At 44.5% G+C, this 144179-nt stretch overlaps 2 protein-coding genes and 1 long non-coding RNA gene across 3 annotated transcripts; 2 read left to right on the top strand and 1 right to left on the bottom strand.

Annotated features, from left to right (window-relative positions):
* Positions 1–24260: 24260 nt before the first annotated feature.
* Positions 24261–59416, top strand: LOC120849679 (kunitz-type serine protease inhibitor taicotoxin-like). Its single transcript, XM_040221895.1, has 5 exons — positions 24261–24330; positions 54024–54194; positions 56358–56546; positions 57923–57946; positions 59391–59416. The coding sequence occupies exons 1-5, from the start codon at positions 24261–24263 to the stop codon at positions 59414–59416; spliced, it is 480 nt and encodes a 159-aa protein (XP_040077829.1).
* Positions 59417–69062: 9646 nt separating this feature from the next.
* On the top strand, positions 69063–84277 carry LOC8050847 (carboxypeptidase inhibitor SmCI-like). The gene is made up of 6 exons (XM_029992554.2): positions 69063–69123; positions 74160–74333; positions 77833–78006; positions 79077–79256; positions 82833–83006; positions 84240–84277. Exons 1-6 carry the CDS (start codon positions 69063–69065, stop codon positions 84275–84277), a joined length of 801 nt encoding a protein of 266 aa, XP_029848414.2.
* A 14939-nt stretch (positions 84278–99216) lies between these two features.
* On the bottom strand, positions 99217–100071 carry LOC121834220. The gene is made up of 2 exons (XR_006077128.1): positions 100023–100071; positions 99217–99324 (listed from the first exon to the last, which is right to left on the bottom strand). It is a non-coding gene; the product is annotated as an uncharacterized LOC121834220 (long non-coding RNA).
* Positions 100072–144179: the final 44108 nt, after the last annotated feature.

The raw sequence follows: 144179 nt of genomic DNA, 5'->3' as shown, positions 1-144179 counted from the left end.
TGACTCAAATTGATGTGATTGATCTCGTGAACACCAGCTTTGTCCTTAGGACTAAGTTACAGGGCATGCAAGTACGCCTGGTGGTAAGCAAGCGGCGAAGGAAATATTTTTCACGTATATCGTGTGTTTATTCACCCCCAATGCGCTCGAACGATCATGGCCCCTGCCTGGCTGACATGGTTTTCTGCAATTTATATTGTCCATTGATTGGTGTACCTCTTCTTTATATTTCATACTTTTTTGAAAGCGTGTTGATGTTCATATAACAGCCAGGTGTTTATAGTTATCCCACATTTTCAGACGTCTTGGGAACCATTCAGCAGGGAGCCCATATATGTTAAGTTTCAACACTTTTGTTTTTGATACAACTCATCAGGGCTGAAAGATTGCACATTTGAGCTAAAACAATTTATGATCACCATCCTGTCTAACTTTATAACTAAACATTTAAATCCTCCAACCACATGAATATGTAAGCACAAATTTTATTTCAGAACTGGCTCGTTAAGCGATTAAGCTACCAACAAGTTTTAAAGAAAACTATTTTTCATGTTCCAAAGGACAGTCCCAAGTAGCACAACTCGCTGGTTGGGGAATGGGGCGGTACCGGTCTGCCGGCAAGATCCTACTGGCCCGACGCTGGAAACGCCCCGTGGGGCGACAACGGGCCAGTGAGATTGCCAGTCACTGGCCAGCGACTGGGACTGACTGGGACGCCCGGCACTGGGCGTCCCAGTGAGTTCCCAGGATGCTGCCAGCACAAACCCCCAGCGTAGTACCAGTAATACGGTAAGATACCAGCAAGACCCCAGGCTGGCGGCTTCAAGCCATACAGTTCCCGGTCTTTTTTCCCAGCGAGTTCCCGGGCTGCTGCCAGCACAAATCCCCGGCATAGTACCAGCAGTACCGCAAGATACCAGCAAGACCCCAGGCTAGCGGGCTAAAACCATACAGTTCACGGTCTTGTTTTCCATGCTAACATTTGGTTTTGTGTGCAACTCACACCTGAATAGAAATGATGTAGTTCATAACAAGGGTTATTTTAACACGTAATGTGTGTAAACAATAAAGGAAACATACAAAATTGTTACCGTCATTGTTTATTGTCAGTTGCAGTGAAGCTACAGTCGGCTGGTAATCATGCGCTTGTCGCCAGAGGAGTGCGCTGAATGAAAGAGGCTGCATGTCACGGGCCTAGGAAATTTTCTTCACACTTCTCATGCAGCTTGTGATGCAAGTCGACCATGCACCCGAGAAGGCAAGTCCTTCATTACGGCACCTGTAAAGAGAATCGACACCACAGTAGAATGACAGGGTAAATCAATACCAGCTGGACGTGACAATCCAGAAATTCCAAACTGGGGTGAGGGGCATGAGACAAGCAGCCCATGTAAAAGGAATTTTTTTTGTAGCTAATGCACTAATTGTCTTCATTTTATTTTCAATCTGGAAACTATATCAAAACAAGAATCCCTAAGGGACACACCTGTAACAACACACTGGATGACCAAGGGGGCGAAAATGGTCCAGTTATCTCATAATCAAGGTCAGCTATTTGTATGAAAAAGGCCCACTTCAGAGAAAGGCTTGTGGAAATCATCTATCTTAATTCAAAAGGGCATGTCGAGAGACGGGCGAGCTTGGCAGAGTAGTTGGCATGTTGTTTAACACTGACGTATGTTACGATAGGTGTGCAGTCCCCGATATCCATTCAGCATTTTTAGGTAAACATAGCGATTCACTAGCATTACTGAGACAATGACAAATCATATCCTTGACATATACAGCTCACCGTTGTACACATACTAATGAGATTGGGTAGACACAGGTAAACATGTAATGCATTGCAGAGTATGACACCCCGGTTCCCACATAATGGCAACTTGACGACTAAAAGTCATCTGCAGACTTCATGAAAGAAAAAATAGCGGCTTACACAAAAACTAGTATATATTATCAGCGTCCACCATCAAACTCACATTGAGTGTTTTCCATCGGCATGCCCTAGCCCTTTAAAATGCCCGAAAGCCTCACTTACTTTAAGCATATGACATCCCATGAGATGAAACATTCCCTCGTTATCCTCATTAAGATTTCTACAGGTGCGAACAGTTCAGGAATATCAATTGAAAGATGCCAAATCAGTAGTGAGGTAGCGTACAGTGGCTGGTAGATGCAGGTTAATATGTATGGGACATCTACTTTCTAAGTGATATTGTTTATCTGGTCAATTTTCTTCACATACCCATCACATACTGGGACAAGGTTCTCAATACAGTGGAAAACAGGAAGGAGGAGTGAGTTCCAGATTTAGTTTTGCACGAGTTATGTGGCAACTGATGTCATCCTCTTAGAATTTATTAGAGTGGATCTGGGTGTAATGATGTCTAGCCCGACAATACTGCCAGGAGCACATGTCCCAAAACCTTCAGAAACGGGTAGAGGAAGTTTTAATCATAATTTCCGTATTGCGATGAGAGCTGCTCACACTGAGAATTGATGTGAGCAGTGTCGGCCATCCCTCTGTCTGAAATATCTATGCGTCAGTCACCCCCTATCAGAAAAAGTTTTAGCTGAGCGCTTTTTACGGCCCGCTCAGCTCAGCCACTGTGCGGGAAATTAACCAGGCATGCACGTAACGCTCAGTCGGCAGTGGCCATAGGGGTGCAGGAATTGTCTGCTCCATCGGCATCTGCGCTCCGGTTGGTCGTTGCTGACTGAGCGTTGTGTGCATGCAGGTGCTTTCCTTTTGAGTGGAGCGGGTCTAACAATGCTCAGATAAAACTATCTAATGTCTATGTCACAGCCTCAACAGCCAAACGAGCAGTCTTCTTCCTCGCTTGCACAATAGACCAAAATTGCACTGCATACTGCTTTAGAGGCTTGTTGGCATGTTTCACACTCACTCTCTGCAGACAGCTAGGACTATCGGTAAGTGAGGGAAAAAAAAGTGTGAACACATATCATGCATGCCAAAAGAAAACATCAATGGGACTGCACGAGACTGCATTAAAGTTGCCAATTGGGCGCGTTTTATACTGCACAGCCACTGGCTGAATCACATAAGTGTCACACTTGCCGAGCTTGAAGTACAGTCGTGATCTTTACGAGTGTGAACAAGCGATCGTCGACTGTTCAGTACTGGGAGCATCATGCACCAGCGGACTTGCTCTCCTTTTAAAATGCCTTGCGAACCAAGCATGGTAAGTCATCTGATAAGGAGAGAACGTCACCACGGACAGCACTGAGCAGTTGATAATCACCTGCTTACCTTCATATGGATCAAGTCTCTACTTGGCCAAAGTAGGCAGTATGTGTGCAGCAGAAACGGCTGTACTGAAATCTCAAAAGGATGAAAGATCAGAACAGGCTTGGTGAGGTTTCACGTTGCAAGTATGCCCAAGCAAATTTCACTTTCTAAAACATAAACACGCATTTCAAATTGTCATCCAGGACAAGCTGCTGTTACACAGCTGTATATATAAGGCAGCTTACCATCAACAACCTTCGCAGACTGCCATGGACCTGATCCTCGGCTTGGCTGATGATGCAGGAACGAATTGGCCTAGTCGATGCTAGCTTCCGTTCGGCAAGGGTTGCACTGAGTATAAAGATGAAAAAAGTGTTGTAGATTATGTGAAACAAACAAAAGCAATCCTAGCATCCACAATTCGCTAGAGGCACTGAAAACAAAAATAAGAGGTTGGGTCAATTATTTTAATGCAATATACTTCGGGCACATACCATGACTGCAGGTAAGATATTTGCTGCCTTCAATCTAGATCTGCTTGAAAATTTACAAGCCAAATAACAAATATTTTATAAGCTGAAATATATTTTGCTGGAACTACAAAATCTGAAGACTATCTCTGCAAATATGGTGCTATCTAGTACATCAGAGATGAGTAGAATTGGATTACAGCATCCCCCTTACAAAGATTGAAGCAAAACAAGTATAGAATCTGCCGTGCCACTACAGTAAAACCTTGTTAATTCGGATCTCATGGGACCGGCAAAAATGTCAGAATTAACCGAAAGTAGAAATATCGAAAGGACAAAGAAAGCTGCGCGAAAATGTTGCCCTGTGACACACCTTTATTTTGAGAAAAAGTCTGCTATTACCGCCTGCTTTCTGGACGACACTTGGGCGAAGACGGCAACTTTCCTTAGCGTGGTCGAGTGCTCCACCGCACTCGCACTGTCGGAGCTACGCATCCCGTGCGCTGACAATGTAGCACAGCAAGGCCTCTTCTAGTTTCGAGTGCACCACCTTCCAAGGCCGCTTTCTTTTCGCGTTGAACTTCTCGCTCTCAAAAGTCCGTAGGATATCGGCCAAAATTTGTACGTACGTGGCCAAAGTGCTTCTCCTGACGTCGTAACTTTCCATAAGTTGTCGAAAGACACCGCCCTCCAAGGCCCTCAGTATTTCCTCTTTCGTCGCTAAATTCTTAGCCTAGTACAGCTGCAACGGAAAACGAGTAGCACAACTGACCAGTAATCGGGGCGGCGAAATCGCGACACCCGGCGCCATTTTTCCCGAGCGCCGATAGCGAGAGTGCCAGTCACGTTGCATTTTACAATGCGGGGGTGGCCGACGAAAAATTGAGGGATAGGATAGTTGTTAAAATGGCGGGCTTTAGGATCCCCGCGTTGAGGCATAAAACGTGACTGTCACTCTCGCTATTGGCACGCTCGGGAACAATAGCCCCGCGTGTCGCGATTTTGCCATTCCGGTCGTCGGTCACTTGTGCTACCCTTTTTCCGTTGCAGCAATGCTTCTGCCGCTTCCTTGCCAGGAGAGTAACGCGCTGAAGCACGGCGATCCAGAGCAAAACTGGTGCGAAACACGGAGAACCGAAAAACAATGGGAAAACCGGAAAAATCACGTGCGCACTTCGGATGGATATCGGTTATACCTTTTGGAACAGACGGTAGATAGCGCCACCTGCCGAATTCGTCCGAATTTACGACAGTGCGCCGCGTTCCCTCTGAATTAATGAGCGTTTGCTGCCATTGACTAATACATACGTTTGACGGGACCGAATCGGCAGTTCAAATTATCCAAATTAGCGGGGGTTGAATTAACGAGGTTTTACTGTACAACAGAAACGACTCTACTGTGATCTCGTGGGGATCAGAGTTCGGAACAGGCATGAAGGATTTGGCACGAGAAATATGCCAATGTCGTTATTCATTTTTGCAACATTAAAATGACTCTGAAAGTGCGACCAGCTGCAGGGTGTATTAACGCAAATCTTGCGAGTGCTGAATTGTAGGCACAGTGCCCTGGTTGCGTTCATGTGCGATATACGACCAAACACCATAAAGACCAATACTGCAAACCTCATCGAAAATCAATGGGTGCGGTGGCGAACGGCGTGAGTGGCGCTGTTCACCTCTCTCGCCGTTCATTTGTGTTTGTGTGTTGCCACTTCCAATGGGAAGGCTTCAGCCATTATTGGGAACACTAAATAAACAAATAAAAATGCAAACACAACACACACAGCAATACTGGCAGCAGGTCGAGACACACTTCTGTTGTAAACTCAGTATTCCGCTTACGAATGGGATGCGCAATTTCCCTACAGGATTTCATTCCACGTGAATGGCATCGGAATTGCTAAAGGCCAGTCCATAAACACAGTCTGCGTTAAAAACAATTCTATCAGCAATAAGTTTCTATTATATTGCTCAATATATAAAGAACCTTACCATGAACAGCCTTGGCAGTCTTCCATGAAGCCTGGCCTTCAGCAGAGGAAGCTGTCATTCTGTGTCGTCTCAGGACACTCACATCAGAATGGCGAAAGTGAATGCCAACTTCTACTTGGTAGGACTGCAGTAAGTATAAACATGAAAACACAGATTAGAATATGCGATAAAAAATATCATAGACCAACGTGAAAAAAGTGCACAAAAAGGCAAGGAGAAAAGGACAGGAACACATAGGACGCAGACTGGTGCACACTCACAACTTGATCTATTGAACATAAAAGAAAAAGGATCAGAGAAATCAGAAAGGCTGTGTTTGGAGAATGCGAGCTTCAGAAACCAGGGCGTGAGCAAAAGATGTCAGGTAGACTGTTTTACAGACACTTTGGAAATAACAACAGCCTTTCCATGTAATAAGGTGGTGAGTTCATTGTGATTGAACATCCTGAAAAGTAACAAACAAAAAACAAGGAATAAAAGAGAGGAATACATACACTACATACGAGTGTAGACTCCCAACTCACAAATTGGAGAAGAAAAAAAAATAAAGAATGCGAAAGGAGCTTAAGCAAAAGTTCGAACAGGTCCAAGTGGAATGTGCTAACTCCCACCCATATGCATAAGACTGTAAACACAATTTTCTTGGCGGCTCAGGTAACAGACGGATGTGCGGACACATTGGTCACCCATACTAAGAATAATAAAGGCCTAAAATAATCCCCTTGTATGGTTTTCACAGTATCTGCTAATTATTCACGTTTTCTCTAAAAGCCTCGTCCCACTAGAGCGACAAACACCGATTTTCGTCCGACGACACCACAAAGTTCCATGTCGCCGATGCTGTCCCACTGCAACGGCCAACGCCCGCCACAAATAATAGAGGCGGAGGGCACCGCGCTCTTCCAGACATTCTAGTTTACCAGTGAACAATACGGTGGAGGGAGGCAATCAAACAACCCCCCTTCCCCTTTCCGCCTCCACTCGCCGGCGGGCCGGTCCCCCCTCGCGCCCGCCGCTGCCGCGGTTCCCCCCCCCCCCCCCCCCCGCGCGCCCGCCGCTGCCCAAGCGCTGCCGCGGTTTCCCCCCCCCCCCCCCCCCCCCCCCTCCATCTCCCCAAAAGTTCCGCCGCTACTGATGAACCTCGAGAGAGTATGCAGCCTATTTGTGAGCGAAGAAAAACAGCCTCGCATTACCCCATTCGCGCACAATTAGTAATACTGGTAAAAGCAAGCGATCTCGACAATAACAAGGATTTTGAACGGAGGAAAAAATAATCTAGCCCTAACAGACAAAGAAAGGAACTTACTTTGGAACGACCGTACCATGATCTTGGCTGTTGAGCAGATTTGACGTAGTTCCACGGCTCACAGTCGCTTCCTTCTTGTTTAGACACATTTGAAACTAAGATAAACTCCACGCATCACGACTAATCGGTGAATTGACCTGAAGACAGAGATATGAAAACCCACACGCCCGGCCAAACGTGCAAAAAAAGGCTGTGGATTGGATTGGATTGCATTCGTTGGCTCTAATGGATATCGAGCGGCTTTACGGAAACTATCTTCAACACGCTTGCAATAAAACTACCAGCAATGCAAATTAAAAAAAAAAAAACATTAGTATACACATTAATAATAACTTATTTGCATGTAAACATTGCCACAATAATATAAATGCGTCCTGAACACGTAGCAAAAAAATTAAATACGAAACTAACCGCATAATGTATCCAACCGACTTCAGCAGACGTATAATCTTTTAAAACTTCAGATATTCGATATGTCGGTTTGGCTTTGGGGGAAGAAGAAGAGGCCGTTTGGAACGGCTGCGAAAAAATGAGCTCTGGTGGAAACACCGCATCGGCCTCTGGCCGAGGTAATATTGAATCGTCGAATGTCAACTCAAGTGAGTACAGGATCACGCTTCCTCGTCTGCCAACCGGTAACCTCGTTCTGAATTCTGTATTTCTTCACGCCGACATGACCGCTAGGCCTTACACGGCACCGGACTTCCGTGATGCTCTGAAAGAAGTTATAGACCTAAAAGACATAAAAGCTACCGGACAATTCCAGATGGGCCATGTATGGATGGTCACCTGCGTCAACGCTCTCGCCAAAGAAAAGCTTTGCCGCCGTGGCGAACTGCTCGTTAAAGGCAAGAAATGCCTGGTGATCGACCCAAACACACGGGACCTCAAGATGAAGCTCCTGTGGCTTCCGGACCATCTCGAAGACGGGCGCGTCGTCGAAGCTATGACGCCTTTCGGCACAGTACGTAGCGTTCATCGAGAGAAGTGGCGCTGCCCAGGAATGGAGCACATGGACACCCTGAACAGGGAGGTAAACATCACCCTGCACGAAGGAACGTCGACAGAAAAGATTCCTCACCTACTTCAGGTGTACGGCATGCAGACGCTCGTCATCGTACCAGGAAGACCTCCTTTGTGCCTCAGGTGCAACAGGGTCGGACACATTCGACGGCAGTGCAGAACACCGCGCTGCTACAAATGCGGTATCTACGGACACATCGCGGATGCTTGCATCACATCTTACGCAAGCAAGCTTCGTGGCAAAATGTCCCGTGAGACGGAAGAGCAGTCGGAACTCCTGATGGACGCCTCCGAGGTCGTCGACGCTTCGGGTAACGCCCCGCCGGCCGAAACGTTCGCCAAGTACATCGAACAAGAGCCTCCAAGCAAAGTTCCTAGTACCAGTGAACGCAAAGACGACCCTGGTGGCCTCCCTGAGCCACCTCCACCGCCAGACGAAGACGACGCTTCGTCTATGACATCAGACTCAACGATAGTCGAGGAAGATGCTACAAGGCGAGAGCAGGACACCGCTGAGATCGGTGCAAAGCCCGAAGTCACCGAACCGCCCGTTGAGGCACCTCAGCCAGCTCAAGTGCCAGACGTTGCTGTCATGGGTGGACCGACCAACAGTCCGTCTGCTGATGGGCTCCCTCCAACGCGAGCCATGAAAGAACGCAAGCAGGCTGGAACCCGACTCAAGCCATACGCCAAACCGCCGGCAAACCTCAAGGTGACCGAGGACAACCTAAGCGGTGACTTGAGTACGCCCTAAACTTCCCAATGTCTGCCGCCCTTCCTTTACATTTCACGACCTTAAATGTAAGAGGTCTGAGCTCTAAAAGGAAACAGTATCAGCTGCTGCGCCTTTTTAAAGAGGAGAAAGTTGACGTCGCAGCAGTACAGGAGACGAAGCTATCTTCAGATGAGAGTATTGCTGAAGCGTTAGAACCCTTTATGAAGGATTATGAAATTTGCGTTAGTCAAGCTTCAGGTCTCTCCGCTGGGTGTTTTCTCTTCTTTCGTAAAGAGCTTGATTTGTCATCATGCAGTTTCCGTTTTGACTGACCTCGAAGGGCGTCTTATTTCTTGTGACCTTAGCTTTAGACAGATAAATTGGCGCTTCATTTGTCTTTACGCTCCCAATAGCCCGAAGGAAAGAACATCATTCTTTGAAATTTTACCATCGCTTTTTGAGACTAATAGAGCGTTAGTTACAATGGGAGACTTTAATTGTGTTTGTAGTGCAGACGATCGATCGGTATCGCAGACTAGGTATGATAGAAGTGCAACGGCTCTTCAGAGCATGCTTCAAGAGCATAACCTCGTTGATGTGGCTTATAGAAAAGGTGAACCAATACGTTACACTCATTTCCAAGGAATCTCTCACGCTCGGTTAGACAGAATTTATGTCTCGGGCTTTATAATTGACTCAATGAGCGACTACCACGTTAAACCGGTGTTCTTTTCTGATCATTGCTTGGTATCAACTTGTTTTGGTCCGCAGAGACACCGATGTGTTTGTCAACAGTGGGACTTCTGGAAGTTAAACCTGAAACTTCTAAGCGATGATTCTTTCTCAAAAAAGATTCCCATAGTTTTGTCGGACATACAAAAAAACGTTGGCATGCATATATTTGCTAAATGGGATTTCTTTAAACAGGAGGTGAAAAACCACGCGATCGAGCGTTCCACGATCTTATCCTACATCAACAAACAGGAACAACGTGAACTCTTTAGGAATTTAACGACTCTATACGAACTAGAATGCCTTAACCGATCGAGCTCAACTACATTCCGATGCCGATCGAGCTCAACTACAAAAATATGAAGCAGAAAGGTATCGAGGGGCCATAATTCGCTCTCGAAAGAAACGTTTCCTCCTTGGTGAACAACCTACAAAGAGGTCTCTGGACGACGAAAGGCGATATGCTCTGTCAAAAGAAATCGTAGAGATAAATAGCAATGGGTCAATGCACACCGACACAGCGGACATTGTGAAATCATTCCATCAATTTTACACAAATATTTTTGGAAAATTAATACCTACAAAAGAGAAGGCTGAAGTTGAACAGCTGTTATCGCATATGCCGATACTAGACGAGACAGACCGGAAGTTAATCGACGGTCCTATAACCTTGGATGAAATCAAAGCCGCCATCAAATCCCTCCCTAATGGTAAAACGCCTGGGCCTGATGGACTAAGTGGAGGATTTTATAAAAAATACGTAGACATTATTTCTCCTGCTCTACTCGCCGTATTTCAGGAAGCCTATGTCCAGCGAGCGCTTCCGCCTTCCTTTTACCGTGGACACACGGTACTAATACCAAAAACGAAAAACTTGGAAATGTTGAAAAACATGGAAAATTGTAGACCTATTTCCCTCTGCAACGTTGACTATAAAATTTATGCAAAAGTGCTCAATGAAAGGCTACAAAGTGTAATCGAAAAGCTAGTAGGTGAACACCAAACCTGCGGGATACGTGGCAGAGCTATTCAAACGAATGCACATGTTGCCCGTTCAGTACTGGAGTGTGCGTCTGACAACAGTGACCAGGTTGCATTTGTACAGATAGATCTCACAAAGGCTTTTGACCGCGTGAGTCACTCATTTTTATTTGCGTTGCTTAAGCATGTCAACGTGGGGGCGACACTCTTAGATGGAATCCAGCTATGCTATTTCAATTGTTCTACAAGGCTCATCGTAAATGGTATGCTATCTGACGAGATTAAAATACAATCTTCCGTTAGGCAGGGCTGCCCGCTATCCCCGCTTCTTTTCGCCCTGTACTTAGAGCCGTTGTGCCTTAGCGTCCTTAGGAGCGACGATGTTCAAGGATACTCGCTGGCCAATGTTAAGGTTAAAGTCCTCGCCTACGCAGACGATGTTGCATTTTTCTGTTCGGACAAGAGAAGCGTTGAGAAGGCACTTGATCTCACAGCGCATTATTGCGCGGTAACAGGAGCCTCAGTAAACCCATCGAAATGCAACGGTTACTGGTATGGTTCCTGGGCCACGAAACCCCGTTTTTGTTTGCTGGGATAGCGTGGAACAGGAGTCCCCTTACCTATCTCGGAGTACCGCTCGCACAAATTCGTAGTAGCGTAACCTACTGGTCTTCCCTGGCAACCACATTGAAAAGGAAAACAGACGCGTGGAAAGGAAGAGACATTTCAATTTTCGCTAGAGCCAGCGTTTGTAATATATTTCTGGCTTCAAAACTTATGTACGTGCTCCAGGTACTTCATTGCTCTCGAACCAACATCCAAAAAATTCATCGAATATTTGCTACGTTTATATGGTGTTCAACTTGGGAACCCATAAAAAGGGATAACCTTTTCCTTCCCCTTGAATATGGCGGTTTAGGATTGTGCCATGTATTTGTCCGTCAGTTGGTCTCCCGATTTTTTTTCTTTAAGAATGCCAATCACGTTTTCCTGAGAGTAATGCTCCAACGACGTCTTGCTGAGAGTTTAAATTATCTGGTTGTTTCAAGTGGCGAAATTTTCCAAGGTAGGCCTTGGGGCTTTCTAAAGGAGGTGGTAGACACATTTAGCTTTCTCAAAGCGAGGTTTTCACTGGAATATTTGTTCAGTGTGTCCAGAAAGGAATTGTCAAGAAGCATTACCGAAAGCCTGTTTTCTCTTACACTTTTTATCGTACCCGCTTCACGCTGGAACCCATCAGTGACGTATTTAAAAGAGTAAAGAAAATGGGAGTGCCTCCGTCAACCAAGACGTTTTTCTTTAAACTCCATACGTCCACTTTGCCCGTAAAAACTTATCTCCAAAAAAGGGGAATATTTGTTCCCTGGACAGTTAATTGTAGATTATGTAATAAGCCAGAGACGATAGAGCACTGTTTTATATACTGCAATGACGCGTTTTTATTTTGGGACGTGCTACAACGCACGCTAAAAAAAGACTTAGTCCTCAACGATTACAGCCTTCGCTTCCTACCGTTTTCAGAAAACGAGACCGTCCCGTATGACATGTTCGCGCTTCTGGGATTACATAGTCTCTGGAAGTGTCGTATGATAGATAGGCATGCGGAGAAACCACGCACGACGAAATCGCTTTTTTTACAACAAGTGGCGCAAGTCAGAAGTATCTATGTCTCAAAACTAAGCCAACCTGACTGGTTCCCCATGTTTGATGCATGCCTTGGGCTTCCGGATTTTTGATAAAAATGTACCTTGCGCGTGAGTGACTTTCGCTCAAATGTCTCAACTACAAGTTTTTGTAATTTTCTCTAAGGTATTTCTAATGGCCACATGTTCAAGATGCCAAATGAGAAAAAGGAAATGTGTGATAGTTGTTTGTAAATAGGTTGCTTTTAGCGCATGTTTGACTGTACATACAGGTATGACTGATCGTGTGATGTGGTATTTGTAAAACAAGTATTAAAGATATAAAAAAAAAAAAATGTCGGTTTGGCTTTGGTTGTTAACGCGTCCTGCTGGTAATGTAATGGTCGGTGGTTCGAATCCCACTAGAGAAAAAGTTTTCTATTTTTTTTTAATCGCGTTTTTTTTTGTTTTTTTTTTATTTTAAACATTTGCTGTGTTTTTTGCAGTCGCCGGCCCCCTACTTTAGGGTAAAAGTCACGCAGAATGTGAAAATAGAAAGTGCGAGCCCAAATTTGAGTTGATGCAATGCACAAACCGTGGCCCTCCTGTTTGCCGGGATAAATCGCTCCCTCCGTGCTAATAGGTTGGTAGGTGTAGTACGCAAACAGCGCAAGTGCTTTCAACGAAGTAAAGAAGCTAATAATAATGGGAATATTGAGAGAAAAGTGGGAAAATGTGTATCTAAATGGTCAAACTGCCACAGTGATGCAGCCGAAGTTTGTCCGAAGGCGGTCACCTTTAGCCACTATTAAAACAAAAATACCGCTATTTTAAGGCAGTTATTTACCTGAGCTCATAGCGCGCTACGTATTGAGCACATCTCTTAATTTTCTGACTTCCGGAAAGTATTTAATTTTGTTCTGGCACATCAGTGATATCCATCGCCTGCCCCCTGGTTTTACTTATTGAGGTTGTGCTCCGCAATTTTACTTTTTTATTAGGCCTATAATGTTTTTATTCCTGAGATCGAAGAACAGTGCGGATAAATAAACTAGCTTTCAGAAACGGTATCGTTCGGTGTGATAACATTTATGTTTTGTAGCGCCAAGGGGTCACATTCACAAACCCGGCAGTGTAAACACCCACAACGCCTTTGTGTTTCCCGTTTTATCGTGCTAAAAAAAAAAAAATGTTTTTATATTTACTTTTTTTTTGATGCGGTATGTCGTATAACATAAGCTATCGGGGACAGATCATCTGGCTATGTGAACATTTGAAATATTTCTGTTAGATGGTCGTAGCTACCACAGAAAATAGTCGATTCTTGCCTGAAATAGCATATTTTCACACTCAATTAAAATCACCAATAACATGATCTCAGGAAAGTTGTGTACATCTCGCAGCGTCATAAGCAAAATACACATCTCTTTCTTGTCCAGATTCTGCAATGTAATGCAAATTATTGTTTTTGTAACTCAAAGCGCGTGCTCAATCATGCCACGTGTTTGTTAATTGTGGTTGTTGTTCTTCACTCGGATTCTCCGCTATACCGTTTTTTTTTTATTTTTCTTATCAGTGCCAAACACGTGCGTATACCACCGACCTTAAGTATAGTGCATCAAATTAAACTAGCTTCCTGAAAAGGTGTCGTTCGGTGTTGTGTAATTTATTCTTCATAGCGTAGGTGGTCAGAGTCTCGAATCCTGAACTGCAAATGTTCCACGCCGCATTATTTTTTCTCGCGTTTTCGCGATAAAACACGTCAGCCCTGCCATGCTGGGATCAAATATACCAGCGTCGGCAGTTATTTGCGAAGGATTGATCTACGCAAATATTTCCACTCGCTATTCATGAATTGCCACAGTTCGTCAAAATCTGGAGGATTTGACTGCATAGTAAAAACGGCAAAAAAAAGATAAAACGATGTCGGTCAGTAAACGGAACTTCCATGGCGGGGCTCGCCAGCCTGAACAGCAAAGCGCCGATGCCGGCCAGTCACTGAACTTCCGTGTAAATACTGGCCATCAAAGACAGCAAAGTGCCGATGCCGGCCAGTTACTGAACTTCCATGTAAATACTGGCCATCAAAGACAGCAAAATACCAATGCCGGCCAGTTATTGGAACCTCCATAGAAAGACTGGCCAGCAAAGACAGCAAAAACCCGATGCCGGCCAGTCACTGTAACTTCTTCGGCGGAACTGGCCAGTGAGCAAGACGAAACCCCGACGCCGGCCGTGGCCGGTAGCTCACCGGCGCCAATGGCCGGGCGCCGCCATCCTGTTACCGGGACCGGCCGGCGTAGTCCCGATACCGGCCGACGCGGTGTGCTACCTGGGGTTAGGCAAGTGCTTTCCGGAGGCCTGAAGAACACTTCCCATTCTAACTTCTTAAAGGTTTCAATTCGTAAGAAATCTAAAGGTGTTAATCGATAAACATTCCCCAAAACCCACAAGCCAAGAGCTCATCCTCCTCAATCCAGAGTCGATCAGCGACATCACCGTGTAAACGGTGCGTTGGTGCGACGGAGGACATCACACAAGTGCAGCGTAAATAACCTGTACTTTGCAAAAATGAGGTTCCCCTGGAGGTTACCGGTTCCCAAACTTTGTTTAGAAACGAAGGATAATAAAAGGTGGGTACGCGCACGTCCGGAGACCACATGTCACACGGCATAGTCATAGAATTGCCCCTGAACACTTGCCGCAGCATTGAAACTGCCAGACATATAATGGCTTAGAATTATGGATTATTTTTACTATTCATTGCAATGCTCGGTTACAGATACCGTCAGAAACATAGACAGCCTCGGAAATACTCTTGGCAAAGGTTTGGTAACTCTCTGCAAAAAATGATATGTCAATCCGAGGAACACACGGATAGTTGCTCCAAGCTCACGGCTGTTTTGGAGTAATACCTCAATAAAAATCGCGTTTCTTTTTTTTTTTTTTATGAGAAGAAACACTACTGAACTGAGAACAACCTACAACAGAGCAAAAGAAAAGAAAATACACAACACTCATCGAAGAACATATTTCAACCAGCGCGTGCACGAAATGCCTGCATAGCCGACGATCCCATGCCTGATGTTAAGTCACACGTAACGGCAGGATGTCAGCCATTGACGCTGGTGAAATTCGGGGTTCAGTTTTGTACACACGTTCATGACTAGTTTAATTAATATCTGGATAGTATATATCAAAGTAAAAATGACGTTTGTCTCCCTAGACTTAACGAGCGCAAAGGTTTAAGTAGTTCCGGTTTAGTCCGAACAATCCCTTTAAGAGAAGTGTCGCCAGCGCGGCTCTCGTCTCTGCTGTACACAAATCGTGTAAAGATTAAATAGGGCAAAGCTTTGAAAAAAAATGTCCTAATTAGAGAGAATCAGGATATCCAACAAATCTCATGGTGTCCGTCCGTGAAAATATCTGCAAAAACTTAAAACGTGCAACGCCGGACAACAAAAACGCAGAGAAAACTTGAATGGAGATCGCTGTGCTACCCTACATTCACGGAGTTACGCACAAGTTGAAAAAAAAAATCGCGGCAAAAAATTACGTTGAAGTAGTATGCTCCGCGCCCAACAGAGCGTACTCCATATGCAGACAAGTAAACAAAAAAAAATGGAAGAAAAAAAACCTGCAACACAGCCCATAGAACGCAGTATGTCCCATGCACAACAGGGGAGGTGTACCACATTTTCCTCTCATGCGGGAAATGATACATCGTCCAATCGGGCCGTTACATCAACGACAGTGCTTGCGAGCATGCAAAATCTATTCAATGGGTCACAAAAAGGAAATGTATTGACCTCATCTTAATTGAACGGGAAAATTTCTCTGACAATTTTTTCTGCTCAAATTAGCGGGGACATTTTTCCGCCAAATATAGCGGGCGATCATTTCTGCTAAGTTTAGTGGGGACATTTCCCCGCTAAATTTAGCGGGGTAATTTACAGTGAAATTCTACTACAATTTCCCGATAACGTCCTCTTCGTACACTTCCCCTCCCCCCCTCTCCCCTGTACCTTTCCTTCCTACTCCTCGAGAGCTGCGCTCTAATTCGGCTTCACAGAGAATTGTAAAGGTCTTTCATTTTTTTTTTCATTTCTGGCACAAGTTCCCGGGCATTATATCTTTAGTTCATTCTGTTTTCTCGTCCCTCATCATTTTTTAATCGTGACATTTCTGGTGGAAGTGCTGGGTAACCGCAGCCCATGAAGCGTACCCCTCCAAGGCCTCGCAGCACAAGCCCAGTTACCGGCTCAAGAAGACCACCCGTGGAGACTACCGAGACCCGAGGAAGCCGCCGCACCAAAGATTGGGGTTAACTTAGAAGTAGAAAGTAAAAACCAAAATTCGGACTTCTACCGGACCCCCAGAGGAAGTCGACTAAACCAACTATGACCTGCCGGGGCATGCTAATTGAGACTGCCACCGCTGCGTCCACCGTCGTTTACCAGCCCGTTGCCCCTCGCACGCCGACACCCTTCAACGGCGAGATCCGGGAGGACGTCGAGGACTGGATCCAACACTACGAGTGCGTGGCACGCTACAATGGATGGACTGCCGAGCAGTACCTGCAGAAGCTGTACGTTTCGCTGGAGTGTACTGCGAGACACTGGTTGGAGAACGACGACGCTTCGTTCGCGTCGTGGGGTATCTGCGTGGTCGAAGTGAAGCGGACCTCAACGAGCCAACACCGACGGCAGAGGGAGGAGGATCTGTTTCAAACACAGATTCAGACCCCCAACGAAAGCTTATCCAGCTTCGTTGAAGATATTCTATGCCTATGTGCACGCGCTGACCCGCAAGCCACCGACGAGAAAAAGATATGCGCTTTCTCACGAAAGGCATGAAGTGCGAAATCTAAAACTCGCCGGTGTTTTAACAGTTACCGCCTCCTGAACATATCGCTTTGATGTCGACGGTATCGGCATCGAAAACCTGCACCAGATCATCTGTGACGTCGTCCCGGAGGAGCTGCGATAGTTGCTGTCTGCAGCAGCCAGGTTTCTGACATTCCTCGCCATCGCCGAGGCTGTCCGCCAATAAGTTCATCGTGCGCACCAACCAGAGGTTCCCGTCACCATGGTGGCGCCAGAGGAGCCGACGCTGAATTACGCCGCCATGACCCGACGACCACCGTCTACTACCCGACAATACCAGGCGCCATCCCGACTGGGCAATTCAACGTCGCAGTATCCTCGAAGCCGAGAAAGACAAGTCCAGTACGTCCGACCGAGCGACCCTTGACCCTGTGTCACCCTTACGGGGAAACCGACCATGTTTGCTCTTCCGGCAGCTTGGGTTTCGGTGGTTCCCACCGAACACCGCCCGCCAAAGGAGCGGAGAACGACCGCGAGACTTCGAAGAATACCTGCATCGTCTGCCGTGACCAGCCCTCCCTTCCCAGCGGGGTCACGTTCGCCGTCCCCCCGACGTCCTTCATCGCCACTCGATAGGTAACGCCGAGAGAGCCTGTCTCCCCAGCCTCGACGGAAAACTAAGCGCGGCAACCCCTGCAGGTGGAGTTGCCGAAGACGACCGTCGGAACGACCGTCTGAACGAACGTCGGAGGGCCCCATACTCTAGAAAGGACAAGCATCTGAACGACGATTCTGCAACGGTGACCAACAACCTCAACGTTGTCATCGACGGTCACGACGCGTCGGCACTCGTGGACACCGGTGCAAATCACTCTGTTTTGGAGGGGGGGGGGGGGGGGAGCTCTCTCGCCGGCTTCTGAAAGCCACAATGCCCTGGGACGGCCCGCACATACGCCCCGCCGGAGGACACTTCATCACGCCTTTCGGAGGTGCAATGCTCGCATCGAAATTTACGGGAGACCTGTCCAGTCACGTTCGTCGTCCTTCAGGACTGTGCGAGAAACGTCATCCTTGGCATGGACTCCCTGTGTGAATACGGTGCCGTGATCTAACTTGGAGCGGACAGGTGACGCTGCGCGAGCCCGTCCTACATCCGGAGGGTTCCAAACCGCCGCCAGCCGCAGCCCGAGTCATTGCGGACTACGTGATCCTGCCGCTGCGGTCCAGTGTTTTTGTGCCCGTCGTGACCGATAAAATCGCCTGCGGTAAAGTCCTTTTGGAAGGCAACGTCCAACGGCTTCTCAGAAAAAGAATAAGCGTCGCAAGAGGCATAACATACCTGCACCATGGACGCACCCTTCTCCTCGTGACGAACTTTTGACAGGAGAGGCAGCACCTCATGGAGGGTGCTGCTGTAGGCCTCGTCGAGAAGCTCCGGAACGCCGCCGAATCGTCGCGATCTCCGATGAGCCCTCGCCATCGCAGCCGTACAGCACACCGCTGCCGCAGTTCGATGTTAACACCAAGCTTAGGGCCAAGGAAGTTGGAACAACGACAGCTCAGAGACCCCCTCACTGAATTCAGCGACTGCTTTGCGACGGCGTAGAATATGCGCCTAACTAGAGTTGTAAAACATCCCATCACTACAAAAGACGATGCACTACCTGTGTATCGTCCGCCCTACCGGGTCTCACCAAAGGAAAGAGAGGCCATTCATGAACAAGTGCAAGAAATGCTCAACGACAAGATCATCCAGCCTTCAAGCAGCCCGTGGAACTTTCCAGTCGTACTGGTGAAAAAGAAAGGACGGAACGTTTTGATTCTGCGTAGACTACCGGCGGCTCAACTTGGTGACGAAGAAAGACGTGTATCCGCTCCCCCGCATCAACTACACATTGAAACGGCTGTGCCCCTCCCGATATTTTTCGCCGATGGGCCTGAAGAGTGGCTACTTGCAGATCGAAGTCGACGATTACGAACGGGACCGAGAGAAGACTGCCTTTTTCACCCCCAATGGCCTGTACGAGTTCAAGGTGATGCCCTTCGGACTGTGCACGGCACCTGCAACTTTCCAAAGAGTCAGGGACACCGTACTGGCAGGCCTCAAAAGGGAGAGTTGTCTCGTTTACCTCCATGACGTTGTGGCATTCTCGGCCAACTTCGACGAGCACTTGTGACGCCTTCGGGCCGTTCTCCAAGCAATCAGTACCGCCGGACTCACCCTCAAGCCGACGATATGCCAGTTCGCCTACGGCGAACTGAAGTTCCCAGGTCAAGTTGTGAGCAACGAAGGTGTTCGTCCTGACTCTGAGAAGACTCGCGATGCAGCGGCATTTCCACGACTCACCCACAAAAAGGCCGTTTGAAGATTCCTGGGTCTTTACGCGTACTACAGATGGTTAGATCGGGATTTCACCAAGCTTTCTGTGCCGCTCAAGCACCTGACGAAAGACACCGTGAACTTCGAATATGGCGAAGAATAACAGACATCCGACGAGCTGAGGTGAAGACTCCGGTCGCTATCTAGTTTTGGCCACTTCGACCAATCAGCCGAAACAGAACTTCAGATGGATGCTAGCAATACAGGACTCGGCGCGGTACTGGTCCAACGACAAGAGAGTACAAAGCGCGTGATGTCCACACTAGTCGGACGTTATCTAACGTGGAACGAAATAACTCGATGACCGAGAAGGAATATCTTGCCGTCGTCTGGGCCATCATGAAATTCCGCCCGTTCCTGTATGGAAGCCCTTTTCGAGTGGTCACAAACCACCACTCCTTTGCTTGGCTCGTAAACCTGAAGTATCCCTCAGGACGTCTCACACGGTGGAGCCTTCGACTTCCAGAATTCCACGTGGGTGTGGTCTATAAGTCCGGCCGCAGGCACAGCAGCGCCGATTGTTTGTTGAGAGCACCAGTCAAGTTGGCGTCTGAGCGCACTGACAACGACGACGACGTTTTTGTCGGCGCGGTGACCGTGAACAAGATGGCACCACTTTAACGATACGATCCTGAGCTTCGTGCACTCATCGCGCATCTAGAGGGACAATGGGGTGCAGTTCCACGTGTCTTCGCACAATCCCTGACAACCTTCGCTGTTTGAGAAAATGTACTGTACAAGGAAACCTTCGGCGGCACTTACTCGACGTGACTGCTGGATACCCCTGCAAGTCTTCAAGCGAAAATCTTCTAAGTGTGGCATGACGATCCGACGGCGGGGCACTTGGACTACAACAGTACACTTCCACGGATTTGAGAAAAATACTACTGGAGCAAGCTCCCGAAGGTTGTCCATCCCTACGTCGGATCGTGCCGCTTATGACAACTGTGCAGGAAACCACCGACGAAGCCGGAAGGATTTCTGCAGCCGATCACTCCCTCGACTAGGCCATTCCAGTAGACCGGAATGGACTTGCTTGGACCGTTCCCACCATCGACGCAACGAGACCGGTAGATCATCGTCGCGACCAATTACCTCAAAAGGTACGCCGAGACGAAAGCACTCCCGTCGGAAACCGCTGCGGAAGTAGCCAAGTTCTTCGTCTAGGCCATCGTCCTCATGCGCGGTGCCCCCGAAGTACCGAGGGTTGTCGGTTTCGGCACAGCCAACTCAGCAGATCCTCCGGCTCACAGACACCAGCCGTCGTCGAACGACGGCGTATCATCCGCAGACGAATAGACTAACGGAACGGCTAAACACCACCATAGCCGACATGATCGCCATGTTGGTCGACGTGGAGCACACGACGTGGGACGAGGTCTTACTCTACGTTACGTTTGCCTATAACACGACAGTTCAAGAGGCCACTGGAGTTACACCATTCCAGTTGATGCATGGTCAAAAAGTAACGACCATGGTGGACACAATGCTGTCCCACGAGCCAACTGACGATTCGAGCGATGACGCCCAGGTAGTCGCTTAAAAGGCCGAAGAAATCCGACAGCTCACCCGACTCCGGAATCAAGGCCAGGAGTGTGTCGGCGCTGGCCGCTACAACCTTCGTCGTCGAGGCGTTCGCTTCCAGCCAGAAGATAGGGTGTGGGTGTGGACACCCATTCGTCCGCACGGCCTCAGTTAGAAATTGTTGAAACGGTATGTATTTCGGACCCTTCAAGGTACTTGGCCGCCTCGGGGAGCTTAACTATGAAGGGACGCCCGACGGAATCAAACATCATCACGACGACGAGCTCGACCCGAGGTGGTTCATGTCGTTCGACTCAAGCCGTTTTACGCTAGGTAGCATTGAATACTTTTCGTTTTACAGGGGTCTTTTTTTAGCTATTCCGTTCATCTAGAAAATTTGCGTACACTCTTACCCCAAGCGTTAAAAGTAAAGAGACCAGAATGGCCTTGCCTAGTCAGTCCGCCCTAGCTTTTTCTCGAACATTTCAGATCAAATATTCGAGATGACGAGCATAGCAGATAAGGTGCCGAGCGCCGTATTGCCAATTCATTCAATGGTTTTCTCTCGCGGGAGCCAGCTGTTACGCCGACGCATCGTCGCTTGATGCTGCCGCCGTCGACGCTCGCTGCTTCCGTTTCGACGTGTGTTCTTCTTTTTCGTTTCTGCCACAAATTCGACCCCATTAAATATTTAGCTTACTAAGTTTTCCCCAACTTCATCGTTTGTTATTCTTGACAATATAAATAGTGATTTTTATTATGCAATTGGTTTTTATATCACAAGTTTATCGTGCTCTGCTGTGGTCTCTGAAGAAAAAGAAAACGCCCAAGAAAGAAGTCTACACTAAAACATCGTTGGTAGCCAGCTGTTTGTCCTTTCCTGTCCTTTATTTCTTCGTGTTCAAGTATAGCGTATTAAGTTCACGCTGATTTATTGACAAGCACAAATCTTGAAGTGCTTTCAAATTGAGTTTTTTTTAGACGCCGCGAATTTCTCTTCCGGCATATCTTTCTGAAATGAGTTGGTCGGTTATTATTGAGGTCTGCCAAGTTTCACATTTGCATCATTAGTTTACTTTCACTATTTAATAAAGCTAATTTTAATCCGAACAGGTTAACTATTTAACTAATTAATATGTTCTTGAAAATTCATGAACGTCTCCCGTGGCTGGCAATCTTTTCCCGGAAGTATTATTTCTTTTTTACTCAATAAAACTATATTAGGTATATTTGAAACCATTCATTGAAACACCCATTATATTTACATTTCTGGAGGAGCGGCGGGATGTTATACCCACAGCACGGTTTTAGAAGCGGTCTGTTAAACGTAGCACAAATTGTAGGAATATTTGATGATTTGTCCTACACCGTAAACAACAAACAGATAGGTGTTATTTGCATTGATTTGTTTAGCAACAAAAACTATAAAAAACAAAAAAAATTATGGAAAAACTAAACAAATTGGTTGATTTAACACCCTGATGTGGATTGAGGCTTGTCTATCAAATCAAAGACGGAGTTAAAACTAATCGGAGCATGTTGAATCTTTTACCCATATCGTCAGGAATACCTCAGGGATCGGTCATTGGCCATTCCTGCATTAATATACAAACATGAACGACATTGCCTCACATATCCAAAAACCCACCAAAACTACAGCTGTTTCCGGTTGACTGTCTGTTTATACCCCAATAGACAACTGAAATGATTTATTCACCCTCAACAGGAATTCGAATTTTTTAAGGTGGTGGAGCGAGGGGTGGCAAGTGTGGATAAATTTTCTTAAATAGGCATACATTCACGTCACAGGCATGAAAAGTGCCTCACCTTTTTGTTACAATCTGGACAATGTTAGCTTAACTATGTGGCAAGTTTCAAATACCGCGGTGCTAAAATTCCACACAAGTTCTAATAATAAAACATTTTAATTACGTTGGCTCCTCTGCTTCTCGGAGCCTATGCCTCGTAAGACAGAAGGTAAATACTGCGTTAGTGAAACCAAGCTGACATCTTATAAAACAATCATGCGCCCCATTTTGGTGTATGAGTGTCTCAAATTTTAACAAAAAAATTGAAAAAAGATTAGAAACTATGTTTAAAGGTTGGTAGTACATTTTATATCCTCGAAGTTAAAAAAAAAAACAGTCTGTGAATAAAATGCTAAATCAGTGCAGTCTTCAGTTATTAGCGACTAGGAGAGTTGCCTGGTTAACACTGTTTTACTTTCTGTATAATATACGATTAAAAATCGACCGGGAACTCTATATAAAAGAAGTCCATAAGCAATCACGTAGACTAAATCACAATGAAAAGGTTCAATCCTACAGCAGTAGGATAAAGTCTTTCAAACGTTCGTTTTTTGTTGAAGCAATCGAAGTTTAGAATTGGTTTCCAAAGTGTGCTATTTACTCCTCTATCGTGGGTCATTTTTAATATTGTGAAACGTTTTTTTCCTGACAAAAAAGGCGCATGTCATTAAAAGTTTGACCATGACTGCCACCGCTAATATTTTAAATATTGGGATTTTCAATTGAGCACTTGAAATGAATTGTATTATGCTTGGATGGAACAGCCTGGATATACAGTCAAACTCACAGGCACACGAGAAAGGACAGGTTCGCAGTGCTGTTTTTTATTGTGTGCCTGTAAGTTCGACTGTATTTCCGCGCTGTACTGTCCAAGCATGAATTACCAACTAGCCCATTCCTCCACATTGTATTTTGCTTTCCTCTTGTTGTGGTCGTGAAGAATCTAAAAATGACTACCATAAAAAAATAATAAAATAAGCACCAGCACACGTTTAAACCAAAGGAATAGTGCCAGCAACGTTTATAACAAATAATCGTAGTGTTGTAAATGCTAAGACTCAAAATACAAAATTAAAGAATCCAAACAAAACTGTCCCTGTGTGGTGTATATTGTATATTGTTTCGTTATTGTAAAATGTTTTGGTTCAGTATTCAGTTTGATAAACCAAACTTGACCATCTCATTAATTTTTAATCTTTTGTAAAATAACGTTTTTATATTACGTTTTCAGCACCTTTTTCATGGCGTAGTTTAGTATTCGTATACAAGCTTTCAACGAAGTCATCAATGACGCCTATAACAGCTGTATGCATTTTCTCTAGTTAGATATGACTCATCTTTTCGAGCTCGGAGTTCGTTACCCTTACGCTATGATTAATGACGACTACGTTGTTTTTTCTGTAGTTTTTTTTTTTTTTTTTTTTAAGAAAATATTTGAACGGATTCTACGTTTTAAAAGGGAGAAAAAAGTGCAAGCTGCTTATACTTTTTTTTGGCTCTTATGCGTTGGTGCTCAAAATATAAAATGGGCGTTTATCCTGTTGCTAGGACGCATTTCCTGGCTTTCAGAATCTGAGGCGTTTGTCAACAAATTGAGTTGCTTGTCAGCGACAAATAGTCAACGGTGAACAATGCAGTTTATCTTTGTGGTTACTTTAGTCACCTTGGCCTGTCGCGTGGTGAACGCAAAAACCACAAAAGGTGAGTCGTGCTATTGCGCTGCTTTCAAATATTGTTATAACGTAGGATATTTCTCAATGTTATTTGTAAATGTTATTTGTTGAAAATGTTCGCTTAACTATATGCGTAAATTTTAAGTATGTAGGACTATTCTTGCGCTTAAAAGAGGCCGTTTGTATTACTAAAGAGAAATAAAAACACTTACTTTAATAGATGTTTGTTCTTTCTGATGAACGTTTTAATATATTTTTGCGCGCAGCTCAGGATGCACACTTAAAATTTTTACACCCTTATTCGTGTAAATGGCTCGTCCTCTGGCTAACGCCTTTATTCGTGTAAGGGTGTTAGCCGCCGGAGGTGGTGAAAATCGTGTTAACTGCTAACACCCTAAAAACAATATGGCGGCCAGTATGCGACAGGCGATACGAGCCTGGCGAGCCGTACGCGGCTTCTCGCCGGAGCAAGAGCATACGGCTCGCACACTCGTTTGGTGTCATCTGTAGGCGCAAAAAACTTTCCAAACATCTCTATGTCCAAGCGCCAACACCGCAAATAATACGAGTAAGGCCGAAACCGCTGGAGAATGAACAGCCAAGACTGTCGCCGAAGTCTCGCTCGGCCTGCTCGATGCCGGTCGCATTTTCATCGCATCAGAAGCGCTTATAAAGAAGGGATAGCTTTACAAAACACTGACAGGCTGGCTTTATTAAACAAAACACCCACTTGCCGTGGACGACAAGTTGACAACGAATCGCTCCGACACCCTCTGTCGACAGCGGCTAGGAGGTATCGCACTCGCGCTCCGTGTGGCTCTCGATTAACTATTGCCTGTGCTCACCTCTGTTACGTGCGTTATCCACTCATGAACGCTTGTGCGTGAACAGCGGCATTCAGCACCTAGAACACGCGCTGGGGAAGCCGCCTAACCTCCTTTTGTTGCAATCAGGCAGCATAACACGACGACACAGCTACCAGCGGAACCGAACAACTCGCCGGAGCGATCAACACGACGGATGGACTAATGGCATCCAGCCCTCCAATAGTTATAGACCATCAACCGGCACACTTTTCAAATTGGGCGGCGACAACCCCCATCTAGCGACGAAAAAAAAAGTGATCAACATTTGAAAAAAGAAAACAGCAGATTTTTTGCTGCCCACCGCGCGATTACATTCACGTACGACATGGACATACACACAACACTGTACACACACAAGGGCATACAAGCACTGATCAACTGCACAATACACAACAAATAGCACATACATCCTACTTTTTATACAATACAACAAGTGCCCCGAGCGGTATATATGCCCTCCTATTTCGCGCATCGGTTAGCCCGGTGACCACGCTGGTCTTAATCAAGATATGAAAAGATTACGCCAATTTTATTTTTCAATAATATTTTTTCTGTATTTGTCTTAGGTAGGTACACATATCCCTTAATAACTTCTTACAGCATAATGTATTATAATGATACGCGCCTAACTTCTAGTAACTCAACGTGAGTGACGAGAAAAAAAAATCGTGTGAATTCTGTCTGGCAACCACACTCGCGGCGTGGTTGCTATGGCGACGCTGTCGGTACGCGCGCCGGCAGCCGTCCAGCTGGTTCGGCCGTTCGGCTACGGCCGAGTGCGCGAGTCCACGGTGAACGCCGCGAACGCAATCGAGAAAACAAAGCGTCGACTACTGAAGCTGTACGTAATCGAGTTTCCGCCCGTTCGCTGCCGAATTCTTCGTAGTCTTCTTCCGCCCGCTCGAAAGGGAGCAGCCTACCAGTCCGATTACCGCCGTGGCTTCAGTGGCTTCATCTTCGGAGGGAACTGTCAACTGAATTAGTTCCAAAACGCGGGTGCAACAGGCTGCGCAACGTGGCGCGGTCCACGCACGAAGTCGGTAAGTAAACAAAACACTCAATGCCGTTCCATTCTTTTTTTTTTTTTTTTTTTCTACGGGGGCGCGCGGTGTTTCTGGGTGGCTCAAGGTATGGGAAAGCAACCGGAAAAATCGGCGCCTGATCGACCATGGGGTGAAAATTTCAAGGCGTATCGTATGCAAACGACAGCGTTTGCCGGTGGAAGACTCGGTCGTCCGTGGCGAAAGCATTTTTAGTATTTTTAAGGATGTTCTAGCTGCAAAAGAAAGGAGCGCCTTAAAATTTCACAAGGTAAAATACACTGCTGAGGAAACGACGCCCCTTTGCGTGCAGGCGCCGATTTTTCCGGCAGAGTTTAGCGCGCTGTGAAATGCAGTGTGCATTTAGGGAGAGTTTTGGCATAATATAATGTTGCTCATTGGAAATAAAAAAAAGAAATGCTGGCATCATATGTTTACAGACTCTTAGTTATTTTTGGAATCTTAAGTACCCTTTTTGTGGCAGGTATTGGACGCCAGCACATTTTACGTAGGAACGAAGAGTGGAATCCGGCCAATTCCCTTCCACATTAACATCAAATGAGTGCTGTGAAAGCAAAGAAGAAAGTGAGGGTGAAACAGTTCCTGCAGTAGTAAGTGCCAGAAACAAGAAAAGTGCCCCGAAGTGGAAAATATACTCCCTTGAAAAGGATCCAAAAGAAATAGAAGTTATCAGGTATACCGCCGAGCGTCACAGACCTGGACACTCCATTTCAGTTTCTTAAATGCCCATGCCCTGATCAGCTGTTTACAGCAATATTTGAGGGGACCATCCTGTATTGAACTCAATGCCACCATGAACACCATTTTCGGGTTCTGGTCACACCTCCACGCAGGATGTCCTGCTTCAGATCAAGGAGGATATCCTTGACAGAATCTCCTGTACGACAACGCGGGCGGTCCTGGCCCTGGATATAAAGGGCGCCTTTGACAACGTCAGTCACACGCTGGTGTTCGAGAACTTGGCCTCAACTGGGTGCGGGCCCTGGATGTATGATTATGTGCGGGACTTCCTGAGCAACTGGATGGCCACCATCGGAATCGAGTCCATCCGCACAAGCACCATCCCGATACCGAGCAAGGGCAATCGGCAAGGCTCGGTCCTGTCACCCACCTTGTTACCTGGCGATGTGCAAGCCGCCTCCTCTACTGGAACGGATTCCCCGGATGAAGCATACACTCTATGCCACTCTATGTGGACGACCTGACGATTTGGGCTACGTCGGGATCGGACAGCGGGAGGCAAGACTTCCTCGAAGAAGTCATTGAGACGGTGCAGAACTACCTCGAGGCCGGCAACCTCCAGCGCGCCCCCGATAAGTCTCAGCTGTTGCTCCTCCGCGCGGGCAAGCCAATTCCCGAAGAAGAAGAAGGCGGACATCCGCCTCACGTTAAAGGATGGTACCCCCGTGCCGGTGGTGAAGCGGGTTCGGATCCTGGGGCCTTCACCTCCAGCGGGACGGCGGACCCAAGTACACGGTCAACCGACTCGTCAAGACAACCACGCAAGTCATGCGCATGGTGAGAAGGATAACGAGTCACAGACACGGGCTCGAGGAGTCGGACCTGATCCGGCTGACCCGAACCACTCGTCGTGAGCCACATCGCCTGCGCAAATCCGTATCTCAACCTGCTGTCGAGAGGTAAGGGCAAGATGGACGTGATTATTCGCAAGGGGTACTAGCTGGCACTGGGGGTGCCGCCATACGCGTCGAACGCCAAGCTCCGGCGGCTAAGTGTAAACAACACCTTCCAGGAACTCGTCAACATGCACCTAGCCAGTCAGTGGGAGCACCTGGCCCTCACACTGAGTGGGCGGCATGCCCCGAGCTCGCTCGGCATCCCCATCCCCGCATCGCAATGCGAGGCTATCCAGCTGGTGCTGGCCCTTTGGGACAAGATCCAGGTGGCACCAATCCCGTGGAAGCTGAACCCATCTTTGCATCCAGGTCGCTGGATGGCTCCCGGTCCCTTGATTCCGCTTGGTCCCGTCGTGTAGCATAGGGCCCCTGGTAGCAATTGGGCTAGCCCAGCATTTAAGCATACTCCAGCCTTTTTGTATGTAAAGCAAAACAATTACTGCAGCTGAATACTTCTTACCTGACAATAATCGTAGTTTGCACTGCTCAATGCCCTTCTGTTTTATCTAAAATACCGCAACTAAATACTTCGAGTACTGGTCGGAGCACTGCGGTGCAGGTGAAGTTTCTACTTCGCCTGTTGCCCTTCTGTTTTATCTAAAGTACTGCAACTAAGTACTCCGAGTACCGGTTGGAGCTCTGCGGTGCCAGGTAAAGTTTCTGCTTATAAAAAAGTGTCTGCCCAAAAGCTTGCTTCGGTACCACAAGCTGCAACAGGAAGCCTGATGCAGAGGCTTTAAGAGCAAGCTCCATGCTTTGAATGTTGCTAAGCATGCGCGCTTGTGCAGTGCAACTGTCGTTCAGGACAACGTGCTCATTCTTGGCATTTCAGTTTCACTTGCACTTAAAGGGATGTTGAACCGAAATCTGGATTCCATAAAACACGGCGGCAAAAGCGTGTAACAAGATGCTACAAACACCAAAACATCACTCATACAGCGATATTTCGAATGGATGACCCTATTTTTAAAAATAGGAGGCGCATTTGACAGATTTGTTTGTCTTGTTTCTCCGAGAAGGAAAGGGAACGACCTCGCGTCTCCTCCACCTCGCCGCCTTGAAAGGGCGAAGCAGAGAGAGGAGAAAACGAGATATCTCGACGTCACGCGCCTCATCGGTCTCGTTCAATCTCAACCTTTTTCTCCAAATACGGCCGTCCATTCGAGATATCGCCTTGTGACTACGAGTAGTGTTTTAGGGATTGTAGCGTCCCGCCTACGGCTTCTGCATCGTTTTCTGAAATCCAAATTTCGGTTCAGCAGCCCTTTAAAGGAAAACGGAGTGTGGCAGTGATGGGATGATTTCTTGTGTCAGCCGGAGTTGCCTACCATTACCACTGTAGGGCAGCAAAGGCTACAGGCATGCAAGAGCGACTTTGAGAAGCGCTTTCGCAGAACAAGAGCTTGCGATAGAGCGTGTACTAGCTCGCACTTGTCGCCTTCGACCGCGCTGTCACCCTGGCAAGCCTTCGGCAACACCTTCAGAATGCCCGCATTCTTCAAGAAAGCCACAATGTTATGAATATACCACAACAATGCCTGGCTTTTATTTTTTTCTAAAAAAGAGCATTTATGAAACTTTGAAAATGCAGCAGTGCACGCTCATTACCTTCGGTACTGCTTAGTACGTGCTCACTCACGCTTACCTTATCCAGGCTGAAAAGCTTGTGCTCGGACGGGGCATATTGAACACTGGTGGTGTCTTTTGACTGAAGTAATATACAAAGTATGAACAGGAGTGATAAAGAAACACAACATTTAATGCCGGTCATCTCCACTTTTAAAAAGTATCTCAACGTGAGATTAATTTGACATTTCGTAGTAAGGGTGATGAATTCCAGACAGGGTGACACAAACCGTTTTGATAAAAACGTAAAAACAAAATGTAACTACTCCATACAGGTGCCTAATACCTAGTTTGATGACTAGGAAACAACACGGAGGACTAGAGAAATGTGATGAATATAAATGAATAAAGCTGGTCATGAATTGAAGCATGCCATCTCAAGAAAAACAAACAAAGCCTTTAATGATTTCGAAAATCGGAACAATCCTGGCAGGAGTTTCACAGACTTTGGCGATTGCACTATGTGATCAGCAATCAGGCTACAGGTGTTTTCTTGATTGTATTAATCACCTTGATTGCAACTGGCCGTAGCTGTGAGTAGATTAGAATAAGACAAAGCCTCTCAAGAAGGCAGCTCGTATTGTACGTCTTCTGGCCATGGGCGAAGCCGAAAAGCCAGTAGGCCGCCATGACCACAGTAAAGCCTTCGAAAAGCCAAATGGTTCCCTCCTGCATATAAAAGCAGAATTGATTCAGTCAGAGAATAATAAAGGCCGCACTGATGAGTATGATTTTAAGCATGAAATGCTTTTAGCTCCCGGCCACCAAACTGATGACATATCTTTTTTGGGAACTAATGCCAAAAATCACTTCAAAACAACCCAGGTTTCGAAGTTGACTTTTGCGTTGGTTTTCTTATTTGAAACCGGCTTTGAAACCTACTGGGTCTCGAAGTCAGTTTTGGATCAGAAAGGTGTGCACTAGCAGGGTTCAAAATTTGCTGTCAAAATTTTGTTTCCTTGAGACAAGGAAACAAAAAGAAACATACACACCACCGTCTCAAAACCAGCACAGCATACAGCTGTCATTTATTTCCACAAGTCTTCTTCCTTGTCATCCCACACGCTACACATGCTATGGAACCTATTCCTATACACACTATGAAACCTATTAATTCCGAACTACAGCTTTAAAAAAATTATCCAACATTCAAATTACTTTTTTGTATGCCATCTCACTACCGAATTCTAAACCAAGAGCGCATCATTCGTTTAAACCGTTTGAAGCAATCGCCTGACGAGGAGCCCGTTGTCGTCACGCTTTGACGGCGCACTTTAGTTCACCTTTCTGCCGCCGTCTTGGGGGGGGGGGGGGGGGTCTCAGGCATCGTCCCCGCGCGAATATTACCACAACTGTTTAATTGATTGGTGCGGCACACAAACTTCTGTTCGGGCTGGAACTTGGTCAACAGTGTCTGAGATGAGCCCGACGCCCATTTCAGACGTCAAATAAACTTTCGAAATTGCTTTTATAATCTCTTTAAGAGTTTGAATGCAGGCGTCTATAATTCGCAAAATTTAGTGGCCGCGATTATGTCCTCTGTGACCGATTTGCAAAAATAAATGGCTTTACAGTAATGATTCAGATTGTGATTTATTGGGAATTAACCAGTGCTGTTAATAACATGCTCTGTATTGTCCGCTCTGCTAGTGTTTTTTCTGCCGTCATTGCATCCACGCAGCTTGAAAGTGCACTGCTTTATGCGACAGGTGACACGCACACACCGAGGCACTCACTTCATAGCGTGGCATGTGGTGGCAGCAAAAGCCTCTGCCAAAAACATGCTAAGCACAGCATTTGTGGCGGCAGAAAAGATACAAGGCTATTATCTTGTTCCCGAGAGTATAGTATGTTGCAGGTTAAGATGGTACGGTGAGGGGAAGAAGCTCCGTCTACACTCTTTTCACTTTAGCAGAAAGGATGTTATAGAGAAAAGAAGGAAACCGCCAATCGTGGCAAGCAAAGCCTTTTTGGACTGGCAGAAGTGATGGGAGGCACCAGGCAATGTAAAAAAAGGGGAAGGGGGCGGGGGGGTGGACTGCAAACGTGTTTACCAAGAATAAAAAGGGGGAAGAGTGAAAAGAGGTATTCCTCTGTAGATTCCTTTTTCTCCCAGAGCTGTGAATGTGCCATGGCCGGGCTGGGCTCAACTCAATGCCCCAAATCATATTTTAAAAAAAAATTATTGCCGGCAGAGTTTTGCGGACTCCTAAAATGCCTTTACAGAGAGGTTCCACAAACCCTCTTTCCAGAACCGTTGGCCTAAATTGCGGGCATGGGCACCTGCAGTATGTTTTACAGGAAAAGGAGGGGGAGGGGGGGCAAACCTTGTTTTCTTTTAAAGTTATAGGTTTGAAAGCTACACCCCTTCAGAATAATCCCGCCCCCCTTTTCCGCCACTTTGCTGACGCCCATGATTGTGGGCACCTCATCACTTACAAAATGTTTCCTAGGACCCATGTGTAGAAAGTAGGAGCCACCATTCAAGCCCCTGTCATGACTACAGTGCAGACATATCACAATAGCAGGGAAGAACAATAAATAATAATGGACAGTCTGACCGGAAACAATATTGGTACAGTTTCAGACTCGCTGCTCAGCTTGCCAGCTGAGCCAGGCTAGAAAAACGAAATTGGCAAAGTGAATGAGTTGCGAGTATAAAGATGCAACAACAAAACCCTACTGGCATTCTTAAAAAATGCTGGGGCCTTCTTGTCAATGGAAAAGGCACTCAGTAATTAAATCCAATACTCTTTCGGATAGTGAAATTGATATCGTGGTAAGGTGGGTGCTTGTCCCAAGCTCTTGTTTTAGCACCAGTGGGTGTCAAGTTACACACAGCCAGAAAACAAATCAGCATAGCCAAACGAAGCACAGGACAATTGCATCCGTAAAATAGCCGATGTTCCATATTTCAATTAGTTTTTGATCTCACTGTGCGCAGCACACAATTTATAGCAGACGATTGTCCCTTTTTGGCTCTGTTCGCAGATGACTTGCCAGTCTGTTCGTCGTTTTGTTTCTGTCAGAGAATGATACCTACCTAGTAGCAAACTAACTCATTATTATTCCCTCATGTTAGCAGGCGATGCGTCTGGTAGCGGTATTTTATAGCGAGTTCGTTTCACACGCACTGGCACCGTTCGAGTTCTCTCCCAGAATGCATTCCACTCGCAGAGTGTAGCACTGAGAACTAGACTCAAACCAATTCGCCAAATGCACCAAGTGCGGAAGACTGATGCTGCCGCCATCTATGTTGTAGAAAGAATACCGACCTCAAACCGAAACTGGCGCCTTGCTGTTCGGAGTGATGGGTGGGAATGCGAGAGTACAGTCGCTACCAACGATTATCTACAAACGTTGGTCGCTGCAGCCTTTAGTTTACAGTTGCGATTACTTCAAGCAACACGGCCGTCATAGGTATAGTCACAGACGGCGTAAATTTCCGCAACCAGCTGTCTACAAAGCAGCTGGTTGCGATCTTTCAATTCTCATAACCGTTTACACTGAAGAAAATGGATGATGCTGTCCGAGCAGAAGCTTGATCCATTTCAGCATGGCATTATGCGTGGACCACTGAAAGGGTACGCATTAAAACTAGTCTGCTGGAATACCCAGCAAAACTTTTCGATTTCGATCGTCATTACAGGTGGATCAGATATTAGCTTTGGTGAGGGCGTCGAGAACGAGAGCTTTCTCGAACAAAATATGACGGGGCAAGTTAGCTGAAGTAGGTAAATGTTAAACATGATGATGTAGCCCAAGCCTCGGGTAAAATCACTAAATTTAGCTTTCTCTGATGCTTATTGGGCAGTCAAAGTTTCTGCTGGGGCAGTTTTGTCGACAAATGTTCAATTTTTCACCCGCACACGTTGGTGATAAACATCTCGGGGGCCGCTGATGCATTTGTTCTGAGCATTTCTTTACACACTGGTATATTTCAGCGTTTTTATGGCAACAGAGCGACAAACCTCCAAATAAAGCACAGTTTGTCAACTGCTTCCTTCATGAAATAGGAGACGCTCACACTTCAAGCTCGCGTTTGATTCCGTTGCCCGCGGGACGCAATTTCTATCAGAAAATCTACTTTTTTTCCTTTCAGTTCTGCGACACATCGTAGCAGACAAACTTTCGTCATCTGCTCCAGCACCTTGCCGGCCTAGCCGGAGCGAGGCACGACGGGATTGCATTTTGGCGCAATCTCGATTTTCTCAGTGCAGCGAGTGCATGCACGCGTGGGGTGTCAGCAATGAAACGAACTCGGAGGGTGCAACCACTTGTGGAGTGCCGGCTGAAACGAACCCGCTCGACGCTGCGAGTGGACACGCGTGGGCACGAGTGCCGTGAAACGAACTCGCTAATACTTCTTCAGTGCAAGCCGGTTGAGACCTCAATGACCAAAATCGGGCTCTCGGTGAGATGGAATGGCAAACTGAGAATGATTTCATGACCAGGGGCCAAACAAATAACAGGTGCATTGTATGGTGAGAGTATTAGCACCGAGAAGTTTGGGAGGCGACCTTTTACAGCGAGCCGGGGCGACATCCTGCTGAGGACAAAATTTACCCCCTCACTCGCCCTACAAAGGCCAAGATGGCGTTAGCTGTCGGCATATTACTTTTGTTTTTTTTTGTTGGTTTTTTTTTGTGCGCATTTTACGTAGGAAATGTGAATTATTATATGCGGCCTTATTGAGGTATGGTCTGCAGCTGCAGGTGAAACTTCAACCAACATTCCGAGCATGGTTTCCAGGGCAGACAGTGCATGAATCACAGATGGTATATGAAAAGGAAGAAATGCCACCACACTTGCAGGAGCATTGCAATATATTTACATCCTGCACAATCAACGCTGCTGATGATTTGAATAAATTAAGAGGTTTTTTTCAACTTTGTTTCTAAACAAAAACGTCTCAGCGAAAAAGCTGCACTCTGCTCGAGCAACATGTTAAATATATTCTGGGCCATGGGGAGAAAATTACAAGTGAGACCGCCCAAAGGCCTTTGACTTAAATGCCATTTGTATGCCCGCAAAGCGGGGTCTGATGTTCTCCTAAAGCGCGAGACAAATGGACGGCAGAATGGTCCGATCCGACAGTCCGAACGCCGCTCCGAATTGAGACACACGCACACACTTCCGATCTTACAAGCGACACAACGATCCGTTCGGGTCCGCCCAGGAGATCCAACTCCCAAGCACTCCAGCGGAGGTCCGCGTTCATAGATCTCTGGTCCCAGATTGATGGTTTAGCTCGCACGAGCGAAGCTAGGAGCTCGTTCTTGTTAGCGCGTGCATTCTTTGCCGGGGCCATCTTTCTCGAATGGATCAGCGGGATCCACGCGTCCGGCTTCCCGTCGCCCGTCCCGTTTTCTTATTCGTCCCGACAGACCAAGTATGTCATCATGACGTCCGCGCTAGCTGTGCTGTCATTGGCTGGACGCATCCGACAATCCGTCCGCCGTGCAAAACTATCTGGCGCGTTTGACGCATGTTGGATCACCGATCTGACGCCTGAAGCGACCAAATTTTTCGGATCAGGCAGTCATACTGTCGGATCGGACGTCGGATCGGATGGATTTTTCGCGCATGTGTCTCGTGCTTAACTCATGAATCTGCAAAGAACAGAATTTCAGTGTCTGAAACACTTACACCGCCGCTTCCACAACCCCTTGCACAACCGCCTTATATCGTGTGGAGGGGGCGGGGGGGGTTCATCGACGGGAGTTGCCTCCACCGATAGCTTTCCATACTTATAACCCAATTATAAGGGTAAACGTGACAAACACGGTTGGAAAAGCTATGAAAATTCTGTCGGCATAAGTCTCATCCAGCGCCTTTTACACTGGGTAAACGAAGCCCCGCTTCTCAACGTGCTTACAGCTCACAACGGCCGATGTTGACGGTGCCTTTCCCATCCTTAGTCTGACTGTCCATGCTCTTTTTAACCTCGAGGTTTTCGGGTGGTAGAATATGATACCAGCTTCTTTTTGGAAATTGCATTGCAGCGCTGAACAGTAGGTCAGCATAATCACAAACCTCCGATCGTGAGGAAACGGGCGCAGGGAAGCCAGCCAGATGCCAGAACGCGAAGCGGAGTCTGTCACCAGACGTCACGGTACACCTGACCCAATCAAGATGTGGCGACCGCAGCGACACTTGTGTTTGCTCTGAAGACTAATAGTACTCCGTGCAAGCAATACCATTGATCTCCACGACAACTTGCTGGATCGCGTGTCTCCGCTTGGTCGTTGCAGCTCAGGTGCGGCCACCGGATGGCCACCTTGGGACAAAGATTATCAGTCAACGTTTTGGAGCGTTGCGGAGGCTGGGCGGCAGTAAGCTGAAGACATGTTTTCTGCTCGTTCGTTGTCATTTACCGAAGAAGTTTGTTAAAACCCCGAACGGTGAGAATTGCGTTTGAGAACACGTGGAAATTTTTACGAAAGCTCAGCACCGCAAGAAAAAGGGGCAACTCGTCTAACGCAAGTCTTACCGTTCTGGTGGCATGATCAAAGCTTCCTTGGCATGCCAAAGTGCTGCATCTTTGTCTTCGCACGCTTGAATACCGATCAAGAATTAACGCCGTGTGGATTTGTTTCGTGAGTGCAAAGAGCATGAAGATGCATGTGCCTCTGGAGCAGCATTTTACTTTACTCTTACGACTGTATTTGTAACTTGCGGCACTTGCAGTCCAGAAGCGGGCATGATCCAGTGGCGACAAAGGAGGGGTAGGAAGCTATGGCGACAACGACAGATTGCACACAACCATATGGACGGGCCACGTTTGAAAAACTTCAAGGGGCACTGACACATCAAAATCATTTTTTTTTTATTATCCGAAACGATTGAAAACAATGCCGGGACATTACCCTCAAAATTTGAGATTTGGGAATTCAGTATTCGTGAAGTAAAAAAACAATTTCCAAATGCCGAATTCGAAGTTCCCGCGCGATCGGCGCCGGTACCTTGACGTCAAAAATTGAGGAGACCTGAGAGTCCACTTTCCTGTCACCACTCCCTGCTGTTGCCATGGCGACCCAAAGCGAGGAGGATAGGAGCGAGCGCCGGCTAGCGCCGGCGTTGCGGCGGACCGGTTTTGAGCGGTGTCGCCTGTTTTCCGTTGGAGGATACAAATCCAGGAGACGGCACCACAACGAACTCCCGATTTTTGGTATTTCAAAAAGAAGGGCCGTAGTGCGTTCGCGATTGCGTTAAAAAACATGTTTTAAGATTGCCGTAATTAAATGTTATAGAGATGTCGCCTACAAAGCTTCTAAATTTCCTGATTTTTGACGTCACCGATCAAAAGAAGCGAGGAGGCGAGAGGCGGGAAAATCAAACGCCAAAAATAAAAAGGCGCGCGCGCGCGCGGGAAAATTTTTTTTCGCGATGCGGTTTTTTTTGCGTGTCTATGACTACAACTTGCATCGTTTTAGACAATAAAAATAAATACGACCTTTGGGGTGTCAGTGCCCCTTTCAGATATCGCCGCTTCATACTTTTGCCTTCGAAAACCTACCTTTTTCCACAGCATTGCTCTATTTGTGCTGTCATGTGATCGATTTTAGTAGATTTGGAAGGTTAATCCATAATAGCAACCACCGATTTCGTTTCCTATTGATAGCAACTCGCTGGAACAGCTGGGTGATAGAGAAGACGCCTATGTGCGACATACCTTCAAAGCTCTGCCATGGCATCGATTCTTGATAAGTATCCAAGCGTGAAAAGGCACAGAGACGCAGCAGTTTGGCAGGCCCAGGAAGCTTTGATCACGCCGCAAGACCGGCGAGACTCGACGTTCGACAAGTTGCGCATTTTCTTGCGGTGCCGTGCTGTTGCAAAAAATTTTATGCGATTTCAAAGGAAATTCTTATAGTTTACACATTGCGAGCGTTTGGCGCTCCTTTCACTAAACAGAGGGGAGCGCCGCCGGAGACTGACACTCGAGCGTGCTCTTCGTGCTCCGAGCATTTCTTGGAGCACAAGTGACTTCTTTGCGCTCCGTGATGTCACGTCCACAAACAAGATGGCTGTGCCATTGTTGAGATTGTTGAAACAAAAGGCGTAGCCGGACAGCTGCTCCTTTTCAGTCATTAGTGGTTAATCCAGCAGGTAAAAACAATTTGATTTGAAAGCCAAGACAGCAATTAGCATTCCGGAAAAGGTTTGTTCATGCGCCTTGCCTGAGAACAAAGTAATCTATCGAACGAGCGTGCTGATAGCTCGGCGACAGAAAAGTTACCGGCCGAGAAGACAGTGGGACGGCTGCCCTTTTTAAACTGCTTAGTCCAGCTGCAGCGAATAAAGATACCTAGATTGGAAAGCCGAAGCATCAGTTAGCATTGCGGGAAAGGTTTGTTCGTGCATCTCGCCTGAAAACGAATTCATCTATTGAACGGAAGGTTACCGACAGCACAGCGACAGAAAAGTTGTTGAGATGAGAAGACAGTCGGAGCGCTGCCCTTTCTAGGATGCTTTGCCCAGAGAATCAAGATACTTCGAATGGAAAGCCGAAACATCATGTTCATGTCTCGCCTGAAACGAATTGACGTGCTATCTATTGAACGACAGTGTTCCGGTATCGGCATAGCACATCAACAGCTTCCATCGCATTCCGTCTCGCTGCAATATGGAACCACGAAATATCTGGCAAGTGTGAGGGTTTCGTGCGTCGACAAACAAGTTCAAGAATGTTGTCTTTAATTCAAATATAAACAGCTTGCACGGTCAATAAATAGATCAGCCAAGGTGCCTTTCCCCGCACGTGCTCGAAGCGAGTCTCCAAACCTCTAAGAAATACTTAAACGTTCGTAGAAACTTCATAACGTCGCCCTCTCTTTTACTTTGTACCCTGCCGCTCTACACTGGCTTTAATTAATTTACCACCGAAATAATTTTGGCTTCTCCCACCCGTATCCACGGGATGCCAGGTTCGTCATAACCGTGCGGTGGGAAGGAGCTTGTGCGGCTTGTCAATAGATTCGGTGTGTCGCGCTCCTGTACGCCATGCGCCGTTTAGTTGCTGTGCCTGGAGTATGAAACTCGGAGCGTCAGAGTAGGGGTAAAGGAGTGTGGACTTAAAGGGGAGCTGCAATCATACTTAAGCGTCTACCTCTTTTGCGGTTTCCACGTCTCTTTGGGTTCGGGTAAGCCAGCGGGCGAGAATAACTAAATATCAGTGAGTCATATTTCAACCGGACGACGCGGAAACCTCCTCCACCTACGAGGGCGACCCGCGTTGCCGAAAGCGCGGAATATGTGACGTCTTTGGTCCTGGGCTTACTACTGGTCAGAGCCGCTAAAAGCTTTTTTTTTAGTCGAAACAAAATATAAGTATCGCGAACCGTTTCAATTATTTATAAAAGTAGTTTTTGTTCAGTATTTTAGATCAGAAAAGAAACAAATGCAGTTTATAAAGTACGGAAACAAGAAAAGACTCGTCGACAAACCCGCCACCAAGCGGTGAAAAAAACGGCGCATACAGTAAAACCTCGTTATAACAAAGTTGAAGGAGCGGTCGTAATTATTTCGTTATAACCATTAGTTTGTTATAGCCAATGTCCATTTCTTCCCACTATTAGCAAGCAAGGGGAATTATGATTGCTTTGTTATATCCCGTTTTGTTATAACAAGGTTTTACTGTACTAGAAAGGCGTAGTGGGATGAGGCTCCGACGAACAATGGGCTTAGAAAGGTCCCGGATGTACGCGGTGGCGCTGCGGTCGTATACTGGCTCGAGGATCCGACCGGTTCCGAGCGTTCCCAAGGCTTTCGGCGCGGGCTTGGCTGGCGATTTGACCCTTTGGCGGTATGGCAGCGCGAAGTGGCTCCCGTTCTGAACTGATCTTTACCCCGTGTTTACCGTCGTTTGTGGCCAATGAAGTGTTATGCCGAATTAGTCTTTAATCGCGCGGCAAATGCAATGCGAGCTGTCCTGGCCGCCCACTTCATACAGCCTAGTCAACACGTGCTTTAGTGGCACCCTCTCGAGCCGTCGACACTGAGTGCGGCAGCCGTGAGCGCTCGATGAGCTCACTACTTCACGGCCACTCAAACCAGGACCTAAGACGTCATGAAGGATGTTATTTTTTGCTTGTTTTTGTAAGTCTAATTTGCCTATAACTTTTAAAATAAAGCGAAATTGGAGAAAAGTTTCTTTAAATTACTACGTTCAGTGCGCTCAGGTTCAGTCCAAATTAAAAACCAGTCCAAAAGTTATTGCAGGGCCACTTTAACGCTCCCAATGACGACAAACGAGCAAAAAACATGTCTGCAGCACGCTGCCGGCCAGCCTCTGCAACGCTCCAAAAGGTTAATTTTCCGTGTCCCAAGATGGTCGTCCGGCAGCCGCAATCACGGAGCGGGGAAGCGCAATTTAGCAATTGTTGTAGAGATCAGTAAAAAAATATGGAATGCATACCCTCCTAGCATCCATCAGGTAGGGATAAGCATTCTTTGCAGTCTATACGCCTCGCAAGTGGGCTCATTTTCGTCTTCTGCGCATGAGAAAGGAAGTAGCGGTGACGTCAGAACGCCGAGTCCTGATTGGCTGATCGCGACCCCCTATTGAGCGTCGTCTGCTCCTTTGCAACGTCGTCTGCTCGCAACATCGTCTGCGTCTGTCTTACCTTTCCTGCGACTTTCGGAGCGAACTCGACTTGGCCTTTAAGGGAGGGCAGACGAAATAACTCGAGCGGTACGTTGTTTTCGTCTAACAACTAGCAGACGCGCATCAAGGAGGGAAGTCAAAGGACTCACTGGCGAGGTGTCCTGGGGCGCCTAGGTTTGTTTGCTTTGTGTCCGCAAGTTCCCTCCCAAATACTTTTTACCTTCATTCCTGTGCGGCGAGACCCCTCACTCTTTAACGGCGCCGGCGGTTTGGCGCAGTGAACGTCGTCTGCTTTACGTCTGCTAGTCAAAGCGATGGCTGCTTTACCTTTCCTGCGTCTGTCGGAGATTCGCCGCTTTTTCACCGGCGAGAGTCACCGTTGCCTCGGGAAACAAGGAGATAACAAGAGGAAGAAATTGACCTCTTAATCTAAAATTGAGGTCAGCGATCAAAGTATAACACGGGAAGGGTTCACAAGGGTCGCGCGGGCATATTCCATTCAGCACATCAGCCGGTCGTGGGCAGACGGTCGCCGAGTCGCGGAGTGCCTGCTAAGCCTAACTGCCCAGCTCGTTTGGTCGCGTTCGGTGGAATCGTCGCCATTGGAGCTTTTCCCCGGTGTCTGTGGATCCAGCGTTCTTGTTCGTCGTGCTCTGTTTCAAATATTTTTTACTTTTTTTTTTTCCTGCTTGAAGTCAGGACGCGTGAGAAGCTCACGTAGAAAAATAAACGTCCGTGGGTCGTCGCGACCGCGACGCTGTCGGCCATGCTGACTTGATCGTAAGAAGTGCGTAACAGCTTCGGAGCTGTCGTAGGATTTCGCCGTAACCTGCGCAAAACTTACGAAAATTTCGTTTCGTGAATACGAAGTTGTTCTTAAGTTTTGTCTTACACACATTTTTGGCGTAAGATTGTTTCGTGAATCTGGCCTCTGCACTCCCAAAAGTCGCAGGAAACGTAAGACAGACGCAGACGACGTTACGAGCAGACGACGTTGCAAAGAAGCAGACGACGCTCAGATAGGGGGGCTCTATCAGCCAATCAGGGCTCGGCGTTCTGACGTCACCGCTACCCCCTGCGCAAGGAGCAGACGAACTTGCCCTCCGCATATGCCCATCAATATCAACACATGTAGCCATTTGCAGGCAGTCGCATCCTTTCGAAGATCAATCTGGCCTTCGTCAGGCACCAGCTTTCGCTCTCAGCACACAGCCACTGTTGGTGGGCTTCGAGGCTGCTCGCATCTTCACCCTCCACAGGCGGGGCAGCCCCGGTCTGTAAATGTAGAATATGAATATGGCAGGTATTATTTGATAACACTTTATGCTTTGGCCGTGTAAAGAAAATCTGCATTCCATTTTCTAACATATCTGTTATGAAATAACAAGGTCAGGTGGAACGGCTCGAGTTCGCTGACTGAAAGACAGAGGGCTTAGCCTGAACCAATATCCTAGCAGCCTTCAATATTGGTGTGGGGGGAGAGAAGGCTGAACCTCTAAAGATGTCTTCAAATGATTCTCTAATTGCTTAACTCCAAAGTTTCAGGCTGCTGCACTTTAACGTTCTGAACTTTTTCCAACATATATTTGCGCTGTCGCTAACCATGTTCCATTTGCCAATTTTTTACACGCCCCTTCTCCTCCAATCAGAACAGCACGAGAGTCCGCCGTGAACAGACTTGGCATCATCGTGTGTCATATATCCCCGATGATTGCCTTCCCCACTAAGATGCATTAAAGCCAAGGCTCGAGCACAAGCTCATAGCATCGCTAGATGGTCGCACTGCACGAACCCTCGTGCAGCCTGAGTATCTACTAGTACTGGTAAAAGCGAGCGAGTTGAAAATGAATACCTAAAATCGAAAGAATAAAGCGCGAGGGACAAGCCCAGGACAACCACGTAAAGCCTGGTTCAAACAGTTGCGTTTGACCGCGTTGCGGCTGCGAGAAACCAGGACATCCCTGCTGCTTATATCGCGTGCCAAGATGATTCTTTGAATTGGAATCCACGCTTCATACGAAGCACAGATGTGCCGGTGACTCGTTTTCGGTTCTAAACGCAACGCAGACAAACACACTCAAACGCAAGTGTCGGAACCGACCTTTACGGTACAGGCTCACAGTAAAGCTGTGAGCCCGAACCGTCTCGCACGTCTAGCCTTCGCTTTAGTACATCTCAGGATGAGACGGAATGTATCATAATAGAACCGATGTGGTCTCACCATTCTGAGCAGAAGTGCGTGAGTAACCGATGATATTTTCGTGGTCGCTTGCACGTAAACAACCAAGGAGCTTGTACACAACGCCGGCATTCATCTGGCTTGAAAACAACTTGAGCGTTGGCTTGGCTTGGATGTCAGCTGCCCATTGTGCTTACTTGAACTTCACGAAATCCTCTAAATTGAGCAGGCTGCTTCTTGACTTCTGCTGTCGGCGCTTATGTCTGCAATTCGGCGGTTTCCGAGTTCGACGATTCGGAAATCATGGGTGTACCACCGCAACACCCTCTTAACACGATTTCGGTAGCCGTAGGGTGTAAAAAGGATGTACAAAGGGTGTAGGCCTTTCCGTACACCCTTGAATATTCAAAAATCATGTAAAAATGGTGTAGGAAGGGTGTGAGCTCGGAAAAACACCCTTTTAACACGAACATGGGTGTTGAAATTTTTAGTGTGTGGTCCCGCTGGAGCACTGCCATACCGTTAACGCTCACGGCGCCAAGAAAGTGATCGCCGTTGTCGTCGTCTTTGACACAGCCGTTAGCTGACATGACGGGGGCTCTGCACAGGCAGTCCGCGTCGCTGTGCTTTCGACTTGACTTGTAGACCACGGTCATGTCGCACTCTTTCAGTCGTCGTCTCCTTTGAGCGAGACGTCCCGATGGGTCCTTCAGGCTCGCTAACCAGCATACCGAGTGGTGGTCGGTGCCCACCCGAAAAGGGCTCCCGTATAAATACGGGCGGAATTTAGTGATGACCCAGACGACGCCAAGGCATTCCTTATCGGTCGTCGAGTAATTTCGTTGCGCATTCGACAACGTCCGACTTGCGTAGGTGATCACGCGCTTTGTACCCTCTTGTTGTTGAACCAGTACTTCGCCGAGTCCTGAATTGCTTGCGCCGGTGTGAACTTATTTTTCGGCTGATTGGTCGAAGTGGCCAAGAATCGGTGGCGATTGTAGTCGCCGCTTTAGCTCATCGAATACCTGTTTTTGTTATTTTCCCAGATCAAAGTTCACGGCGTCTTTCGTGAGGTGCGTGGGCGTAGCAGAAAGCTGGGCGAAATCCCAAACGCAGCGCTGTTAGCATAGGCCCAAAGCCCCAGAAATCTTCGGACGGCTTTCTTGTCGGTGGGCGGAGGAAATGCCGCTACGGCAAGGGTCTTCTCGGGGTCAGGACGAAGACCTTCGTTGTTCACAACGTGACCTCAAAACATCAGTCCGCCGTAGGCGAAACGGCACTTCGTCGGCTTGAGGGTGAGTCCGGCGGTCCTGATTGCATGAAAAGCGGCGAAAAGGCGTCGCAAGTGCTCGTCGAAGTTAGCCTAGAATACCCCGACGTCGTCGAGATACACGAGATAGATCTGCTATTTGAGCTCTGCCAGTACGGTGTTAATGACTCGCTAGAAAGTTGCCGGCGCCGTGCACAGTCCGAAGGGCATCACCTTGAACTCGTGCAGTCCTTCGGGCGTGACGAAGCCGGTCCAGTGTGTCGTCGATGCGGGGCAGCGGATCCATGTCCTTCTTCATCACCGCGTAGAGCCGCCAGTGATCTACGCAGAATCGAAGCGTTCCGTCCTTCTTTTTTACCAGTTACGACCGGATCCGTCCACGGGCTGCTCGAAGGCTGGATGATGTCGTCGTTGAGCGTTCCTTCCACTAGTTCGTGAATCGCCACTCTTTTTTTTATAGAGACCCAAGATGGCGGCCGATGCACAAGAAGCGCATCGTCGTTGGTAACGATGCGATGTTTTGCAGCTGTTCTTTGGCGCACTTTCGACGTCGTCGCAAAGCAGTCGCTGAATTCGGCGAGGAACTCTTGGAGCTGTCGTCATTCAGTTGCACTGAGCTTGCGGTTAAAGTCAAGCTGCCGCGGCGGCGTACTATTCTATGGTTGAGGTGGCGGGGCTCATTGTGGATTGCAGCGATTTCGGCCCTGTTCCAGAGCTCCTCGACTTGTCCTACAGCGGCACATTTTGTGAGAGGCTGCGCCTCCTGTCAAAAGTTCGTCATAAGGACCACAGTGCGTCCATCCTGCAGCTCTGCTACGCCCCTGTCGACGCCAATTCCTCTTCCGAGAAACAGTTGGACGTTGCCTTCCAGAAGAACTTTCCCGCAGGCGACTGCATGGGCCATGATGGGCACAAGAACACTTGAGCGCGTCGGCAGGTTCATGTGGTCGGCAATGAGCCGGACGGCTGGTGGCGTCCTTTTGGATCTCTCCGGAGTTAGGACGGCGTTTCGCAGCGTCAACCTGTTCGCCCCAAGGTCAATCACGGCACCGTATTCACACAGAAAGTCCATGCCAAGGATCACGTGCTTTCGAACAGTCCTTGAGGACGACGAAGTTCACTGGACAGGTGTCCCCGTGAACGTCCACGCGTGAGTACGTTTTCCCACCGGTGTGATGAGATGTGCGCCGGCGGTTCGTATTTTTGGGCTATTCCATGTCGTCATCCCATTCCGAAGGCGGCGAGAGAGATTCCCACTCAAAACGGAATATTCTGCTCCGGTGTCGATGAGGGCCGTCGTGTCGTGGCAGTCGATGGTAACGTTGAGGTTATTCGACACCGTCGCAGAAGCGTCGTTCCGATGCGTCTCCTCGCTAGTAGGGATGCCTCCGACGGTTGTGAAGGATATTGACGTCGTACGTCCTCGGCAATACCACCTCCCGGTATTGCCGCACTTAGTTTTGAGGGCAAGGCAGGGGAGACAGGCTTTTCCGGCGGGACCTACGATGAGCCGATGCAGGGCGTTTTGGTGAAGGTGAGCGAGCTCCTCGGTGTGAAGTGGCCGGAGGAGACGGTGGACGGCGAAGATAATCATCGATGTCTCATGGGCGCTCACCATACCTTGAACGCGTGTCGCTCGGGTCGAACCCGCGCAGCCCAAGTTGTCGGTAGGGGCTTCGGCAATCAATGTGGTCCGCTTCCCCGCAGTGGTGGCCCAACGGGCGTCGGTCGGCCGTCCTCCACACGTCAGTCTTCCAGGGTGCTGGCTGATCCGGGCGCACGTACTGCCGCTCCTCGCGACGTCGGGAGTACTGCGGCGTTGGAAGTTCCCGTCGTGGTGGCGCCGTATACGGGCAAGCAAGAGGCGACGGTCACCGTGCGATTGCGGTGTAGTTGAGAATGGGCTCTTCCGGTGCTGCAACGTAGACGGGAGCGCCTGGCTGGAAGGGTCGCTGAACCTTTTCTAGGGCGACCTTGGCGATGGAAATCTAGGCGGGGCGATCAGCAGCGTGTAGATTTTCCGGAGCTCTTCCCTGACGACATCGCGAAAAATGTCTTGAAGGTTGTCAGCGCCAATGCAGTCCTGGTCGAATCGGTGAGATGCCAGAGCCGAAGCAACAGGCGTGCCGGCGAGTTGGTTGTAGTGGCTGGCTCAGACCGACAGCGCACGCTCGATGTTCGTTGCTTCAGCTACAAATCCGTCTACAGTAGTTGATGCGTTGCGAACAAGGCCGCCGAAGATGTCGTTCTCCACGCCTCTCGTCAGGACGCGTACCTTCTTTTCCTTGGTGGCCTGGTAGTCGGCGCGTCTGCTCAGGCGGAGGACGTCTTGAACCAAGCTGGTGACTGTTTCTTTGTGGCCTTGAGTCCTTATTTTCAGGTCTTCCGCTAGCTGTCGTTGATCCTGGCTCGTGAAAGGTCTTTTGAGTTAAGCCTTGCAGGTATCTCATGACGCAAAGGAAGCCTCATGGTTCCCAAGCCAGTGGCTCGCAACTCCCCCTAAAGAAAAGCAGAGGCTCTGCCGGCATTGCTCAGCTGTCCATCCATTCTGGCGTGCCACGCGTTCGTTGTGCTGGACCCAGTCGTCTATGTCTTCGTAGATCTCACCCTGGAAGGTCATTGGAGCTCGAAGGGTGACTAACAGGTAAACCACGGGAGAGGCAGCGGCTGGAGTCTGCGACAATTAGTTGCTCATCGTTGGCTTCGTCGACTGGTGGTGGGTCTTCTACGGCAGCAGACCGAATTTCGGGGAAAAAAAAATTTACATGGCGGCTTTTTTGGTCTCGATAGTCTCCAAGGACTGTCTTCTTGTGGCGGGCACTGTGCTTACGCTGTGAGGCATCGGAGGGGAACACTTCGAGGGCTATGGTACTTCGCACATTCAGCAGAAATGTCACAGATGGAAAAGCGCTCGAAAATTCAAACTGAAAATAAAGGTTTAATTGGCGAACTTGCACCAAACAAAATAAAGACCTAGCGTCAAGACAGCAGAAAAGCGGGTGGCGATTCGGCGGCGTAACAGCAAGCGAGAGCGAGACTGACTCGACAAGGTAACGCTCACCTCCTTATCTCGGGTAGGGCAGCATTGCGAAAATTAGGCCCAGAAGGTCTGAGCATCGCGCGCTTGGGGTGAGAATGAACAGGCACCTTCGAGAACAAGAAACTAAGACGAAATAAATTTAGGCCCCAAGTAAGAATAAACTAGAATCTTCTAGAATTATGGGACCGAGCGCTGCTTGCTCACCCCTGGGCGCGGCAATATTCTTTAATTCAATTCAAGTCAAAATAGTACAACCACATACTTTTATTTACAACTTTTGCTTCAAGAAATTTGTACTGAAGTATAGACTAACTGTAAAAAGCTTGTCATTTTTGTGAAAGCTTGGTAACGATGTTTTTTACTGTTTGTGATACTAAACGGGGCGAACCAAAATAAATTGTTCTCATTCATATTTTAAGTCTATATTATTTTCTAAGGTAAAAATAAGAAATAAACTAGTGTTTTATGTTTTTTTCGGTTGTACAATATTGTTTGATTATTTTTTTCCTTATATACCGGGGTTATTTCTGCACTCTACATTTTTTTTACAAGTCAATGACGCCACAGGGTAGAATATGCATGAAAAATCTCGTACTCTAATGTAAACACGTTAAGAGATCGCTTCACCCCTTCTCAAAAAAGAGAAATCGCAGCAGTGTGCTTTCACGCGAAATGCCAAGTGTGATCATAATATGCTACATATTATGATCACACTTCTTGCTTCATGATTCCTTGTTAGAAGTTCTTAGTAATTGATTACGCAATTTGATTGGCTGAGGAGCGATGGGAAAGGGTCGGCATTCGTCACTTTGTATTATAAGGTAGTTCGTGTTGGGGGGTCAAGCCGGGAACACATTTGCGAAAAAAAGCCGAATTTTGTGCGAAAACCGCACACGAAAATCGCACGGCAGCTAGGCTCCTCCCATTTTCCGAAAATCGGGAGCGGTTCGAAAGATCTGCAGCGCCAGATATTTTCGCACGGCGCCTCCGAATTCGGGGCGGAGGAGCTCGGTGAGCGAAAGCCCGGAACAGGACGGAACGAAAAGATACGATCGGCTCGCAACATGGCGGCTCACGCAGCTTCGGAAGCAGGGCAGGCAACATCGTATGTCATTCCTGCGTTCTCGTCTCAAACTTCGTAGAAAACCCCTTCTTTCTTTATCAAAGGGTGGTGGTACAAAGGCTCGCGTGGCATTCAACGAGGTTTTAATAGCTGAAGTTTTTAAGAGGCGCGAAATATCGGACGCCAGTTCGCCAGACTACCGCACAGCCTCCTGAAGTCGGAGCACGAAAACCGCAGTGCATTGCGATTTCCGCGCCGCGCATTCCACCTCGTCTGGCTCGTCTTCCGAAAATCGCAAGCTACGATTTTCGCAGCCTCCGATTTCTCTCCGATTTTCGGTTCGTTTTTTCGCAAATGTGTTCCCGCCTTCAGACCCCTTTCGAAATTCGCGTGCCGGATATTAGAAGGTCGGAACTCCTACACAATGGTGGAGCAACTGGCATCGTGAAACGTGCAATTCATTCCATATGATAATGAACGTCGGAGCGCGGCCTACGCTAGGAGCCACGAGCCAATCAAGCAGCGTCGCAAATGCAACGTCAATACACTCATCCATCACCTTTTTTTGTTGGGGGTGTTTTATTTCTACTCCAACGAAACGCATAAAGTGTGCCGTGACGTTGCAGTTTTAGTCCGCCATTATGCAGGGATTCCAAATTTGTTGTCAAGGGACAGTATTTCAAGAGAGGTCTATGTATACAGTACATTGCTTCCGGGTAGTTTGGTTAAAAACAGTGCATGTACTAAATTGCGTCTTCAAATTCTAGCATTATTAAATATTCATCCCTTGCTTTTGCTGTCACATAAAAAATCAATCACGCACACTGAATGCTCCGCTAACCCGAGTATTTGCTTTTTTGAGTCGGATAGCAAATTTACAAAGACCGCAGTCGCCATGACTACGCACTTTTAGCGCAGCTTGATTGGCTCCGTCAAATCATGGTGTTGGTTGCCGTCGGACTTAAAAGGAAAACGAAATATTGCTATATCGACGCACTGTTCACAAGCAAGCCCGAGGTTTGCCCAGACCGGATGTGAGCACTTCGCATGCCCAGATGTCAGATTCGCCCGAGGCGGAGAATCTGCGCATGCGCAGTGCCGACAGCAGCGCCACTGCAGTGGCGCGACGTCTGAGAGTTGAGCTGGTCTATGGACGCTTTGCGCACGCGCCGGATTATAGCCGCCATTCCTGACCTTCCCTTGTCTCACCGTGATGCCGAGTCACTGAAGCGGGCGTTGACGAGCCTCCACAAAGGTCTTTGCCGGCGAGAATGACACGGTATAATCTAAGATGCCAATAAGCTGTCCTTGTGTGGTAATGATGAAGTGAAGTAAACGCAATAAAAGGAAAGAAATACGGAATATCGGTTATGGCGGCGCCCATGCAGAGCTGCTGAAAAGCGCCTTGAGTTTGTTTACGCTCAAGTCCAGACGCAGTCAGCGCTACGAGGTAATGGGCCAATCAAGCAGAGTCAAAAGCGTAAATCAGCCTCATCTCTTTATGATTAACTCAACGATGATAGAGCACGTACGGAGACATGAAAAGTGCCATGCTGATGCTCTTTTGACACTATAGTATTGATCCTATCAGCTTGTAGCATCGGCTGCGTCTGGACTTTAAGGTTAGACGAAGTATAGTGCAGGGCTCTATACTATTTGTGGAAGCAAGTAGCCTACGTTTAGGACGTTGGACTGCTTGCTTTCTCATGGAGCTCAAAATTAGGGAGAATGCAACGCTAGCAGTTGGGGTGGAACGCGAAAGTTTCAGAACATGACGTTACCTGGATCGAAAGACAACCGAGGAAAAGAATATTTACGTATAAGTCAACATCCACCTAAGCCTAACTTCGTCAAAGTAAAAAAGTACATTGTGGGCGCCTTTAGCATCTATTTCAGTGAAACAAGGTTTTCAGCAAGAAAAAAAAACGTTATTCTTTTCCTTGCTGGCAAGTGTTTTGCAGTGATGTAAATCCCACGAGCGTTTACAATATCATTTCTTGTTTTGACGTTATTAGGCTTTGGTAAATCTCGGCTCATTGAGATTTTGTTCCTCGGGTACCTTTTATTCTCATATGTTCAGAAAATATCCCGTTACATGTAGGGTTCGGAGTTTTCGGTTTCAACCGATAAAAACCGATAAAAGTACGCCGAATCCATTTCGGAAATTCGGTTTCAACCGAAAAAAAGTCCTTGTTTAGGTTCGGCTTTTTCGATTGAAACCGATAAAAGGAAGCCGAATCCATTCTCTAAAATTCTGTTTTAACCGAAAATGGTCATTTTTTTAGGCTCGCGCCGAGATGGGCTGGGGTTGGTGGAAGAGGGGGAGGAAAGAGAGGGCGTTGCAAGGTTCGACATTGTGTGACCTCTTCGTGATTGCCCTCTTCCAAGGTTCAACATGCAACAAAAGAGGTCTTGGGTTGTCCTTCACGGGATATCTGTGTCCTTTTTGTGATCGGGCTTAGCGTGTCAAGTTCCTCGTTCTAAAAGATAAAAGTTCGGGTGTGGGCTAGTATAAGGTTTTTTAGCTTCACAGATCTGCAGCCAGAATTTAGTGAGTACACGAAATTTGTCGTGCTTCGAAACGTCGCACCGTGTCTCTTTTGGTAGTCACATTTGGTTGATTGGCCATTTTTGGTTGAGGCAGCGCTTCATCTCCTCAGCGTGCCAGTGTTAACGTTGTGAGGGCATTCTCGAAGCCCAGGGTCATTAACAGGAAAGAATGGGCGTGGATACACGAGGAGAACTTGGAAAAGTACATATATGTTTGCTATAATAAGGGCACATAATCCTGTAGTACAAAAAATTTATATTTTTTTCACCGTTGCATACACTTGCCATATAAAATGTCGAGTTTTTTTTTTGTTTCGTTTTTTTTGTTGTCTTTTTTTAATGTATCTGTGCCGTTATTCCTTGAGGGATCACAAATATCAGAGCTACAAGGATCATCTCATCCGGTGTCCGATGGTGTTTTTCTTTCATATTCACCAAAAAGAAAACGGTAAACTTTTGAGGGCATAAATATACAGCGCCCTCCCCCCCCCCCCCCCAAAAAAAAAAACGATTAAAATAAACACAAAAAAAAAGTACGCCGAATTTCGAAAAAATGAAAACCGAAAACGCGGAACCCCAGTTATATCCAAACCGCTAGAGTCACAATCTTACGGAGTCTGAGCTTTCTGCGACGGATAGTTCATTTAGCCGGTCGGTACAACAAGGCTCTCTTTTCTCAGGAGATCTGTTTTTTTTTTTATCCACCTTTCCTTCTGAACAGAAAGGCTATCACCAAACTACCAGGATGTGGCGCCAAGTGTTTACTCTGGAAATTAAATTGACGGTTAAAATTTTATGGACTGCAAAAAGCGCGATGACGTGTTCCCGCATGTCATCGCAGAAGCCTTGTAAAAGAACATTTTATGTGGATGCGCCCTATTTTTGTGGCTGGGTTTATTGTCACGAGGTTGAACTGCGCATGTACTATCCTACACTAAGTCTTTATTTATATTTGTTTTTTTTTTTTTTTCTGAAAAAAAAAATATTTTTAAAGTCTTCAAAGATAAAGAGCTGAGTTGGAAAAGCGTACACATAACTAATTTTTTTTTTAAATTCACGAGTTCTCACGAGTTAGTCTTTTTTTTTTTTTTTGCTTTAATAATTTTATTGCGTTACTCATCCGCCGTGACTTGATAGCAACCAGCAACTCAGCACAAAGTTTTAGTGTTTTTTACAATTCAGGGGTGGTTAGCGTCGGGCACTACACCTAAAAATGAAAAATATTTTTGTGATTATTATCCTTTAATTTGTAAGTTTAACTAGAAAACTGCCATTCGAGGCTTCTGAGATTTTGAACACCAATATATTTAGTAGCGTTAATTGGTAATGCCCCTCAATAAATTAAGGATAGAAGCCTGAAATAAGTTCCCTCCGCATGTATAACAATTCTGAGTTTGTTTTTTGTTGAGCAGAAATGGAAAACATTTTTTTTGCCGTGGTATTTTTGTTTACTACTAGGAAACTTTTTGCACAACGATGACCAGTTCAGTTTTGTAAAAGTCGCCAAAAAAGGCATTTTACCTTCAACGTAGTGTATAGAAGCCCGGTATGCAATTGGTGGGCATTTTCAGCCCTACTATAAATATTCATTAATAACACACAAAATGCTATTCTTTTCTATAATTGATGGCCGATTTACCTATATTTACCGATTAAGCATCTGGTACAATCCGCAATAAAGTTCACATTAAAAATTCTATCGGCATTATTGTGGAATTCCAAAATAGAGAAAACATTATTACAGGTCGTTTTCTATTATATCGCCTTGAGAAGACAACCACTGCGATCAACTGAGGAAGCCAATCAGTGAACAAACCAAAGGGTCAAAATAACTGTAAAAAGAGGCTTGTGCGTTGTCTGCTGATCTCATTAGTTTCATTTTCAAGGTCCTTTCGTGGGAAATTATGAAAATTGCTTCGATTCTGGAGAATACAGAAATGAGTACAAGAAAAAGTGACGCCATCATTTGTTTTTGTTAACATTTAGCAAAGAAGAAATGCAGAGCCCCTTATCTAATGAATATATAGGATCTCCTAAGTCACCAAACTCGATCTAAAATTGACCGTAAATATCAAGGCCTGCATGTAGGAATATAAACTTTTCGTCAAAGGTGTATTTCACGGGTCGGTTTTTTCTTGTAAAATTACAAAGCGTAGCCCCGTTTCTGTAAAAATAGGGCCAAAACACTTGCTAGGGTAAGCGGTGAACGGCAACGCATTCGACCGAGTCGAGTTCCAGGACACGTATGATGTGCGTGTTCATAGATGGCGTCGGGAGCAGCATAGGAAGGTGCAGCCCACCAGCGAAAGAAAGCAAACGACACGCAGTTGAAATCCGTTGGCCGCAAAAGCGACGTCGTGATGCAAACGCGTTTTTTTTTTTTTTTTTTTGCTTTAAGTTTTGCTTTTATTGTCTGCATTTACTTTTATTAAATCACGGTGGTCGCGAGTTGTCTCGATAAGGAGGTAGCGCCATCTATCGATTCGAGCGCCAAGCCCGCCCCGTCACTCGACTTGGTTGCCTGCGTCGCCGCCCGCCGTTCACCCTGGGAAGTCTCTTGGCCCGATTTTTTGCAGAAAGGGAGCTACACTTTGTAATTTTACAAGACAAAACCGTCCTGTGAAAAACACCTTTGTCGAAAAGTTTAGATTGCTACGGGTAGGCGTTAATGTTTATGGTCCATTTTAGGTCTAGACTCGTGACTTGGAAAGCCGTAATTTTACCTGCATTAGATGACATCCTAAAGCATTTTCTCTAAAAGTTCTTTAAAGCGTTCTCAATAAAAGAAAACTATAGCTGGGCGCGTATTTAAGTGTCGGAATCTTTTCAAAAGTATCTCCCACCAGCTGCCCTGCTCCTCATGGCCAAAAGACAAACGTCAATTAGGAATGAATACATTAAAGCTGCATCAGACGACACCCCAAATTATTTTATCTGAATGTGCTTTACGCTAAACGTCACCCAGCTAAAGTTGCAGTCAGACGCTTTATAACACCAGTGGCATTTACCACTGGTGTTGACTGTATCAAGGCTGCCCACAAGCAGTTTGAACCGAAACCTAAAACTTTATTTCAAAATGTTAAACACCATTTGAGGCAATACAAGTTAGTCACGTTTATTCCTCTAGGACTTTTTAAAAAGTCTCAATTTAGAATGCTAACATACGTTGTGTCTGTCAACCGCCAAGGTATACTGACTTATAGCCTGCTTACGAACAGCCATATAAGGATTAAAAATAGTGGTAACCTTCCGTACGTAAACTTTGAGCATTATCTATGCCTAAGTTTCATGCTCCTATAAATGCAAGCATAAAGTCAAACAAGAATGAAAGCTCAAGCGAGATGGTGTTAACATAACTGTACACCGTTTTATCTTAAATCCGAACGGTCCCAAAGTAACGAGCCAATAAGGTCAGTCATGCTGTTCAGAATGCGATAGATTGCGGTATTTTTGTCGTCATATACATGCACTTTTTAGAGCCAACCGATTCAATCAAGCGCGAAGAAAGCTTCTTCACATCGCGTCTTTCGTCTGCGTTTTTACTTGCGTTGCAACAGTTTTTTGTTCCCTTTCAGCGTATGGTGAGACGTTGTATAAAACTAAGACATGCAAAAGGATATACACACACCATCCCTAAGAAAATGATAGCTTGAATCCCAAGCCAACGCACCGCTAGAAACCGTTAATTGTTTCTAACAGTGGACAACGCCGCCGTTGAAATTGTCCAAACCCAGAAACACGTTTACGCACTCCAACTTAAAAGCACAAAAATGCTCCTGCAAAGTTACCAATTTGTTATGCAAAGCTCTTGTATTTCTAGGGACGGAGTACGTATGCGCTCTTTATCCGGATGACGGACCATGCAGGGCACGCGTGCCACAGTTTTATTTCAATTTGACAACAAAGACATGCGAGTGGTTCATCTATGGCGGCTGCGAAGGTAATGCTAACGATTTCGCTGACGAGGACGAATGCCTAAAAAAATGCAAAGGTAAGTTTTAACATCGCAGTCAAGCAGATATTCTGTTATCATGATATCATCGCGGAGGGAACCTCTTATCATCGCGAACGCTATATCTTATAACAATATTCACTGTGACAGCTCTTCCGAAAAACGTTACCTGTTCATTTGAAATTACACATGCGCTTTCCGTTAGACTAGCATGTAGCAGCGCTTTATTATATTCTTTCAATTCTGAGAGTAAAAAAAAAAAAAACGGTAAAACCCTTTACAAAATTTTTTCTGCGCGGGCACCGCCATCTGGAATCACGGAACTTCCGGTGCGCGTGAAAACATCATCTTGCTCTCTTCTCATCCACTGGTAGAAGCTTCCCGTTTTAATCGCGACTGTCTATTATTCTTGTTTTACTTTCTTTATATTATTTTACTTGATCCGGTATCCAGGAACAAGGCAACACAGGGACGAGCTTCGGCACCCCGAATAATAAACAAAGTAGCTTACCGAAACCAAACCACCGGAGCAAGCCCGTTAACATTACGAGTCAATCATTTTCGTGGCGGATTTAAGTGAAAGACGTGAAGATCACGTTTCTTCGTAAGATTTGTCGGCTGCAACGCTGGGACTAGAGTGACAGGAACCCCCTTGTTTTGAAAGCCACCGACGTCACGCAGGCGTCGCGTTGCGATTGGTTACCACTTCGCGGTTAGCAAAAGCGGTTGGGAGAAATCGGTCCCGAAGCGGTTAACAAAAACGCGCCCCAACCGCACGATCCCAGCCGTCAAGACGGCACAACTAAAAACGAGGTACTTCGTTCCCATGACACCCGGAGGCTCGCTCTCTGCATTCTGAGAGTCTGCTTTGACTTGAGCAGATGCGGCCTTGAACACCGCGCCAGAGATGTCTTCGCTCCAACGGGCTCTTAGAAATATTATTACCGCTGCTGAGGTGCAAAACCATAATAAATGACGAAACAGTGTCTAAGCAACACGTGTAGAGCAAGTACCGAGTTATGCATGAGGTGGCACTTCCAGAAAACAGCTTTAAACAATTAGCTGTGTGTATGGTTATTTTGCCAAACGTGTTTAAATGAAGTTGCCTTATAGGATGGGTGGTGCTCTTCGTTCGGGTATTACCTGGCAGGATGACCCTTAGCCGTTCAGTGCCTGGAGTAGGTGCTGCTCTTAGTTCAGGTGCTGCCTATTGCAGAGTTCTGTACGAAAACAAATTACGTCACACCATTGCCAAAGCGGTGAGTGGGAACGCGCTTTCCTGTCCTTTTTACCCCTCGTTCCGCACGCTCTTTCTACACCACCTGTTTCAGCTCTTCCCTGTCTTGCCCTTCAGTCCCTCTCCGCTCGGTGCGTTTTTTTTTTTTTTTTATTTTACACTATTTATTTTTGCTATTTCCGTCCAGGCGTTTTGGGCCATAGCTCAGCCATAATAAAGAAGAAAAAATACGTCCGTAGCTCAGTGAGCATCGCACTCGGCTTCACGCCGAAGACCGAGGTTCGATTCCTCGCGCCGGTTGCAGTTTTCTGCCAAGATCATTTAGTGATAACGGAATGACTGACTTACATATTTCGGGCTTACTCTACTTTTGAAGTCGGTTGGGCCTATAAAGCTACCGCACTTAAACAAGCAGAAGCATGCCTCTCATAGGAACATAGGAAACTGGACTAGAGACAGGCTGCTGTTAGCTGCATATCAAGGAGCCATCTGGCGGCGTCGCTCTCAAACGAGGAGAGGGGGACCTTGCTTGACAGCTGCGACGCGCACTGCCCATACCTATGAATATTTGGGACCGTGGATAAAGTGCTGATACAGTGCAAAGTAAGCACTTTGTCTATGGCGCTGAGTTTCCACCGCGGTATACGTATGAATGAGCAGGTCTTTACAGTGTGATGTGAATCACAAACATGAAAATAAACGCAATGTACATTGTATATTTTATCGACATAGAAGCTAAATTCAAGTAATACATAAGGAGAAACTATACCAAAAAGTGCGGGTATTTACATCAACTTATGTTAATACAAATGCGCAGGAGACTATTATCGCACGTTGAAGCCCATACGGGGTTCGGCTTTCAATGAAACACTTGTACATTTCATGCATAAAATACGTGTCTTTCTTGCTGGTCGATATTACACTAACAGTATATATCTTGTATGTTTTATTTGACTTTGTTTCAGGACGCAAAGTTCCGAGCATATGCTCTGTCCCGTACGAAGATGAGAAATGCCGATATACGGATGATAAACCAAAGAAACGTTATTGTTATAATGGGGCTTCTAACGAATGTATACTGGTCGATCCAAATAGATGCCCGAAGACTCAGAACATATTTTGGAACAAAAAAGACTGCCAGAGTCGCTGCAAAAGTAAGACAATGCCACATCAGCGTTTCACAGGCATCCGCGTGTGACCCTGCTTTTGTAGAAATTGTTAGAAGAATTGGAATGTGCCATAAACGTTATACGTTGTTAGGTGGTTTGACTAGACAGTTGAAATTAAACTGGCTAAAATGCATGATAGTCGCAAAGAAATCGGAACAAAATTGTTCAAGCAACGCGATCAAAAGCAACGCTCTTGGCTGCGCACATCGCAAATATTGGCAACCAGATCGAACATGGGGCGACTCGTCCAGCTTGTTTCCCTTCCAGCTTGGTGCTGCGCCCAAAGCAAGGCCTCTGCTCTGAATTTTTACGTGATCTACGTCGATCGAGCGCTGTGGGCTTTATATTGGACACAAGCGTTGCATCAGGGTTCGGCTGGGAATGATACCTCGGGGATTCAGTTGTGGAACACGAGTTTCAGTCCTACGCTGTCGCAGGGCTGGGTTACGTCAGCTGAACACTGCATCACAAACAAAAATAAAACAAAAGCAAATCTATATTCTTGGCCCCCGCCCCCCCCCCCCCCCCCCTTCCCCCAATCCTCCCCACTGAAGCTAAAGTGGTCCTCGACCCAAAAGTAATTTGCTTTTTTGCCAAAAGAAGTTAATAACTACGACTTTACTTTCTTTTAAACCAATACCTAACAAGGGGCGTAGCATTAAACCTTCGTGCCGCATCTCTGGTGGAGTCGAAACCCTGAGCAAACTATAGTACTAATACCATTGATACCCAGATTACCGCCTTATGCAGTTTACACAACTCAGTATTTGAATGTGCCCCACTAGAGCAAAACTATCTATCATTTCAAAACAGCTTTGAAGTCTCTTTCTTGTCTACCGTTCTTTCTACCTGGTAGAAAGAAATTCGAATATCCCAATGTAACACGAAAATATTTATATGGTTCTACGCTGTTAAATCTCCCACCTGTTTTTTTTTTTGTTTTTTTTTTTTTTTTTACTGCGTCATACGTGTATTGATATTAGTTTTATGGTTTATTATTTGAGCGGATGGTTCTCCCTGCATTGTCCTTGTGCTCGGTGGATGTGTAAATGTAATGCCTGTATTTTTTTATTCTATTTCAAATTTTGCTGCTTTATGTATGGTGTACACATAAAACTAGAGTATGAAATTGAACAAAAAGGAGAACAACGTGTCTGCTGATGATTCATCACTTCCGGTGTGGATGTGATGGCTTCGTCAGGAGACATATGTTAATCTCGTTTCGCTACATCTCGCGGAGATATCGTATTTCTGCATCTATGTCCAAATATATTTTTGCTGTTTACCACACGTTCTTTATGGTGTTCACACATTGGCGCTTGTTTGATTTATTCACATGTCATGGCAAATCACTTTCACAGCCAAGGAGAAGAGAACTTTCAAAGGTATTTATCAATCATTTAATAAAATTTCACGGTAGCCATCGGCGGCAGCCCGTGGGCCCAGGAAAGAAAACCCCTATTATCAAACCCCCTTCAGTGTACCCCTGCTTGTTTAGGCTACGGTCACTGAGAGTAAAGAAACGCGTGGTGTGGCTTTTTTTAGGCCTACTCTTCGCGCGTCGTGATTTGTTCCACGTTCTTATCGCATAATAATACATCTCGATGGCTGCGGTGCGATTGTAAGATGCAAAGGGACTTACCACATTCTCGTTTTTTAAGCTGTCAGTTACTATATAAATTAAAGGTGGAGATATAGCATTAGGAAAGCAAAAATGTGAACAAATAATGTCCGCGACAATTAAGCGCGTTATTATTTGAAATATAATCAAATTATATGCGACCGCAGCCTTAGCATTTCATGTTACAGCCCAACTTGACAAACTCGTGAAAGCTGATACCCTGCCAAATGAATAAGTACACCGAAGCGAAACACGTGACAACGTAAAATGAAAGTTCGGCTCCCCTCCCCCCTTCCCCCTCTTTTTGTATGTGTGTGGGTGGGGGAGAGGGGGATAGCTGTCACGTGATTTGAATTGCCGCCCTGGCTCGCTCACGGAGGGCATCAATTTTGCCGTTGCCGAGGCATGCTGACACGGAGTGCAATTGCAATTTTTGTTTTGTGTAGTTATAAACGAGTTTCTTTTTTTATCAACTTTTAGACAAAAATTATTTGACATTTAAATTATATCACAATCGTCATTCATTCCCTTACCATCCTCTGTAAATTGCAGTGAATTTCTCTCTGTGTGCTCTGAGAAAAAGGTAACGCTAGGCTATGTTTATCATAAAGTCTGTTTAAGCTTGGTATTATGTGTCATTCATCCACCAACTGAGCTTCATTTTTTAATATACCTTCCAAGTAATATTTGAACATATGGCTTAAGCGAGGGCATATGTATTGCGTTATATACATACATTTTGCTTCATTTGCTTAAAAAGCAAACCGGATCAGTTAATCTGGCTGGACTAACCATTTTATATTATAATACAAAAAAAACTTGATACACTGTTTTTTTACTTGACTGAAATTCTGCAGTAGCATTTGTCGCCCATAGCCGAAGCCGGTGTGATAATAATAAAAGTTAGATTTGACCATTTTTACTACTTGGAAAAATTCAATTGCTACAACAATACGAGTTAGTTTGTGGTAACCGGTACCGCTCGATACGTCGCGGGTTTGTAATCGCAAACCTGTCATTCCTGTAACGAGCTTTGACAATTTACGCTATATTTTTGTTCTGCGTGGCTAAGAAACGGTCGAACAAGTCTGAAGGGGGCTTCAGCATATACGTTTTTTTACTAATTACCTTTCATCTGAAATATAATCATTTGTTTATGATTAAATTAGTCACTGATTATTTTTGCGCTATTGTGTTTTAATTTGCAGTCCTTAAATCAAAACGCTGGGATTGAAGTGCGTACTCCATGAAGATCTAGGAGAGTAAGCGACACGGCACCGAAGACTCCAAATGCAGGAATAAATAAACATGTTCTAAACAAGTCCCACAAATAAGAAATGTTTGTTCGCTGTCATCTACAGCCTCCCAATTTTGATTTTCATGTGCGCTGGCACCGATTGTTCGCATCGTCAGCGTTTTATTTATTATTTATAAATACTACATTCTCCAACTTGGATGCATGGTAGGAGTTCAAACACTTCAAATATACAAAGACTGCCGAATGGCCTACAGTGCCTTAAAATGGACAGCAATGGGCTCACATATTAATACAATGGAAGGCATAAATACAAAGATCAACCGCGTTAAATTAATAAATTAAGGCAACAAAGACAGTGCACCAGAAAGGAAAAATATAGGGCCTAAAGATCACAGACACAGCCCGCTAACACAATACACAATATTTACATTGGCATAAAGCTGCTAAAGGAGCTACCTTTTTTAATTCAATAATATACCTTTTTTATCTTAAAGTGGTTCTCCGGCGTTGTTTTTTGTTCATAGCCCCCCATCGGCCTAAAAAGTTATTAAAAGCACCAACACACACTTCTTAAATAGTAACCCGAATATTGGGCCAAAATAGTTTTTTCCCGTGAAGTTATTGAATTTAAAAGTTTGATCATCATCGTGTTTTTCATAGAGTCGTAACACGCAAACAATAAAAACGTACCCTCAGCAGAGTGCAGGGGTTCACTCCTTGGAATCTAGACTCTGTTCCCAACTGATTATTAGCAGTTTCATGGTTTCAAATGAAGGCTGTCGAAGCTTGCATCAGCACCTGCGCAAGTAGCACGAAACAAATGCTCGGCATAGTCCATTTTATGACTGCCCGCTCGACCTACAAGCCTACCTTCCGCTGTCGTCACGGTACTGAAAAGCACGAGTATATTTGAACGTTGCTTTTGTCATCATTTTCACTTGCCTATTTCATGACAACCATTCTGAATTTTGATATACAAAATATCACACCGGAAAGAATAAAGGTCGGTGATTCCGAGAATAGTTAGTTCCGGTAGCTCGAAAAATCGCCAGGGTACCCTTTTGAAACTGGGTTTAATTTCTTCAATTTAATCTTCTATGAAGTCTTATACTAGACACTTCTGTATATCACCAACATAATGGGAAGAAAAAAATCAAGACCTCGCGACGTAAAGAAAGTTACTGTATGTAGAGCGTTGTAAACAGGCAAATAGCGTCTTTCTAATCAACTAAAAAATGTATTGTTGTTTAGCATCTTCTTTCCTTCGCATACTTGCTTGGTGTTGATATAATTTATTGTTAACAACGGCACTATTTAAATCTTGCAAAGCTGGATTGGCTCCTCATGTTTGTTCTTTTCTTTTCTTGCGTCTATGCTCATTTCTAACTTTCGTCAAGGTTTTATTTCAAAGTATCTTGTTTCAGTACTATTTTTCTTTAGAAGAATAAGAAATCGTCCTTTGTGGCCCATAAATTCTTGCCCAAACACACAAGTAGTCATCATTCATATTTTCACAGGCGGTTCTGTTCACAGAAATCGAAATGCCGGCAAAATGACCATGCTTCATTTCCTTGATCACATTATATCTACTCGTACCTGCAAAAATAAATCTTCTGGACAAAAACCACAACAGACAGTTAAGCATCACAATATCTCTAAGCACTTCACGTTCAAAACGTCAAAATCTCCCAAAAGCCAGTTGTAGTGTCGTATTCCCATTAAGGACCGTCTCAGCTGTGAGGTCACTAATTAACTGACACCAAGCGGTTGAGGAAGCTGAGCCTACACTTTATTTTGAGTGATGTTTCTCGTTGGAAATTATGTTCCCGACACGTTTTTTTTTTTTATAGTATTTAGCTATGTCACTAAACGTCAGTGAAAGCGGACAAGTCGCGCTCAGTACGAAGGCATATCTATTCCTGTGATTCAAAAACAACATAAAAGAACTTGCGGCCACAGAATGAAAGTCAAAGTGTGATATAGGCAAATTAAAATGCCCCCTGGGTCACTTAAACTAAAGCTGCAAAGTTTCAGTATGAAGGTGGATAAACAAATATTGAAATCACTTGTTACGCTTGAAACTCAAATATTCCGATACAAACCTGTTACACATTTACAGTTGGCAATAAAAACAAATAAACACAAGTGATCGACAGCTGGCACGGTGAATTCGCCGCTATGTTCTCACGAAACCGAATACACCGAGAGCTAGGGTGGTTGAATAGTTCCCACCTTTTCATCTTGGGAGTGCTTCGGCACACAGTTATGTTTGGAAGAAGCTACTTATTTTCTACATCGATACTGTCGTCTATCAACATTACCAGTTCAGCGTATTAAAAAGCATGAATGACTGTAAAAACACGTTGCTCCTTTAAATGACGAAGCAAGAAAAAAACTTATGCACAGACATATACGGCCGGCGATAGCATGAACCAGAAAGGCGGTCTTCAGCAAGTGCGCTATGAAATAACAAAAGAACACCTTGTATACGTTCCTCATCTTCATCAAATACCTAGATTTCTAGTTCATTCTACTACAAAGACAGAGGTGGCGGAAGGCTCGGGACATTCTGACGACAAGTGTTCCGCTGGCGCTCGTGGCGAGGATAGAAGAACTAGGTTATAAATAACAGGTTTCAGTTGAACCTGACAAGGATACACTCGTCCGGGGTCGTAACACATTGCCGCATCGCCCAATGTGTCAAGCGATGAAGCACAAAAACGACACTTTTAAGAAGTACATTGGACTTACATTGAAAGTCACGGATATTAGGACCGGTTGTTGCAATGACGAACACGGCAGCATTTCTTTTGCCATGATTAAGAACTGCTACCCCGTGGGAAACACCGGGCGCAAAAAAGACTCGGAGCCATCGAAAGCGACTCCCTATTCATTTGCAGCTAAACTTTCGCAAACTCTGCAGGCCGCCGTCCAGTTCACCGTGGCCTATCAAAAAAGGCCAAAGCAACGCCACCATCAACCAGTTGTGTTAATAGTTGGCGATTTAGGTTCAAGAAATCTGCAAATATTGAGTGATGCCAGTAAATGAACTACAGCAAAGCTTGCTGCTTGTCGACCAGGGCCAGTCCAATAAGCGGAAAACTTGGCGCTTATAATGATGCAAATAATGTTGACACTTATAATGAAAATGATGTATGTTGGCCCTTAAAATAATGCGATTTGGAAGTTTGTGTTTGTCCTTTGTCCCTCTTTTTTCCCTTCTCCATGAATTATCATCATCATTCTCGTCGAGCACGAAAGCACCTTTTTATTAATTGCATCGTTAAATTAGCCTTAATATGCAGGCCGTTCAGATTTGTTGATGCTAGACTGGTGGCAGTGATAACACCCGTTTGCTCTACTGAATTCTAACTCCTGGTTAGCTTAGTCGGTAGAGCGCTCCACTGGAAATTGAGAAGTTTCTAGTTCGCTACCAGGACCAGGCGGATATTTTCGGTTGCACACAAGTCACCTAGCTGTGCTATGAGAATTGTGTTTGTCCTATGTTCCCCTTTTTCCCCTACTCCAGGTGTTATTATTGCCATTCTCGACCAGCTCGCTTGCACCTTTGGATTAATTGCATCATTATAATAACTTTAAGATGCAGGCCGTTGCATTTGTTGATGTTAGACTGGTGGCAGCTGATAAAACCCGTTTTCCCTACTCACGTCTAACTCCTGGTTAGATCAGTTGGTAGAGCGCTCCACTGGGAATGGAGAGTCCGTGGTTTGACACCAGGACCAGGCGGATTTTTTGGTCGCGGACCAGTCACCTAGCTGTTTTTGGAAATTTGTGTTTGTCCCTTGTCCCCTTTTTTCCCTTCTCCAAGAAATATTACCTTCAAACTTGGAAGCAACGACTTTCATCTGTGTGATCCCGTTTCTTGTGTTCGGTGTGGAAGGGCTCACGCCGACCTTTGGTGTGGAAGGGCTCACGCCCACCAGCTGTCTCTGTACCACCCTCTGTGGTCACCGTAATCCCCGTTTCTTCACATACTAAAGAGAGGAAGGTTGTGAGCACCAAGGCGAAGAAAGGCTTGCGACATTCTGAAGACAAATGTTTAACTCGCGCTTGTCTCGAGAAGTAGGGTATGAGAGATAGGCATCAGCTGGAGCCTGACAGCAGCTCAGCCATTTATATCCATCACTTCCAAAGTGGTGCAAAACAACTCGTTCTTTCACTGAGATGTATGGATTGCCCTTTGTTGGGGTGGTGTAGGACTCAGAAAGTTGCAAGTTTATTTATTCATTTTTATTAGCTGCTCTTTAAATTCATGGGCAAGGACCAAGAGCCCAATTGGGTTAGATGCTCTCTCATTTTTGTTTTACTCACGTCATGTTCGAAAACAGGGTCTCCAGACACACAACTGTGTAAAAGATTTTCTGAAATAAACATTCATAGATCGAGTGAAATAACTATATTTACTTCTAAATAAATCTGTGCACCGCTTGAGTCTTTCACCACCCGGATTTCTTAAAAGAATACCAACTTCCGTTGCGCTTTATTTCCACTATCCAGAATTGTTTTGAACTTTTGAACGCAATCTTATATTCGGGATCCCAAACAACGACCTCCTTTAAAATATCACTATGAACAGATTGTCATCTGCTCGTTCCTGCAAAATTGAATCTCGTAGCGGTGTCTTTTTTTTAAACTTTTGTTGGCCTTTATGTTGCGTTAGATTTTAGTTCGCTTAAAACAAACCTTCCCATAAACCGAAACATGAATTGAACCAATTTTTTTGGTGTTAGTATATTAATATACGGGGTGTTAATAATGAAAGAGCTTGCTGTAAAATGTTCCGCACAAATCAGCACCTTTAGCTAGCGACCTGGAAATTTCACTAAAAGTTCTTTCAATATTGCATTTCCTTTCTATTACTCACAAGAAGGAAAATTGTTTTCTTCCTTCTTTTACATACGCCTGGATACAAAACCGAGACTTCTGTAGAGTATGATGATTCTGGCTGTGTTACAGCGGCCCGCAGCTGGTCAATGGAAACTCCAGCTACCAGGGGTCAGGCCATCAAGAATCGTGTGAGACGATTGGACCGCTAAACACTAGGAGCAGCGTAGTGGCCCCAGCATCATGCGACTACGAGAATCGTCCACGAAGCTCTAAATTCCACTTATTTCCTACATAAAATGTGCCTGCCGGACACACTATTAATTCTTGAGAGGTCCTGAAGAACTCTCAGGCTTTTCTGATCGGTCTGAGGGGCGTTCAACATAGTTATCTGCGAGTTTCACAATGTTTGTTACGATCACTGGCAGAAAGCCTCTTGACATTCCGAATCATTCTAAAGCTTTTCTGGGAGTTGTCAAGAGCTTCCTCAAGGTAGAGCACAATACCCTTTAGGAGGAACGTATTGGCAATCCCGCTTACCATTTTCTGTCGGCTGGGCGGGCCGAACAATCGTTCAGTGTGGGCCTTCCTTCCACCGAAAAAGCTCAATCCTCTCCAGTGACTCCTGCGACCTGAGTTTGCTACTACCTGAGGATGTATCTTAGTGATCAATTTCGCATGCCTTTTGGTCCGTCAGTCTCAAAATTTCTTCCAGCAAAAAAATAAAACAAGCTGAGGATGCCATCGTGATGACACCAGGTACTCCTCTTTACCGTGTTCAGGATTCGCTTAGAACTAGGGGTGGGCAGTTAATCGAATAACTTTCTGATTATACCATTATCATTGTAATTGCGATTATTTTTAACCCATCAACTGTTATTTAGCGATTAGATCTGAAACTTGCGATGTGCACAGAAACAATGGCCATTGAGTTTCAATAGCCCGAAGTATAAAAGCAACGTTTCTCTGTTTTTTTTTTTTGTTTTTTTTTTTTGTTGTGCTTGTTTTTTTGAGGGCACCGCATCAACCCAGGTAACTGCAAAAAGAAAAAGGTGACGAGAACATGTAAAGAAAACAGATAGCAGCTAGGCGACTGCTCCCTTCTCACGAGCATATACCGACTTTGGCTTCAGAATCTCAAAGGAGGCGTCAACTTTTCACCGAAGTCGCCGGGCCTTGTACACAGATTATTTGTACCCGTTCTTAGGCACAAGACGTTTCACAGTAAGCCGCAGACTCCAACAATCAGCCATCCAGACGTCGAAATCTATTCTCCATTCACCCTTCAACTGACACTACAGTGGGAGCTACGTGCCCGCTGGACCAATCAGCTGCATCCCTGGCAATGTTTACTTTTGTGTATTACACGTATAAATAAAGGTGATTAACTGTCACATTCCTCAATACAGAAATCGTTATATTAATATTAATATATCATGAAAAAGATACGTCATGTTTTATCATAATAAACGACCTTGGAACGAAAAAAATCTTTGTACGCATATAATGTGAATCTGTAGACAGTCTATGTCACGTAAACTTTCAACTTTAAAGCATGTATAAGTTTGCAGGATGTAGTCCAGAAAAGTTCGTAGTTACTTTTTGAAGTTAATAAAAGAGCGCCAAGAACGATACTGGATGAAGAAAGACACTGACGCAGCGCTGTTTCTATGTCTTCCTTCAAAAAACTTTGTCTTTCTTTATCCGGTATCCCGTACTTTGTGCTGTTTTAATGCTCAGGTATGTACCAACTCGCCCCTGCTTCAACTTTATTTTTTTTTTAAGTCAATACGCTTCCGAATTCTGCTAACATATTATGAAAACAAACTGCCATGCTTTAATTTGTACTGGTTTTTCGACACTTATAAGACCTCAAATGTTTATCGTTGCACAAAACTCGCCGTGCGCATGACGCACAAACCAAGTGCCATCGAGTCGCTTCTTATTTCAGTGTTACTTTAAAAAAAAGACCTTTGAGTTATGGAAGCATGGTATAAAGCCTTTGTTTTCGGTTTCATACTTTATGGTCGCTTTTTTTTTTTACAATGCCACAAGACTAAATTTACTCGCAAAACGTTCTGAATCCGCTACCAGCAAGTAGAACGTCACCTTTTGATCGAGATCTTAAGTTGAATGTATAATGAGGGCCCAAAAACATTTGTCTTAACCACCCGTAACACCCCTGGTAGCGCATCTTATTTGAGTCACAAAGTGCAGTACGCTCGTTCCTTTCGTCAATAATAGGGAGCCTCCCAAGTTCATTAACTCTGCTGAAACATGTAGTCAAAGTATCTTGGCATGACTCCTAAAACCCCAAACGTTGGGTGGGTTCGAATCCCGGCCGAGGTGGCCGCAATACGACGGAGGCTTATTGCGGAGGGGGCGCCGTATAACCGAGCTTTCGGTTGCACGTCGAAAGATCCCCAGGTGGTCCAAATTAATCCTCAGTCTTCCGCTGGGGTGTGCCAGATGCCCGTCGTTGGTTTGGCACGTAAAACCCCAGAATTTGACTTTTTGTCCAAACGTTGGGTATTACGGTTATTGAGATTATTCCTTCGGCAAAACTATTAAAAAAAGTCGACTTCTGCATTGAAAAAGTTAGAAGTTTACTAGATTTTTGTAACAACGACATTAACACAAGCTTTAATATACAATAATCAGCGTCGTCGTGCTTTCTCAGTTTCACTTTAACTCAAAAAAGTATTTTTTCTTCGCAAAACTTCAAATTACGATTTTCATATAGTTAGTACAATAACGATGCTGATGAGCAAGTTTAAGCTATTCACCTGTAATACTATGATGAACAGGATGGCGGAAAATATAATAGCTCGCGCTCAATTTTATGCCTCGTTAGGCAAACCCAGAAAAATATTAAAAGTGTATGTGTGCAAAGAGACATACCTAGGGTTGGAAAAAAAGTGATACAAACAGACAAAGAGTCATGTTGGCAGGTTGTGATTTTACAGCGAATGTGTTTATGCCTCGGGTTCCGTGGATTTTTTGTGTGCAGTGACTAAAACCTCTACGCTTGAACCTCCGCATGCGCCGCACGTGCACGTCTTCCTTGTATGAAAGATTCGAAGTAAATATCCAAAATAAAGTGTTCACGAACGCGCGTGCGAGATGCCCTTTGTTTTAGGCTTTTACTTTAGAACAGTTACTGCTGCAGACGCTGGCACGTGCGACGCGTGGAACACCATTCCCTGCATTCTCCTTAATTCTTGGGTAATTTAGAAATAGGTCTATTTAGTAGATTAGTTATCAATAGGCACCATTTTCAAGATAACTAGACTCTCAGGTACACAATTAAGGTTCCTCAAAAATTTGCCGCTGTGCGACCCGCTTCGTCCATGTCTACTCTCTCACTGCACTCCCTCTCTTTGTCGTTGTTCGCAGGGCTTGTGTGCCTCGCTTCCTTTCTTTCCGCTTTCCCGGGGTGGCGGTCCCGTCGAGCGTGTCTACTTTCCGCCGGGTGGCGGTCCCGTTGCACTGGTCTATTTTCCTCCAGCTCTTCGGGGTAGGTCTCTGTCGTGTGCAAAACAGCTTCGCTGGTCATCAACCTTCGCAGTGTGGAGGAGGATGACCAGCGAACTCGAACCCCGATTTATCACCCTAATCGCCTCTACCTCGTCGATTTGCCAGCACCAACTTATATAAATACTCCCATCTAAACCTTCTAATTAACGAATGAAACTCCTTGCCAAGCAACATAAAAATCATAGAGGATCATCAGGATTTTTGTTTATTTATTGATTTTTTTTTTACTGAAAGAAAGCCTTTTGGCGATAATGGTTATTTAGCTAGAGCTACTTTGAATCGAGCAAACGACTTCTTGTATCATATTTTCAGTTTTCATTAGAGTGTCGTGCCTACCTCTTTTTTTTCTTGCTTGTTGTGTTCATGAAAATAAATTCCATCTAATGTAATGCCCAAAAGAGCCCTGAGCGTAAATGAATAAATGAAATAAATAAATAAATAAAGGCCGTGTGGAATGCCGCTATCTAGCCCGGCCGCGGCGGACCATCGCCCACTGCACACCGCCTTTTTTTTGCGTTTTACTTGATTTATGAAAGGCGTTGGCCTTTCACGGGTTCGAATCCCGGCGGAGTTGTTTGCAATCTTACAGAGGCTTAGGCGGAGAAGGCGACGTGTAACCGAGATTTCGGTTGCACGTCAATTGGCCTGGCACGTAAAACCCCCTGATTTGATTGGTGTTAATTTATCTGGCTTCTGAAGGCACAAAATGAATTCCTCTAAGCAGGGGCGGCTCTAGCTACATTCCACCACGTTGAACGTGGAACGATATTTCTGGAAAGTCGTACTCGTTATATGTTGCGTGTTAAAGCTACTAGGGTTCATACCCCTTCGAATAACAACAGAACGCCCTCAACAGCGAACTCGACACTTCGCTCAATTCTCCCTCCGGACAATTGTTCCAAAATATTTGTTGCCCAATAGTAAAAAAATAATCCAAAAAAGAAGAGAAAAAAAAAAAAAACAGCTGCGAGAAAGCGGTTGCATAGATATTCCTGTCTGTTTTCCAGTTACAGAAATTTTACAGGTTTTTCGAACATTCAAAGCACTAAAAGAGCGGTTTCTTTTGTGTTTCGTTTATTTTGTTCGCGTGTATTTCTTGTCGTCAAACTTTTCCTTCCGTAATAAAGCTAAGAAACAATGAGTCCCCTCGACAGCGACCGCTCAAACGAAGACAAAATATTTTTGAAAAGAAATGTTTACGAGTTGATAACACTTGCGGGAAATAACGTTTGCAGTACACATGGCAACTTTAGCCGGCATGAGACGCTGGCTGGCAATTCTGGTACTGGCACTTTTTCAACGTGAGTCCCTAAATAATTTGAACCCATCCACCCTGCCAATTAAAACGGTTATGTGCGCCAAATTTCAAAGCATCCGGGAGAATGATTTTGGGTGTCTAATAATAATGTACATTTGTTGAATCAGTTCCAAGTCGATATCTTTTTCTTTTTTTGCTTTTAAAAGGTTTTTCTAGTAAGAGTTTGTCTTTCAGAAAACAATTAAATTATATTTGCATTGCTTTTAGGAATATCATCCGTACAATATAGAAATTTGTTATCCTCCGTCGTACAACTAATTCAATTTTAAACAGAGCCCAACTGCTCGGATTGCACCAGCATAACACACGGCGTTTTCGTTGGCAACAGCGGAAGCCCTGATGACGTAACATTAGGCAAGGAGAGCCATATTCCAGCTTTTTACTGCTGTCTCAGTAAAATAACTTCGTTTTAAGAAACACAAGATTTCCAAGATTAAGGGAATTTCAATTCTTCGAGGATAATCTTTCTACGGACCATCAACCATGTTGATGAAAACCGGGAATAAGTCAACGCCCGTGACTTTGACGTTAAGATGACATATGGCCTCACGAAACAACCAGCCATTGATATTTGCGAAATTTGACGTTAAGTTTCGTATTGATGTTCATAATAGATTTGACGAATTTTGGGGCGTCATATAATAATCTAAGTATCACATATGACTATATTTAGGCCCTCTCTACGTGACCAGCGCAAAACCTTAGTAACTTCAGGATATCACCGGACAATCCCTCTAATATTATCTTACAATATTTTTACATTGTATAAGGTAATTGTTTTTCTTTTTATTTGTAGCTGCCGGAGTAGCAAGTCTATACAACCTTTTCTTACCTAAACTTTACGGTATCTTAACTCGCCTGAAAACACTGATAACCATTTTTTCGGTGTTGTTAATCCGAACAGCGAGTATTAATCTCGGCAGCGAGTTCAGCGTTAATTAACATTCGTGTTACGTTGTCGTCTCATTTATTCCTTCTCTGGAAACGCTGATCATTACTAACACACAAATTAACTTTTCCACAGCCTCGGCAAAGAGAAGCGAGGCCCTAGAATGTCAACGCAAAACACCATGATGCCGCTAAAAACATTCTATAGGAAGTATTCACTGGCGGCGATAGTTGTGTGCGCGACTGCTGAGCGCGTGCTGATGGAGAGCTTCCACGGTTCTTTTGCAACGTGTATTCCACACCATCAGGATTGCCGGTCTTAGCAGCCTATTAATGTGGGCTCGTTCTGAGCGTGAGCTCTAGACAGCACCCACAAATATGGCACCCAGTGAATACTCCTTATACCTGGTTCCAGCTGAAGCCCAGACCCGGCCGACGCAACGATGTATTGGAGAAATCAAGCAGTCCGAAAGCGAAATAATCTAGGACTTTTTTGTTTATGATTGATTTCGCGATGATAGTATACGTACAGAAACACGAAAAACACCATGATGGTGCCTTTTTGCCGCTGTCTGACTAGCCTCATCAGCTCTCATACCTCGGCGGCGTCTGGAGTTAAAATAAACCAAGGTATGATTTGTGCGTCGATTAAAATTTTACCCAATAAATCGCCACTTTTGAATCGATGAATTCATTTATTAACCGGTCTTTTTTATTTCTTTGCATAATACTGAAGAACTCAAACTTAATATTTGTTTGCCTTTCCCGCTTTCCCGAATTGTGATAAAAGCCGCAATATACGACTTAGATTATGAACCAATCTAGATGCGTAGTTTAGAACAGTCCAGAGGCACTCACACAAAAAATATTACTTCAGCTGCATGAAGTGAAAAGGTTCGTCGATATTTTCCGTCAAGAGCGACCTAACCATCTGCACTTGCCTGGAGTTGCAAATCTCGCCCCTACAGTTACTTTATTATAAAATTTGACCTAGTGTTTGCCCCTCATACACACTTTCTCATTCACGTCTGCGAGGTGAAAGCGTTTGATGTTTTACTCTCTTGCGGTTCGTCGAAATTGAGCGGACTAACTGGTTAAAAATATAATCCCGATTAAAGCACGACTCAATTAATCGGTGGGTTAATCGATCAGTTGTTCAGCCATAATATCACCATATGGGAGACGCTAAACAAACAAGGAAAACCTATAGATAAAAGTAAAAGTACAATACATTAAGGCGTGCAAGCATAAACGACCCCTGTCAGGAGTCTCTCTAGGCAAGCTATCAGTAAACAAATAAAAAATATATTAATGTATTCAAAAAATATACAAGAACATATAAGATCATCTAATAACTTATAGAACTGTATATACTTTTTATATAATTGATATCAGTCATAAACTGTTTAGTAAACAAATTATTTGTATATTTTATTTAATACGGAGGTCTTTAGCATTATGTGGCACTAGAGGCTATGAAAAGTAAGAAAATGTTTCACTTACAAATGACACTTATCGAATACTAATAAATATTTTTGAGCGAGGCTTACTATATGAATTTCTCCGAACTTTAGTTTGTTGTGAGTTTCCTCAATGTACGAAGCCTGTTGGCTATCATTTATTTCTAGAATATCCGATAAATATACCTACTTAGGCGAATATTTCAACATGCATAATAAGAAAATGAAAGTAAAACATACAGACAAAAAACAATCCCGTACACGTTCGTCGTCGTCTTTTTTTGATCTGAATTTATATTAAATCAAAGAAGTGTTATAAATGTGTCAAACGATTCACTTTGTGAATTCTTCCCACTTCCTCAGAGAAATACGACAAATTTATTTTAAGTGTCTCGAATGTTTCGACAAAGAATATTATACAGCACATTCTGAATATAGGAACAGCCCTACTGAAAAAAACCATTTGAAATTCAAACGGGTGGCAAACTGGTCGCCCGTTTGAATCAAACCTGTCGATCCGTTTGGATCAAACGTGATTATGGGATACGGGTACCCGTTTGGAAACGGTACCCGTTCGAAACGGTACCCGTTTGATACAGGTGCCCGTTTGATACGGGTGCCGTATGGTACGAGTACCCGTTCGACATGGCACGTGACCACACGTTTGAACGTGCCCTTCGAAATTGCAAATTATGCGCTAGCCCTAAATGGGTATCGTCTGGGAGGTTGGTTATCTTAAACATATTTAAGACGTCCCGAAACTCATAAACGTATTTATAACATGGAGAAAACACGTAGAACAAATGCACTCGCGTAGGTGCTTGTAAGTGGACAGGAAAACCGACACAAAAGATTGTTTTCAATTCTCCTCGAAGTTTATTACCTCTTCTGTAGACAAGTACAAACGTGCAAGCGATCTGTGAACACTATACAGGTTGACTTTCGGGGAAATTATTCTCCTGGCTGCCGCGCGAATAGGCGCTGCATAATTCTTTAGATAATTTAGAAGAGTACGCGTAGAAGAACGGTCAATCGTTGCCAACACGTAGGTTGCAGTGCACTTACCATAACAATAGCGGACTTGAAAGAGGTAATCCGTGATATTTGTCGACACGGTCAAAGCAGGACAACCACACAAACACAAACGAGAGGGAACGGCTCCTTGGAAGTTTCAACACGATGCGGCGCACAAGCTGTCATTTGCCAAACCCAACGAAACCGCGAGAATTTGCGACTTCATTGAAGAATCGCTCGTTGCCGACATACACGTGGGTCTTTTCGAACACTGATAGCTTTGGTGCACATCCAATACGTTGTCGAGACATCCCAATAAGACCGCAGGGTTAGGCGACAGATTGAAGCAGGTAGGACGAGCGAACTTCGAGCAGCAACTGACAACAAGCAGACAAAGAAAAAGCGGCTGCAAGGCGCGCCCTTCCGGATCTCGATGCTTATCAGCGTGTAGCTCGCGCGCTGCCGTGGGTCACGTGACAGGGGTGACAAGAGAGGAGGGAGGGGGCGAGGTCAAGGCTCTGGGACCACCGGGACAGCCCCTCTCCCTCTCCCCAGGCATTCCAGGGAGATGCGTTTTTGTAGTCCCGAAGAACAAACGCGCGCGCGCGCGCGCGCTCGAACTTTGGAAATGGCGGCGGGGCTGCCAGAAGCTCGGCTTGCGCCCGAGCGAAGAAAGAACTCAGCGCAAGCTCGTAGTTTGAGTGCTGCAACGGCGGGCGTGCTCTCGCAATGCTCGATGTTCTTGCAGCCGCGTGTACGCGTGCTACCTTCGCTGCGTCTTGAATTAAAGTGAAACGGAGTCTAGACGTACATTCTTTCACGCGGTCGCGTCTTCTGCGAGAGAGATTCGAGCTGAATGAGTAAATTGAGGCAACAAAGATGGACAAAGTATTAAAGGTCTGTCAAAAATATCGGCTCACCAACGTCGCGCGTTTACGTAACACAAAAAAAAGGTGTTAGTTTTAGTTGCAGTATAATCGAAAATCAGCGCAATTGAAATATAAATATAATTACTTGCATTACGCGGACGATCTGAAATCGATGAACCGGCGCTCCCAGCCTTCCGGAAAACATTGGCTGCCACGGCTGAAACGCTAGGCGTGCCCACGCCGCCGATCTGTACGTTCAATATCAAACGGGCTCCGGAGAGCCGTTTGATTAAACCGGTGCAGTTTGCAACATGGTCGCCGGTTTGAGCAAACCTGCGACAACTTTGCCCAAACGAGTCGCCCATTTGCCCAGACGAGCGACCCGTTTGCCAAATAGGTGACCGTTATGGCTCATACGGGGGACCCCTTTGAGCCATACGGGCGACCCCTTTGACAAACTGGTGACCAGTATGGTTAAACGGTTACCGGTATGGACCCGTTTATTTTCATATGGGCGCCAAAGGGTTTTTTTCAGTAGGGAGAGGACGAAAGTACATAAAATTACCCTAATTATTGCGGCAAAATGTTACATGAACGGAAAATTGGTAAAACTACTTTTGGTGCTTTGCAATTTTATCCATTTTTACAAGGCTTCTTACTGCCTTAATCACAAATCTTTGCTTCCGCAGCTAGAAATTAAGATAGGGTGTTAGCGGAATATAATTGCATTTTCAACCGGTATCAAACTAATCGCACTCTGCAATTTTTGTTTTCGTTTTACACCATAGAACCCGTAGAGGTATGCAAGGAAGTACCTGAACACGGGCCGTGCCGTGCTCAAGAAGTCAAATACTATTACAACAGCAGTGAGAAAGAATGTCAGGAGTTCAAATATGGTGGATGCCGCGCAAACGGCAATACCTTCGACTCCAAGAGCGATTGCGAGAGCAATTGCGCTAGATGTAAGCTTGTTTATTTTTGTTTTAATTCATAGATAATTTTTTATTAAAAACGAATAGTATCTCTCTCGTACTCATCCCTTCCAGTGAAATCTTATCGCATGCCTGCTCAGGGCTAGATTAAAGGGGAGGAACAAAAAACCCTCACTCCAACAACATACCCCAGGTTTCTTTAAGAAAAGTTTTAGACTTTGTTAAAATAAAAATGTTAGGTCATCTGAATAACGCATTGTCCTGTATAACGCATAGATCTAAATAACGCATTGTCCTTCTCGTCACTTCCAGGGAAAGACTAATAAGATTCTGCGGAACAAGAATATGTAGCTCCCTGCCTAACGATCTTTGATGTTCACATAACTTCAGCCAAGCTTTAAAACACCAACTTTCGCTTTCTGAAATCGTCTTCACCCTTTCATTCATCCTCTTTGTTTAAATAAATTAGCATGCTTATATCATTTTATAAATCTTGTTATAGGAATATTTTTGTAGTATTTCTGTCTAGTTTCTTTATAACCTATATTGCTTATTATAAGCTTCAGATGCCTTAGTATAATGGACCCAAATCAGCCACCTGGCTAGGGGTCCATGCGCTTTATCTATAAAGCGCATGAGCACCTAACTTATAATCAAACGAATTAAAATGTATCGAATGGAATCCGTCGCAACGACAGAACCTAACAGTGCTGGCCCATTCATTCGCCCCTGTGCTCGATTCACCACTGTGATTGTCCAGCATAGTGGGGAGCACTGAAGCTTAATTAAGCCAAGTTACTGAGTATTTGCCTCAAAACTAAATTTGAGTAACGTAGAAATTACTCAAAAGGTAAGTAATTTAGTAAATTACTAAACACCGTAAAAAGTAGCAAATACTTTTGAAGTTACATTTATATTTTTATGATAACAAGAATGTTATCATAGGTCATGATCGGTTAGCGAAATTATGCTAGCCATATACGAAGCGGCTTGTGTTTTCACATAAATGCTTCAATAGTTGGTTCTGCTCCATCGTGCCTTATTGCTATGTACTTTTTTCTTTGTGGTCAATTATGTATTGTGGATGTATCATTTCTACTTTGTGATTTAGTAGTACTGCCTGAGCTTGATTTCGCAGACAGTAAATGCTTGTTTACAGTGTTGCGTAATGTTCTCGTAAAAACCACTTGAAGTAAAATACAAAGTAAGTGAGAGGTTATGTACTTGAAGTAAAGTAGTAAGTACGCCTGGTGCAATGTACTTAAGGTACTCTAAATACAATGTACCTTCAAAATAAAGTACAATTACTTTTTAATTCAATCTTTCATGGTGACCTTTCATCCCCTGTACACTGCTTTTTAAATGGTATTCATTGCTTCAGTAATATTCGGTAGTGCATCAGCTTTATTTGAAAATTGTGGCAAATATTGGATAAAGCCAAGTCGCCACATGGTACTTCTCTTGTTCTTGCTGACTCTATTTAAAACAATCAACTCATAAGGCACTTATTTGTATCAGTCTTGTAGCCTCCATTACTTGACTCAGAAGAATTACAATACGGCATTTTTTTTGGAATTTGAGAATATATATTTAAGTCGAGAGTTTAACTTTCCCCGGAAAGTACCAAACATAAAACACTTTAGTAAAGTACAAGTACGCGCTCAGAGTATGTACTTCAAGTAAAGTACATGTTTTCTAAACCTACATGAAGTAGTACTACATTAAAGGAGCTGTGCAACGATTTTTACGTTTAAAGCATTTGCATTTTCTACTTTTGAAATTATTTATCTTGTCACAAAGGAGAGAAAACACATCTCTTTCCTGCAAGTTTTTGCGATTCCGTCGCGTAATCGCGAGACAAAAATTAGAATAGTTCCCGACCTACATCCGCGAGTGGCGGCAGTGAGAACCACGCGGCGTGATGTGAATGGGGTACTTGTAAAAAGATAGGAAGTTGTTAAAATACCCTGCTTGATAACAGGTAATTTTTCTATAAATCGTGTCGTTCCAACATAAATATGAATGAGTCAAACACCTGGTATCATCGATAAAACGTTTATTACACGGAGTTTCAGTGGTGCCATCTAGCCGAAGTCAACGAAACCGTCAGCTCTATCTGCTATCGCGAACAGCCCCCAGAAGACGGGGGGGACGGGGGCAGAACCGGACGGGGACTGCCGAATACGGACGAGACTTTCCTTCTTTCGCCACGTTAATCGCGCTGGGCAAGCGCGTGGTCACGTGGTCGCGAGCGTGTGAGTTCTCGCTGCTCACTGATGGCATTAGAGAGAGCTTCACCGGAACCCCCGCGCGTCCCCCATTGACGTCACAGCGCACATGACTCGGAAGATGGGGAGCGAGTTGAGAGGTGCCGAAAACCTCAATTTTTCTCCATTTTTTATATAAAAGCTAGGACAAACAGGCAAAAGCGGTTTTTTGTTCTTCACTTCAAATAGGTCGAGACACCAAATCCCACAATATTTAAGCAAAGCACTGAAATTGTTGAACAGCTCCTTTAATTACCATGCACTTGAAGTACTTCCCAACAATTCTTGATTATTATTTTTTTAGGTAAACATCTTGGGGGGAATCGCTAAGGTTTTTCGAACTATCTTTGAATGCTGTAAGACCTGCATATTCAGCATTTTGGGAGGAAAGGCAACGCGAAGAGGTCATCTTTGCTTTGGGCTTCAGTACGCGATTCTTCAAGTACAGCACGAACTACGGGAGCACCAGACGAGCTTCGGAGCGGGTGCTGCATTTTGTTGCCTCCTTCGAAGGAGGGTGCAGTGTGTACACCTCCCGAATGAGGGTGCAGTGTGTACACCTCCTGTTGTGGGCAAAAGTTGTTGCGTTTGGGAGAAGCGGGGACAAGCCCTTTCTTTAAATGCTTCGAGTCTCCTTGAGCTTTGTGACTTAAAGAAACGCCAGTCTTCGGGGCTAATCCGGCAGTTACTCGGTCTCACTTCCGACGTGTCTGTCCGCTCCAGCGCTTCGTAGCAGGGGTGTTGCAGACGGAAACTCGTGAAAATTATAGGTGTTTGCGAGCCCTCCAAACCAAGCCACCCCCCTCTTTTTTCCTGTGCCACATGCTTCCTCCTCTTTGGATATATAAGCTGATCTTCCAACATATGATCACTTTTTGTGCAGGAATGTTGGTCGATGAGCAAACGTACCACTAAAATTTGAAAGTAATTTGTAATTTGAATGTAAGTCACTGGGAAAGAGTAATTAAAGTGATTACCGAAATACATATATCATTGAACGTTACTAAACCACTTGGAAACGTAGTTAATCTACAGTACATTCAGTAGAGCAGCAGCTCTTAGTACAAGTCCGAGCTCATGTCGCAATTTTTTGTCGAATCCACGATTCGACGTCGCACCTAAAGGTTCGACCGGTTCGGCGTACCTTCGAACTTTAGGCAAGGATCGACGCAGTTGGATCTACATACACGTAAATATGAACCCAAATCAAATTGATATTTAAATCCATTTTTTTTTTCTGACTCCCTTTTTCTACACTTCAGCAGCTGGCAACATCTGCGCCCTCGTACCCGATGCCGGGACGTGCCATAAAAAAAAGAAGAGATTCTACTTTAACGCAACGGCTCGCGGGTGTCTCCGTTTTGTGTACAGCGGATGCGGAGGTAACGGCAACAAATTCATATCCATGTCCCAGTGTCAGGAACGTTGCATTCGGCGTAAGTGGTTTGATCCCATCTCCGTTCTTGCACGTTTGAGCCGCTCGATATGTGCACCGTTTCCCCATCAAGTCCGACCCGAGCCAACGCCACGACCCGACCGAGCCCCTCGAGCACAGTCAAAAGTGCATCGGCACGATCTCTCTGTTCGTGTTGTGCAGGGAAGCCAAAACTCGCAAACGTTTTGTAGAGTGCCTTTGATCTAAATACGAAAACGCCAAATTCAAAGAGTGCGCATTGCCTTTGTGAGTTTGTTAACACCGGTTAAATCAATCACGCACAGCAAATGCGACATGATCCTGTTTTTTTTCTTTTGCGTGATTGGTTAAGCGGTCCTATCAAGCGCACACGGAAGACGAGCGCCATGACGATCACTTTTTTTTTTTTTTGCGCAATTCAGTTTTGGACATAAATATTAAATCTCTAGCGAAAAAAGTGAAAGTCGTTTACAACTCCCTGTAACGCCGAATTAGAGCGCAGCTCTTGAGGAGTAGGAGGAGGGAAGGGTCACGTGACCTTGGGGGTTACGTGACCCTCCACGTGACCTCGGGGAGGGGGTCACGTAACCTGGGGGTGTCACGTGACCTCGGGGAGTGACGTTACCAACAGAAAAATTTTTACGCTAGATTTTGTGGGGAAACTTTTCCGCTAGATTTAGCGGGGAAATTTTTCTGCTAGATTTAGCCGGAAACCCTTCCGCTAGATTTAGCGGGGATATTTTTCCGCTAGACTTAGCGGGCAATTTACCCATAATGCACCGCGCGGTTACGCCGACGCCGACGGCGATGGCGATGGCGACGGTGACGGCGACGGCGACGGCGACGGCGACGGCGACGGCGACGCCGCTCAAGCTGGAAACGGGCGCCTAAGAGCTGCGCTTTAAAGGAAAACTAGGTAAATTTGTCCAATAAACGTATGAAAATGTATACCAACGCATGAAAATCTTATGCGACTTTTACGTTGTCTATGTGAATTATATAAGTTCTAAAACTGTTGTTCGAAAAATGACATCTAATTTCTTTTTTTTGTAGGAATTTATAATGTTTTTTGTGCTTTTTTCACGTACGCAGCGCATTGCCGAAGGAATGAAGAGTATGTGCCGTGTGTTTACGGCGGCTGTGAGGAGAACACCTGCGACACGAAAAACCCATACCCGAACTGCACTGACCACATATGCAGGAGCGGCTGCTTTTGCACCAAGAACTTCTACAGAAATTTGAAATCGGGAAAATGTGTGCGACTCAAACGTTGTAAGTTACCTACTGCAGGAAACCTTGCGTCTCGCCCATTTAAGCCGTGAAATCTACAAACGTGAATAGTTTAAGTGTAATGAATCTCAAAACTATTGTACATAATTCAAATATTACTTAGCCAAATGCTTTTTTTTCCTTCAAGACAAAGAAGAAAAACTCTTGCAAAGTTGAGTGCATAACACAACAAAACAAAAGACTTGAAATATGCAAACTGCGTTTCACTGGAACAATAGATGAAAATTAATATCGCAGTTCAATTGCTCAGTTATAGACTACTGCAATACCTTTCGCGATATCACATAAAAAGTCAAAATTGCCACAATACGTCTATGCATAGAAACCCGTTGCGACTAAAGTATCTATTTTTATCACCCATTTCCTAGAGTGCAGTTTTCGGTCGCAAGAAAAAAGACACGATTTAAAACTATGCATTTTTTTAATCACTCAGTATCGAATTACCTCCTCCTTCGAACCATCAGAGCTCTAATACAGGAGAGGCCGAAATGACGTAGGATAGGGACTGTGTGAAGAAACAACGAAGGACTCTATTCAATTCAATTCATTTTATGATTTATTCTCCCCCCAAATGGCTGCCGCGCATCAAAAGGGTACACGTACATGAGGCCACTTAGAAAGATGACTATAGTCACTGATAAAGTGATAACGACAGGGCGACTTTTCTTGGAACGCCCGGCCTCTATAGCAGTAGCTTCACGCTTTCTTCCACTTTTTGGTTGCGAGGCCGGGCTCGAGGTGCACCAGACACCAAGTCATTCTCGAAGGTGAAAAACTCGCGATGGAGGCGGGAAAACTAATGCAACACCCTACCGTTCTCATCTTGCCTGTGACTTAGGGAGGAATTATAAAGAGAAAACCTTTCTTAAATTTAAAAGTTTAGAACAAGAAGCCCACATCATAGTTATTTAATGCGCCATACATAAGCTGCATGCGTGCAAATGGAGGACCAGGTTCTAGGTTAGAAATATGACAAAATTGACCCATTTTGTTGCCCAATAGCACGGAGTTCTTTTTTTTTTTTTAGCAAGGAAAACATTGCAACAAAGTTGATCACCCTATCGGGAAGCACCATAAAAGAGGAGAAAGGCCAAGATTGTTTGAAAGCCGCGCATAATAAAAAAAAAAAAAAACTGCCCGTCTCATATAACGATTATATACAACTCTTAAAAAAACGCCGTTGCACAAACTCTTGCCTGCTGTAATATCTCGAGAAATAACCCACCCCCGAAGGGTGTCCCACACTAGTTCTTGACATGATTTGCGATTTTTGTCCAAGACAAAGAAAGATATCCTACCTCTGCTCGAACGAAGTCGGTTAGCTATGGCAGGGGATAACCAAGCAATGCTCACTGGCGATGGTCGTCATAGGTTCATAGCCCCTCGCTGCGATAATAAGTTTGAAAGGTCACCATACCTGTGTGATAAAATGACCGACAGTTTTTTTTTTCTTTTCTTTTTTGACAATGATGGCGAATGCTCACTTGAAGGTTTTGAGGGTGGCTGAGCAAAGTCCAGAGAAACACACCTCCATGTTTGTTTCTTAAGTTTTCTTAGTTCTGCATTGAAAGTCAGTCCACTCCTTATTTTCGCCCGATTTGTTTTCGATTTTCGGTGGGCTATCTGTCAGAATAGTATGGTAAGCGTTTGACAGACGCCCAAGAAATTTCATTTAAGTATAAAACCTCTGAACCTTAAAAAAAAAAAAAAAAAAATCCGGTTGCTATGTTTTTTTATTAAACTTGGGAGCTTGTTGGTTTACGAACAAATTCGACAGAAAGAATAACAGACTTAAGACAAAAGTACGACGGACACTTCTTACAACTTGCGACAACACAGATACAGTGAATCTCCTAGCGGAGTATTTTTGAACCCACCACTGCCCAGAGGGAAGAAGAAGCGATATAGTAAATACAGGATAAACAGGTACACAAAAAAGTAACAGAAAAAAAAATACATTGTCGGATGGAAGAGGAAATACAATGATGTCAATTCCAGAGTGCGAAATTCTATCTCATCCTTAGAGAGAGAATTCCTTACTCCGTATTTCGCATAATAGTATTTCATCTTCCATATGACTATGCATTTTTTTCTCTCACTCTTTTTGTTCCCCGGTTTATCCTGTATTTATTATACCGCTTTTCCTTCCTTCTCGGGAAGGGTGAATTCCAAAACACTACGCAAGGAAATTTATTATATCTGTATTGTTGTGAGTGGGAAGAAGTGTCCGTCGTCCCTCTTTCTTAAGTGCGTTATTCTTTCGGTCTTCTTTGCCCTATGTTCCCCGGTTTGGAATCTTTTCGACACGCTATCGGAGAGATTTTCCTAGGGACAAAATTGAAGCACCACACACGCACTGCCGATGTTAGGAGTTAACCAATCACATCGTTTGAAGAACCTAACGGTTTCACGTAGGTTCGGAATAACCACTGAGAGAAAGCCGCCAGATATACGTCTATGTCCACATAGACACCCAAGAAAGAGGTCAAAAATTAAGATGGCCGATTGGAAACGCCATCTATACTTCAGACACAGGGCTCACATTATTTCGGAATAATTAAAACGTCACGTGAAGGGTGCTACATCTGCCTTAAAAAAATAAAGACAGCAACCCTCCCCCCCCCCCCCCCCCCCAAATGTACAGTGTGTTCTTCCACCACAAACGTTACACTATGCATCGGCGAACACTCATTCTCCGCCAAACTGCAGCACTAGCGGTCCGAACCCAATGCCAAGGATTCAACTCTAACTATTATCTTATTCAAATGTCATAAGTGATTTTCTAAAAATTGCAAAAGGAAAGTGGGGCCCATTTTTGCCCATTTTCGGTAACTCGATGACATCCAGAGCTCTTTCGGCCGCCCTTTTACCATTGAAAATTTCAGAAAATTACTAATAAGGTTTGAATAAAATAACGGTTAGTGCTGAAGTTTCGGCATATGCTTCGGACCTTTAGGGCTACATTATCGCGGAAAATAATCGTTCGGCGATGCGTAGTTTCCTTTTGCTGTAAAAATAACATGTAGTTTTCTTCTTTTTCTTTTTTTGAGTGGGGTGGGGAATTTTTATATAGTAAATTTAAGACAGTTATTCTAGGTTAGTTTTTACTTTTTTTTTTCGGCTGGCATTAGTGTTGCATATGAAGACGAAATTTGCGAGGCGTAGTTTCCGAACCAGAAAGTAGTTCATCTTAGGAAGGTGATAAAAACTAAGGATATACGTAATTATAGCCACTGCTGACGTCGCAAGATACACAGGGCATGGCTCATTATGTGCACGCTCCAGGCTTCGTCATCTCGTTTTCGGTGGTTCCTTGGGCAAACGCCGCCATCTCAATGGCTGCGGTCAGTGATGCCAAACTTTGTCTTGATACATTCGACAACGCTGTATTCAGGTAGTTATTCCATTATTTAATTTGCGTCACCTTCTGCGTTTTTTGTTTTTTTTTTTGTTTTTCTTCTAAACTGTTAGTGACAATATATGGCTTCATGCGCAGCATAGTGCAAATGGTTTTCTTTTTTTTTTTTTCGTTTCATCACCGATTGTTGCCTCTTTCAGGTCCTCGTGGGCCGGTGTGCCGTCAGCCCAAGAGCCAAGGTTTTGGTGCCAAGAAATGGATACGGTACTACTACGATCTCGAAAAGCGAGCATGTTTGCGGTTTGAATATCGTGGCCAGGGCGGAACACTAAATAACTTCAAGTGGTACTTCGAGTGCGTTTTGTATTGCGGAGGTAATTTTTTGTTTTATATATAATCGCGGGATGTTAGCTTTTCACAAGGTACAGCGCTGTTTCCTGGGCTTGTGCACATAGCTAATTTCTTACTATTTTTGTTTTAATTTTTGTTCAAGCTCTTACATAGTTCTGTGCATTGAGAAATAAATATGCGTGACTATACTAGGTAAGAACGGATGAGGCGTGGCAATAGATATGCGTAAGCGTGACTATTTTAATCTGATGCAACCTCCACTTAGCACCCATTCAAGAAAAACGAAGACATCTTCAAACAGGATGTTAAAGCGGAAGTAATAATATAACTATTTCGAAGTGGACAAATACTATCTGAGACTGGTAAAATATTCAGTCAAGTGAGGATACTTTTGACGTTTTTTTTCGGGGTCTATAAAGACACCCGAACGAAGCCGAATTTCCTAAGAGAATTGTGGTCATAAAAGCTCTACGAACCATCCTATATTCGATACCATATACGCAAACGCGTTGCTCACAAACAAGCCCGCGTTTGCCCATGCCAGGTGTGAGGACTGAGCCTGCGCAGAAAACAGACTCGCGTGACGTAAAGCTTCTGCGCATGCGCCATGCCAACCACAGCGCCATCGCTGTAGCGTGACGTCAAAGCGGCTCGCTAGTCTATATCTGCAAGGATTGGTCGCAAACAAAGGAAAGGACCTATACAGAGCTGACTTTTTTCAAGGTCTGAGTTTTCGGCAGTCGGACGGAGGCTTATGGCGGAGTAGCTGACGTCCGATTGAGAAATCGGTTGCACGTCCCATTATCTTGGGGGAATAAGACGATCCTCAGGTCTTTTACCGGGGAATGCCAGGTGTGCTTGGGTGGCTTGGAACACGAACGACAATACTTACACTGACGTTATTTGTGTCACTAACTTGGGTCTTTTACACTCGAGCCAAACTGCAGGAAAAAAAATGTTTCACTGAATTTATGGTTGATGACAACCATTCGCCATCTATCAGAATGTAATTACATTTTCATGAGCTTCAGGTAGCTGGTTTAACACGCCTTCTTAATAAAAAAGGTAAATTTTTTTTTTTTTTTTGTTGGCAAATTTAACTACACAATACAATGTGTTTTATTTCTGTTAAAAATGTGTGATAGCTTGTATGTATTCCAAATGCGTATTTTATGTCGATTCATAAACTTAATCAGTGTTAAAGGCTTTAGTTGTGTTAGTAATATATATAAACATAACGTCATTCATAATTTCAGGTGTCAGGCCGCTGAATACGGGAAGAGGTCCAGAGTAATAAAATGTAAAGGACCACACAAAACCCTTCTTCTACAGTTGCATATATGAAAACTGGTAACGTTGTTTAAAAAAACAAAAACGCCAGTTCCTCACTATACAATCGAATGTTCGTTCGAATTGAGCCGTACAACTTGAAAACTTACTATACAACGTGTGCGATGTATTATAACTAAGAAGCAACTGTTTTATTAAAGCTTGAGCCCTGACTCATAAAATCAGATGTTTAGTAATTTTTGTCGTGTTAAAAGAGTACGAATAAATTAAAGATTCCAAGTTATGTGTGGTTTCCTAATCCCAAACATACTTCAACAAGGTCGCAAACATTTGGGCATGCCAATGCTTTGGCATCGATTTTCAGAAAGGCTCTTACTGGAGCTACATTTTCGCGTTAAACGTCCGCGCTCAGCAGGAGAACGCCAAACAGGCTTTCTTCTTTTCATAAATGTATGTGTATGACAAAAGTAAAAAAAAAATAGCATTATTGTCATTTCTTCCAACGGCGGACTAGAGAAGCTCGCTGTAGCCTCCAGAGCGTGGTCGTAGTTATATTTCCCTTACCGCACAATGCGCGTTAAAAAAAAAAAAAAAATTCATATAAAGTTTGGGATTCACACAATATGGATATTTTTATGTTATTAAAATACACAAATTATTGAAAACATAAAAAGTCACACGCTACTTGGCGACTTTATTGACCACAGAAACCTGGAAATATCTATAAAGTCGTGAAGTCGTGAACGTCACTCTTACCGGCAGTAGTCAGGTCCCGATAGTCTGCCTACTGCTTGTCACTTTTATTTTAACGAAACTGCGGCTTTAGTTAGAACCTTCATGCAAAACATTTTGTCCCCTCCAAGGATTTTTGCGCAGTATCTAGGCAAGAGCAAAACCCATTCCAAGACATCCAATCGATGATCTGGAAGGTATGGGAATAATCTGACAATCTGTGCTAAGATATAAGGGGTATTTTGATGTCCGGTATCGTTTTAATAATTTAATAATTTGTTTGGCCCGGGAAAAATGTTAACCCTACATTCATCGATAGCAAATGGTAGTCCTGGTTTGCCAGCATTTACTGTCCGAGTGAAATTACACTGAACAGTTGAATCTGTGATTTCTTAGCTTCAATTCTCAACCATAACCTTTATATTAAAAGTCTGCACCGGTCAAGTGTAACTTCAGGATGTCGCTCATTTTTCTTGTTACGGAGATGGCGACAAATGCAACCTTGCCTCCGCCACATGTGAAATACTTCCCGCGACGTGGAAAGAAAAGAATATTGAGGCCCAGCAAGTAAATGAAGACTTTCCGTTCGAAAGACCACTACATCTGGCAGATAATGCGCGTAAACGGCGACGAGAACGCATAAAGACCCCTTGAAATGGCAAGCATGCGACCCATTGTGTGGGAGTATTTAAGTTTGAAAGCTGTACGAGACACAAAACCTTTAATGCCCGAATCCACCTTCGGCATTCAGCAGCCGTTCTGAGAGAAGCGCTTCAAATCACTGGAATCTATTGCCGCAAATTGCTCAACAAGCGCCCGCACTCTAAAACAAAGGGTGTATTTTTACACCCTTTATTTCATATAAGACACCCCAAAACTTCAGCTCAACTTACAGTGCACTGACGTCGACCTGACGGTACTAACTTTCTCGAGAGGCTTGATAGCCGTGTGGTACAACTTAATAAAATAGCTAAAGTACTTGTCACTGACTACAAAGAAAAAAAAATCAGGTTTTTCTCGGCTTTACCGCAGAACCTCAGTGTTTCCTTGTTTTTTTTTTTATTTCGTGGTCTTTGATACGCACTTTGGCTATTTAATAAGCTATATCGCACCGTTCCCAAGCCCCTCGTAAAATGTGGGGCCGTCTGTTCGACTATAGTGAGCTGTACGTTGAACTAAAGTTTTGGGGTGCATTATATGGGACAAAAGGGTGTAACGATACACCCTTTTTCTTCGGAGTAGGGCTTGTCATTTCTCCGTTAGAGTTCTCGGCATCATTACACTGAGCACCATCCTCCGTACAGTCGAGTGGTAAATCGCTTTATTTTTTCGTCACACCTCATATCTTATTCATTCAGTAATAATTCGTTAATAGAATAGAATTCCTATATGCACGACTATTATTAATATTTTAAGCTACAGGGCACATAAGAATATGTACGCAGCTTGTGAAATTTGCGCCTTCTGTGCGAGTGATGTGCTTCTGAAAAAAATTACCTGTCCGGACAAGGCTGGTTCCTTCAGCAGCGCACAAGTGACGTAGAAGGTATGAGTTGTGTTCCACTTTGGATGCAAGTATTGATTAATTTTTATAAATAGTGAAATGTAACAAAAAAAAACAGACAGTACGCAGACTGAGCTTCATCTACGTGCCGCTGCGTTTTCTTTTTAAATAATCTTTCACCGTTTAGGTTACACCTAGGGTCCATTTTTTTTCGGAGTTTATTGCTCATCAAATTCAGGTGTTTTCCGGAGTTTATTTTTTGCCAAACATTCAAAGGTTATCGAAGTTCCTTTTGTTCGGTTCCCGATTCTTTTAAGTTTCAAGTCTAATATCACAGTGTTTTTTTTTTATTAAAAAATAAGTAAATATATTATACCCGAGTGTAAATGTATGCTAGATTAAAAATAAAACGCGCTTGTATCAATTAACATTTCTTTAGCTGGAGTTCAAGTTGGTGCCATGGCCATCTTCAACACATATTTTTTTTCATGATGAACGTTGCACACTAGTGTTGTTTCGATAAACGCCGATACCTTAAAAAAATCGGAATACGCATAAACTTTTCCTTTAACGGTGGCACTTTCCCAAGCTTTTTTTTTTTTTTTTTGGGGGGGGGGGGGGGGGGAGGGGGGTGGTGGATAGGGGCAATGGCATATCAAAATTTTGAGGTCATCGAATAAAGTCTATGTGACCAAAATTTTACTGGCGTGTGGTTTTCGGAGTTCTTGGGATTAATCCAAAAACACAAAACGCTAGTTAGTTCTACCTTACAAACGGGTTCAATAGGACTCTCGTGCTGAGCTTACCTGCCCTCTACCGTTCACTCAAAAGCAGGAGCAGTTTAAGAAAAAAAATCTTCTGGTTAGCCTCAGAACATCAATTGCCGTTCTTCATTGAAGTGTGCTTTTCTGAAAACAAAAAAAAAAAAAAAAAAAAAAAAACTAATTATTTCAGTGAGATGTTGGCTGTTTTTTTGAGCACGTTGCATTTTTAACTTTCTTCCTACCTTCTTTTGCAATTTTTTTCACTTTCTTTTTTCTAAAAAGCACGGAATATGGAATTCGGTTTCATCGGGTCCGAGAGGGACTTTGAATGTTTGAGTGTCATAAACACTGAAACATTTTTGGAATCTTGTTAAATGTACTGAGTTTCATTCGACTTGATCTAAAAAAAGCTGTGGTTTAATTTTTTTGGCGGGATCTATCTTGTATACAGTTTGCTTTTTGTGTAATACCAGCGCTTCAGGAAAGGGATACTTCAGTGCTTGCCTGCTCACAAATGGGTTGAATGTGATCCACAATATCCGCAAATGACAATCGCACGTTTGTATTTTGAGCCTGATGACTGTATTTCTCATTATAAACGGCCCAATCCGGCAAGTACTCGGTGAGCAGCCAGCAGTGCACGTGACATCCGCCGCAATCGTCCTGTCTTAGATTGTCTCGGGACGAGCAAAGCTCCCGCGAGGCTGACGTCAACAGGGTGTCCTAGCCGTTCCAGCCACCGAAGCGGCCGAAGCACGCCAGGGCTCGGGCCACTGCAACTAACCCCAAAGCTGCCTTTGTATGAATTTTGAGTGACGGGTTAATCTTCTATAATCTGGTAGAGGGACAATAGCGACGTCTGGGACATACAAAAGAAAGTACCGGTGAGACGGGAGTTCCTCCCTCCCCTCCTCTCTCGTGGTGGCCAGGGAGCTGGAGAAAAGACATCAGGTTCATGGCACGTGTAGTTCTAGGCGAGACAGGCATCGTCACTCTTGTCAAGGTTCCTAGACGGGCATTACAAATGAGGCTTTAGCGACATCCAGTAGGTGCACTTTACTGATCGTTTAATTCTTTAATTCATTTCAAAATTACTTTTCGTTTCTGTTTCAACAAGAGATTGGCGGGTCCGGTGTGATACTACTCCCTTGGACACGAATAGACTAAGAAATAATCGCCGAAATTTTATTGTAGTATCTAATTATTTATTTATTTATTTATTTATTCGGTTACCTACAGCGCTGTTGCTAGGGCATTATTGTAGGGGGGAAGACAGTACAAGATATACACAAATGCATAGTACATAATAAACAGCAGGCTGCGTGACGCGGGAACACTGAAATCGGTGTCTTCGGGGACCCTGAGACCATATTATATAGTCCCCCGAGGGCGAGAAGGCCCACTGAGACAGTAGCCGAGTGTTGATGTGGTGTTGGAGGTGGGGGCGGCTGATGCAATTGCCGTGTGTTCTTTTAGCGAGGGGCAGATGATGCAACCCGCAGCCGCTACACAGTAAATATTTTAACACCCAAAATCGTGTTAAAAGGGTGTTTGTTTTAACCAACACCCTTCCTACACCCTTCCTACACCCTTTTTACACGATTTTGAGTATTGGTGGGTGTAACAGGGGTGTACGAGAAGGCTTACACCCTACATACACCCCTCTTACACCCCTATCGCACCCACAATTTGAAATATGCTCAGGAAATCGTGTTAGAAGGGTGTAGGCGCTCGTTGCAACACCCCCCGTTCATAACGTGTAGGAAGGGTGTGATGGACTTATATGATTTCAAGGAGTCGGAGTTAATCACGTCGAAGAAACCCTTGTCTACGAGAGGAACCGGTAAGGACATCGTGACATCGATTATCGTCATCGCGGTATAGCAGCATGTGCCCCAAATCGAGGAGCTAGCTATGAAATGAGTCGGAAAAAAAAATGTCGCCTGCATTAGCAACTTTGAATTTTTATCTAATATGTGCTTTAAGCGGTGGATTTTATACTTTGTGCAATACCAAGACGTAGCTCAAATTGCTTGGAATTATGTAGCGATGCATCGGTCCGGCGTCCCGTCAAAACTTCAGGACATCAACGAGAACGTGCAAGAATGCGCGTCACATTATTCTTACACAAATCCGCTTTCCCCTCTGTTCGGTCAATATCATTGTCATCGACGCCGTTTTTCTTCACGCCAGAGGAGAGGCCATTTATTCCTACCGGTTTTTGCCCGAAAACCCGGCGCAAATGACGATGAGCAGTGCTCTATGCTTCCGTCCCCGGTCAAGTGGTTAACGGACGTCCACACACCTTTCATTCACACGGTGTGAGACAGGCGTAATGTTGATACTGTCGATTACACCCATGATTTTATAACCGTTCATGTTTATTGCTTTGATGAAACGGTTGCTGATGTACGGCGGTACCAACTTCGAATATAATTAATCGCCACACAAAGACGCGTATGATTAGGAAGTGCTAGAGAATGTTTTTTTGCAACTCCGATCGAACTCTTCGTCCGAGAGGAGCCGAAAATTACGTGTCGCGCGTGCATCAGTTTTATCAGTTCAACTTCGATTCAAAAAATCACCTCTGCTCGCAAAAGGTGACCGAAGACGTGTAAATATACAGCCCAGGCAACACACCATATGTCGCCGCTATTGGATATATTCGAAAAGGTTGTGCCCACACCATTTTGGTTTAGCCAATATTTAACGAATGGGATGAGTCGCGCCAACGATATCCTGACATGACGTACGCGACACCGTTTTTAGTTGAGTGTTGAGGGTATCCTGCGTGAATCGGCTATGCCGGGAGGTATTTCTTATAATGCAATTAAATGCAAAGGGGCAAACGAGCTGGACGAGAATGACGAAAATAATCCCTGGAGAAGGTGAACAAGAGGGACAAAGGACAAACACAAATCTCCAAACACAGCTAGGTGACTGGTGAGCGAGCGAAAAAATCCGCCTAGTCCTATTTCTTTGCCGCCTAAGATACGACGTTAAAAATAAAAAGATTAGCCAAAACGGAATCTGCTTGCTTTTAGCCCGAGAAGTCTTTCTCGGGCAAAAAGCGAGCAAATTCCGCTTTGCTTAATCTTTTTATTCATTTTCTTTTTAACTGCGCTGAAGTTTGGAACAAACAGTGGCGCCTTTTTTGGGGTAGCACAAACTAACCTGACTGAACCAATAAATACACTTATAAAACACATAAAGAAAAAAAAAGAAAGAGAAAGAAGAAATTCAAACGCATAAACAAGATGACGATCAACGAGTTCTACCCAGAAAGCATACACACTTAACTTTTTTACACCCTTTAAGGGTGCTACAGCACCCTTTAGGGGTGCTGCAGGGGGTTTGCACCCTTCACTTAGCCGTCTAGCACCCTATTTCTTGCAGGGTTAGCACCCCTCACGACGAGCGCGAGGGTGCTTTTGCTCGAGCACCCTTCCGATTCATTGTGAGGGGTGCTGAGAGCTGGAAGGGTGTTGGAACGGTGCTCAGTTATTGGGTCAAGGGTGTTCTTTATTTTTAACAGCATAATTTAGAAAAAAAAGGAAGCGATAGATATCTGTATGTCGTCTTCAGTTTATATAACTAGGCTCAGTGTACATTAAATGAATTGATGAACCACAGTATATTTTTTTATTCATTTTATTTTTATTTATGGCTAATCAACCAAAATCTGTATACTCCGAAAATCCGATCGGCATCTATTTCAAATTACGACCAGCAAAAATAAAGCTCAATCAATCAATCAATCAACTAGTATTTACTGCAGAGTTAAGGAAGAATCACTGGATTTCACGCTGGCATAGTTCAATAATAACAATAAAAATAAAATCATTTATTGTTTTTTGCAGTGCCCAGGGACATTCAATAGACCGATCCCACAGCTAGTTTGAGTACGCCACCGCTGCCGACATGCATCGTGGGAGCTGTAGTCTTTCTGCACACGCGACAACCCTGCTAGAGGTCTGCGCGAGCAGAGCACGAGGCGGCATGAGCTATCTCGTGAATTGGCGTCTGCCTCCTACAAACTACAGCTATGGCGGCGTCACGCATGCGTGGAACGCTTGGTGAGATCGGTCTATTGGCCTTCTTGCTAGCGTAGTTCAATAGAATGCATAAACAGATATGCTTGCGCGCGCGCACACACACATACACGCGCGCACGCGCGTACGCAAGCATGTACACGCGCAAACGCACGCAGACGCAGACGCACGCACAAACAACCACGCGGACGTATCCACACGCGCACACGAGCACGGGAGCATGCACGCACACACGCACGCACGCACGGAAATGAATACGACGAACGAAACGTGCTTGAGCTATAGTTTCGGTTTCGTGTTTAAAAAGAAAACCTAAAACTTAGATAAAACCTAAGATAGGCTAAATTTTTGTTAACTTTCTACAACATTATAGTGACACTATTAATAGTAATATATATAATACTTATTTGCTTAGTTTTGTTTTCAAAAAAAAAAAAAAAGAAGAGCCTTTTGAAGACTGCGCAAGGCCCATCGCTATTGCACTCAGCTACCGTTGGCAGCCGTTGGAAGTTAGGCAGGCTTCGAGGATCGCTTCCTTTTTACGTTTTAGCCGATATTTTATATATCTTCCTTACGAATAACGTGTTCAAGCGTAGCAAGGGATGACTGAGAGCTGGGAGACGCTGCGTCTTACCAACGCAAGTTGCGGACAGTTCATCAACACTGCTGCAAACGCCGGTGAGCACTTCTGTTTTTGCGAACTGCGTCGCTGTTTTGAAACTTTGTCGTGTACCATGTGCTTGCTAAGCTATGCTTGATTCTAACGATGCTTCTGGCCGGTGTTATTTCGTTAATTAAAAATAGCGTACGTTGTTCAAAACCTATGGCTTGCTCCGCAGGGTGAGAAAGATTCGTGTGCGGCGGAGCCGAGAGGCTGTTCTGGGCGCCGTTCTACGACGTTCGTCCGATGACGCATTTTGCGGAGCGTTCAAGTGCAGTCTGACGGCAGTTCAAGCAATCACAGGTCATGCTAGTTCTGCCGTGTGGTCTCAACAGCCGCTCGCCACCGATTCGTTTCGTAAAGCGGGAGCGAGAAAAAACGTTACAAGAGCGAGCAGCATTATTTCTTGCCTATGCCTGTGCCGCAGAGACGCGCTGTCTCTTCGCGTATGCCGAAGCGGCACGCTTTCGAAGTTTACGATTGTGCGATGTAAATAAAATGAGTTTGGACGTCGCGTTTAATATTTTTTTTAAATATTAAACGCGACTTTTTAAATAAAAAATATTAAACGCGAAAAAATTAGCCAATAGTAATAAATGAAATAAATACAAACTTCTAATTGGTTATAAATCATGTGTAATTCATGCAGTACAGTCTTCCCTGCTCTGTTGCTTTCATGATATCAGGTAATGTGTAAATGTATAGGATAGTTCACAGGAACAATTTATGTCCGACCCATTATATTGTATGTTTTCTCTAAATGCTTGAAGTTATATAAAAAATGCTCATCGTAAATTAAGCCGCACCACTGAATGTACAATAGCTTGTGACTTTTATGTATGTTCCGAGCGAAAGAAAAAGATGCATTCAAAAAGGGCTAATTATTTTGTTTCCTCTCTATTAAAGCTTTTTTTCAGGTACACTCAAAACGTGGGTGTCTACGTCTAAAAGAGTGGAATTGACATTTCCCGCAGGCCTGACTCAGTTTGGCTGGCAGCTTGCAACCTATGGAAACTGGAGAACTGCACCACAAGAGTGAGAATGACGCCCACCCTGCACTTCCTCTACGATGGCACCATAAGGAAGAGGGAGCTGCCCCCAAAGTGAATGCAATGGCAGGTGGGTCGTTACAGTGAACCCCCATACAGATGATACCAAACAGAAAATCATTAAAAATGAATTATTATTAGAAACAAAGAATGGGAGTCGCACAGACAAGGAGGAGGAGATGAACACAGTGCTGTGCCATGTCCGTATGCTCTGTTCCCATATTCTTCACAATTTATTTTTAATAATTGTCTACCAACTGGCCCAATCATCAGCACTAGCCAACAAGAGTATGCTGCTATTGCTTACTCTGCATTAACACTGTGCTTACAGTTAAATACTACACTAATGAACAAACAAAAAAATGGGAGCAAGCCAGGCACGTAACCAAAATCTTGATTCGGCGGCACCCATGACAAAATGCTGTGTGAGGGGGATGGGGGAGAAGAGGCCCCAGCAAAATGGAAGACTTTGGGGAGGGGGGGGGGGGGGGGAGCGGAGACTGGATGGGCTTTCGTTATCTTTTGAGTAGGACAGGCGCTGGCAATGCCTCTGTGCCACTGGGAAAGCTGGAGTTCATATCCTTCAAATTAATTGGATCCAAAAATCTATAATATGTATTAGTGGCCGAGAAATTGCCCTGGAGGAATGCAGGCAGAGGATAACAAAATTGAATGCACACACGACAGAACAATAATACAGAAAAACAAGACGGAAAGAATAATCCACTACCGATGGAGTTGCCATGCAGTTGCTTTCATTTTGTGCGTTGTGACGTCGTTGGGCTCCCTGAAGCAATTAGCTAGACATGTCAGTTTGTACTGGGCAAAAGACGATGAAGGAGCATTTTTTTTGTCGCTATTTATGACCTTCCATTTCAGCTTCTTCAGATAAAAAGAATCCTTAGAATCCCTGTATTGGTGGTTTGGGCAACCTAGGCAATAAGGAGAGAATTATGTTACTAGTGCATTATGTTTTAATTGAACAAGGCAGAACCAGCTTGTGCTGCAGTGGCGTCACATAATGCCGAATGCACGTGACTTGCGACGCATTGGCGATGCCTCATGAAGCAACTACGATGGGTCAGACCCGCTATGTCTTTTTTAAAGCAAAATGAATATTATAATCAGGGAGCTGCTCCAGTTATTTATTAAGGTACTTTTTATTTAATATTGCAGATAAACAAGGAACATCTGAAAGCAACGAAAACATCAAATCATCAACACACCCGCCATGAAGCGGTGGAACAGGGGGTGCACCACAGTAGCTCTCAGCAGTAAAGGTGCACTTGAGCAGTTGTCACAGCTGTGCAGTGGCTGCGATTACACCTGTGTGATCGCAGGAAACTTTGCTTAGAACCAAGCTCCTTAATTTTGTGCAACAGGTGGTTATGGGACTAATGCAACAAATGCTCGCCAATCTGTGCCTTCGACTCGCCGGGCGCTGTAAGTAGGCATGCTCGGAACATTAGCATGGTCTTGGTCGTCTTCTGCTGCCCCTGATATCGGCTAGAGCCAAGAGTCTTCGCTAGTGCGCTTTAGACGCTTACAAGAAGTATGCTTGTACAGCACTGCATCCAGCTCCACACTCCTTTTAGTGCCCGAAGCTCCAACTTCGATGGACCTTGCAAATCATGTAGGCAAGCGCCGTGGAAGGCGAGCCCTCCACGGCGCCAAGGGCATAAAAACTGTAGAGAATTTCTACTAACCTTATACTGGAACGGTGCTACTATTTTTCAGACATCTTGGCAGTAGCGGCTACGATGATCGTGGTTTACAATGTCAAGGAAACCATGGCACTGTCACATCTGTTTGTTGGAGAGGAGGTAAGCTCTCAACTATCCTTTCCAGCATAGGTTGCAAAATGTAACCTAGCGCTTTTATGAACTCGCTTGCGCACAATCTTTCTAAGCAAATGTTTAGGCAACATTGGGGCACATATGGGTGATTCCACGTCAGTTCATGCAATAATGGTCCGGGTCATAATTTTGATATTTTTGTTAAAAATATATATGAAAGCCATGTTCTTGGGAGTAACATCAAGCTATATATGAATGCCGTAACAAATTTTTTCGCTGAGATATAAAATAGAGAAGCTCGTGGCGTGGAAATCGAGAAGATTTCACTATGCTACTTTGCGCAGTCGTCATTTTCTCATCAAAGCTTTCACGTCACCATAACTTTTTTAATGCATTTTACAAAAGATATACAACACATACACAAAAAAGTAAAAATATCAATAAATTATTTCTATGCAAACAAAACTATCAAACATGGCATAAAAACGCGTTTCAGAGACATATTCACAATTTTCTTTGCAAATAAACCATTTGTCATAATACTTCACAAAACATATCAAAATGCGCGCCTATAAATAGTCTTTACGAATGTATAGAGATAATATGTCTACCCTTAATTGTCTTCTTGTTATTAATGCGGAAATGCAGCTGATTTCTCAAAATGTGGCAAGATTGGGCGTCAATATTTCAAAAACTCCATCTTTTATTTTTTTTAAACTTTCCTTGGCACTTTGCAGTGACTTGAACTAACTTGTGATGGCAAAACATTGAGTAACATATGACCTCCAAACGGGAAAAGCTACGACACAGCTTCACTCGGAGCGAGCCGACGTCTTCGTCATAGCGGCTTTGCCGCACAGCGCCAAATATTTTGAGCGTTAGTTATGGCATGCATTTTATATTTTTCAAATTCTTTTTTTCAGAAGGGGTTAGTATAACTGACACGAAAATGTACTTTAGGTTGGAATACCATTACTTAGTTTACAATTCACAAAAACAAAATGGCCCCACTCTGCAAATTCGCTAACTATGCATACCTAAGCTTAAAACTCTCAGTTGCGCAAGTGGCCATGTATACATCCGGCCTCTCGGCATATGATGACTTCCACAGATGAGATGCCTGGATTCCTCTCACAGGTTTTACGGTGGCCCACTCTACTTGCTTCACCACACGAAACTCTCGAACCCGTTCCGCAGACAGGTGGAACATTCAGACATTTGTTACTTTTTCACGCAGCACTTCCACAAAGTCTTTAGCGGTGACAATCGTTGAGTTGAGCGAAGATCTCAAGTTGGTGAGCGTTGCGTGGTGTTTAAGAACACCACCTACTCCATCACAAGCGCTTTTTCCATGTCCAGTGGCTGAAAGGATCCATCTTGCCAAAGAGTACGGCTTCCGAGATAATTCGTGCAATTGGAAGCGATTCTTGAAATGCGCCGCCGCTCCGTCTGATACAAAAATTATTTCAGAAAAGAGCGGGTAATGTTCATCAACATACTCTTCTATGGCTTTTGTGGCTAGAAGAGCGTGAGCTGTGTCATGTATCGTGGCATCGCTGACAACGGCAAAGCTTTCCGTGCCTTGCGTGGACGTAACCACACATGTGAGGAGAGACACTTGAGTTTTTTTCCAATGAAAACTCTGCACTTCGGTTGGGAAGATGACTGTCCAATTTTCCGCAAAATCGAAGTGGAACATCACTGCCTTGGGTGGTAAGGCGGTTCTTGTGTCACGTATCAGGCTTCGTTGAAGGTCACGGATGTAAGAATGCCTCATATACTTTTCGCTCCATGACTCCAGTTCCTTTAGGAAAGCGGAAGTGTCCATAACCTTTTTGACGAGTTCGCCGGCGTCCCATAACGCGTAACAGATCTCTTCGTCTTCGTCGAGATGGAGCGACTGCAGCGAGATGCTCTGCATTTTTGGGCACTTTTCGCAACGGCGCAGGAAGCAATCGTTTTGTGGAGGGCTGCAGAGGTAGATGCGCTTGAAGTCGTCTTCAGTAAATGTCTCCTGTGAGGCATTTGTTATTGCCGTTAAAAGCAACTGAAAATTGACGCAACATATGCAAGCGCACACCTCATGCTCGGGACTCTTTTTTACCCATTTTGGTCGTAGGGAATAGAACTTAGAGATGCCTAGTTCTCGATGGGGATGGTCCTTCCCAAACAGCTGGTAAGTTTCCTTAACAGAGCGGGTCATAAACCTTTTTACGACTTTGGTCTTGTTGTCGTTGATCATGGCTTTGACGACGTCCTTTTTGTTGGGGCTTTGAATAGAGCATGCGAGGTCGTCGCGTGTGTAGTACTCAAGTGCAACTCTCACGTCTTCGGCATTCGCCTTTTTCCCCATGTAGGGATCAGGCGTTGCCCATACACCACCTTTACGCTTCAGTTTTTACGTTTGATCAATCATGTAGGCAGTCGCTTCTGGCACCAGACGCAATATTTCTTTTTTCGAGATGCTTGGTGGCAGAAGCGTGTACAATAGCTTGCGTTCCTGGTGGGAACTGCATGCCTTCAGCGCTTCGCGGAATGCGTCAAACCACTCCGCGCAGTGCTCACAACTGTCTTCGCCGGTTTTCATGCCATAAACGCCTGACAGCTTTCTTCTAATGGAAGAACTCACTTGAGCTTGTTTTTTCTTCAAATACGCTTCGCGCCTTTTTTTTTTTTTTAATGGTTTTACGTGGTTTCAATGGAGTTACCGACGGACTAGCAGCACACAATTCTTGACTCACTTCAGCCAGAACTTCATCAGAGTCCCGGAAAGAAGAGTCTGATGTACTCACGTTGTGAGGAGAAGCAATCTCATTCTGGAGGTATTTGTAGCAATGTTGGCATAAAAGGTCAGATTCGTTCACTGTCCGTGGAGCCAGTAGCTTTTCCAACCGCACTTTGTTGAGTCTCCCTATTGATACGAGGTGCTTATCGCTATACACTTTCTTCTTGTGTCTCCGTAGATAGTCCACACAGAACAATCGCACGGTGCTGAATCGTTGGGCCATGGCTGTTCGATTTGACACTAGACTCTTACTCGCTTCGTAAATGACAGAACTTCAAACCTCCTCGCAAACGCCTATTTGAGGGGTTCTGAATTCCTCTCTCCCGGCTCCGAATATCCGGTCAGAGTTCGGAAAGAAAATGTCCTTGTGGTTATCAACTTCTGTCTTCCATTGTAGATATAATCGGTGCGTCGCGCATGGTTAAGCTGGTGTTGTTTGTTTGTAGTACCACTTATTGAGCACCAAAGACACCGAGTCTCCTGTAAGCATAGCGATAGTCAGCCGTCTTTTTTTCTTTTTTTTTCTTTTCTAAAAGTTTTTTATATTGTAATGTTTTTGGGGTTTTCGGTGTTGGAGTGTGGTGTTTGTGTGTGTGTGCGTGTGTGTGCGTGTGTGTGTGTGTGTGTGTGTGTGTTGGGGAGGTGCCCGTTCCCGTTGCTGTCCTTACCCTTAGCGAAAAACCGGGGCTCTTAAAGTATACTTTATTTGCACTTCCAGAAGTATGCTTGATGCTCTAAATTGGCCGGTTTTTAGTATACTTCTGACGCACTTCAAAAGTAGCATTTCGCCATACTTTTAGTATACTTCTAAGCTTACCTGTAAGAGGCATTTTAGTATACTTCCGACGCACTTCGAAAGTAGCATTTCGCCATACTTTTAGGATACTTCTTCTAGTACACTTCTGAGCAGAATTTTAGTATGCTTTTATGCAGGCCTTTAGTACTATAAATTGTACCCCGGATTAAACTTGGAAGCAGGCTTTCAAATATAATCGGGGGTACACTTAATAGAACTTTTAAAGCATTTCACCAATTTATTCCTGACCAATTCCAGATAAGAAAAGTAGAAAATTATATTGATTTAGCAATTGCAGTGGTTTGCACTTATCGAAACTGAAATGCATTATGTTACAGGCTTTAATGTAGACGAGTTCAAAGTGATGACAAATTAAAGTAAGAACTTTTTATTAAACAAATTTTTTTTTTCAATATAATGAACACATGTTGCCTACAACAAACACTTACGATGGAACAAAAAACGCAATACCTTTAGTGGCTTACAAATATCACAGATGCACTTAAAGCTTTATAAACAAGCTATTAGAAGAAAAAAATAATTACAAACTATCATGCTGAAGAAAAACGAGCAAAAATAGTATTGCACCTGTTAATATAAAACCTACAATATTTATCATCTACCATGACTGAAGTAACATCACCTACATGACTGAAGTAAATTGAATGAAAAAAGTTAATGCACTTGTTAAATAAAATCTAAATTAATCGCTAATCAGATTTAAGAGAAAAAAAAACCCAAGGCACAAAATGAATAAAAATGAAAGCTAATTTTTTTTTTTTTTTTCATTCTGCAGTTTTCTTCTGTGTGTTGGGGGCTTTGTTTCGAGTGTGGGAAGCATTGCTGCACTTCCTTTACAGGTATTCTTTCACGGACTTCCGAGTTTCTCCAGGGAATTGGCAGTAACAAAAGCTGAAAAGAGAAGACAATAGACAATTAAGAAACTTGCCTTAAGACTCCATATTTACTTAATACTACTTAAAATTATACTTCAGGTCCACATAATTTTAGAAAATTTCACAAAGAGAAACCAACAACAAAAAGTTAATCATCTAAATATATTGAGCACTGGGACCAATGACTATGTTTATTGGCAACTGTGAAATATTGCTGCTGTGAAATAATGTAAAACAAGGCATTTCGTCAATTTGCAATGCATTAAAGGGATCATGAAACAAGTTTACTGTGGAAACAGTTTGGAGCTCGTTACTTTTATTTCTTTTACCTTATCACAAGTACGAGAAAACACACCGTGATCCCTCAAAATGTCGCGAGTGCACTGCGTAATCAGAAAGGAAAAAAGGGTCCATTTTTCATCATGCAGCTTATGGTGGCCACAGGAACTACTGGCTTGGCGCCAATAGTGGTCGAGTTTGTGAGTTGAGCAGGTATCTGCCCAATTTGAAGCTAAGGTTTTTATAAAAGTTGTCATTCACTCATTTGGCCCCCAATTCATGTCACACGCACGTGACCTGGAAAGGACTCTAAAGGTTGAGGGGCCCCCCAAGCTTGAGTCTATTTAATTTTTTTAAATAAAACTAGTGCACCTTGGAAAAAATTGTTTTCTGATCTTCACTGCACATGCGATGGTGAGATACTGTCACACTTACTTGGCCGAAGTCTGAAGACTATTTCATAACCCCTTTAAAAGCCTGCAAACATAACATTCTTTGTGACAGGGACTCTCAAACTTTCTGACATCAGCGAACAAAAATTTACTATTGTTAATGTTAGCCGAGGAGCCCCTTCCACTCTTGGCATTGTTGCAATTGAGAGTATGACAATGGTGTAGGAACGATTGAGGAAGTTCAGGTGCTGAAAGAACCCTCAGTATACTGTACTAGGAACCCTGTTCGAGAACCAGTGCCTCAGGATATTTGGCTAGAAAGTCGGAGATAGCGTAGCTAGACAATAATTTTAAACACACAGATGACCACATTTTTTTAATTTTGATTCTGACATCTTTTATATTATAATTCAGGGTTTACTGATATAAAACCAACTGAGGCCATACTCCAACTGAGGTCATACTGTACCAAACAATTACTTTAAAAACAACTGGACAAGCTGAAAGTTTTTGAAAGATTCAGCAGCCTAAAGCTGGGGTAAACAGTCAGCTATCTTCAGAAAATTGTACACAAAAGTAAACCATACTGAAGTTTCGTTAAGTTTAATCGCTGATATAAATCGACGATCAAAATTAAGCAGAAGGAACATCAGAGTGAATTATAATCTAGGCAAAAATTAAAGTATGCTAGAACTGGGCCACATTATTGGAAACCAGAGGTGTAGCGCAAGACGTAATGACACAAAAAGACAAATACCTCCCCTCAACATAAGCCAAAAAGAAACAACCATCCATGAGTACCGAGACACAAGTCCAATGGTGACCAGACAAAAGCTCACCGGACAGGAGGTCACCCGTTTTTTTCGTAGACCCACACAATAGCTCACCCCCTTTTTTTTGGCTACCCGGTGAGTCACGAGCTGGGCCAAAGTGCGGACGCAATGGACATTGCACTATTTTTAGAAGTGGTACCCCATCTCATGCAACGGTGTCGGCAGGTAAGCCATAACAGGCACAGAAGCAACGATTTGGGCCAAAAATTAGGTCACCAAACTGAGTGCAGCTGAAGCTGATAAGATCAATCTGGGTTGACTCAAGGTATGCCACAACAGTCTGGAAAATATTTCCAAGGGGCTCCAGGTACACCGAGATCTACCAAGACTGCTGGAGGCAGCCTGTATGGGACTGCATTTCCTTCTAACCAATCGATAAACTTGTTTCCAGTCTAATCAACAAACCATGTGCCCATCAGATTTAATTCATTGTTGTGTTTTAGTGTCGCACGCATGCACCTAAGTTGTCTGCACTCGTGTTAAGACCAACATGAAATTTTCACGTGGTGAGCTTTTGACCGGTGAGCTTCTGTCTGGTGAGCTTTTGTCCAAGATTTAAGTCCAATATATGTCAAGAGTAGACTTAGTATTTGTTCCTGTTAAGTTTGATTGCAATAGTGCCTTGCCATTTCTTCTTTACGGCAATTTACTCACCTATCAAGTCCTTAACTCCCTTTTTAGGAAGCTTTCCCTTCATTGCCGACCCAGTAAGGCAGCAGTTTGTCAGGGCCTCAGTTCCAAATACCATGACAGCGAGTTCCTGAACGTAAATGGATGGCTGCTTCGTGTCGACATGCTTCAACTGCGCTTCAGGGAGCGCAATGTCTCCAAAGGTTATCTGAAACATAAAAATAGAACCAAATACGGTCATTACATCCATATGAATGCCTTTTAGATGAGTGCATGTGCACGAATGGCCGTGACATGCTGGTGGTAAGGAAGTGTTTGATGAAGAGAGCTAGCTAATAGTAAAGAGGGTAATAAGGCCAGTTTGAACATTTACTATATAAAGTCCACTGGTCAGGCTAGTCACCATCACATTGGCGCAAAGCATTTTTGTTTAATAGGGCGATTGATGCCTCACTCACACGCTTTTTTCCTTTTTCCCAAATTTCATATGCTTCATGCAGTTCTCTGCTTGTTCTGTCACTGTATTTGCGAGAATCTTAACATAATGCAATACCGGGGAACAGAGGCATTTGCTGCAGTGAATGGCGAGGTGGCCAGACAGGCTGGCTTGCGTGGCAGCCACATGCTGGTTCGAGAACCAGCGGTATGCGACGGCCGGCCTCTCCCACTCCAATCTTGAAGACCTTCTAAATCCAAACGGGACTCAAGGAGTAGCCAAGAAGGCCTTTCGTACTCTCCTGGCTTATCTGCGCGAAAGTAAACTTGCAAGCCGGCTCTAGCGTAATTACGCACTAATCAATTGTGCCAGATCTGCTTTCTCCACAAAGTATGGATGCCCGTTTAAATGGGGCTATTCAGAGTCACGCTACTTGCCTGTCAGCTAACAATTCAACGCCCCGTTAAAACGCCTCAATCATTTTTTTCTTTTCTTTTTCTCTCTCTCTCTTTCCTCTCTATTCCTCCCATTCCCCAAAAGCTAGGTAGCGACTTGCCCCTGTACGGAGACCCACATTTCTCCTAGCTCCCCCCCCTTCCCGACACCCCACAATAAACAAACAACAAACAAACAAACAAAAAAAAAATGTTTTTTGTTAGATTTGAAGCAAGATTTGTAAAATCGTAAAATTAGTCCCAATTTGTACATTTTACGAAAAATTCGGAAGAGTTGGCAGGTATGAGTGTAAGTATGGTACCACATCTGGTCTCACATTGGGCCTCTCACGAACAGGTTTGTTTATGCCTCAACTTTATTTAACAAGCTTTTGGCGACCTGAATTATACACATCTGCAGGTAGCTTGCTTCTGGATAAACAAACCCACTCGTGAGAGGTCCAATGTAAGACCAGCTGTGATACCATACCCTCAGTTTCACACAATTAAGGGAAGTCGGCCAGCACCACCGCATTCCTGTGGTGTCCTTGGCATCCAATAAGATGGTTAGGCTCTGCCACAGAATCAACAGCATAGAGCAGCCGTCTGAGCCTTGCAGCATAAAACACAAGAATAAATTTGTGGATGCACGAATGAACGTGCCCATGAGCACGTGGCTGCCACGCGAGCTAGCCTGTCTGGCCACCTCGCCATTCACTGCAGTAGATGCCCCTGTTCCTTGGTGTTGCACGATGTTAAGATTCTTGCCAGATACAACGACAAAACAAGCAGAGAACTGCATGAGGAATATGATATTTAGGAAAAAGGAAAAGAGTGTGTAAGTGAGGCATCAATCGCACTATTAAACAAAAATGCTTCGCGCGAAGTGATGATGACTAGGCTGGCCGAAGGGGCCTATATAGTAAATTGTCTTTCCAAATAAACAACAGTTGCGAGTGTGCCAAGGTTAATAGTAATCAATATTATTGATTACTATTAGCTATATCCCTAACAGCCATGCAAGTGTCCCTTTAAGAGAACATGCACATGGACTGTAGCAGGCGCCTCCAACTATAATTACGCTTCTCCACTCTGTGATTGCAGCCTCCGGAAGTTCTGAATTGGCAATCTTGCAGCATGCAGCAGTCGACTGGGGAAGTATTATCGAAGCTGAAGAAAACATCCGCTGTCGAGCACATTCCAGGCCTGATCTGCATCGTTTATTAAAGCAGTTTCCTGTTTGTTTGTTTTTATTTTGAAAATGCTAGTCCTTAAAGGCAACGCCCAGAAATTTTTAAGAAACTTCTACACATTATGCGATCGAGCATGAAATGTGTCCCACAGTGGATACAGTAAAACCCCAATTATGCGTCCCCGGTTTATGCACGACTGGACGAGTCAGCAGAAACTCACTGATTTCTTTTGAAGTTCCAATGTGATAATAAAGATTGATTGGCACCTCTATTACACAATTTCTAGGTTACATTCATAGTTGCATGAGGGTTCTAGCTTCTTCAGATTCCAGCAGATTATCAGCTTAAAGGCTGTTTGGAAGTTCTGCATATCTTTGTCCCGTAATTGTTGTTTTTTGGATTATCCAATGTTGTCGCGCAGTCTCCTGAAAGTCATATAATCGAGGCACCACTATATCCTCCAGCTTTGAAAACGCCTCAACCGATTGAATGCTGCGTGCCCTAAAGTGGCTGAATGAGAACTTCCGCTGGCCGCATTCGTGGAGTGTGGCAGCATCACTCGGAAAATCATCGAAAGATAGTGGTGAACCTAATACACTATTTCCATCCAGTTCCCAGAATTTATAAGGCGTGCGTAGAGGCAATGAGGGATATATCTGTTGCAAAAATTGTTCCCTGGGTTCTAACAGAATTATATTTAGGTTATGAAAATGATCAGCAGAAAGCAGTCCTGGCGTTGTTGGGATGGCCTAAGCCTGCATGAACAGACACCCCATATACAGCATCTAATTAAAAAAAAGAACCTTTTAAATAAGAGGACGGGTCTGCTGAAACCTTGCAAACCACGAACAAAGCAAATCACTGAGATTTAAGGACATGACAGAAACAGAGACAACACGAAACACTTCAGAAATGAAACCAACAATACACTTAGCGCTGTTTAAAGAACCATTACCTTTCTATGCCTTAACATTGCTAAGCTTCTTCCATAGATTCCAATGCCTACCTCTTTGCACATCCTGGTGGAATGTGGAAACTTAGGCCTCACATTATAAGGTCAGTAAGTATAGCTATGGTTCTAATAGTTGAACCTCTCTAATAGGCACATTTTTTGCTAGAACATATGGTTCGTTCACACTTCTAAAAAGCAGTCTTGCTGCCGACCGAATTTGGTCACCAAAAAAAGACCGAACTGTTCAGGCTTAGCAGAATGGACAATTGGGGGAGTTTACGGTAGAGATCATTATAACTTACAGTGCGACTAGGACAAAGAGAGACAAAGGAGAAAACACAGGCCAAGCGCTTAACGAGCAACTGATTTGATTGAAAAGGAAATACATATGATGATGCTGCTGCTCGTCTAGGCATGCCCCTCCGTGGTCCTGGCGCTTTTTCTTTCACTCAACACGATACCAGCCGAATTATCCGAGATCCAAAAAGCCGATCTCGCTCTTCATCAAAGTCACTGTGGGCTGGCTCAAACACAAGGATCCGTTTTGTGTTATGTAGTATGTCTGCATCATTTCTCGGGGTAGTTTCTGGTTGTGTCGGAACATCACTGTCGTGTTGTTCAAAAGGGGTTGTCATCCGCAATCCCGGCAATGCATTGTGAGATGTGTGTGAGCGGTTCCTTTCATAGAACTGTGGTGTTTTCGTATTCTTATCTTGAGGCAACTCCCAGTTTGTCCTACTTAGGCACGCCCGCAGGAAAACGAGAATTTGTAGACCACACCTTTTATGCAGGCGACAAACTGCATTCCGTGTTTGATGCTGCAGCGGCTGTGAGATGTAGGATCGTCATTTCTCGCACGTTTGTTGACTGTGGAGCACACAGATCTAAGCTAGTGGCAGGCGGAAAAAACAACATTCACATTGTATCTCGTGGCAACTTTCTTGAGTCCGTGGGAAAGACGGTGGATGTACGGTATGACTGAAGTTTTCCTTTTCTCTTTCTGCTCGAGGTCACATTGCTCGATCTCTGGATCTGTTTTAAGGTATTTCACGATTTTTTCGCAAGCTGAAGTAATGACCGAATTAGGATACCCCGAATCCTTGAACCGTTGAATTTGGAACATGAAGCTGGAACTCAATTTGTGGATGCATGTACTTGTTAAAGCTGTCCTCAGACAGGAAAATGCAATGCCTTGTGTGACGAGTTTGGAGTGGGCTGAAGTCCACATTCATCGGATGGCAGGACAAGGTGTACATACAGAAGTCCGGAGTATGCATAGGGTCGAGGGTAGCCTCTGTGCTCAGTAACATCTTCCTAGGCAAGATCCATCGGGATCTGGAACCTTGCTTGGAGAAAAACACCAAAAAAGTGTTTAGGTACGTAGACGATTATTTGGTGTTCGTTGAGAGGGCTAATTTCCATCAGAAGCTTGACGATGTGCTGAAGATCTTCACGAAAAAAGGGCAAGGACTTCGATTCACCTATGAAGCCCCAAAAAAGAACCTTATTCAGTTCCTGGATCTCCGCATCAAAGAGGGGGATGATCATGTTTGCTGGTGTTACAGTCCCAGAACAGCAAAGGCTCTTCTAAACTTTCAGTCAGCCCACTCCAAACTCGTCAAACAAGGCATCGCATTTCCCTGTCTGAGGACAGCTTTAACAAGCACATGCATCCACAAATTGAGTTCCCGCTTCATTTCCAAAATTCAACGGCTCAAGGATTCGGGGTATCCTAATTCGGTCATTACTTCAACTTGCGAAAAAATCGTGAAATACCTTAAAACAGATCCAGAGATCGAGCAATGTGACCTCAAGCAGAAAGAGAAAAGGAAAACTTCAGTCATACCGTACATCCACCGTCTTTCCCACGGACTCAAGAAAGTTGCCACGAGATACAATGTGAATGTTGTTTTTTCCGCCCGCCACAAGCTTAGATCTGTGTGCTCCACAGTCAACAACCGTGCGAGAAATGACGATCCTACATCTCACAGCCGCTGCAGCATCAAACACGGAATGCAGTTTGTCGCCTGCATAAAAGGTGTGGTCTACAAAATCCCGTTTTCCTGCGGGCGTGCCTACATAGGACAAACTGGGAGTCGCCTCAACACAAGACTACGAAAACACCACAGTTCTACGAAAGGAACTGTCCCACACATCTCGCGATGCATTGCCGGGATTGCGGATGCCAACCCTTTTTTAACAACATGACAGTGATGTTCCGACACAACCAAAAACCACCCCGAGAAATGATGGAGACATACTACATAACACAAAACGGATCTCTGTGTGTGAGCCAGCCCACAGTGACTTTGATGAAGAGCGAGATCGGCTTTTCGGATCTCGGATAACTCGGCTGGTATTGTGTTGAGTGAAAGAAGAAGCGCCAGGGCCACGGAGGGGCATGCCTGCCTGAGCAGCAGCAGCATCATATGTATTTTCTTTTCAATAGAATCAGTTGCTAGTTCAGCGCTTGTCCTGTGTTTTCTCCTCTGTCTGTCTTTGCCCTAGTCGCACTGTAAGTTATAATGTTGAGGCTTACTACTCCCTGCCGTTCCCATATGATGTATCTGGGAAATCAGTTTCCTTAGTACAACCCTGCCGTGCCAGTGTGCGTCGGCGGAGGAAGTTAGGAGGTCAACTTTTGACAAACACCATGCATTATTTTGAGTAGGTTACCTATGCTCATTGCTCAGTGACAACCAAGAAATATGCGAGCACCGAACGAAAGCTGTCCGCAGCATGGGGTCTGATTTTCGTCTTGGCGAGAGTGAAGGAGCTAAAACACTGTTTGCAAATATGTTGCTTGTCAGTGCGAGAAAAAGAAGAGTTTGGGAAGTCAACGCACTGGAATTTCTGTGACCAAAAGGGGGACCGAGCAGAGCACAGATTTAAGATTAATAATTAGTGAAGCATCATCCATCAGGTGCGACTTGTGTTCTCACCGAATGGGCAGTCAAGGCTGACATGACACTCGTGTTCAATCCGCACTTCACACCGACTCCTTTTAGGTGACATGGAAAATCGGTGCTAAAACCTCAAGTTCGTCTAAATTGTGTTGGTTTCGCCTGCCATGAAGTGTCAATCACCGACGAAAACACAACAAAAAAGACATTGATGTATCGTCTGCTAAGCGAGATTTAAAATGATCTGTGAACGTCTGCTATATCACAAAGGATGCAATAGACCTTTTTTAAAAGCTGCACCTACCTGCCCTGCCACCAAAAGGCAGTGTGCTGTCGCAAATCAACTGTAGCTGAGGACAGAAAAGGCCGAGCAAGGCAAGGAAGGCAAGCGGCAAGGCCATTGCAAGCTGAGGAGGCATGTGACAGAGCCTTGCACGAGACATCCTCGCGTCGCCGAAATTCATTTTCTTGCTGCACATAAGCTGACATTCCCTGGTGTGACATATGGCAATACAATTCCTGCCTTTTGTTCTAATTAAAAAGTTTTCTCCAGCAAAAAAGAAAAAAAAGATCAAAAAGGTCTTTGATCGATCCGCTTGCCACAGGATATTCCACAGAGTTCTGACACCCAGCGTCAAAAGTCTGTGATTGTGGTTCGAGCATCAAAAAAATCTGATCAAATTTTGACGCCCAGCGTCAAAATTTCGTGTGAATGAGCCATTACGGTTAAGAAAAAGACAAGATAAAAGATTCACACCTTTAACTGCGATGTGAAGAAAAAAAATTGTTACATACCATATTCTACACAATATCCTCTTGAACCACAGGGCCTGCCACTCCACGAGTCTCCATAGCCGCAACAAGGGGTGGCACACCTGCCGGTAGGAAGCATAAAATTATGAGAAAATTACTGGTTCAACAGTCAACACTGAAATCACAGGCGCTTTGAAGTTACACACATGTGACACCTGGTTTAACATTACGGAAAATTAAAAGTGCACACGATTAAAGCAAACACTGCACCAAACTTGCTCCTAGACTTCAAACTTTTAATATGAATGGTAGGAAAGCACGAAGCTGTGAAATCCAAGCCTGAAATCCCATGCTGGACATGTGTATACTCACCATAAAGAAACCATTCGTAAAATTATCCGAGCCCTTTAACTTGCACTAGAAATATTGCTCTCCCTTCAGACTGCTTCGCCACCCCAATACCCCTCAAATCTCATTCCCTGACCTTAGTCAGCTCAGTTCAGCGGCTGTCACTTTTATTTTCAAAATTCCTCTCCTAGTGCACATTCAGTATTTTTGTGCATATTTCACTGCTTTCGACACGGGCACTCACTGTCAACACGCCGCTTCACAAACCGCTCCCAAATCGAGTAAGAATGCTGCTGCCACTCTATATCATACTATGAGTGGCCCCATTTCACCTATGTACAGCTGCAACTTTAAAGAGAAATGCACAAGCTATTCCTGTAAGGAGAACAGCAAATTGAGGCATGAAAATTGACACTGTGTGTAAACATAGAGACAGTCAAACTCCAAACCCAAGCAGGGTCAGCTCTCGCATCACGATTCAGTGCTTTACCATCACAGATATTGCCTACCCTGATTTTGAAAAAGTCTCTCCTGTATCAGCATTCAGTTTAACTAAAAAAACTTACGGAATCACAAAGAATGGTAGCAGCAGTAGTACTCATTTTGGGATATGAAGAATCTTGTTGACCATTTAACCCAGGGAATTAAAGCAAAGTGTAGATAAAAAAAATGTTTTAAACTTTATTTTTTTGCTTTGTATGCATCTTTGTAAGTATGGCCTATGGGCACCGCATCTTGCTTGCTGGGGGGTACTTAGGTACACTGTGGGCCGCGCCATAATCTGACTACAACGTCGTCTCAAGGCATCGTAATTAGGTTATGGCGCAGCTCACGCGCTCTCCAGCTAGGAAGATGGCGGCGCCCAGGGGACGTACCTGCAAATGTGTATATGTAATCTATCACTAAAGTTATTTTTGGTGCAAATGAACTTCTAAGCAAAAAATCTTTTAGGTTGCGAATTTGCAACATCGAGCAGTTAGGCCTGGACAAATAGGTTATACTGTTTCACCTTACATCCGGATGCAGAGGACGCTACGTTACAACCTCGACCTCCTGTGCTCTGGCCTCGGCCGCCCTAGCCTCAGCGTCCCCCAGCCAGGTCGGTCCTGGTCTCAACCTACTCCATGCTGGCTTCAGCCTCGGTGGCCCTGCCCTGGCTTCGGCCTCGTTGGCCCAGGCTTTGACCTTACTAGCCCTGGCTTCGGCCCCGGTCAGAGGCTCACCGGCCCTGGTCTCGACATTGTTGGCCCAGGTCTTGCCCTCCTTTATCCGGGCCTCCTTGGGCCTAGCAGAGGCCTCTTCAGCAGAGGCCAGGGCAGGTACAGCGAAGACAGGTCCTCGAGCTTGTGATGCAACGTCCTCAGGATCCCCAGAAGATGCACGGAGCTATAAACAGAAAATATAAGCAGTAATGATAGATTATCAGAGTTGTACAACAAAGTATAACATTGGATGTCCTAAGCAACTGCTTCCCAGAAGTGACCTCTGACTGACCCGCAAAGTTGCATTCCCGTTGCCCACCAACTTTTTCTAATGCTGAGGAAAATAACATCATATGTCATCTGCCCTCACAGTGCAAAGGTTACTGAAACAGTATATCTACAGTCTCCAATCACTTCAGCGTTCTGAACAGCTTGCAGTTTGCATGAATGAATAATTGATAAGTACACTTGAAAAAGCAATAATGACATTCATTAAAATATATCTAACCAAGCACCAAAATGGCAACATTATATAAATCTGATGTGCTCTCCATAATTCTAGCACTTTCTAACAAAAATGTTGTTATACATACCCTGTGACCTTTCAGCTCCTGGCGAAGCTTTTTGAGAAGCTTGTCCTCCACAGTGTCTTTTTTTTTTTCTTGTGGGCTGCTTCTTCTGCAACGAGTGATTTGAAGAAAAAAAATCAGCAAGTTTTTGCAAAATTTCGAAAGACGTTGCGAACGTCGCTGTTGAAGCCGCAGGATCACAGCGTGGTTTATGTTCCGAAGTTCCGCAATTATAAGCTGCGCCATTGTAAACTCATTTCCTTGACGTCACACTTCGAGCAGAAGAAGCTCTTGTCGAAAAAATAATCAGCGACGGACTCACCCGGTCTGTGTCCGCCGGAGCATCATCTCGTAGAGTGCGAATCGTCATCATCGGGGAACACCATCTGTAGTTCTTCAGCCCATTTCGACCAAGTTTCCAGTCGCTTCCCGGTCGTTGGATGCCACTCAAGCCGTCCCGCTCACCTTCGATGAAGCAACAGCGAGCGTTATTTCATCGCTCCACCCGGACTGCGTTGCGCCGCCACCGTGTTGATATGCGCCTCCCAGTCCCGCGCACTTCATGGCGCTCGCCGCCGACGACGAGTCAGAGAAGGCGGGAATGGACGCCGTCAAGTCTGGCATCGCGGTCACCGATGCGAAGCCCGGTTGCGGCGTTAGGGTCCGTACGAGCTCACGGTCCGCGGCCATGGCTGTGCTTTCTCGTCGAGTCAACGGGAACACTGAACGGCCTCTCCTCGGTGGCGGAAACAATGGACGCGCATCACCGCCCGTGAAGAAGACTCACGTTCGTCGGCGTGAACGTGGCTGTCGCAGCCACCACTGTTCCGGGAAGGCTCAGCGGTAATCCCACTTCTGAATGCTAAAGTTTTCGAAGTAACATCATCGAACGTTCATAAAAAAAAACTGGTTTATTTAAACACAACAAAACTGACGGCTGATCAATCCGGCACCATCTTGATGATTGTATGGGTATGGATACTACTGCAGCACCTTGCAACGCACTTTGTAACGGGCGGTAGCTTGCGCCACCTAGCTTAAGTTTAAAAAGCGACGTATTTACAAACGTGGTCGGTCACGCTCACGACTGATAGAAATACCAAGAACTCAAACGCGTCACGACAGCAACAGACCCCAAATCATTCGAATTTTAACACTGCAATGAAACCACGCGGAGCTCTCAGACGCAGACACGATGGAGCTTGTTTTTTCTGCGTCGACGAAACTCGGGAGCATCGATTTCGCGACCCGGTGCACCACTACACAAACTGCACTGCTTTATAATCCGACTGAGAACTATCGACGACAGAAGATTGCTCGTCGATGTTGGTGGGGCAAATAACACGTAGCACTGATGATTAAACGATGGAATCACAGACGTAGTCGGTCATGCTCGCAAATTTGTTGATTGTCACCAAGCAATCACTTTCTTTGTACGCGGTGTTCGGATTCATCCGCCAAGCTCCTGACTTTTGCGGGTTGCGATCTGATATCAGCCTCCCGAAGCTGGTGGATCAAACGGTAGATAGCGTATCTCACTCGCTGTTGCAGGCTGCTCACCGCGTCCGTGTAACCAGAGCGAACTGGAAACGACAACAACTACGCTGAGACTGCAGTGGCTACCTTTCACATTCCTGAGGATATCAACTGAACGTACCTTTCACAGTTTTTCTTGCGCTCTTGTGAGGGGTAACCACTGCGTCAACGCAACTATTGTTGTCGTTTCCAGGCGGCTCATTTCTTGATCGCCACGCCGGGAAGCTACGCGTCCACAGCATGTGCGCAACGTATAATGGTCACTACACTCATTCTGGGACGGTGCAATCGCAGACGTAGTCGGTCACGCCTGCCACCGGAACGCTGAGAACTTGATCAGGGGGCTCACGTACAGCACTGAAACGCCACAGCGCTCGAAACAACGCGAGCTGCTGACGCCATTTCATGACACAGACACAGCGACGAAGCCCAGTGTTGTCCTCATTTCATGGTGAGCGCAGCTAAGCATACTCGGTGCATGCTCCGATTATCTTTTCAGCGCACTTCCATAGTAAACTTTTCGTTCACTAAAAGAAACCTTAGAAAGGCAACTGATAAGTCACTGCACGAATACTTACAAGATCCTTCCAGCTTACTTCCATAACGTTCTTCTAGCGCACTAACAGATAGCCAGGGCAGGCTACTAGTAAGACGCTTCGCATGAACTTAGAAGCTACTTAGGTCTTAACTAGTTTACTAAAAGTATACTATTACAGTACTTACTTCAAGCATACTAAGAAAGGACACTAATAGTTCAAGCCTACTTCTGGCTAGCATCCTTTAAGAACAATTTTAGTATACTCCTTGAGAATGAGTATCTTAAAAGACCGTAAAGTATACTTAAAGTAACCTAGTTTTCGCTAAGGGTTAACCTTGGAGTGATTTAGTTTGTCTGGTTAGGTTCGGTCAAGTCTTTGCGGTCGCATGTCTTGATCTTCCCTATTTTATTTCTTTCCGCGTGGACATGCATTTATTGTCGTTCTTGTTGTGAATAAGTTCAGCTGCGTTTGAGAGTTCGTTTCGCACTGTCCGTTATTTTTGTTTTTCCTCGTCTCTGGGTTTAGATTGGAATGTTTCCTGACCAACTGACATGCATATTTTTCCTTACAACTACTCTCGCCTTATTTTGCCGTAACTGACTCTTCACAGCTTTGGGTTTCAAGGCAATGTGATGTACTTACGATTACTAACTGCAGCAAGCAGTGACGTTCGCAGGCGTTTCTTGCTCATGTTAAGGGGCGGGAAGAAGAGGGCAGGGCGGGGGAAGGGGGGGGGGGTATAGTGACACAACGATAAAGCAATGCTCGGAACAGCACGACTTTCCGCTCTCTACGACCGAGTCCCGCTTTCCAGCTTTTGACGCTTCCATCAAGGGGACGTTATGCGGCAAAGCCGCTATAACGAGACGTCGGCTCGTTCCGAGTGAAGGTTTGTCGCAGCTTTTCCCGTTCGGAGGTCATATGTTACTCAATGTTTTGCCATCACAGGTTAGTTCATGTCACTGCAAACTGCCAAGGGGAGTTTTAAAAAAATAAAAGATGGAGTTTTTTTAAATATCGATGCCCAATCTTGACACATTTTGTGAAATCAGCCGCATTTCCGCGTTAATAACAAGAAGAGAATTAAGGATGGGTCCATATTATCGTTATACATTCGTAAGGATAATTCAAAGGCGCGCATTTTGATATGTTTCGTGAAGTATTATAGAGGATAGTTTATTTGCAAAAAAAATTGTGAATATGTCTCTAAAACGTGTTTTTATGCCATGTTTGACTTTTTTGTTTGCATAGAAATATGTTATTGATATTTTTACTTTTTTGGGTATGTGTTGTATATCTCTTGTGAAATTTATTAAAAAAAGTTATGGTAACGTGAAAGCTTCGATAAGAAAATGACGACTGTGCAAAGTAGCATAGTGAAATCTTCTCAATTTCCACGCCTCGAGCTTCTCTATTTTATATCTCAGCGAAAAAAAAACGTTACAGCGTTCATATATAGCGGAATGTTCCTCCCAAGAACATGGCTTTCATATATATTTTTAACAAAAATATCAAAATTATGACCCGGACCACCATTGCATGAACTGACGTGGAATCGCCCATATGCAATTGTGAATGTATCCATCTTATTAAAGTTTTCCATTTTCTTTTTTTTTTAATGGCAGCCAAGCATGCAGTACATTACAAACTAGCACCTTTCTTGCACAACAGATAGAGCCATGTTCCATGCTTGTACCTAGTTTAGCCTTCATCTAGATCAGAGTTTAGCAAAGTTATGCAGTTGGAGGTGATGTTTAGAAGTCGCATGGTCTCAGGGGAGCCAATATGATGCTGATGGCACTGCTTCACATGTTTGACTACAACTTCGACAAACAAGCTTTCTAATCACTGCACGGCACACTCTTCTAGAAAGGTACAAAAGATCCAGTGGCTGTCTTTCCTGACACACTGATGGTTGGAAATATCATGGCCAAAAGTAGTTTGCACAAGATTTCTAACCATCTAAAGCAAAATATTTTGGCCAAAATGTACATGGGAGGTGAAGTAATTGCAGATCAGGAGATCATACAAGGAGAATGTGGGCTCCTGTTGACTGATTCTGGCTTTTTTGCAATGAGCAAGCCAAAGCAACGTTTACGTCTCTATGTGGAACCAGACTTCTGGCTAGCATTGCCGAAATTTTACTAATCGCAGAGATAATGCAGGTGTCCCTGTTGCACTGACGATCTTGCATATTTTTCAGTGCTGGGAAAGCATGATTTACTGCCACTTGTCTAAGTTGCGTTCTGCACAAGTGTAATCAGGCCTGCAGGGGGTGGGGGTATTACATATTTAACATAGATCAAGTGACTATAGCAAATAACAGTGGACTAGCTCGCTGGTAGATAGTAATATATTAACTGTGATGATTTAGAGAAGACTATCACGCATGGTGCCTGCCTTACATTGCATTGATTTTGTTTGCTAACACAGGAGCAAGACATCCCGGCAATGCCGTGCGTCGTGTACTCTGGCAATGACGCCGAGGGGGCTGACTTTTTGTACCTCGCTGTCGATAAGCAGCGGTTTTTGTCCGTGAAGAATGCAGAGGGCGACATCACTGCCATCATGGTGGCTTACTGGCTTTTTAATATAAGTACTTGAAAAAGGCAGCAAACACAGTTGCTCTTCTAGAACGGTTGTTTGTCGGCCTCAGCAGCACTACTCCGAAGCCAGTTGTGATGAAATTCCTGAACAAGGTTGCAAGAGCGTAAAATCAATGAGGCTGACAAACAACCGTTCTAGTACCAAAGGGATGCTGAACCGAGATTTGGATGGCACGAAACCAGGCAGGAGCACTAGGTGGGATGCTGCAAACCTTAGAACATAACTCATATGACGGTATCTTGTATGGATGGCAGTACTTTTTGGAAAATATGAGCATGATTGAACAAAGCTTGCGACATCTGTATTCTCCTCTTCTCTTTTTCGAAAATATGCCCATCCAGTTGAGATACTGCTGCATGAGTCTTTAGCATCCCACTGTGTGCTTCTGGTGCCTTGTTTTGTGAAGTCAAATTTCAGTACCAGCACCCATTTAACTTTTAACTTTCTAACTCTAAACTAAAATAAATGTACCATACTTTCCAGACTATAGTGCACAAACTATGCATGTCTAAAAGTTGATATTTTACATCGTACAGTCTATCTACAGGTGTGGACTCTACAATTTTTCTTTCAAGATTGTTCATTATTACAAAACTGGTTAGGCCAGATTGCCGTGTTTTAAATATTTTACGCTGGGATAAAGTAATCAAGACAACCTCCTACTGTCAGTCTGTTTCCCAGGCTTTCGATACCTCGCATCTGACATGTTTGCTTGGGAACCTGCAAGCAACCAACTCAGGGCAAGCTTAATCTTGAGGAGCTCTGCGATTGGCTGACGAGCGGATCACAGAAAGCCCCCTGACATTCATCCGCAGATATCCCTTTTGTGGAGTTCTCCAGCCTGAAGTTTTCCCCGAGGATTATACACCGAGTGCAGACTATCTAAGAAAATACTTTTTCTTTTTAGCCGAAATTTACCCTTGCGCATTATACAACGGATTGTGTACTATAGTCTGGAAAATATGGTAGCTTGTTTTAATGTTTTAAGTCCTAAACTAAAAGAATGTAGCTTGATTTTTATGCAACTTTAGGGTCCTGAATGAAAGTCGCATGTGCAATGGAACAAAAAGTATACACTCGAAACGGAAGGCATCTAGATTGTTCTTCTGTTATAGTCATTTTTATCAAGAACCATTGTGATGTACTGAGGTAATCTGTATTGATTTTTGTTTTTTTTTTCTTATTTTTACTAGCATCTTAAGCCTATGCTGTGATATTTAAAGAAAATATATTTGCTTATTTGTATGGAGGACATAGCTGGTTATTTTGTTGTGCTCACATAATAGTTCAATAAATGAGTATTCATTTAATTTGGCTTTTATTGACTAAAACCCCCCAATTGTTTCTCGATTTTTACTAGCATCTAGGCCTATATATGCTGTGATATTTGACGGAATGCCTCAAGTATTGTATTTTGATATGTGTGTGGAGGACATACCTCATTATTTTTTTGTGGTCGCATAATAGCTCAATAAATAGTTATTAATATAGTTTTCCTTTCAGTTTTTTGTTTCTCATTTTATAAACTTTTATTTACTTGCAGCTTAATCACATGCTGTTTGTATGCAGCTGATGCCACTCGCCATGCCTTGGGCGAATGTGTAACGGTATTACGGCATACCAAGTATGACAACTCGTAACCACCTCATATGCAAGGCAAATGACCGACGAGCCAGAGCGGGATGCAAGGACCAAGTATCGGGATCGAACAAGCTAAGCTCCTTGTTGTTTATGTTTGTACCATACACTTTCTCACATTGCATAGTTTGCATGAGCAAGTGCTGATCATGCATGTGATGCATATCACACTTCTGTGTTGGCAGTTTGACAATTGGACACTTTTAATGACACATTGAGATTGGTGGCAGACTCTTTCTTTAATATGATGTTTGAGAATATCTCCCACTGATCTTTTCTAGTATACCAGTATTAAGACCATCAAGCAATTAATAAATTCAGAAGCTTTAGCCATAAAACAAATTCTGGGATATTTTTTTTATTTTCCTTCCAAATTTTGTGGGAACTAAAACTTAAATCACGCGAGATTTTCCTGTAACTTCCGTTTGCACATAAGTTAAGCTTCACATTGAAATATTACCTTTTCTGCCATGCACATCTTGCCTTCATTATCGGACAGTGCATCTAGGCACAGCTGCTTCAAGTAGCATGTGTGCCGATGCATTGCACACATATCAAATAATGAATCCAGTTTCTGTAACGAGGTCCTATGCTGGGACTGTACTTTTGCATCTCCTTATTTCATCACTTATCTGGTCTGCATACTTCGTGGTTTTCTGGTTGCCATACCTGGTATACTGAACCCAGTTTGACAGGTGCTGAGATACAGGGTGATTCATTTTCATTGGAACAGATTCTTGTAAAATAAAACTTCAGTTTTATGCAAATTATCTTTTTACAGTTGAGTTATAGTGGTCCTGGCAGACACTTTATAGAGGCAAGATGACAGCTAAAAGTGGACTTATTGCATAAAATCCATGGATTAGCTTTTTAGTGACTGGTTTGATGACACCAGCACATATTGTGAAAATGGGGCAGTCACCTTAGACCAGCTTATTTTTCGTGAAATGAGCGCTAACCTTAGAAAAACGATTGAGAAAGATTCTTGCACACAAAACGGGTTGTGAGATACAGTACTTTCTGGACCGCTACATTACCGCTGCCTTTAGTGAAATCATATTTTCTCTTTTTTTTTGGCCTGTGTGCTCATTTCAGGATTTATAAAAAATTGACTAGTTTAAGGAGGTGATTGTCTTCAAGTTCGAAACAGCTGTCGAACCAGTAATTGAAAAAGTTAATCAACTAATTTTAGAAAATAGTCCACTTTTAGTGCCAGCCTGCCTGTACAAAGTGTCGGCTTGGCTAAGTGCTCATCTGTAACGAGATCATCTGTGTAAATAAGATAAGTTTTGTTTTACAAAAGTCTATTTCGATTAGAATGAATCATCCTCGAGTTCCCATTAAAATCAGCATCAGCACCCTTGGATTGGGGTGCATTGCACCTAGCACCCTATACACTTCACACCCCTATAGGGTGCTTTGGTACAGGGGTGCTCGTTTGCACCCTCAAAGGGTGCTCGTCCTGGGACAAGTGCTTTACACCCTAAGGGGTGTAAAAAAGTTTATTGTGTAAGCCACTCCTTGGCTCCATACTTTTCGAAAGGGAACCGCCACTCGAACAACAACAACTTCAAGGTCCCACATACAAGGCGAACCTCCCTGTGCAGCCCAGGAGGCAGCAGAGGGAGATTAGCAGCTTTGTCCACCCCCCTTTGACTTCTTCTTCTGATAAGCCTCCCCACTTTCTTTTGTGTCCGTGTGGCTGTGAGCGAGTGCGAAGGCCGCTTCTAGCGAATCAGAGGGGTGGAGCGAAACACGTGACCGCTCTCCGTAGGACAAAAACGCTTGGACGAACATTTGTCACACGACTCGCTCTGAAACGCTGATGGCTTACTGGGGTCATAGCCTTCGCCGTTTGCCAGTTTATGTTCAGTTGTAGGGACCACGTAAATCGGGTTTCCAAAAAGCGTCCGTCAGTGTTCTCTTTCTCGTGCAAGCAGGTCCTCACGAGTTCCATTTCGCGACCGTGGTTTTTCGTCGTGAACGGCCGGAATACATCTATGCCAACTTTTTCATCTATTGGCCATTTATTTCGTCGGAGTCTATGGAATTATTGTGCTGTGTTTGTTGGACGAGTTTCGACAAAGAGCTGCTCATCGGCGGACGCAAGACTTCCGTTGAACGTGATCGACCGCCTTCATCCTCGACATTGTGTTTGCGGTGTTTCGTGCTGCCCGAATCGGATTGTGCATCTATCGCGACAGAGAGCTACTCATCGGTGACCGCGAGGCTTCCGTTGAATGTGAGCGACCGCCTTCATCCCCGGCATTGTGTTTGCGAATTGTTCTGTGCTGCCCGAATCGGATTATGCATCTATCACGGATTACATGAGATCGCTCTCTTATTTGTAAGTACTTTGCAAGCATGCTTAAAAACATGAACTGCCGCTTGTGTCCCAAGTGACCTCCGGTCGTTCCGTTTTTCCAAGCCTGTCGAGTTTTGCTTACGTCACCAGTGCTAGAAAGAATAAATGTCGCAAGCAGGGTTTTCCCCAGGAATTTCTGAGAGGTGGACATTACCGGGGGGGGGGGGGGGGGGGTTAGAAAGTAACACCCCTTTTTAGGATGTTAGACATTAAGCACACCCCTTTTTAGGGTGTTAGATATCACACCCGTGACTAAGGGTGTTAGATAATCACACCTTTATCCTAGGGTGTGAGAATATCACACCCCTTTTTTAGGGTGTCCGCAAATCACACCCCTTTCTTAAGGTGCTAAGAATTATACCCTATTCCTAGGGTGTTCTGTTACACGAATAAGGGTGCTCCCCATAGGACAAGCCATTTACACCAATAAGGGTGTTAAAATTTTAAGTGTGTATTGCCATGCTCCGGTGTCTGATGCAAGGTATTGGCGCTCTTGCCGCTCCAACCGAAACACAACACTGCCAAACCCACACACCAAGGTTGCGGAATGGGCACCGCCATTCCATTCCAATTTCATTTCGGGGGAATTACAATTTCCGACAGTTCCATCCCTTTCAACTCCGGGTTCATATCACATGAGCGAATGACGTTTTAGCGAACAGCGACATTTGAGCGAATCGACGTTTTAGCGAATAACGGGGGCGCGCGTTAACCCATCCGCCGCGCTGCGCTTACGCCGCTTCGCCGGCGACAGTCTGCGGCGGCTCATTACAAAAATGTGAACCCATATTTAGCCCACCCAAAAACGCCGCTTCGCGGCGTCCGACTTTTCGCTAAAGTGGCATTCGGTGAAACGTGGGCGTTCGCTAAAACGTCATTCGATCAAGTGAGTGCCTCCCCAACTCCTCCGAATGGAGACACTGAGCCCATTCCCACTCCTGGAATGACTAAACTCCACAATTCCGTTCCTCTAATTCCTAAACGTAAAAAAAGGGTCCATTGATACCCACAGTGTGTTACTAGAAAGAGGCAGCGTAAAGATATATACTGACGTCAAACGAGCACATGCCAGAAGAAGTATGGGAAAGCTTACTCAAAGCTCTCATTCTACTAAGGCGAGCCATGGTGGTGCCACTGCAGACATCGATCGCGCGATTAAGCGTAAAAAGCTCACGAGTCGTAACAAACGCTAAAAATCAAAAACCACCGGTTTGCTTCACAAACAGACCGTCTACCCCCGCAGATACATGGTTAGCGTGTTGTCTGTTTGATAATTAGGCCTTAACGTTTAGTTCGTGTGTAGTGCAAGAAACTGTCATACCCTCTGCTTTGAGTACTTGCACAACAGCAGCGCTAGTGTACTGTTAGAAGGGACTCCGCGTATACCTGCCCCAAATGACTACGGCAAGAACAGAAAGCCGCTGAGAAAGGGAAATCGGCATACGAGGCCAGCACAACCGACTGCAGCACGATATTTTGGAACCTGCCTTCGAACCTAAGCTTTTACGTTTGCTGTACGTTGTTTGCGATTTCTTTACATATTAAATCCAATTCGTTTTTTGTGCTCCCCGGAAATACTAGAAGATCGGCTGGGTTGCAACTTAAAAGCAGAGAGTCGAACCGGTAAATATTCTGGTTCGGTTCGGGCTTTGGTTCAGCAGTTTTGCATTTTGTTCCGGTTCGGTTCTGCAGGTTCAGTAATGCGTTTGAACTACTAGTTAGGTTACCGGTTCCACCATGCGCGAACCGGTTCAAACCGGTTCTTTAAAAAATATCCACACCTCCCAGTCGTAAACAAGAAAAGTCGAGTTCAACACGGCGTCATCTGAAGTTAAAGAAAACTAGGTCATCAGAAGCCGCGCTGCGGAAGCGAGGACAGCAAAACAAATATATGCTTAATTTCGTTTTGACGAACTTGACGTTTGAACGCTAACGCAGTTTTATGAAAATTACGTGGTTATGCCGGTGCTTGGAAACTATACGAAAGTAGGGTACTCACGTGTGAAGTTAATCAGCCAGCATGCACTGTGACAATTGTTACCTAGGGTAGATGAGAAATATAGTTAAAGGGAAGCTACGGAGCTTCTAGAAAAAAATGAGTTAGAAGTGAATTCTAGTGTATTTTTACCTTGTGAACCCGAATACCAAAACCATTTGCCGCGTAAGTATTGTTAAACGGGAGAAAAACGCAAAAGACAGTCGCTGTCCGTGACGTCATCGACGGATCTTTTGGCTTGCCAAGGCTAGGGAGGCGGGGCTTCAGCCCTATTTTCAAATTGCTCTTATGGCTCTCCGGCGCGTCGCATTGAAATATAATTTTGATATCTGTTATTCTAAAGGCCAAATGAACGCAATTCAAGCGTTTTTTCTCAAATCTAGAAGTGCTCCATCTTCCCTTTAATGAAGTAGGACTGCTAGCCTGGGGTCTTTACGGGTTCACGCAGAACTGATACACGACCGCACGATCCAGATCGAAACGGCAAACCACGCACGCCGCCCTACCGAGTGACTTGCTCGAACGACTGACTTGAAGAGAAGAAAGCGAAGGTCAATCGAAACACGATTAAAACAAAACAAAAAGGACGAAAAAATACAACGGGTGACTTGCTGTTCTTAGAAAACGCGCACAAAAACAAATTTCTTTAAACAGCGTCCAGGGTCGCTAAACTCGTGAAACTCAAAGTTGGGGCCTAATTTAACGGAGCGCACCGATTGGCCTATCACGATGATGACTTTGCGCTTTTTTCGCCGACGTCCAATCGGTGTGCTCCGCAAACCTCCGGCTCAAACTTTGTGTTTCACGAGTTTAGGGCCCCAGGGCACTGGCGACAGGCAAAGAATAGTGACTTCGCGCTCCCCGCGTCGTTCCGCTCAACCGGAGGGACACGCGACACCCTCCGAGCTATGAATTGGTTCCGGTGGTGCGCAGTGTTCTTTGCGGTCCAAGTTAAGGTGAAAGTGTATATACACCAACTCATGTTTACAAACAAACCGGAGCGCCCGGAGCGCCCCTAGCGGACGCAACCGGCGCCGCGCATGCGCGATGGGGGTGTGGGCAAGAAGCTCGCCGTCGCCCATAAACAAACCATTGAAATGCGATGTTGTCGTCGTCGGTGTGAGTCCCCCTGTTCTTTTTTTGCGTTCGGATTGTTGATTCTACGTCCTCTTAAAGGGAAGATGGGGCACTTCTACATTTGAGAAAAAATGCTTGAATTGCGTTCACTTGGCCTTTAGAATAACAGATGTCAAAATGATATTTCAATGCGACGCGCCGGAGAGCCACAAGAGCAATTTCAAAATAGGGCTGAAGCCCCGCCTCCCTAGCCTTGGGCAGCCAAAAGAGCCGTCGATGACGTCACGGACAGCGACTGTCTTTCGCGTTTTTCTCACGTTAAACAATACTTAAGCAGCAAATGGTTTCGGTATTCGGGTTCATGGGGTAAAAATACACTAGAATTCACTTCTAACTCATTTTTTTCAAGAAGCTCCGTAGCTTCCCTTTAACGATTTCTGACTACTTGAGCGGCGTTAGTGAAATTAACGAGGCTCGTTACACCGCAAAACTTAGCGGGAATAATCTGACATGCGGCAATTCATTCCGCGTGAACGCCGCAGAATGTACGCTAAAACCTGGTTTGCATGATGAGATTTCGCTCACGATTTCCAGCAGCGACGTCGCCCGGACTGCAAAAGCGTGAACCGCAGCTGAGATGGTCGACGTCGACACTGAAAATGGCAAGCAGAATCTAACCAAGTGAATCGGGCATAACACGTCGGTGATGGCCACTGGTAACAATTATCAACATATCCTTGTATCTACTGTTTACGTCGAGCCTGCTTACCAACCTTCAAACTTAAGTCTTTTGAGGCCTGCACTTACTTTTTATCGCAAGTACCGGGCCCATGTTTGGTCTACGGGCCGGTGTCCTCTAAAAGAGCAGACGACAAGCAGAAACGTTTAAAAGAGCAGACGACAGTTCGAACGATCAGGTGACCGTTTGAACTTGAAGCCTCACTGAACGTAGTCCGCAGGTTGTCCGTACAACTTGGCGGTTTTCCGGCGTTCATTTTGGAACAAAACAAATAAATCTGATGGCCAGAAGTATCCGTGAATTCAACCCAAAATGCTTCCCGCCCAAGCAATCGTGGTCCGACGACGTCTGGTTTTCCTTTTTTACGGCACATATCCACGTTCTCGGACGAACCGAGCGCATGAAAACTGATCTTCACACCTTTCTCGACCCTTATGGTACAGCCCCAGTCGCAGCATTTTGACAGGAAGGCAGGTTTTTGTCTGGTTCCTTTCAAAACAACGCAGGAATACACTTCTCACGTGGGCACTCCCGCCCACAGCCCCGGACCGGAAGTGCGTCCGACGCGCCACCACCGCGCCGTGACGTAACAGAGATGAGTTCGTGTATAAAACTGTACGCCTCCTCGCCGTCACCATTTCGTGCTGCATAGACTTGTGTTTGTTTCATTATTTTTTAGCTGTCTCACTGTTGTCGCTGCCGTTTGTTTAATCACAGCTGAGCCACTGAAGCCACCGTCGCGAATATTTAATTGGCTTGGCGGCGCCACCCGCAAGAAGGCGCGGCTCACTATTGCGTTAAACCGTTTTGAATGAACCGGTAACTGCTAGGATGAAATTACGGTTCCGTTCCGGTTCGGGGTCAATATCAAATGTTTGATTTGGGTTACAGGTTTGTTCCGGTTCAGTTAAAGATAACAGTTTTGCTTTGATTTTCGGTTCGGGTTCGGTTCGAAATTCTAGTTAAAGGGAAGATGGGGCACTTCTACATTTGAGAAAGAACGCTTGAATTGCGTTCATTTGGCCTTTAGAATAGCAGATATCAAAATTATATTTCAATGCGACGCGCCGGAGAGCCACAAGAGCAATTTCAAAATAGGGCTGAAGCCCCGCCCCCCTAGCCTTGGGCAGCCAAAATATCCGTCGATGACGTCACGGACAGCGACTGTCTTTCGCGTTTTTCTCGCGTTTAACAATACTTACGCAGCAAATGGTTTGGGTATTCGGGTTCACGGGGTAAAAATACACTAGAATTCACTTCTAACTTATTTTTTCCAAGAAGCTCCGTAGCTTCCCTTTAAGAGCTACATGCTAATCGCGCAAAATTACAACAGCCGCTTTATCGCGTTTCCCGATGACAGGAACGACACCTTGTCTGTCTACAGCTATTCAGTTTGGGTTGCTTCACTGAGGGCGTGCCATTTTCATCCTCGAAAGATACGCCAGTGAGACAGTTAAGCCGTCAGTCACCTCCAGCGCAATGATAGTCCTTCCATAGCCACTTGCCATGCGCTAGCGAATTGCGCCATCAGCCCACAGGCCCTAGATGATAATCGACAGAGCTCGTTTAAGATCCGAGCCCCTTCCATTCCCACTCCATTCCGGGCAAAAGGTATCCAATTCTATTCCGATTTCATTCCTCCCAGCGTTGCTAGCATTCCATTCTAATTCCATCACGGGTAGCGAAAATGCGGAATGATTCCAATTCCGGAGTGGGAACTCCGCAACGCACGCACATACACGCACACACACACACACACATACACACACACAGACGCACACGCACACACAGGCACATACACACACACACACAAGCCGGTGTTTCTCCTTGCGAGGGCCGGCGGTCCCAGATCGTCTCGTGGCTTCCGGAAGATGTGCTTTTAGTATTTAGAGTCCTCAGCAAAGGCCACCACCGGACCGATGTCTCAAGGTATACCTGCGCCCCCGGTACAGTGGGGTGATTTCGGGCGGTTTCCCCTTCAGTGCTTCCGGAAACACAAGACTCAGCTTAAAGGGGCGATGTAACAATATTAACTTGGAAAGACTTTGCAGTTTGAAATTTTTACATTGTTTATCTTACCAAAAGTAGCGGAGAAACCGCCTCATTATTTTGGAATTTTGCGATTCCGTTGCGTAACAACAAAGAAAAGAACGGGAATATTTCGCGATTCGCAGCCGCGCGGTGGCGGCCACGGGAACTAAGGCTTGACGCGCAATGGGTATAAGGTAATAGGTCGGCCAGATGTGCCAATATATACTCAACCTAATGCCATATTTAATAAATATTGCCGCTTAAACATGAGTAAATGCGTCAAAAACCTCATGTCATCGACAAAGTTGTACTATATGCAGTTTGAGCAACGTCATTTGCCCGCGGTGAAAAAAAAAAACTATTCTTCCCTTGACCCTACGCCGTTGCGCTCATACGTCAGAAGAAGTTCTTTTGCGGAAAAGCAAGCTCTTTTCTCTCTCAACTCCCCTTCCCCCTCTCCCCTTCTCCACATCACTGAGACCAACCTTCAAGGTCGCCATGTGAATCACAAGCAAAAGCCGCGCGCGCAGGAGGTTACTGAAAGAGAACCCAACTGAAGCTCCTTAAGCCAAACCTGTCCTTTCCCATCCCCATTGCGCGTCACTGAGCACGTGACTCGGAAGACGGTGTACGAGTTGAGGGAGTTTGGAGGCGCCCAGAACGTCAACCGTTTTCACTTTTTTTTCTTCTTCTTCTAAAGAACTAATGCGCGTGGGCAAAATTTATTTTCAGGTCTTTAATCCAGACCCGACAGGGAACAACAGCCTCATTTATTTGACCGCAGTCCAAACATTGTTCCACGGCGCCTTTAAGGGTGAACGAAGTATAGTTGAATGCAGAAAAGGTTGAAAAAGAATATAAAGCATTGTCGAAAATTTGAAAGTGTAGTGTGTTCAGATTATAAATCTTTGACACCAAAAAGCTTAACACACCTGCAATGACACTTAGCATTGAATTTAAGCAATCCAAGGAAGGCGTACGCTACGAATGTCATTGCATCCGTCATAAGCAATCATTTTGACTGGAGTGAGACATAGCGTGTCCTTAAAAAAGCGCGTTTTTTATGTGCGACGTTAAAGGGACCCTGACACCCCCCAAAAATTTTTTTTTCATTTTTTGCCAGGGGTTTCATTATGGTGTCGGAGGACTACCCAATTAATATTTTGCAACAAAGTAGCGTATTTTTTTAATAAAGCCGAAAGACGCAACTGCTCGAAACCGAAACCGAAACCCGACGGAGGTCGGAGAAATGGAGAGAAGAGATTGAGTGGCGGAAGTCACCTAAATACACCCGACCGTGCGTTTTTTTTTTTTTTTTTCTCCTCTTCGTAGCAGACGACACGACATGCGGCGTGCGGGAACTGCTCGCCGGGCGATTCTTTTGCAGTTATGTTTGTTACGCTCGTTGTTCTGTACTCCAAGATGAGTTGTTTTGTACATTGAGGAGTCGGAGATGAGTAGCGAGTGCCCGTGGTGAATTTGCATGATCGGCTCCGAAAAGAATACACCCAAGATGTTGCGTGAGGAGCTGGCTCACATGTCCTGCGTCCGAAAAAAAGTGGCATTGTGCGACAGAGTTTCCGAAAGATCAACGGGATCGGAACCATTGGCTGGCTGCAATTCCTGTAGAACATTTACGGGCACCTCGGAAAGCGGACGCTACCTGATTTATATGCTCCTTGCATTTTGTGGAAAGTGATTACATTGAGTTCGCAGGTGTCAAAAAGGAAATCACATAGCATTTAATTCAGCGAAGTATCGTCCGCAACATTTGTTTGTTATTTTTTGTTTGTTTTTTCAGTGATGATTGTAAAAAAAATAAAAAAGATACCTAAACATCGGGAAATGTTTGAAAAAAAAATAAATAAATAAAGTTTCAAGGGGGATCGAACCCGGTCCTACCGCGTGTGAACCGGACGTCTTTCCCACTGCGCTACTGGGGGATATCGTTTCCTGGTGGATCTCTTTCCTTTGTAATAATTAAGCCGGGAAACTGTAAGTTGGAAAGTTTGCTGTCGATTTTTCTCTAGCAAAAGCACTCCCGGGTCGAAGTCGCGAAGCACCACGCTTTGGGGACATTCGCACCTAGTAAAGAAATCGTACGCGTGCATATTCAACTCGAAGTAGACACGTCGTGCTTGACGTTTGCGCGAGCGATGTCTTCAGCCACGAGAAGGGAGCAACGGCTCGGCGACGTCTTCGTGCAAATCGGCTTGGTGGCCGGGCGTGTCGTACGGGATGAATACCAATTCTTTTGATCAGTCCCAAATTTCTCTTTTAAAGGTAGACAGAATTTGCCGGTTCCGCGAACGACAGTTCTGAAATAGAGGCCCCACGCCCGTCGTCCGCTGCCATCGCCGTCCCCGCGAGTCCCACGATACGCGAAACGACGAACGCACAGAATGCTTCCGGTTGTCTGTGGAACTTTTTTTTTTTTTTCAATCAACGTATTTACAGCTTTTTAGAAGCCACAAAAAATGGGTTTCATATTTTTTTCTATTTTTAATATTGAGTGTGTGCCTTGAGTGACTCACGACTTTGATTAAATTTGGTGGTCGCATCGATACCTTAGAAAACGGCCCGTGACCTCGAAAAAGAGAGTGAGCGAGACTCGAACCGGCCAGTTCTTGATCGGCGGTTTTCGGGCGGAAAGAAACCGAATTTCGAGCCGCAAATTCTGTTCTGGGTAGTCGAGCTCTCATATGACACGTACAACTAAAAACCTCGGCGAGCATAAATACCCTGTCAGTGTCCCTTTAACATTACCTGCGTCATGACAGCAATTCGTGACAGTGTTGTACACGTTCCTCAAAAAAAAAAAAAAAAGAAGAACGAACGAAAGCTCGTTTCTCGTTCCTTCTAATTTTTGGAACGCGTTCCCGTTACAAGTTCCATCTGTGAACAAGGAACTCGTTCCCGTTACAGTTACAAAAATGGAACATATTTTTACATATACGTTACGTTTGTATTTTGCTGATTACCATACTTAGATAAAGCAAAGTTTTTTTTTTTATTCATTTATCTTCATAATTAGGAACATAGTATCTAGTTCGAATCCTGTGATGGAGGGGCACCAGGAGAAAAAAACAAGCGGCGGCAGGGTTTCATTTGTCGATATATTCCAGTTTTAAAATCTCAGCTTTTAACCATATTCCTGTTGGTGGTGGACGATTCAGACGAGCGAAATGCACTGTTACCCCACATTGCACGGGTGTTCAGCAACAAGCTTACAAGTTTCAATCTAATAAAGTCCCTTGTTCGAACTTAACAACAGTTGCTTCTCGATGTTGCTGTCCGCAAGACGAGCAAGTGAAGCACAGGCTAGGGCTTTTGGAAAGTCAGTCTTGAGAACTACAACTCCTTCTTCGTGAAGGTTGGATTCGTTGTTCAGTTTGAAGCTGGGGTGCAAGGGGAGAAAGATTGAAGCTTAATTTTTGTATATCTTTTAAGTTACCAATGTCCGGGATACAAGGGTGCGTTCGATGTCTGGTAACCTGTTATTTTGATGTAACTGTAGGTCTCTTTGTGGAAGTTCAATGATGGCTATAGTCGGCCTTAGCTTTCTGGGTGTATGAGGGTTCGTGGAAGTAAAGAAGGTAGCTCAGTTCGAAACGTCCCTCTTTCTGTGTATCTTACTTTAACTAAACGTTTCGCTTTTTGTACCCCTCTCGGGAGCTCAAAGAAGAATCAATGTCCACTAGCTCTCCTGCACCCGACTCTTACCAAGCGAGGACCACAGAATATAAACCCTAAGATAAGTAACCAAAATGTTAACGAAATCAATGCTCTTCACTTTTAACGAATCAATGCTCTTCGTAAAGATATTGTTTTTATGCCTCTAGAATTTTCCTTATAGAAATAAAATAAAGATTACGCCACAAGACGAAAGAAAATGGAACGCCGCTCCCTTTTTTTGTTTTGGTATAAATGTAACGAGTTCCCGCTCTAGTTTCACTGATGCAAAATGGAACGGCGGCGTTCCTTCGCTCCTCCTAAAAGGAACGCGTTCCAGGAACGCCGTTCCATGCAACAGTGATTCGTGGGAACTACCGTATCCGGAATACCAGCTTCTGCCTGGTATTAATATTGTGTTCTTGGGTGTTCAATGAGGCGATATGCGTGTTCTATGGTTAATACGGGACATAAAAGAAATTGTGAAAAGCAGCAGAGGCCTTAATTTCGACGTTTTGAGCAGAGTGTACTCTTTCTTAAGCTTTCACAAGTTTTCGACTGGTGTGTTTAATGCCTATACAACAAAAATTGTCTAAAGGTGGCATCAAATGATGCCACAGAAGCCGAACTGTCTTGCTGTCTTATGTCATGATCCTGCCGGTTGGTAATGCGGAGCGCAAGTTCGTCTGCTTCTTTTGCATGGGTTGTGGTGACGTCAGAAAGTGGAGCATTGATTGGCTCTGATAGAGGGATAGTGAGTGCACCTCAAGGCGGCTTGCTTTGAGGTCTACCCACTATCCTTTAATTATAGACAATCAGAGCTCGGCGTTCTGACGTCACCAGAACCCATGCAAAAGAAGCAGACGAACTTGCGCTAAGCATAGAAGACCTAATAAAAAGTACGTGCGAGCCAACGCTAGCGTGGCTGTCGTCGCGGTGTTCAAACTGCTGGCTGCTGAAGCTTACGTGGACTGTCGAGCTGAAGAGAGGCCTGCAGCAGAACATACCACATTCGCCCATTCACGACCGCTGTTGTGGCGCCGCCAGAACCGCAGCCGGTGAAAGCATAACGCTTGTACGACGTCACCAGGCGAAAATCGAGGGATCAGTTTTTAGGGACGCTGTAAGCAGACCAGTCGGAGACGCGTTTTCATCAGGCAACGCAGTTGAGTGACAAGTTTCCTACACTTAGTGAAAACAACGAATAGGGGTTTGCATCGAGACACCAACCGACCAGATTGCCCAGAAACGTTAGCTCTAAACCTGCATTTATTTACATCATTCTCACTTCGCAACAAACTTCCTTCACAGTTCCAGCAGCTGATTTGCATTACTTCTCCTAAGTCAGTGAGCTAGGGCCATTACGTGAGAAAAGGCCCGAGCACCTCGTTCTCTCGCGCCATTGCTAGTGAGTTCATACAGAGCCGTCCATCTTACGTCTGCGTGGTCGCGCCAGCGTCTCTGGGTCATTCCAGCACGTGGCAACGCCAAGAGACACGCGTCTGCCGCCTTGCCGCGAACTCTCTTTGAGTTTCAACATGTTTGCAGCTTGGGGGCGTAGGGGAAAGGGGGGTGGGAGACAATGTTTAACTATCGATCACATAGTATGAAGGCCTCGACTTTTATGCGGGAAGAACGCTGGAGGAGGGGAGGAGGCGAGAGTGCGCGGCGATGTCAGAGCACCGAACGCGTTCGAAACCGAGCACCAAGCGCTGGACGCCAGCGTTCCATGTTCTCACGCGTTCGGCGAGTGCAGTGGAGACAAAGGCACCTAGCTTTATTATCTACCCACTAATCCTTCCAACCAGAGCTCGGCGTTCCGACGTCCACGCGCGCTCTCGACTCCTCATTTCCATCACTCAGGAATTGAATTGAGTCTGTTTGCTATTTTCAGGAAACAAAAACATTCCGTGAATTATGTCTTGATGCTGCTTTGACACAATATTACCGACAACTTTTCAGCGGTCTATCCGGGTCGTCTGGGAGAAGAGGCGTTTGACTGTTGCTTTGGCTGGCTTGATCGAAGCAGAGGTACGAAAAATCTCACTATTGTTCTCTCGGCTCTCTCTAGGGAAGAATGAGAACCGGTTGGGACCCCTCTTTGGTGGAACCTTCTTGCTGATGAACGCTAGCCACCGGGATCAATTAATGCCGGTTGAGGGTTTGTACCAAATATCAACAAAGATAGGCTGAGCTACCATGCCCCTAATTTCTTTGCAAGTGCGAACCCTTCAGTCTTTATTTCTTCATTGCAACTCTCAGTGAGCGCTAAATATGTGTAAATAGAGATACGAAACATATAACCCAAAGGTACACGTATCCAATGTAAAAGGAACCGCTTTCAATGAACCGTTTTCTTTGCGATGCGAAAGCATGCAAGTTATTCTAAGTGTGCGCCTGTGCCGTTCCTCAAATGTGTGTCGCGTTATTCTTGACCTGGTGCCATGTCAGGGCTCGCTTCCCATTTGCTCTTTACACGGAGAAGCGAACCCATCGCTTGCGAGTGACTGACAAGCGCCGTCCGTCGTTCGACCATATGCAGGAAGGTTCGGTAGCGCCACCTGTCGTTCTGCGCCTACAGTATAGGTGATGGGGACTTTGATCACTTTTTGAATATTGAAATCGACAACGCATAACTTAATGTGTTTGTTTTGCAGGTTTTTTAGAGCTTGTACATAGAGTTATTACCATAGAACGAGAATCTAAACAAAATCCCTTCAGTGTCCCTTTCAAATGCAAAAAGAAGCAGCAAAACACCACCTGTAAGATTTCAAACTTTTTTTGTGTGTCTGTGTATTTCTAGCTCATCGGAATTGCGCATTTTGTAAAAACAAAATTGTCAAGCACTCGAAAAACTTTAAGCTATTGCGGCGAAACTTAACTCGTCTAGCGATTCGTCTGCTCTCTTTCACCGCTCTTCTGTCGTTCTCTCGTTCTTTCACTGCGGGCCGCCGACGTGCGCCCCGGACGTGCCGCGTTCTGCTCCCGTGTTTACCACCCCTGTTCCTGTAGATGTCATTGATAACGCCAGTCGGAAGACGGCATGCGAGTTGGAAGATACCAGAAACCTCAAATAGCGTATTTCTTAAAAGTAGACAGTAGCTAATGTAGAAGCAAAAAAAAAAAAAATCGTGTTCTGCTCTTTTATAGGTGACAGACTAATTCTCGCATTTAATCGGCAAGAGTAAAAAAAATGCTCTACAGACCCTTTAAGGCCTATGTGTTTTTTGCGTGCAGTTTTCACGCCACGTCCTCCATTTGAATGAGTGGCTTGGGACAGTACTTGGACAGTACTGCGACTGGCTTCTCGGGCCACTGATAGTGATCTTCAAACTCGGCAGCTTTAGAGGACCGTCGACCTTGGAGAACAGTGGAACAAATCTACTGTCCTCCAAGAGCCCAAGACATCGTAAATCACAAAAGAAAGAAAGGAAAAGTGCATGATTCCGGGTAAGATGATGTGCTTGACGAAAGTTTGCGTAGGCTTTTTTTCAGTGAAAAAACAAATATTTCTTGGAAGAAATATTTAGAAGTCGGTGTTTTTGTTTTGAACGATTTTTATTTGCGTCACCGGCGGTTGTTTATTTGTGTTTTTCGGTTAAAACCAGGAAGCATACAGAACTTTTTCGGGGAAAAGAACCAGCGCTTGCTCAAAAATATAAAACGGTTTTAACCGATTTTGTATTTTTAACATCGGCGGATTTTATCGGTGTTTTTCGGTTAAAACAGGAAAGTATACAGCCTCCGAGCTATATTCAATACGTGGTTCTTCTTTATAACAATAGTATATTAATAACAATTGCTTAAAAAAAACTAGATTGCGCATGTTCTTGCTAATAGTATACTCAGAAGTGGTAGCAAAATATTTGCTAACTGCACAGAAGCTTGGGAAACTAAAATTGACCGCATTCCTAAATGTTCTCCTAAAGCATCGCGTACCAACTCACTCTTCCATTAGGAGCAAGAGAGCACAAAACACCTTCAATGTGTTCTGCTCTCTCATTTTTCGCCTAATGATTTCAAACACCCACTGGGTCCCACAGAGATATGCGAAGGTAAGATCGTTTCATATATCCCTTCTGTTATAGGAGATATGGTAAGCGAAATCGTTTCTACTATGTGCCATATATGTTTAGCAGACTTCCTGGCTACGTTTTTAAAGCTAAGAGGAAATAAAAAAAAAAACGAAAAGGGTTGAACAGTTTTTTAATGAAAATTTGATCTACAGTTTTTTTTTACTTTTTGCGTTTAGTGAGTTTTTTTTTTTTCACTGTGTTATTTTTACTGATGATATGACTCAAGCTATTGTCGTACTTTTTTGCTTGCTGTGTGTTCCTAGGACTGCCTCTTCATTATTCACGTAATTTCACTTGCTGGGCCCTGTCCCTCAAGCCTTCATTCATTTCGACAGACCCGTTACTTTATTGTATATTCAAGTTATGTAAAATACAATTATAACTATTATTATTACTATTGTTATTACTATTATTATTATTGGATTTGTGTTGAGAATTGGGATTTGTGTAGGAGAAGGGCACACAACTACTGCTTGAAGATTTCGCTGAAAAACTATACTCTGCTTTCGATCATAACCTTGTCACCTCAGCTCTGTTCTTATACCTGTCTAAATCATTTTACACTGTCAGTCACACATTACTCTTGAGAAAACTATACAGTATAGGCTTCCGGGGCTTTATTTGTTTTCATTTTTATTATTATCTTGGTAAACGCTCCCAGTCGGTGTCTGCCGGTGGTATCCAAAGCTCGCGAACTACACTCAAAGCAGGTGTGCCGCAGGGTTCAATTCTATCACCCCTTTTGTTGAATATTTTTGTCAACGACATGAACGAATCTGTAAAAGGATGTAAAATCTACCACTATGCAGACGACACTCTAATCATGTAGCAATACGTTAATTGCTCATACTCTATCCGCCAATAGCAATGTCATGCGACTGCGCTAATGAACTGGTTTGGGGGGAATCTTATCTCGGTAGATGTAAAATAAAAACTAAACTACTATGCTTCTACAACCCACTTAAAAGAGTCAGGCTTGATTTTACATTCGTGTTGCACTCATCAGCTTGCGCTCAGTGCAACTGCGTCCCTTTAGAATACGCTGATAATGTTAAGTACCTTGGGATATATCTTGATAGTAATCTAAACTGACATGTTCATATCTCTTGTATGTGCAAAAAAAAAAAAACTGAGAAGCGTAAGCTGTCTCTTGTATGGATCTAAATGTTCTATGTCACTTTCCATTCGAAAAGCAACAACACATGCCCTTGCATATAATGCCCTACGTTACGGCATCACTGTTTTGGGGAATTGTTCAGCTTTCTAGAAGGTGACAATAAAAGCAATCCTTAAGGGTGTTTCTACAAGCTTCAAGTGCCCGAGGACACCACCCTTTTCGATCTTCTTGAACTTCCTAACTGCCAAACGCTATACGTTCATACTGTTCCATTGCGGCATTTTTGAGTAATGAATATAAAATAATAGGCTGATCCTCTCGTGTCCTGCTTCATGTGGAGCCTTTTCAAATTCTCCGCGTTCATACTCGCTATGGCGAAAGTATGCGCGCAGATTACGTTCTGCAGATTTTTTCGCAACTGCCGCCTGAGAATCTATCTCTTACTTCGCTGCGAGCACTTAAAAAGTTCTCAAAAGCATCGCTTTCTGACAAGATCTTCAGTGGGCCATTTTTGTAAGATCTGCATAGTTTTTATATATTTTATATATCATTTTTTTCTTAGTGTAGGTTACACCTATGCAGGCTTGAGCTTGCGACACTTCACTTTTGGACTCAATGTTCCTTACTCATGCTGAATACAGTCGCCTTCTCCTTTTATGCTTAATGCATATTTTCACATTGTCCACAAAATTTTCATTCTTTTTTTTACTGTGGCTATATTCAAGTTTAACGATTCATTAGCATACAGATTTGTGGAAGTGTGCATGTGTGTGTGTTTGTGTGTCAAACTGTATCGCAAGATACCCGTGACATCCTAATGACATATGTATATAATTGAGCTCCAATTCGAATTCGGGTTCAAAGTTGCTACATTGAACTGTTATTTTAGAGTAGCATTGCACAAGCCTCATGTTGGTTTTGATGCGCCCTTGCTTTGTATTAGATGCAATAAATATTATTATTTTTGTTTTGCTCGTGTAGCCGAAATTACAGAGCTCGGTGTTGTGATTGATTCGGAGAAAAGGTTTGTTCACGTGGGCAAAATGATTTGCGCATCGTTACAGTGCTTGGCCTTCTGTGTCGCCGATTAGAGAATTCACGCACGTTTTTAACCCTTTACTGCTCACTGTGCCGCTCGCATCTAGACTATCTGTCGGTGATGTGGAACGGAATCTGTGAAACCAATTCACTGAGAATTGAGCGGGTGCAGCATAAATTTGTCTAAAGTTTTAAGTATCGCTATTTGGCAAGAGATGAGCAAACTTTGGATTATGAAGTCATTTTGAAACGTTTTGGACGTTTCGACGTAGAAAAAAAAGCGGATTTGGTATTCTTGTTTAAAGCCCATCACAGCTGAATTGACAGCCCAAGCCTGTTATCTGAAGTGAATATTAGAATTGTTAGAGTACCTACAAGATTCAATTCACCTTTCTGTACATCTGGAGAGTTTAGTCGTTTTTGCCAAATTCCCAGGTTATCGGATTGTTACAACGGTTTCGCTGAAAAACTTTACGTATTTGACTTCAGCCAGAGCTGAGTACTAAAATGTTACGATGAATCTCAGACGAATATCTTTCTTTCTTTCTTGTGAGTTTGGTGGCATGTTGTTTTACTCGTGAAGCTCATGTAACGACATTTTACTATAACTATTGAACTACTTTATGATGTTTAGAAGTGATATGAGGGCTACATGGCCACTAATATTTCCAATCAGCTTCCCCAGTTTACACTTTCCTTTTTTCTTTTTCCTGCGTGATGTACTCTCCAGACTATACACATTATCTTCACGGCGCACCAATGTATAAACTTCCAACATATATATTTACCTTCTAATCTTATGTTTCGCTGATTCTGATGTTTGTGCGTTTTTTCTGGTTATAAATTTCATGATTTATCTTGTAATGTGAGTGTGCTCCATGTTTTTAAGTGCTTAAATGTCCAATGTGTCAGTACCAAGACCGAATGGTAGTTTCTGGACACCCAATAAAATTGATTGATTGATTGGATTAAATAATATCAATATTATTATCAATATTATTTATTTCCTGTTCCCCCATAATATATATTATCTGTTGCAGGTGCAGTTGATTTCTTGTGTGTGTTCCTTTTGACAAATGAATGAATGAATCAATGAAATGAAGAATCAGGCACGGTATCACATTGTTTGGTAATTGTGAAGAGCTCTGGCAATGCAAGGTTAATAGTATTGTGAAGAGTATTGAAGCGTGTTGGATACCAAATCGGATTTTCATTCGAAGTAGATGTGTTCAAAGCTCTACAACTGCCAAATGTTCATTCACTTTTTGTGCCAACTGTCTTGCTTCGCCACTTTCGGTGTGATGATTTTAAATGTTTTTTTTTCTAATAGAAAGCTTCGTCAAACAGCTCGTTTTGTGACCCCTCGTTGTTTTACGAGTTTTGGTACACGAGTACGTTCACTATATGCGCCTTTCATTTTTAATAAGATTCCAGAATGTATACTCAACGCTACAAAGGGGAAGAATTTGAAGAAAAAAAAGTTATTTATTATTAAGCTTTAATGATACTCTAAAACAGAAGTAACAAGCAAATTTATAACAACAAACAGATTTGACTATAATCTATTGCATCTTACAATAATTATCATAAATGATTGTGTAAGTGTATGCTGCTCATGTTCTGAAATGGGCATATATACTAGCTGTGACACTTCGTCGCCGCCTCGGAGCCAACTACGTACTTTGTTTTTAATATTAATGTGCCTGTGTGCGCGAATGTTTTTTTCTTTTTTTTTAATCTTAAATTGCATGAACTCTTCAGTACGGAAGCTTCTCTTTTCTTTATTAATACTGTTAAAATCTTTCGATATTGTTGCAGGAGAGGATCGAACATAATATCACACTCGCTGCAATAACTTTGTACAGAAATCTAAAACATTTGTATTATTTAAAACTTAAAGTGGCAAACTTATTTGCCACCTGATGTTTTTTTTATTTTTTTGCAATTGTGAAATTGCATTTTGATTCCACAATGAAATCAATATCTGTACTGTATATGTGTGTGTGTGTGTGTTTTGTGTCTGTGATCGTAAAACTGCGCACGAATGTACAGTCGCCGGCCATATGAGCTCCCCCGGCCGAACGCCGACCGGAGCAGCGAAAATCCCGCATGCGGCGCGTCGAGCGCTGCCGCGTTCTGGGAGCCGGGCTATTGGGACCAAACCATTCCGTTAACGAAGGGGTAGACGCAGGAAGTTTGATAGCATTCCACGTTTTGGAACGTGAACTTGAAGCGCGGCCGATAACACACCCACTTGCGGTTGTAGGTAAACGCAGACGGCTTATCGAAATTCTCCACTGCATAATATCTCTGACGTGTTAAATGCTACTTTTTTTATTTGTAAAACCGGTTAGTCGTTTGGAAAGTTTCCTACCCGAAGATTAATCCTACGCACGAGTTTTCTTACAATCTTTCTTAAATTTAGACTACACAATGACAAGCGATTTTGAAATAATTTATTCAATCTATACGGATATGCTATAGATAACGAAAAAAAATAATTTTTGTCGGAGCAGAATAAAGGTTAAGGCGCTTTTTATAAACCCGTTTTGTCAAGGAGACTCTACTGTTCTGGGCTCAGTAGCGTGTTGCTTCGCTAAGAGTTCTGAGAACGTCTAGCAGGCGTTTGGGTAGAGAGTCATATAAGTTGGGCACAGCTCTGGGCTCTCTCTCAGCTTGTCCGATTCTTCGCGGACGGCCTCCCAAAGTTCCTCTTGAGAAGCGTGGTGCAGCTGACGCCTCGAGAGATTCTTCTTCATAATTTTCCAGACGTTTTCAGTTATGGTTAAGTCTGGGGACTTGGCGGGCCACGGAAGCTGGGAAATACACAGGTCCTCGAGCGTCTCCTTGACATGTCTCGACGTGTGCACTGGGCAGTTGTCGTGCTGCAAAATGAAGAGTCCGTCCGGAAATGGCCCATCCAAAAGAAATGGCAGCATGTCGTGACCTGTGATTTCACCATATTTCTCTGCAGTCAACCTGCCGTCAATTTTGACCAGTGGGCCGAGTCGCTGGCAAGTGACGACGCCCCAAACATTGACAGAGGAGCGCCCGCTCCGTTCGACTGGCAGCGTGTATTCGGCGTCGTGGCTATGAAGTAAAGGACATAGCAATTAACAGCAATAATATTGCCCCATAGTTATCAAAAACGGTAAAAAAAACACATTAAACTCCACCGTAACTCAAACATGTTTGAACGTAGCATTGTTAGCCTCTTTCATACTTTGCTTCTACGTTCCGGACACATCGGTTAAGGACACAATTTTTAATATAAACTAAGGCACGTGAAATAATGGTTTCACGAATTTAGACATTTTAGATCAACTTAAGAACTGACAAGAACAATGTCGCAATAATATTTGTTCCCTTACAGGGGCTCCCAGTAATGACCGACATTTTTATGGTTTCTGTTTAGTTCAGTCTCTTATATGATCGGGTATATTCTTAGGATATTACGGTAACGAGATCTCACCGCCTGAAGTCTGGCCGCCAAACATGTCGTTGCTGGTCCCATACAGTGCAAAAGGTGCACTCTTCGGTGAACACGACCATCTTCCAATGATCCAGTGTCCATGTAGAATGCTCCCGAGCAAACTCAAGACGCAGTTGCTTGTGCCTATATGTCAAAAATGGTTTCTGGCGTGCCACGCGCGAAGGAAGTCCAGCTTGTCGGAGTCTTCTTCTTATGGTTTCTTCGCTCACCCGAAGTCCGAGCTCCTGCTGTATCTCTTTAATTGTAATTGTGGATTTGTCAACCACCGCTGCAATTATCCAGGGATCCTCATCTGGAGTTGTAGATGATGGCCGACGTGCGTGCGGTGCATCGTGAATACGGCCTTCGTCGCGGAAAGCGCGGACTATCCGCGTGACGGTTTTTACATCGCATCCAACTCTCGAAGCAATGTCTTGCCTGTTTTGTCCTATTTCAGCAAGCGCGATTGTTTTATGTCTTGTCTCCTGTGGAATACGTGACATAGCACTGCAACTTTGTGGCACCCGGAATAATGCTTTCGCCTTTTATACCCCAACACACGTCTAAAATAGGCTTTTCACACGGAACGTGAATCAAAAGCGACCAATAGGGTTGCACCTTTCATTTAAGTTCTTTGTGAATCTTCTCGGTGATCAGAGCCATCCGTGCTTATCTGTGTCCATGACAGCAAAATAGCATGACGATATTCAGATGCACAGGGGTGTGTAAAATCTAGCCGAAGTGACATGGTCTTTTGTGTTTATAACAAAAAATCAAGAAACCAAATGTTTGTTCCTAGAGGGAACAAGTTGCATGATCTAAGAAAATTAAATGAAAAAAATTAATGCGGTAGGCACGATAATATTTTTATGCACATCGTGGTTACCAAATTATTTTATATTAATCCCAATTAATTACCGCTTCCCCCTTCTTCCGAATCAATCCGATGATGACCTCACGTGCTGCTGTTGCGAGACATTCTCTACACAATGACTTTGCAGATGTCTTCCTGTTCAAACACTCCTTCCCGCTTGCCGAGGGATCATTGTTGTCTCACGCCCGATATAATATCAAACATACGGTTTTTACATTTGTATGCATCGACCGAAAACTGCTGCTTTATCTACGCCTAAAGACAGCTCCAGTTTATCAGCAGTTTTAACATCATCTCCGAACACTTGGGGCCAACACCCAAAGGCGTCAATTCTAATCGGCCGTGATTTTGTGATTAACACTTATAAAGGCTCGAATCCCGATAAATGCTATACGTCCACCCCTTTGATACCGGAATGGTTATGTCCCAATAGACCGGCTCCCAAAACGCGGCAACGCTCGACGCGCCGCGTGCGGGATTTTCGCTGCTCCGGTCGGTGCTCAGTCGGGGGAGCTGACATGCCCGGCGACTGTACTTCATTTAAGTGCTGGGTCTGGTCCTACAAGTCCTTGCAGGCTTCGACGAACCCGAGAAGCTAACTTGCTACATATACAGGTTCCAATAACTGTGAATATTATCATTATTATTACTAATACTGCCACTACTACTACTAAAAATAGTACTAATATAACCACAATTGTGCGCGTACCGATACTAAGATACTTTGGACTTCAGGCTCTCTGTTTATTAAGCTGCTTGCGGATCTTGACAAACACGCACCAGGTGACCAGGTGAGAGCCGCCATTGCTGACCTTCTCTTGTCTTACCAAGATGCCGAGCCACTAAAACGGGCGTTGACACGCCTCCACAAAAACCAATGCTGGGGAAAAGGACGCAGTGGAGTCTACAATGGTCACAACCTGGCTCGCTAGGATAACGATGAAGTGAAGTAAACGGAATAAGAGGAGACAAATACGCAAGGTTCGTAAATGCGGTGCCCATGCACAGCTGAGTTAAAGCGTCTGTAGCCTCGTTTACATGACAGCGACTTCAGCGCATCGACTCCACTTGTTCTTCGAACGAAGCCGACGCGGCAATGTTTACATGAATGCGCACCAAGCCCTACACGAAGGTGGCGCCACGCCGTGTCAAAGCTCGAAGTTATGGACTTCCGGAACCAGCCGCACCACGTTTTCTGGTGCATCGCACGCGGAGGCCTTTCGACGCATTCAGTGAACGTAAAGATCGTGCCCGCTGTCTTCGGTGCTGCGGAAGAAGTTACGAGACGGAAGAAACATCAAAACCCAAGTGGTTAGGGTTCCAGGCCGGGCCGCCGGGTCACTCTGGACCAGAGGCGACGTGTGTGCGCACGCTTTGAGGACGCCTCCGCGCTTCGCCGCGCCAGACGTCGCCGATCGCGACCGGACCAACCGGACTCCGAGTCCGAAAGGCTCCTACGCAGTCAGGAACGGGAGGCACTCACTTGATCGAATGACGTTTTAGCGAACGCCCACGTTTCATCGAACGACACTTTAGCGAATAGTCGGACGCCGCGAAGCGGCGTTTTCGGGTGGGCCAAGTGAGTTCACATTTTTGTAATGAGTTGCCGTAGACTGTCGCCGCGAAGCGGCGTAAAGCGCAGCGCGACGGATGGGTTAACGCGCGCCCCCGTTATTCGCTAAAACACCATTCGCTCAAATGTCGCCGTTCGCTAAAGTGTCATTCGCTCTTGTGATATGGACCCGTCAGGAACGGCACGGAGGTAGGAGCTGCTCGTTCTGCGCTACCATGCAGTAGTGCTCTACAGTGCTCGGAGCTCTCGGAGTCGCTCGTGCTTGCGCCGAAGCCTTTGGGACCCCTTCGGACGCGTTAGTCGTACTTCGCAAGGCTTGGACGGGGGCCGCCCTCACCGAGCGGCTAAGCTATATTCCGCTTACTTATGATGGCAATAAAAGCTCGGGTTTGTTCTCGAGAAAAAAATTGCGGGCGACCATACGGGACAGCACTTCGCGCCGCCGACGAGGTTGGCGTTCTCAGCTGTTAACTCGCTCTCGCAGCGAGCGCCTTCCCATAATCCTCCCCGTTCCAAAATGCGATGCGACCTCCGTCTACATGGGCTGAATGAATGCGCACTCGCCTTCTCGATCCACCTCTGTCTAGCGACTTGAATGCGATTCGCTTTCTTTGTGCATTATGCCGTTTACATGACCGCATTGACTGCGACAACTGGATTCGATGTGACTAAGTCGCATTCATGTAAACGCGGCTTATCCACCGCTTTTGCTCAAATTCACGCTCAGCCGATGCTACGAGCTACTGGGACCAAACAAGCAGCGTCAAAAACGCAGGTCAATGGGCCTTATCTGTTTATTCTTGGTATAGCAATGATAAAACATGCACAGAAACATGACTAATATTATGATGATGCAATTTTGACGCTCTCTGATACCTCTGACGAGCTCCTAGCGTCGGCTGCGTCTTGGACTTTAAGGGAAACGAAGTTTAAAGCGGTATGCTGGTAGCTATTGATTCTGTAAACGGTCAACGCTTGGTCAGGCTGATTTTTGTCGCCGCCGGCGTGGGGCGCGCTCATAGTCCGAGGACTACGTTTTTCCGAACTCGTTGGCTTTCTGCAGCGTTGTAAATAAAAGTCGCAAGACATTCCGATTTCACTGGTATAGTATTCATTGTAGAGGAAGCTCCCAGGGCTTTGAACATAAAGACTAAAAAACGAATGCCATCGCGCTAAGCTCATTCAAATCAAATAAAATTAAATATATTTATTTGCCATCGACACACTGGATGAGATGAGAAAATCAGATGGAAGTTTTTGAAGAGCTCAAACCACCTAAAAGTTTCAGCAACAGCGGCCGTATATCGCAACCTCTCTATTCATTAGAGACTTTTAATAGATCGTTCCGATGACTCCGATAACGATACCATATACTACTACGCTGCATTTGCGCATGCATTCTATCGTTAGGGGGGTAATGTACGTATCGGAACGATCTACTAAAGCGTTCTCTTATAATCGGTTTATGTTTCTTGTCATGAACAAACCGGCATATCACCCTCTTCCTTGATCTCGAAAAATACGGCGCGCAATTTCGTCGGCTGCTTGAGCAGAAGGTTCGGTGATGTCAGACTGCGGAGCTCTGATTATAATAATAAAAAGTAGACGTAAAGGTTAGCTGCTTTGTCTGCCCCTGTCTCCCTCGAAGCCGAGCGAGTAAGATCGTCATATTCCCCTTGCGAAGAAAGAGCAGATGCGTTAGGGTCAGGCGTTCAGGCGCCGAACGTCAGTGTCGTCTGCTAATCCAAGCAATTCCTTAGCGAAAACTAAGACGTTTGAAATATACTACATTCTAATTTGAGTGTATTTGAAGTAGAGTTCACAATTGTAAGTAGACAAAAAATAGACCGAAAATATACACCTCTTTTTTTTCATTTGGTACTAAAGTATATTTCTGAATATCTGTTTAAAAGACCTTTATTTAAACTACATTTGAAGTTCCCTTCATGCGTTCTGAAAGATATAAATACTAAATTAGTAGGCACAACATATCTTTCACAGAGATTTCCTAAAATATTTATTTATTTCATGCAAAATATACTCCAACCCTAATAAAAATGCAGCGATCAAAAATATGTGCAGAGTACTCTTAAAATACTTGGAAATCGTAAATACTGTTGTGTTATACTCCAAGTTTTTTTTACAACAATAATTTGGTAGTTTCATTTAAACTACCGAAGTATTGAAAAGCTCGCCCATCAGAAGTTCGCTTTAAGCAGATGTGGAGTACACTGAAGTGCCTAAATACAACATTCGATTAACTTGTCAATAGAGTTGTGCAGCAATGCACTGATAAAACAGCCCAGTTTATGTTATTGTTTCCTTTTTTCTATCAAGAGCACACCTGATGAGTTTCTTGCACACCAATCACAAACGGGGTTCGGAAACTACAACCGCAACACTTGCCGATACTGGAAGGCTTCAGCAACTGCTCTGAGCAGGTATGTTTGGCGTGGCTGTGTTAGCATAATGTTAGTTCACTGAATGTGTATACTCACCATTGTACGTGATGTTGTTAGTGACTTTAATATAGTGACGTTAATGACCCCATTAAATAGTAAAGAAAAGTAAAATAACTGTTTTAAAATTAAGAAACTGCCTTGGCTCGCTTCGTCCTAAGTGGTGCTATGCAGAAAAGCAATAACATTTCTTCTAGGAGCCTTTTTCTGTGGATATTGTTTTTGGCGACTGCGCCGAATTATTATTAGTTGTTCCATTGTTTTCTAGTAAGAGATATTGTCCACGAATTTCAAAACACTTTTTTCCCTTTGACAGACTCCCGGGGAGAAGATCGAATACTTGGAACCTTAATAAGTGCAGAGGTGGTCACCGGCCGAATGATTATCTCCAATATGTAGGCTATATAAGGCTCTAAAGCAGTCATTCGGAAGGTTATTCAGGTGTTCAGTGCGGCGTAGGGTTTGTGTTTGTGTTCGTTTCTAATGTGTAGTTGTGATGGGGGGAGGGGTATTTAGAAGTACCTTCAAATACCACAGGAACACCATATACTAATTAAATTTAAAATAAAAACAAATTTTAAAAATTGTGTAGCCGGTATTTAATACACAAATGGCATCTTGAGGTGCAAGGAATTTATATTTTTGGTGTATCTAAAATCTTTTCTTTTTAATATGTATAATATATTTTGAATACCTTACGCGCGTATTTCGAATGCGGACAAAATAATACAGAATAAATACAAAATGAATATTCTTATTCAATATATTTTAACTCCGTTTCAAGTACGGCCTCTTTTTGCTAAGGGATGGCAGTCTTACCTTTTCTACTGCTTCCGAAAATTCTCTTCTTCTTTGCGAACGCGAACTCAGCCTTCGAGAAAGCTGAGAAGAAATACCTCGAAGGATATTTCGTCAACTAAAATGCCATTAGGCGCGTTCCAGTGAACGTGGAACCCACGACCGAAATCTGTCTTCTGCTCCGGACAGAGGAAGAGTTATGGTGGAGGAGTTTCGTTGAACACGTGATCAATCTCTCTCCCACTCCTTTCTCTTCTCCTCTCGTCCACTTGCGCGCCGCCTATTGACCGTATTCTAGAGCTGCGCTTTGGTAGCGGAAGATCGTGCCGTCACTTCGAAG

Source organism: Ixodes scapularis, unplaced genomic scaffold, assembly GCF_016920785.2.
Source record: "Ixodes scapularis isolate PalLabHiFi unplaced genomic scaffold, ASM1692078v2 PGA_scaffold10__122_contigs__length_95168666, whole genome shotgun sequence".
Taxonomy (NCBI): domain Eukaryota; kingdom Metazoa; phylum Arthropoda; class Arachnida; order Ixodida; family Ixodidae; genus Ixodes; species Ixodes scapularis.
Note: the sequence above shows the minus strand (reverse complement) of the source record. Positions and strands in the feature narration are given on the sequence as shown.

Excerpts from the sequence above, each read along its gene's own strand:
- LOC8050847 (XM_029992554.2), top strand. The coding sequence starts at position 69,063 with ATGGCAACTTTAGCCGGCATGAGACGCTGGCTGGCAATTCTGGTACTG. Across the intron at positions 74,334-77,832 it reads CGAGAGCAATTGCGCTAGAT|CAGCTGGCAACATCTGCGCC; the intron begins GTAAGCTTGTTT and ends TCTACACTTCAG. Across the intron at positions 79,257-82,832 it reads ATGTGTGCGACTCAAACGTT|GTCCTCGTGGGCCGGTGTGC; the intron begins GTAAGTTACCTA and ends TGCCTCTTTCAG.
- LOC120849679 (XM_040221895.1), top strand. The coding sequence starts at position 24,261 with ATGCAGTTTATCTTTGTGGTTACTTTAGTCACCTTGGCCTGTCGCGTG. Across the intron at positions 24,331-54,023 it reads GAACGCAAAAACCACAAAAG|GGACGGAGTACGTATGCGCT; the intron begins GTGAGTCGTGCT and ends TTGTATTTCTAG. Across the intron at positions 57,947-59,390 it reads GGAGAAGAGAACTTTCAAAG|TCCTTAAATCAAAACGCTGG; the intron begins GTATTTATCAAT and ends TTTAATTTGCAG.